General features: G+C 37.6%; 7 protein-coding genes across 7 annotated transcripts; 4 read left to right on the top strand and 3 right to left on the bottom strand.

Annotated features, from left to right (window-relative positions):
- Positions 1–2,370: 2,370 nt before the first annotated feature.
- LOC114353798 (histone H1.1, embryonic) lies at positions 2,371–3,228 on the bottom strand. The gene has a single exon (XM_028305912.1). The coding sequence runs from the start codon at positions 3,181–3,183 to the stop codon at positions 2,464–2,466; it is 720 nt and encodes a 239-aa protein (XP_028161713.1). The 5' UTR covers positions 3,184–3,228; the 3' UTR covers positions 2,371–2,463.
- An 11,355-nt stretch (positions 3,229–14,583) lies between these two features.
- On the bottom strand, positions 14,584–43,290 carry Start1 (Steroidogenic acute regulatory protein-like). The gene is made up of 11 exons (XM_028305897.1): positions 43,095–43,290; positions 42,241–42,401; positions 41,594–41,752; positions 35,080–35,133; positions 34,633–34,771; positions 33,652–33,812; positions 18,748–18,900; positions 17,985–18,089; positions 16,839–17,044; positions 16,114–16,226; positions 14,584–15,495 (listed from the first exon to the last, which is right to left on the bottom strand). Exons 1-11 carry the CDS (start codon positions 43,216–43,218, stop codon positions 15,386–15,388), a joined length of 1,485 nt encoding a protein of 494 aa, XP_028161698.1. The 5' UTR covers positions 43,219–43,290; the 3' UTR covers positions 14,584–15,385.
- Positions 43,291–51,936: 8,646 nt separating this feature from the next.
- On the top strand, positions 51,937–55,744 carry LOC114353791 (homeobox protein 12). The gene is made up of 3 exons (XM_028305900.1): positions 51,937–52,117; positions 52,434–52,659; positions 53,885–55,744. Exons 2-3 carry the CDS (start codon positions 52,444–52,446, stop codon positions 55,709–55,711), a joined length of 2,043 nt encoding a protein of 680 aa, XP_028161701.1. The 5' UTR covers positions 51,937–52,117; positions 52,434–52,443; the 3' UTR covers positions 55,712–55,744.
- Positions 53,736–61,424, bottom strand: LOC114353792 (prostaglandin reductase 1). Its single transcript, XM_028305901.1, has 6 exons — positions 61,279–61,424; positions 58,812–58,911; positions 58,287–58,475; positions 57,911–58,029; positions 56,140–56,406; positions 53,736–56,048 (listed from the first exon to the last, which is right to left on the bottom strand). Exons 1-6 carry the CDS (start codon positions 61,382–61,384, stop codon positions 55,816–55,818), a joined length of 1,014 nt encoding a protein of 337 aa, XP_028161702.1. The 5' UTR covers positions 61,385–61,424; the 3' UTR covers positions 53,736–55,815.
- Positions 61,425–62,532: 1,108 nt separating this feature from the next.
- Positions 62,533–63,680, top strand: LOC114353789 (multidrug resistance protein pgp-3-like). Its single transcript, XM_028305899.1, has 2 exons — positions 62,533–63,295; positions 63,457–63,680. The coding sequence occupies exons 1-2, from the start codon at positions 63,041–63,043 to the stop codon at positions 63,664–63,666; spliced, it is 465 nt and encodes a 154-aa protein (XP_028161700.1). The 5' UTR covers positions 62,533–63,040; the 3' UTR covers positions 63,667–63,680.
- A 116-nt stretch (positions 63,681–63,796) lies between these two features.
- Positions 63,797–75,035, top strand: LOC114353788 (multidrug resistance protein 1A-like). Its single transcript, XM_028305898.1, has 20 exons — positions 63,797–63,946; positions 64,599–64,770; positions 64,868–64,998; positions 65,081–65,305; positions 65,379–65,504; positions 65,577–65,780; positions 65,919–66,089; positions 66,510–66,699; positions 66,872–66,939; positions 67,030–67,194; positions 67,389–67,493; positions 67,889–68,050; positions 68,491–68,694; positions 69,399–69,640; positions 70,394–70,553; positions 70,869–70,958; positions 71,565–71,669; positions 72,146–72,352; positions 72,680–72,826; positions 73,836–75,035. The coding sequence occupies exons 1-20, from the start codon at positions 63,860–63,862 to the stop codon at positions 74,031–74,033; spliced, it is 3,159 nt and encodes a 1,052-aa protein (XP_028161699.1). The 5' UTR covers positions 63,797–63,859; the 3' UTR covers positions 74,034–75,035.
- Positions 75,036–82,004: 6,969 nt separating this feature from the next.
- On the top strand, positions 82,005–83,641 carry LOC114353782 (uncharacterized protein K02A2.6-like). Its single transcript, XM_028305889.1, has 2 exons — positions 82,005–82,030; positions 82,819–83,641. The coding sequence occupies exons 1-2, from the start codon at positions 82,005–82,007 to the stop codon at positions 83,639–83,641; spliced, it is 849 nt and encodes a 282-aa protein (XP_028161690.1).
- The last annotated feature ends 23,231 nt before the right edge of the window (positions 83,642–106,872 follow it).

Here is a 106,872-nt window from a genome sequence, read left to right as displayed (position 1 = left end):
TCACCTGATGGAAAGTGATGATCAGGCTGAAGGTGGAAGCGAGCTTCACTCGGAATCCTCAACCACAGAGGAACTGGGTACTTACCTCTAACTGCCGGAACACAACAATGCTGTTAACATTGTTGTTATGGCGACAGACTTAGGTAAGATGGTGGTAGCTAGCCAGGCGGACTTAAAACAAGCCCTACCACCACCAAACTGAACATAAAAATCTGCCCCCACTGGGATTCGAACCCGGGACCTCTGGATCTGAAGGTTAGTCTTCTGCACCTTGGTTGTTTTTTAGGTCTCATATTTCAACTACAATTTTTTAGTTAGATGTGCTGTCAACGTTATTTTGTTTGGGAGGTTTTAGAACAATTTTATTTATTTGCTGGTTTTATTCAGGTTTTTAAGAGCCTTCGAAATAAGTTTGTCCATTGAAAATTTACGAAACCACATTTATTGTAAAACTTAATTTGATTTAAAACATTTTATAATCAAACTGGAAAAATAAAACAATAACATGAAGGAAAGTGATGTGGTGATGTGTAGGAGGTTTTCCTGGGATTCGAACCCAGAAACTCTGATTTGAGTTCAACTCAAACCACTAGACCACAGAGATTTTATTAAAATAAATGAGAACACGAAAATGTGTGAGATGATTATCGTCTTTTAGATATTACATCTACTAGCTTTTTCCCGTGGCTTCACCCGCGTGAAATTTAGTTTGTCACAGATCGTAATAAATTATATATAGCCTGTATGTTATTCTGGGATATAATAAACAATGATACTGTAAAGTTTCATCGAAATAGTTTTTGCGTGAAAGCGTAACAAACATTTTGACAGCCAGTCATCCATACAAACTTTCGCGTTTATGATATTAGTACGATTACTTAAATATTTTTATTAAGGTTTAATAAAAAATGCTAAAGTGGGAGACAGGCATTTGTCAAAAAATATTTTTAAGGGGTGAAATAGGAGATGAAACTGTTTTGCTCTGCGATGATCGTATTTATTTATCTTGCAACGTCGGGTAGTCATATTTTTATTTATTTAATATTGAATTACCCCTCTTTTGTGTATTTTTCGGTTGTGTGAAACAGATAGCAGTTCATTCTCTATAACTTATAACATTTGTAGGCGTATTTATTTGTCTTGCAATGTCGGGTAGTCATATTTTTATTTAATATTCAATTACCCTTCTTTTGTGTATTTTCATGCTATGTGAAACAGACTGCAGTTCGTTCTCTTTTTAAACATTTGTAGTTAGGAATTGTAGGTAAGGGTCTACATTTTAATAAATATTGTAATGGTGTTCTACCTTATTTTTGTTTTATTTTTACGTTGTTCGAGACAGCTACATGATCCTTCTCTGTCTAATTTTGTAATCTAATAAATTACTATAATTTATTTCTGTGTTGTCTGAAAAAGTTGTATAACTCTGTCCCTTTCTTCTTTTCTTTCGGAGGAGGTTCTCAATTCGACCCGTATGTTTTTTTTTTTTTTTTTTTCTATGTCGTTACGCGATAACTCCGCCAATTATGAACCGATTTGAACAAATCTTTTATCAGCGTATAGGTAATACCTCAAGGGTGGTCCCATTTAAATTTAATAATAAAAAAACAACCCCCAAGGGTGGAAAATTGGGGATGAACTTTTTTATACGCAATATCTCCGCCAATTATGAACCAATTTGAACGATTATTTTTTTGTTGAATAGGTATTATCAAAAGGGTGGTTTCATGCGAATTTTAAGAAAATATTTCACCCCCAAGGGTGGAAAATTGGGGATGAACTTTTTTATAATATACATTAAGAATATGGTCTCAATGTACTGCCTACCTTCAGTGGTAACATCAAGGTAATAATTAGTTAACTAAAAAGCAAGAAATAAGTAAAATTTTATAAAAAAAAATAAAACCGACTCCAAAAAACCTACACTAAAACGTAGAAAAATAATTACTAATTACCTACTTATTTATTAGGACGAATTATTAATATTTATGTAGGTATACCATTATTGATACTTTTGGAGTCGGTGCAGGCAAACTTTACATGTTTCATAATCTTGGCACCGACTCCAGAAGTATCAATCATGGTATACCTACATAAATATTAATAATTCGTCCTAATAAATAAGTAGGTAATTAGTAATTATTTTTCTACGTTTTAGTGTAGGTTTTTTGGAGTCGGTTTTATTTTTTTTTATAAAATTTTGTATGTAAAGGTTTTTTTTAATAAACTACACGTAATGGTAGGTTGCTAGTCTGTATTACCTACAGAATAATTAAATAAAACTAAATCCAATCTCTAGCATAGCTTGACTATATGGATTTAAGAGCCTAGTTTTGTTATTAAATAAAAAACCAAGGATAGTTTGTAATAATCATTTTACTGTCACCGATTTTTGTATTTACAAATTCACATAATCATAAAATAAAACATTCAATAATCAACAACATAATCAACATGTCGATTTTAACTTTTCGACTTCGGTTTCATTTTTGGCGGTTTTATGATTGAACCGATACTTTTCCTTTTCATCATGGCCGCCCTCTTTTTGGCGGGAGTCTGCATCTCTTTCGCCATCTTGGATTTTGTTTTTTTCTCTTTAACTTCTTTTTTTTCTGCCTTTTCCTTCGCTGGCTTTTCTTTTTTCGGTTTTGCTTCGACCTTCTTTTTCGGTGATTTTTTGTCTATTTTTTCTTTCTTTTCATTTTTCTCGGGTTTTTCTTTCGTCTTCTTTGGTTTTTCGGTTTCTTCCGAAGGTTTTGGTTTGGGTTTGGGTTTCATTGCTTTCTTCTTAACAGCGCCTTCTTCTTTCTTCTTCGGCGCCAGTTTGAAGGACCCCGAAGCGCCGATGCCTTTGGTCTGCATTATCGTTCCATCTTCCACACCCATTTTGAGGTTTTTCTTTATAAGAAAAGTTATTCTATCTTGATTGACTGTGTGATTTTCCATAATGAATTTTCTTATGGCGTGAAGTGAGATTCCCTTTCGAGTTTTCTGTTCTGTTAAAGCTTCTATGATCATGTCTTTTGTGGTCTTCTTCTTTGGGTCTTGGCTTTTCTTCAAGAGTCCTTCTGAAGGAGATTTGGGAGGTTTCTGTGTGGTTTTCTTCGCCAGCGCGGGTAAAGCAGACTGCAGTTCGATGTCCGATTCGCTTTCGGACGATTCTGATCCGGACGCTGAAGACATTTTGAAGTTATTAACGAGGGCTGCCGATCAAACTGTTCTCTAGGTTTTCTTTAGCTTAGCTAGTGCGAGGCAATACCGTATAGAGAGCCTATGATTTAGAACGTAGTATTAATGTGGGTAGTTCTAAAAAGTGTGTTTTTAAAACTACCCCTGTTTTGTCGTTGTTGAAATAAGATGGATATATATCCATTGGTCTCTCTTACGCCTTTCAACCAAGTGTTAATAGCTGTTCTTGATTAAACGGAAAATGCAAGAAGCCAGGTATTGTTACCTAAAGTCAGTTTTACGACTGTCCATGTACTTGATACCAGACATCTAACAATGTACAACAACTTGAAAAAATCGAACTGCCTAAGGAGGGAATCGAACCCACGACCTTTCGCTTGCCGAGCGACTGCTCTTCCATCTGAGCTGAGAAGCGACTCTAATCGCTAAGACATTTTAATAACTACTTAATGTAACAATTGTTTGTGTTTCTTGCCAAAAAGTCATAATAATAGCTTCAAAATAATAGCTCATAGTATTTTAGTCTTAATAACCATAAAAGTTGAACACAGTAAAATGTAGTTAATGAAGGTGTTTTTACTCGTCCAGTTTTTATCTAACTGCCTCTGAAAAACTTGAGAAAAACTTGTTCTAAAACAAGTTTTTCTCTCATAATAAAACATTCTATTATGACTACACTGTCGCCAGTAATTCACAAACATTACTACAGTGCGCGTGGACGCACAGGGTGACACACGAACCAATCACAGAGCTCTATTCAACGCTGTGCGTTCGATTTGCCGATTCACTGAACCAAGCATCGTTTGTGAATACGAGCGTATGTTTTTGGGTAGGTAAAAGTAGCTAATAAACTATTTTGTGTTCCACTACCTAAATCTATGAATATTGAAATGATATTAATATTTACCCAGGAGGAGCAATTGCCTTGCCCTGGAAATTATTTTTTATTGTCCTACTAGCGGCCGCCCCACGACTTCATATATGCGTGGATCCCGTTTTAATACCCCCTTAGGGGTTGAATTTTGCAAAATCCCGTCTTAGTGAGCACCTACGTTCTAAAAGGAACCCCCATGCAAAATTTGAGACTCCTAGCACTTGTAGTTTCTGAGATTTCGTGATGAGTGAGTGAGTCAGTCAGTCAGTCAGTTTCTTCCTTAGATAACTAAGTTATTTATGGCTGGATTGCACCATCTTACTTTAACTTTAACAAACATCAAAAATCTATCAAACTCCATACAAAAAACACCGGTTTGATAAATGCTGTAGAAAAGAGACTCAAGTTAGTTTTCCTTTTAACTGGCTGAAATGGAAACAGCGTTTTGACAGTTTTGATCTCTTCTAATGTGCAAAAATGTAGGGTAGTTAGATAAATCACTTTACCTTAGCTTTAGGACTGAGCTTTTGAATCATTATTATCTTTGTATTAAGGCTATTTTTTATCTAACGTTAGAAAATGAAAAGTTAACTGTGGTAAGTAAGTACCCTAGCACGAATAAAAATCATTTTCGTTGATGTTGGATTGTTTTTTTTATGATCAACAAAACAGCGCCGCTGCAGCTAGTAGCAGAAATGAGTATAAGATTTTGAGAGTTATTCGTGCTTAGCGTACTGTGCTCTCGGGTACTGTCCTCTGCATATTATGATTTTATGAAAGACATAATACTTAAGTATGTACACTTAACTTTTCTGCCCCAGCGGCCATCAACTCTAGAGCTATGTGCCCCGCCCACTGCTACTTATGTGATGTTATGTCGCGTTTTCGCGAAGCTTCCCGAACGCTGTTCTTACATAATATAATCCTACTTTATTTAATGGATTAATGTAAGACACCCTGTAGACTACAGACGTCTAGTCGGCCGATAGTCGTCGGGCCGTTGTTAGTATGAACATGTATGGAAGTGCGCACATTACACCGATTTTGAATCGGCCGACTGAAAGTCTACAGTCTGTGGCTAAATGACAAAAATAAGAAATAATATAAAAAAAAACTCATAAAACTCATTTCACGTCCCAATATTATTAACCCTACCACTGCTTCAGGACAATAAAGTGCCAGACCAGTGCTGAGAAGCAGCGCAAGAAACTCAGTCACTATATAGCGAACTAAGTAGGCACGAGCCTTACCACCAACCAAACCGAGCAGAAAACTTCGCCTCAACAGCCCAAGTAACATTTTACTCCATTTAAGAGTTCACATTTAGTTCCAATGTGTACTTAAAGCATTAGTACAGTTCACTCGTGATGTATAAGCTGTATTATTGCAATTAATTACACCTATACCTGTCTAAGGGACTTATAGGAGTGTAGACTAGTGTAGAGTTATACTTTTATACGATTGTTGGTGTTATAATACTCTAACAACTATCCTTTAGTCAGCCATCTGACTAAGAGCATTATAGGAGGGTAGAGATACGGCAACCGCTGTTTAACGGCCTACTTGTACGATGTTATAGAGCTAGCATTTTAATAGAACACACGTGGTCATTTATAAAGCCAAAGGCTGTTATGTTTACTTGTTTTAGACTGTTATACAGCTAGTAGCTGTAGTAGGACTTGTTTGTGATAATTAAAATAACCTTTTTTTACTATCTGTACAAAAGTGTTTCAATGGTTCGCATGTACACTGTAGGCTGTTAAAAGGACTATATGTGTTGTCCATTAACATCAATAGCAGTTTATTTGTCCACAAGTACTACTCTTATTTGCTTTAAGCTGAACATGAATGTGAATGTGATATTCTATTACACTTTTCCCCAAGCCTGTTTTTAGTTGTATTTATGGTGGTTCTGTACATGATGCAGAGGAAAATATTATGCCTGAACCTGAAAGTTCCCTTCAAAATATACAGATATCAGAGTGTGATGATTGCAGTTCTAGTGATAGTGAATACAATTTTGATTTAGACAATTATTTAACCTTTAGCAAAAAAATAAGAACATGGGCTATTGAAAATCGTATTCCTCATTCCGCTTTGAATAAATTGTCAGGCATAATAAACGAATTTAAACCGGGAACACTACCGTCTGATGCTTTAGGTATTCATACTTGACTATTAGTACCTGGGCTAGGCGATTTAACGGACATTAATAATTTTTATTGCGGATCTCTAAAATTTCAGTATTTGAAAGAATTAAAGATACACAATTGACCTGAACTAGGTACATCTTAAAGCTGTACATAAGTTCACATTAGAATAAATTTATAGACATTAGCGCTGTAGTGGTACAAATGTGGAACTTAATATAGATAACAGCATTCTAACAGAACACATGTGAACCTAATATACGCTCACCGCATTAAATTGGAGTTATAACAGTTCACATAGCCGTATTTCATTTCCACCATTTTGTTCTACATAACCTAAAATATTTACCAAATAAATCTCCAAAATTAATGCAGATTTATCACAAAATTCGCAGATAGAGCGATTGAGTTTTGGTTTCATGTTATAATTAATTACCGTAGTATAATTATAATGCCAATACAATATCAAAAACTGAAAATTGTAGATTTCCTCTCAGCCAGTTTTAAATATTTTAAAATGAATATCGCGTTTTTACAGAGGCGCGTAAATATTTTAGCTGTAAATATGTATACATTTCACGATAAAGTTGCATTCCCAATGGCATTAACATTATTAAGTATTTAAAACCCGTGTTATTATTTGCATAAATGATTATATTATCCGCCCGAGTTGTTTCCTCTTGGCACTCACGTACAAATACCAAACTAATATTAAAATGTGGAAATAATTTAGGACACACGTGAACTTTATGTAGCATTGGAGTACTTTTGTCGGACTTTATAACTTTGAAAGCTGTGCATTTAGCCACTTGTTACTCTTTATTGTCCTCACGTACGTTGTATGGTTCACACTGCGTCCCATATAGTGCCGTAAGTCAGCCTTAAGTACGATGTTACTACTTAAACTGCTATTATAATGCTATTATACTGCTAATGTACAGCCATAGTGAACTTAAAGCTGTCTAATTTGTGCCCAAACTGGTTCTATAAAAGCATTATAGCAAGCTATACAGCTCGTATACAGCTGACATACACAGCTTGTGGAGTACATGTGAACGACTATTGAACTCTTAAATGGAGTAAAATGTTACTTGGGAGGGAATCGAACCCGGAACTTCTTGGCCCGACAGCTGGACTCAACTAGATCACAGTGTACTTTTAATTAAAGGCCTAATTGAAAGTACGTATCATTAAGCTAACTATTGTTATTTAGGAAAAAATCAGTCTACCCTACCCGAATGACAAACTAAACCTAAGATACACAAGAATATAAAATCGTGGTCAAAAAGCGTGTAGATCAAAATAGGTACTACTGTACTAAAAGAGAAAGCATGAAAAGGCCGTAGAGACTGAGTTGCACCACTTTTTTTAACCGCAACAGTAACTAACTGGTTAAATCGGTGCTTTTTGTATGGAGTTTGACAGATTTTTGACGTTTGTGAAAGTTAAAATAAGATGGTGCAACTCAGCCTAAAGAAATTATTGTGTTATCCAAAAGTTGCACGCGAGTTAACAGACAAAAACCTTGTCTTCAATAAGTAATTGACCTAAAAATAAACATGAAACCGGAATGGCAGGCTGCGAGCTAAAAGCAAAAATGGCGGGTTCGGCGCGTAAAATATTCGAATGGCAGTTATTGGCCTGATTAAAGTGGTGGGGGGATCAATACCATCAATACTATCGTTTCGATATGAATACAATACCTACTTATAGTAGTAATCTGGATGCAAGCGGCACAGGACCGGTCTTTGTGGAAATCCTTGGGGGAGGGAGGCCTTTGTCCAGCAGTGGACGTCTTTCGGCTGAAACGAACGAACGAACCTATAATAGTAGTTGCAATTCACGAAGGCGAGTGAGTTTTGCAAGTGTGGTGGCTCGCTACTGTCCGTTTTTCAAAAGTTTTGACAGACATACACTATCATTATGTGTATGTAGGTACACGTAAACCCACAAATAAAGCTCACTCGCCTTCGTGAGTTGCGGATCTACCTATACCTATTATAGTTTACTTTTATTTCCTGTAATGAAAAGAGGCTGACAAAGGTGACTGTCGCCTCGTTTCTGAATTGAGTTTTATATTTAGTTTGAGGCTCAAGCCTGCTACTTGACTACTTATGTACGTATGAACTATAAAAGGATTTTGTATGAACTTTAAGTAGAAAATGAGCACGTTTAAAGCTAAAAATCTCAATTCAAATACCGGGAGTGAGATACTTCCGCCACATATTCTTAGCACAGCTGTTATTTTGTGTCAGTGGCATAGAAAAAGTGGTGTTTGAGTCAACTATACCTATAAGTAAGTGCCCTGAAAAATATTAAAGTCTGTCATAGGTATACAGAACGAAGCTATAGAGCTTGATTTTGTATTAGGATTGAAGATTTTTAATTGTTGAATGTCGTATTTTTAAGACCAATCACATTTGAATTGAGTTTTCAGCGTTGTTTTGTATCAACAGATCTTGACCTGATGATTTCTTCAGTCAGTAGGCAAGATGCTTTGGAGGGTAGTTGAAGAATCAACCCTGATTTTCTTCAACTACCCTCCAGCCTTTAACTTATTATTTCAACTTATTCTAAGTACCCGCCCGCACCTTGGCATTTTCATCGCGCGTGATTCACGACCACTATAATTATACCTGATTTCTTACCAATTACGTAGGTACCTATGATGTTTTAGAAATTATTGGGACTGACTATCTGGGACGTGTAAAAGTGCTTTTTAAAAACCTATTTGCAAAAATAAATGAGTTTTATTGAAAATTTCGTCCCATTTCACTCCCTTCGCTTTCGTATCAAAAGTATCTTAATAAGTCCTTTCTCCAAGGTCCAGTAAACCTCCTACTATATTCATCAATTAAATTACTTTTGTAAAATATTTTGTTTGAATCAAATGCCGTCCAATGATAGACAATCGTCATCGTCATTTCAGCCACAGGACGTCCACTGCTGAACATAGGCCTCCCCCAATGATTTCCATGTTGATCGATTGGTAGCGGCCTGCGTCCAGCGCTTCCCTGCTACCTTTACTATGATGGACAATGGTTTCCCTTAAGACATACACGACCGATCCCGTTCCCGCGCTGCCCGCATCCGTGTTTCCCGCGACCTTCACCAGATCGTTGGTCCACCAATATTTATTCGTAAGGAGGGTAGCCAGTGAACTATTGTATCACTTATTCCGGAAACAAGGGTAAAGGGTGTACGATTGTGTAAAGAAATCTTTTGGAGCAGTGCGTGGTTTAGAACCACAGAACATAGACTTCTTTCTATGTTCTGTGTTTAGAACGCTACTACGCACCACAAAAAAAAAATTAGTCCTTTTTATCGTGAAAGAGTACTATTAAATGTGTGTATTATAAATTACAGGCTTCGCAGTTTTCAAGATAATGGCGTTAAAATTTCCTTATACGAGTATAATATTATTTTAGGTTGTATAAACTATACTACAGGTATAAATTGGGGAAAGGGACCACCTTGACCTTCACTGGTTGGGTTGTTGGCGGTCAAGCTGTAGATCCTGGCTACACAGGAGTTGCAGCGGTGGGCACGAGAGGTGGAAATTGTCTTGATATAAGTAGGTAGGATTCGAACCTGCGACTACACCTAGAATACATAAACGATTTAGTCATTTGCTTTGAGTATAAACATTTCATTCTATGATAAAAACCATCTTGTAAACAAGATGAGGGAGTTATGAATAAAATCAAAACCACATGCGAAGTACAAAATGTTTATTATTTTTTGTAGTAAATTACTTTACTTAACCTAAATTAGTCTATTCTTAAACTATTTTAAAGCGCAATGGATCTATACTTTTTAATTTCGGTGAGTGTTCAACGAAAATAAACGTTTAAAGGTAATTTCAATAGACAAATATTGTATTTATTATGTCGTGCTCAAAAATAAATCTTCAGACAGGTAATTATTACAAAATAATGCTTAGAAAACTAAAATCAAAGGACAATGACCAAAAATGTATGGAGTGTGGTCCAAATGTCCACCACTAACGAGACCTATGTAGTAAAATAGTCTACTAAATACTGATTCATTATAACCAAACCGCAATCAAAAATATGCTGTCAGTAAAAAGTTATGACTGAAAGAAAAGTCTGTTTTTTACCTTTTCATCCGAAAAATGTTCTTGATATCATTCTATCGATTGCTCATTTTGGACTAATCTACGCATGTTATGTCATGTCGCATGTGGCGCGGGGTTATAGATGAATTTTATTCAATATTATACTAGCTGTGCCTACGACTTTCTACGCGTGAAAATAGTTTGAATATTTTTTTCCCATTTTTACAACATTTGTCTTTACTGTTCCGCCCCTATTGGTTGTAGGGTGATGTTATTTATCCTTAAACCATCTTTGATAAATGGGCTATCCATAACTAAAAGATTTTTTCAAATCGGACCAGTAGTTCCTAAGATTAGCGCGTAAACTACTACAATTTTTCAAACAGTCATAACTTTTTACTGACAGCTTATTTTTTTTTTGTCCCATACTGAAAGTTAATCTCTATTTAATGGACTATAAGCCAATATAGGTCTCATTAGTGGTGGACATTTGGACCACTTTTGGTCATTGTCCTTTGCAGGATTTGCAGAAAAAAATATTTCTACATTTGTAAAAAAATGCTGTGTTTTCTAAAAAATAAATTTAAAAACTCGATTTAATCTCATTCATAGAATATGCAGAAAAGATAGTAGAAATTATTGCATAAGAGAACTAGAAAGTAAGAAAAATATAAAGTTGGTTGTCGAATTATTTTGGGAACAACTGATATTTGTAATCACATAATTAACATTTAAGTCTGCTGTAATAAAAAACACTGGCCAATTTTACAAGTTAATTTAGGAACAGCATACAATTAAATTATAGACATTTTAGGGCAAATCCAAAGTTTCATACATCTAACTTATAGGGTCATTTCGCCTGTTCACGTCCATCGCTCAATACAAGTTCACACCACGATAGAGTTAAAAATAGGCATGCCGACATGGTAAAAAATCATAATGCTATCTGTGAATGCCTGAATATATGATACTGTTAAATATTTTTATTGCTTTTTTAACTTTTGTCTTTTGGACGCGAATAAGTCAGTGGACGCAAACAGGTGACATCACCCTACGTAAGTAAAATCCTAATATACACACTTCATCCTCACCCTATATACATCTTAATGTCAACCAATCTCTAAATATCACTGTGTATTAAAAATCTAGCATAGTCCAGCTGTGGTTTACATAATATACTACAGTACAGCTTGTCACATTATACATTTTTTTTTAGTATTTAGCTTGATTTCACCCGAAATAAAAAAAATCATTACATCTTTCCGAGGATGCCGTAAGAGGCGACTAAGGGACAAATATGGGGGACATCAGGCCTCCCCAACCCGTCTGGCCAGCGTGGGGAGTGTAGGACAAATCCTCCATTTGCCTCTGGTATATTAGAGAGGGTCGTGTTCCTGCAGTGGAGACTAAATGACCTGATGATGAAGTAATAAAGTAAGAACTGTTTTTTAATAAAATACATCACAGTACTTGATTAAAGATTAAACAAACATACTAAAGGACCATTTATAACTATAGTCTGGTCTGCGAGCACGTGGAATTTTGTCCAATGACCCCAAGCTACCCATCCTTATCGCTCGCGCGTTATTATGTTGCTGTCGCGCTCGCACACTCACGCCCGTCGCACAGTCGCGACAGCAATATAATTACGTGCGAGCGATAAGGATGGTAGCTTGGGGTCATTGGACAAAATTCTACGTGCTCACTGACCGGGCTTAAATATAGGATTACAACAAATTACATAATTGGCTACCTATTTACTTTTATGCTACACAAATGCATAATAAATTGTATAAAAACTATTTTTTATTGGGATAAAAATAAAATTAGTTATGTACATAATATACTAATGAATCTAGTGTATATGTTACGGCTAAAGATAGGTATGAACATAAACTTAAGATTAGCCGGCTAAACTTAAGTTTATCTTCGAGAAGCAGCTAAAGTACGATAACATGTTAGTTTGTGTCGTGATGTTCCATCTTTAGCCGGCTAATGTGCACATTAGCCAAAACGAAACGGCTAAAAATGTATTCGATGGGCGCGCCAGGCCGGCGGAGGGCTTGAGGGGGCGGTGGGGAGACAACGAATAGCTCCATATTATTTAACAATTGTGACTAGATATTGTTTTAAGTAATTAACACTGAAGAAGTTTTATTTTGTTTTATTTTGTAATTTTAAATACCTACCTACAGAAGATTCTGTAATGACCAAATGGTTCCTTATTATTTTATTTTAATGATAGGTACCTAGATATTGTTTTAAGTAATTAATATTTTGTTATTGTAATAATTGTAATTTTGAATACCTTCATAGGTACATAAAAGTATGTGTAATGAAAGTGATTATTAATTAATAAAGTTTTCGTGTCCAAATAGTAAATATTATTACATTGTTTCCTTTTCCATTTCCTTCTACATTTATAGCCAAGGGCCTGCGGTTACACTTAAGTTTAGCCGGCTAAAGATAGAAGAAACTAACATTAACACCTCGTCGAAGATAAACTCAAGTTTAGCCGGCTAATCTTAAGTTTATGTTCGCATCTATCTTTAGCCGTAACATATACAAAAGCATTTGTAATATAATTTCATTGTATAAATAAACCTTTTAAACTATGGAAATATCAAGGCTACAAAGAAACAAAAAGAAATATAGAAAGAAAAGTGAAAAAAAAAAACCTAAATATTTTTTAAATACTCGATTCTAGACGAATTTCAGCAATACCGCAATTTGAACTTTATGTCCATACATTTTTAGGTTTAAAATCGCTCAGATGAAACTTACATGGTACCTAAATATTGCTACATTTTGAACCATATTGCCTTGTATTAAGGTATTGAATCGTTTATTGGAAAAAAAAACTATTTTAAATGCAAACAAGATCAGATCTAAAGGGTCTCTAATCTCAAATTAATTACTATTAAAGTTTCGCGCAACAGTTTTATTGCAAAACTAGCGGCCGCCCGCGACTTCGTACGCGTGGATCCCGTTTTACCCCCTTAAGGGTGGAGTTTCGTAAAATCCTTTCTTAGCGGGTGCCTACGTCATAACATCTACCTGCATGCCAAATTTCAGCCCGATCCGTCCAGTGGTTTGGACTGTGCGTTGATAGATCACTATGTCAGTCAGTCACCTTTTGAGTTTTAATATAGATAGACCCTTTTACAACTGTATAAGGTGGTCTTTAGGATATTATGCCATTGTAAAAATATAAAATGTCATGCTAGGATTACAAAACAATAATAATTTTTAATAAACATAATAATAATAGTAAATATAGCTGTCAATAACATTTCACTGAAAATACATTTATTAAAAAAAGTTAAAAAAAAAGATTTTTTAATTATTAATACTAAATAATCTGTATAGTAATAAAAGCTTCGCTAAATACCCTGAATATAATTGAAGCTTTTTAATGAGCATGTATTTTTTCATATTTCAAAAACTATATCAAATGGAAGTATATAGAATTTCCTAATTCATTAATCAATGCACCCTAAGTAAATAAATGTATATTATACTCTAACTAAATATGTTAGAACAAATTTCAACTGTAACACAGAGGAACAGAACTCAAATTACAATGTCAGGACGTATCGGAAAATATACGATGAAAATCACTCGATTCATTTTACAGAAAATAAACTTACGATATACATAATCCATAGACAAATAAATCACAATAGTTAGCATTTGAAACATAATTATAATAAAGCCTGGTCCGTGAGCACGTAGAATTTTGTCCAATGACCCCAAGCTACCCACCCTTATCGCTCGCGCGTAATTGTATTGCTGTCGCGACTGTGCGACGGGCGCCCGCAGTGAGTGTGCGAGCGCGATTGCAACATAATTACGCGCGAGCGATAAGGATGGGTAGCTTGGGGTCATTGAACAAAATTCTACGTGCTCACGGACCAGGCTTTAGAAACTATAGGTCTTTACTTAACTTAGTGCCTGAGGTATGGGAGCGGCACGGGATGGTGTTTTTGTGACGTCAAACGTCAGCGAGACTTCAGATTTGTATGTCCCGTGCCGCTCCCAAACCTCAGGCACTAACCCAGTTAAACGCTATATCTATACAGGGTGTTAGGTACGGGACTATTCCCACTTCTCGTTCCCACCACTGCAACTCCTGTGTAGCCAGGATCTACAGCTTGACCGCCAATAACCCAACCAATGAAGGTCAAGTTTGTCCCGGGGGAAAGTTAAACTGTCATTGGACCCGCAACGAAATTAATCAGAAGAACATAGGAGGAGTTCGAAATTAAGGTTCGACTTCCCTCCATTGCAAAGCGGATGACAGGTGACAAAGGTTTAAAAACTTTAAGAAAAGATTATGCACCACGGACAATAAATATCAATTAAGGGGGCCTATCTTATGGGAAACTAAATTTGATTCGAGTGTTAGCTTTATACCCATTTACCTAACACCCTGTATGTATACGCCATTATAAACATCACTTAAGAAACTCAAATTAAAGTTCAATTGTAAAACAATGTCACTGATGGAACTGTCAAATTTGTGAAACGCAATTATTCACTTGTGAAATAATGTTCACAGTTGAAATTGTAACATTTTCAGTAGTGTAACTTTGTCACAGTTGAAATGTCTTTTAATGTTGTGGAACATTGTAACAACACCGTATTCACTTATATCTAAAACTATCATCAATGCTTATTTATATCAGTGCTGATTTTTCAATCGTCGGATAATTTTTAACTGAAGAATAAGTTAGTATGGGAAATATGTCAAAATGACAAGTTTATCCTTCAGTTAAAAGATATCTGACGATTAAAAAATCGGCCTTTAATGGTATAAAACATGTTCACAAATATTTATACTTACTATTTCCTTTTGAAACTTAAATCACAACTGAAACTATTATTCACATTTCACACACACGAAACTGTCACAAAATTACACTAATGAAATATCACATTCCACCACACTTTCTCACGTGTGAAACGTTCATTCCACATCACTATTTCAGTTTCTCACGTGTGAAACGTTCATTCCACATCACTATTTCAGTTTCTCGCGTGTGAAACGTCGCTGAAACGTAGCGTCTGTCACACAACTGAAACGTCTTTGGACTAGAATTTTCCGGCTGCTTTGGATTCAGCTGCGAATTTTCTGACGTGGACAATGTAGTCTAGCATAACTGAAGCGAACGCTGCGTCAAGGACGAATTGAGGTATTTTTCCTGGAAAAGAAAAGGGTTTAGGTTTAGTACCTTACCAAAAAACTAAGTAACACTTTGGGAACTTTTGAATGCAATAAAAATGCTGGTATGGAAAATGTAAGTTTCCTGTCATCATCATCATCAGGTCATTCACTAAAGGAGCACAATCTCCTAAATCAAGTTTTGCTTCCACTGGTATTCGAACCTGGGACCTCTGGGTCTTTTGAATACAGAGGTTATTGAGCTTCTAAATAGACCAAATGATCGATTTTTAAATAAGATTCGATAGAATTGATTAAACCGATAATATCTCTTAGTTTCATGACAGTCTAATCCATTATAAAATTGTCAAAGTAATCGAAACTTGATTTTACGATAATATATTCGATTAAATGAATAAATAAATAAACAAAGATTATTAAAATCCTATTGAACCTATTTGATTCTTTCTATCTTAAATCTTGCAGACCAGAGGTGGAATTGTGTAAAGCAATCGTATTCGTTTGACAGTTCATAACGTACGATTTTCTGTCAAACGCTTTGTCTGATTTTATCGTACGTTATGAACTGTCAAATGATTACGATTACTTTACACAATTCCACCTCTGTTACTCGATTAATAAATTATATTATCCTCACCTTTAAGATCGCAGCACATGAGCCATTGGAAGCTTGTGAACTGTTCTATACGGCCGCCGGACGACTTGCCGTTGACCGGCTTCATGTACCAGCAGCCCACCTTGTTGTGGCCTCTGTGGACGGACGAAATACGCACATTTACCCCATAATCGATCAAAAAGTTACGTCACGAGGCACAAAAAGAAAAAGTTTTGACATTTGGTGTCTAAATCCACAGAATGTGTTAAAATTTAATTCCAGTTATTTAGCTTTTAAAGGCCACTGATACAGTTTTTTAATTATAGGTATGATTTGGGGCAATACACCCCTTTTTCCAAAACAGGTTGTTCTTTATTTGCCACAAAGTCGATTCGTCACACTTTTGTAAGTTCCATACATTGAAAATTGAACATAAAAATTAAAAACATAACTAGCAATATTCCAAAGTAATTTGTTACAAATTATACAAGTGTGACGAATTTGCACATGCTTTTTTCGTGCCGACGATAATCGATCCAAAACTTTTCAAATTTTTTGTACATGACTATATTTTATGTTGAAATAAGAAAAATATGTTGGGATGAGTTAGTCAGTTTTTTTTTATCTATTAAATAATTGTATATCTTTAGAATAACTCTTTTAGACTAACTTTTAATGTGTAAGTTTATGAATTGACATGACACCTATTGCGGTAATTTGTTGCCAAAAAAATTCCAACCATATAAAACCAATTTTTGCCCACTCACCTGACCATATCCCTATGCGGCGGGTACCCAGGCACCTGCACACTAATCCCACTGCTGATGTAACTGTGGGGCTCCTCCGTTACCACGCGACCGTCGCGCGACAGCATGGCCGCTCGTCGCAGTATGACAAAGTCGCGCGGAGCGATAATACCGCGACCGCCGCCCGCGGTCACTTGGTACGAGAGGTCGATACCTGGTGCGATTTCCTATAAAAAATATGGTTTGTAGAGGTCAACGCTATAGGAAGCGACAAAACGCAATATAATGAAGCAACGGAACGCGATATAGAGCGTCAGAACGCGATATGAAGCCTCGGAACCCTACGGAGAGACGGAACGCGATATGACGTGATGGAACGCGCCATGACGCGACAGGAAGCGACGGAACGCAACAGTAACGCGACAAAAAGAGATGATGGATCGCGACATGAAACGACGGTACGCGACATGAAACGACAGTACGCGATATAACGCGACGGAACGCGATATGAAGCGATGGAACGCAATATGACGCGATATAACGCTACGGAATGTAATATGAAGAGACGGAGTGCGATGGAACGCGATATAAAGGGACAAAACGCGACTTGAAGCTACTGAACGCGATATGAAGTGACGGAACGCGATATGACGTGACGGAACGCGACATGACGTGACGGAACGCGATATGAAGCGACGGAACGCGACATGAAGCGACGGAACGCGATATGACGCGACGAAACGCGATATGACGCGACCAAACGCGCGATATGACGTGACGGAACGCGATATAACGTGACGGAACGCGATATGAAGCGACGAATCGGGCCATGAAGCGATGGAACGCGATATGATGCGATATGACGGGATAGAACGCGATATGACGCGATATAAAGCTACGGAATGTAATATGAAGCCTCGGAATGCGACTTGAAACGACGGCACAGAACGCTAAATGAAGCGACGAAACGTGACATGAAGGGACGAAACGCGACATGAAGCGATGGAACGCAGCATGAAGGGACGAACCGCGACGTAATACGTGGAAAAAATATAGGTTGAGCTTCTGCTACAAGATTCCAGACAGATGGACCAGATGAAATAGAAAAATACTAATTTTGCACACATATCAAACATAAACTAAACTGTTGTTAAGGCTCTGACATACCTTGATGAGCTCGCTCTTCAAAATGGTGGGGTTCCATTCCGGAAGCTTCGTGAGGTTATCTCTGAACTCTTCGAACAGGAACTTTGGTGGGCACTCGACGATACCCTGAAACGCAAGCACGATACAACTGTTATAAATCGTTTCATCCACTAAGACGCGCCCCACCATTCTTCTGCTAATGTTTGAGTGTTATCGGTACACGCTGACATTTATGAAATGTCGCGTTAAGACCCGTGTCTTTCTATTTTAATTGAAATGGAACGCGAAAGTTTAAAATGTTTTACATTCTGTCTCTGTACGAACCCTTATAAAAAGGTATTCTTTTCACCATCACCTGCATCTTTTCTGCAGCCAGGGACTACATCTTGACTGCCAACAAAAACTTCAGCAGTGAAAGCCAAGTTTGAATGAATGGGAAATTTAACTGTCATTGGATCCGCAACGAAATCGACGAGAAGAATATATAGAAGAAGTTAAAAATATAAATGTGACGTCGCCAGTTTATCAGGAGAACATAGGAGTTCGAAGTTAAATGTGGTGTATGACCAGTTTAGCGTGAACCACCCAATGGTAGAACTCACCGTAAACCTATAGACCTTCCCGAGCTGGGGTGGAATTGTGTAAAGCAATCGTAATCATTTGACAGTTCATAACGTACGATAAAGTCCAGTTGGGCAGCTGGATCACTCGCCAGGCGTTCAGCATGCTCTCTTCAGCTTGGTGTATGACCAGTTTAACGTGAACCACCCAATGTACAACTCACCGTAAACCTATAGACCTTCCCGAGCTGGTCGGTTCTCTTGGACTCCACCAGGTCCCCGTTGGCTCCTCGCTTTTCCAGCGTCCAGTTGGGCAGCTGGATCACTCGCCAGGCGTTCTGCATGCTCTCTTCAGCTTGCGTTTTGTACTCGTCTATCTGTAGGCAAAGATTTTTTTGTTAATTAGAGCGCATTAAGCGTTTCGTTAACTTTATAATATTAAACGTCATTCGGGCCTGGGGTGAGGCCTGGTGACCCGTAGCACAGGTTTCTCTTTTGAAACCTATTTCAGGCACCAATCCCTCGCACTTTAGGTTAGAAATTCTTGGCCTAATTTATATTGTATTGTGTACCTGAATTGTGAAGGATAACAAATATTTTTTTATCTGATTTAGATTTCATAATGCGAACAATTGCGGGCTGGCAATCGCTGCCTGTTAATGTCTTTCCCAAACCCTATAATCCGAGTTACAAAGGGTCAACCACAATCGGGAAATTCCTGGCTAGGTTCGCCAGATTCCTGGAATGCTCCCAGAACGGCCAGAATACACTAAGCTAGTTTTACTCAGAATCCACAACCACAGAAGAACTGGATATCTTACCTCCACCTGCCGAAACACAACAATGCTGTTAAAATTGTTGTTATGGCGACAGATTTAGATAAGGCTCCTACTAAGTAGTAAGTAGACTTATACAAAACCTGTGGTTTTAGCATTAGACTACAAAGGTTAAATAAATAATAACATACAATGCTATAGGAAACGTGACCTTATCAAAAATACGGATTAACTACCAGTCATGTATTGTCGTACAGTTAATTACTAAGATTAATTATAATCCGCATGTCTAATTATGATAAATACATATTGATGATTGTTGTTTTTTCAATGATGAAAAATCAATAAGCTGTTCCTGGTTACAACAACCTATTTTCTTAAAAGATAAATTTTTCCACTTTGTGGTGAAGTGAACCCACTCGTGACACAAAATTCGTTTATTTGGATTATTCCACTTTGTTCACCTAGGTGAAAGTGGAATTTTTTGTGTCCTCATTTCATCTCGAAACTATTTCAGTCAGATTATGATATCACCCAGGTGAATTGATTCGAGTAAAGCAGCCGCCTTGGTTAATTAATTCTCCCAGGTTTTCGCATCTGTTCACCTGGGAGAATTAATTCCTAGGTGAACAAAGGCGACCGCTTTAGTAGGCTCAATTCACCTGGAGAATGAAACTAGGTGAAATGATTTCGAGGTGAAATGATGTCCTCATTTCCACTTTCTTCACCCAGGTGAACAAAGTGGAATAATCCGCATATTAGCTTAGTATGAAGTCTTCACGGCTCTAATATTTAGCTCAGTTCGAGGGGTTTTAACAATTTATGAAATACAGTTTTTTAAAGCAAAATCCCTATCAAATTCTCAACTTACTGTCAACCAAATCGGATCAAAGACCTCGTTCTTCGTGTCCCTATTGAACAAGTACTTCATCCAGTTGCTGATGGAGAAACCGAATCTATTCATATTGTCCAGCTTCTTATTCAATTCTTCTTCAGTCTTCACATTTTCCAGGTCAGTGATGTGCTTCTCCATCTCGTGGTATTGAGCGGGTAACTCAGCAGAGGCGGCCATTTTGTTTTTTGTTTTTTAGGTTTGTTACTTTAGTTTAGCACTGGTTGGTCTCTGTTTGTTTTTGAATTAGTTAGCACTTGTTGGTCACTAAAGTCTGGTCGCCGTGCAGATAGAATTTCGTCCAATGATAGAGTATGCGAGAGCGATAGCAATATAATTACCTAAACGCGAGCGATAAGGATGGGTAGCTTGGGGTCATTGGACGAAATTCTATCTGCTCGGGGGCCGGACTATAGTTTAGATGGTGAAATTGTGTTTGAATAACGATTTAAGGGTAATTTGCACTTTAGTAAGACATAAATAGGATATTTCACACCTAAGTAAAGAGTAGTACAACTGAAAAATATTCACGTCGTTTTTGACTCGGATTCCGATGATCGCAATTACTCGATCTTAGATTATTTTATACCTTTATTTAGGTGTGCGTGCAAAAATATCTAAGAAGATACACAATGCACAGAGGGTATTATTTCAAAATTTTTTTAGGACAACTAAATATCCAACAGAAAAAGATAATAGAAACATATTGTCGTGCAAGTGAGCCTTAATTAAATAATTAATAATTTAATAAATTGTTATTTATGTAAATGCAATTTTAAATATCTGATTTCTATTTTTAGTTTTGAACTAGCACTGGTATTTTCACCTAAGCTTTACTTGTTATTTACACTATTAAACTTTTTTAGACTTGGGCGAAGTTGCATCACCTTACAGTAACCGTAAAAATAACAATAACCGGTGTTTTTTGCATAGAGTTTGACGGTATTTTGGCGTTTCTTATAGTTAAGATAAGATTAGATACTAATTTATTTATTTGCACGGAAACATGGTAGGTACATACAGGTGTCAGTGAAAATATAATCAAGCTCGACATGTTTCCGTCTTGTCAAGACATTCAAAAATTTTAAGAAGTCAAATCATCTTTAAGAATTATAATAATCAATTCATAATCAATTCATTCATTAGGGTCTTAGAGAATCTAACATTAAGTTACATATTAAAATATATTTTTTTAAATTTGAAATTTTAAAAAATTAAAAAAAGTTTTTTTTTTAAGTAAGATCGTACAACCCAGCCTTAGTTTTGGAGTATTTTTTTAAAATACTCTGTGAACTTGAGACTTTTAAATGTAGTATTTTACTAGTATTGTTTATATTACTATCCGCAAGTTAGTTAAACAGTCGAAACGCGGTCTACTTATCAGTATGAACTAAATAAACCAAGGTTTGGTTAATTTTAGATAAACATTCACAATGTTTTGTTTATTTTCTTTGTGAATGTTATTCTAATAAGTCAAAATACTAATTGATTTACTTCAACAGTTAACACGTCACCTTCCACGATTACAATCAATGCATTTTCTGAATAAAGAAAAAATATAAATATTGTCAAATTGTCATGTGACCATTTGGCGTTGAAAGATTTAACGATTTGAAATCTCATTTTTTTTTAAAGATTCACATTTTAATAAACTAGAAAATTTGTAAGGATGTTTGTTACACCTTGACACAAAATCTATTGGATGGATTTACCTAATTAAAATAGTTAGAATTATAGTTTGAATTTTTTTAACGTATTAATATCTGTAATTTGTTGTTCTAGTATGCCAAATAAATGTATTTTCTTTCTTTCTTTATAAACTATAATAAGTTTACACGTACTTAAGCGACTTTTTGAAGTAAAATCTGAGAGTAAAACAGTCCTAACTGGGTGTAAAAATGTTGTTATTTTTATCCACTATTTTTGTATGATCCAAAATCTCCACAAAGTTAAGTAAGAAAACACATAAATATTAAAAACAATGAAATTAATCACGTTTCTAAACACGAACGTGGAGTAAAACAAAGGACGCGTATCGTATCGCACTCCGACCGGCAGTCACTGACTCAGTGTACTTTATCAAGATACAAAGTGGATATACGGAGGCAAAAGTGTTTATTGAATTCATACTATACAGGGTGTTAGGTAAATGGGTATATGAGCCGACACTAACCCATGTTAACATGGTCATATAAATGGTATGGTGAAGTCAGAAATTTGATATCATTTTATTTTTTTTTAATTTTCATACTAAATAAATTTTATAACATCCGATTTGTATAAAAATTAAAATAATTAAAATGAAGATATAAATTTTCTGACTTCACCATACCATTTATATGCATATGTCAACATGGGCTAGTGTCGGCTCATATACCCATTTACCTAACACCCTGTAGATCTAGCGCTTTATTGAGTCAGTGCGGGACTGTTTTTGAGACGTCAAACGTCAATGACGCTTCAGATTTGAATGATCTGTCAAGCACGTCATCTATAGAGAAGAACTACACTGAACTGTCCTTTATTTGACACTGAGGGCCACCGTCAATAGCGGATCGCTAGTTCCGACTTTTACCACGGTGGAAACCATGTTGTTGAACGAAGATGGTGGCGCCCTTCTGTCAATGTCGGCGGTGGGACATTTCAGTGTAGTTCATCTCTACTAATATTATAAATGCGAAAGTAACTCTGTCTGTCTGTCTGGCTTTCACGCCTAAACCACTGAAGCGATTTTGGTGAAATTTGGCATAGAGATAGTTTGAGTCCCGGGAAAGGACATAGGATAGTTTTTATCGCGGTTTTTGAAACAGGGACGCGCGCGATAAAGTTTTTCTGTGACAGACAAAATTCAACGCGGGCTAATTTGTTACAGATTGTAATATTGAAAGCAGGGTTCGAAAATATCGGATATTTATGATATATATATGTCGGCGCGCGGGGCGCAATAAATTAAATAACTTAATGTTATAGTTCTCACAACACTTTGGATGTGTTAGCTAATTTATTGCTATGGAATTTTAAGCAGCGCCAAAGCTCTTATGCCAGAGTTAAGTGCGCGCCTGGGAACGAAGGTGACATAAATCTCCATGTTGCCTGACGTAGTTGTGGACCCGTTCAAGTGCAGTATTGATGGATTAATAGCTTTACAAAAACTTCAGGTACAGAGCCCTGGAACGTAGAGATTTTGGGACTCAGTGTTAGAGTCATTGCACATTCGGGTTTTGGACGTGGTGCTGACTGGGCGTGGTTCACAAATTCGTCAATCGCTCCCAATCTATTTAATTTAGGCGTCTCTAGCTTTGTTAAAGTAATTCAGTAACTTTGATCTTTCTGTTAAATTTAACTGTGGACAATATTGATTAAATTACGAACCAGTCTTTACATTCTAGTCTATAGTAAAGTTAGTCGTTTATAATTTTATTGCTATGGAATTTTAAGCAGCGCCAAAGCTCTTATGCCAGAGTTAAGTGCGCGCCTGGGAACGAAGGTGACATAAATCTCCATGTTGCCTGACGTAGTTGTGGACCCGTTCAAGTGCAGTATTGATGGATTAATAGCTTTACAAAAACTTCAGGTACAGAGCCCTGGAACGTAGAGATTTTGGGACTCAGTGTTAGAGTCATTGCACATTCGGGTTTTGGACGTGGTGCTGACTGGGCGTGGTTCACAAATTCGTCAATCGCTCCCAATCTATTTAATTTAGGCGTCTCTAGCTTTGTTAAAGTAATTCAGTAACTTTGATCTTTCTGTTAAATTTAACTGTGGACAATATTGATTAAATTACGAACCAGTCTTTACATTCTAGTCTATAGTAAAGTTAGTCGTTTATAATCAGTGATTATAATTAGTGTTAGTGTCCACTCGCACGTGTTCCCTATACGCCCACATAGGTAGATAGTATGAATTCAATGAGAGACCCTTCTGGTGCCGTCCGAGAGCCCGACGCTCCGACATATATATGTTACGGCTAAAGATAGTTGTGAACATAAACTTAAGTTTAGCCGGCTAAACTTAAGTTTATCTTCGAGAAGCAGCTAAAGTTCGATAGCATGTTAGTTTGCGTCGTGATATTCCATCTTTAGCCGGCTAATGTGCACATTAGCCAAAGAAACGGCTAAAAATGTATTCGATGGCCGCGCCAGGCCGGCGGAGGGCTTGAGGGGGCGGTGGGGAGACAACGCGCGCGCAGTTTATTTTGTTTTATTTTGTAATTTTAAATACCTACAGAACATTCAATTGTAATGACCAAATGGTTCCTTATTATTTTATTTTAATGATAAGGTAACTAGGTACCTTTAAAGTGAGACCTATCCCAGCTAAATTGCAGGAGAGCCGTTTGCGGTGGTACGGACACGTCATGAGGCGACCACCCGACCATATGACCAGAAAAGTGCTAGACATCCAAACTAAGCCCCGCGGACGAGGAAGACCCCGAATTACATGGATGTCCGTAATCAATAACGACCTCAAAGAAGCCCAAGTTAACAGTAAGACAACCCAGGACCGAGCCGCCTGGAGACGCATGTGACGCGGAGGGCAGACCCCAAATAAAATGGGAATGGGCCAGGCAAAGTAGTAGTAGATAAGGTAACTAGGTAGATATTATTTTAAGTGATTAATATTTTGTTATTGTAATAATTGTAATTTTGAATACCTACATAGGTACATAAAAGTACCTATGTGTAATGAAAGTGATTATTTTTTAACACGTTCCGCCGCGGTAACGGCACATACTGTAAAGGTGGAATTCATTCATTTTATGGCAGTACGGGTCTCGCCGTTTTCACGAAAATCAATCTAAAAAACACTACGGCAACAACCGTCGATTTTACATTAGAGTTTCATAGAGAGCAGACTTGTTGTTGCAAAATATTGTGAACAACAGTACGGGTATAGGTGTATGAAACATTTATGTGAAGATTGTTAGTGTCATAGTGGACTGGAGTACAGCGTCGGAACGTGTTAATAAAGTTTTCGTGTCAAAATAGTAAACATTATTACATTGTTTCCTTTTCCATTTCCTTCTACATTTTTAGCCAAGGGCCTGCGGTTACACTTAAGTTTAGCCGGCTAAAGATAGAAGAAACTAACATTAACACCTCGTCGAAGATAAACTTAAGTTTAGCCGGCTAATCTTAAGTTTATGTTCACACTTATCTTTAGCCGTAACATATATATTTTCGAACCCTGATTGAAAGCAATCATGATTATCATTGAGCTAAAAGATTATCCTATCGTTTGTCTACACACATGTACACGATAATAGTGCAATGACTAGATAACAAAACAAATATCAAGAGATAAGTCAAATGTCACGTGCTTAGACACGTTTCAGTTAAAGAAGAAACTACTAAAAACTATTTTAAAGAAATGTTTATTAGATCGTTTCATCCACGAAGACGCGCCCCACTAATGTTTGGTCTCGGGGTGCGGGGAGTTTGATCCGAGCAATCCGTAAGGCATTATTGTAGTGTGCGTGTGCACTTATGGATGATTTAGTGTACCGATAACACTCAAACATTAGCGGAAGAATGGTGGGGCGCGTCTTCATGGATGAAACGATCTATATCTCGAACCCAAATGAAATAGGAAAAGGTAACATAAGAAGAAAAAAGAAGATTTATAATACTCGCAAAATTCATGGATAAAAACTTCATCAGGTCATTTAGTCTCCACTCCAGGAGCACGACCCTCTAATGTACCAGAGGCAAATGGAGGATTTGGCCTACACTCCCCACGCTGGCCAGACGGGTTGGGGAGGCCTGATGTCCCCACATTTCTCCTTAAGTAAGCTCTTAAAAATAGAGTTGGAATTCGAATTCTTTAAAAATTCTGATTACAAACAAAGAGAAATTTGAAACTTCATCATACACAATAATTTTAACCCGTTTGCTAATAGGTATCTACTTATGAATGGTCATGTAACAGAATCTCCTCCTTTTTTTGAAGTCTGTTAAAAAAGTGCAAAGAGCACCATAGAGTAGTCATTTGGCTCTACCCAGTATGAATTTAAGATCGAAAATACCAGTCTAGTTCAAAACAAAAACAAAAATTACAATCTAACTACACACGTCACAAATTCACAGAGCGCAAACTTAAAACTTATGATTTTACAATCACAAAGAAATCACAGGACACAAAAACGAAACTGTGATATCCACACGGAATGTCAACGGAACCACAATGGAACTGTGTATTTGCGAAAACACTGCTATGACACTTATGGCAGCAAGTAGCGTACTGACCGGTTTCGCGGTGGGTGTAGGTATATAACGAGCGCTAATTATAGTGCAGTGCCGAGCAATGGCAGGTGCACAGCATTTTTTATGAGTTTTTTTTCCACTTTTTTTAGAGGACAGAATGAGACATCAAGCTATCGCTGTGGTACATGGGGGCTACTCCCAAAAACGTAATCCGAAGTTCCCTTCCCCTCACACAAAGCGAGATACCAGCATGAGCGACAGTAACAGATATATCCAAAACTACGAAATCGGTGTTTTGAATATCCCTGCAGATGACAGCACGTTAAGCTAAATCTAAACACTGCTGAATCTTACGTAGTTGTTTTTAAGAGCTATATTACAATACAAATGTATAGTCAGATATGCTGTGCTGTCGATTGTACCTTAGGTAGTTATAATGGACGCCTTTTAAAAAAAAGGTTGTACCTTTGTGATACAAAATATATTATTGTAGTTTCTTTCTAAAATATTTATCCAGCAGCGGGGTTTCTTTTAAATTTTTACAGCTTCATTTTACGACTATATTGTCAGTGAATCTTTCTTTTCTATAGCTAATAAACAGCACAACATACTATTATTTTTTGTTGTAACATCTCTATTAGAATTGTATGTATAAGATGCTACATTATTTATCTCGATTTTTCAGTAAAGTATCACACTTTTTAGTATTATGTTCAAAAGAAGTTATCACGTGTCTCACGTGAACTCTATTTCTTATCTGATAACACAGAATCAGACGAGATAAGTTTGTTTGACAATTTATGAAACGTCTTAATTTTCATTTGTATAAACTTTACAGTATTTTCATATTACGTCAAAGCCACGCGGCACTTGTAATTTTAAAATGCGTAATTTTTAAACGCACTGTGATGTGGATTCATGTTTATTCAAGTGTTGTACTATTCTTGGAGATACGAATAGCAAATTGGTCGACATTACCAAACATTAGAATTGTATGTAATTTTAACACGTGCGATTTTGAAACAATTTCTTTATTTATTTATTTATTTATATAAGGCACAGCTACAGAGAACAAACAATAACAATACAATTAACACAACAACATAACACAATATTAAGTCTGAACTCCGATTAGAGCCAGGCACAGCATTTAAATAACAAAGAAATAACAAAAAAACGGGCTTATAAACAAAAGACAGTTTCACTCAATCTTATTATAACAATTCATTTACCCTATCCCTACAAGTCCGAATAAATGTATTAGTTGGACCGAAGAGGTCCAGATCTTCACTTACATTATTGTACGATCTGCACATTCGGTAGATAGGGTCATTGAATGTGACATTATTATGAGCAACTGGTATGGAAAAAGAGTCTAATAATGTGCTAAAAACGCGACAATATCTACTGAGATACCGACTTCTACTCTACAGGCTGGTAATAACACTCCTTCTGGCGCAGTCGGGTAAATTAATCTATACTAATATAATATTTTAAACTATTATGTTGCATTTTTACTATAAAATTATCACTTCACGGGATTTATTGCAACAATATCTATTTTAACGGTAAATATTTTATTTACCGTGAAGTGATAATTTTATACTAATATGTATTATAAATGCGAAAGTAACTCTGTCTCTCTTTCACGCCTAAACCACTGAACCGATTTTGATGAAATTTGGCATAGAGATAGTTTAAGTCCCGGGAAAGGACATAGGATAGTTTTTTTCCCGGTTTTTGAAACCGGGACGCGCGCGTAAAGTTTTTCTGTGACAGACAAAATTCCACGCCGGCGAAGCCGCGGGCGGAAAGCTAGTAATCCATAGTGTCGTACTTTCCTTGCACTGGAGTGTAAACTGATGAGGTAATTGAATGGTAGGTAAGTGCTCATATTGTCTACAGCACATTAGCCTATACATTTTTCTTGCAAAATAGTTTCTATTCCAAGCAGATAAGAGCCACATTGTATAATGGTCATTCGTATTCAAAAAGAAACATTCAATAAGGTCATTTAAATGAATGACGCCTGTCTTCACAAACATTACTATGAGGTCTCACAGTGCGCGTGGACGCACAGGGTGACACACGAACCAATCACAGAGCTCTATTCAACGCTGTGCGTTCGATTTGTTGCTTTACTTAAGCAAGCATTGTTTGTGAATATGGGCGTGAGTTGAGTTATCAATATTCATAGCATTTGTTACCTTTAGGCATGTATTATTTTATTTTCCTCTTATTATAGGATGAAAATAGAACATCCTCCTTTTTTGAAGTCGGTTAAAGAGAGATTAGAAAAGGGATGATCCGCGGATAAAACGCGGTATGTATTTGAAAAACAGTGTACATAAAAAGAAATGATATAAAAAAAATCGCGGACACAGCTAAATGTTGTGTTTTTTCACACAATTTGATTAAATTCGGGTTTAAATAAAGCGACAATAGCCCAAATCCAATGGTGCATGCGTCAGACTGACCGAAACGAGTTTTTTTTTATGTGACAGGAGGCAAACAAGCAGACGGATCACCTGATGGTAAGTGATTACCGTCGCCCATAGACACCCGCAGACCCAGGGGCGTTACAGGTGCGTTGCCGGCCTTTAAGGTGAAGATACGCTATCTTCTTGAAAGCTTGCAGGTCGTATCCGTCCGGAAACACCGCAGACGTCCATTCAGTCAGATCCGAGGAACGCGGATTCGAACCCCGCCGCTGGACTATTGTGGTGAACCCACTCATAACACAAGCATTAGCCTACCATTAGGGGTCAAGGTCATAGCAGACTTGTCAACTCGGAAAAGGATCAACAGTCAACACTGTGTCGCCTTTCGCGCGCTGTCAACCGCGAGGCGAGGCTTTTAGGCTGGTTTTATAGTTCATTCAACTTATGATGGTGATTTAGACAGATAAAACGTTTCGTTTTATGATTCTAACTTTCTACGAATAAAAATATTGAGTTGTAAAAATCAATTACTTTTGTGTGTTTTCATCCTTCCAAAATATCAATCACTAATCTTTCTCAATTAACCTAAACAAGAATTTCTAATTATTTATTAGTTTATTATTTAGAAAAAATTGAGAAAAAATATTAAATGAATTGCTTCTGCGTTAGTCGGAACTTTTGCTCATAGGGATGGGACATAAACAATCGCAATAAATCAGTAATCGGCATGGTGGTCATCTTACCATCGAATCACGATTATTATCTCAGGCAGGTCAAAGCTAAGTCAGTACGTGTGCGTTTGCCTTAGATGACGGTTTAGTTTTATGCGATTTCTCCACGTATTGTTTGTTATTGTTATTTTGATGTTTTATTGAATAAAATGCATATATTTAATTCTTTGTGATTTATTTTGTACCACTAAGAATATTCACGTTTATTCCATTTCCAGATAGTTCAAATTCATAGATATAATTTTGATCAAGATTAAAAATCAAACAAATAAAAGGCGATTAGATTTCTATAGAAAATATTCTCGATTCTAAAAAATATCGATTAGGTTTATAAGGAGCGCCTCACTAAACAGAACTGTCATAATCACCATCTTACGCTGAATGGACATTAGTGTCACGCGGACCGTCCGGTGCGGACCCGCTTCGCACGGCCAATCTGTATGAACTTCTAGGGAGCGTTTTAGAGTAATGCGGTCCGGAGGAACCGCTCCGCTCCCTAGCAGTTCATACAGATCGGCTGTGCGGAGCGATCCGCACTGACAGTCCGCGTGACACTAAAACCAGCCTTAAGTTACGGTGAGGATAAGTATGCGTATGGAGTTTCATACAAAGAATACTGACCGCCTCTAGTTGATACGGTTACGATCGCTTTCCGGGTTGATGAGTGTGCTACGACCTTACGGGACTATTAGCAATAGCAATTGGTAATTATTCAACAAAAACTCGGTCACCTCTGTCAGCAAAAATTTTCCACCGGCCGACATTAATGGACAAAAGGCCCATTGATTGGTTAATCATTTAATCCACGATCGATTATGACCAATTGACCCCAATTGACCATCGCGAATCCTCTCTGATGATGCAAGACTGAACACGCGTCTTTGCAAAACAGTAAGTACATTGATCTGATAATGACGATATTAAGGTGACTTTCGGCGAACAATGTTAATTGTTTTGAGGGTCAATGTGGAGAGTGAAAGATAACTAAGTCGCTATGAAGGTGGTAGCTGTAGTTACGTAGACGTTAGTGCATCGTTGTTCATCATAAAAAAAAGGAAGACGTTTCACGAAACAAGTATGTAGAGTGGACTAGGAGTAAGAATTAACGCCATCTATTCAAAACATAACCGAACTGGATTGCAATGGGACGCAGCGAAGATAAAGCAAGTATAGCGCCATCTCTTAATATTTCACTGAACCGCTAAGAACCAGTCCAGAAGCGCCAAGCTAAAAACGTCCGTATGCCTCAGAATCATGGCGCACTCTCGCTTGCACTGACCTGCTTCTGCGATCTGTCAATCTAAAACCGTCCTTGTGTCTCTGTAAGACAGCGCATAATGGCGCGCGCTAGCTTCATCTCTTGTCATCACACTCTAGCTCCATTTTGCCAAGCTAAAACCATCTTTAACCCTGTGGAATAAGGCACACTAACCTGTTCCTGCGTGAGTATGACCGGCTCGCCGACGCGGCGCAGACGCGTTTCCCAGTTAGCTGCGTCAATCTAAAACCGTCCCTGTGTCTCTGTAAGACAGCGCATAATGGCGCGCGCTAGCTTCATCTCTTGTCATCACACTCCAGCTCCATTTTGCCAAGCTGAAACCATCCTTATCACCATGCATTATGACTGACTTACCTGTTCCTGCGTGAGTATGACCGGCTCGCCGGCGCGGCGCGGGCGCGGACTCCCCTCGAGCGAGTCGATCGTCAATCTAAAACTGCCCTTGTGTCTGTGTAATATGGCGCAAATTGGCCCGCACTGTCCCCCTAAAGAGACACACCATTAGCGTCAATCTAAAACCGTCCTTATTCTCTACACAATAAGGTGCACTAACCTGTTCCTGCGTGAGTATAACCGGCTCGCCGGCGCGGCGCGGGCGCGGGCTTCCCTCGGGTGTGTCGAACGTCAATCTAAAACCGTCCCTGTGTCTCTGTAACACGGCGCACTATGGCGCGCACTAGCTTCATCTCTTGTCATCACACTCTAGCTCCATTTTGCCAAGCTGAAACCATCTTTAAACCTGTGGAATAAGGTCCATACCTGTTCCTGCGTGAGTATGACCGGCTCGCCGGCGCGGACTCCCCTCGGGCGTGTCGCTCGTCAATCTAAAACCGTCCTTGTGTCTATGTAATATTGCACATTGTAGCCCGCACTGTCCCCCTAAAGAGGCACACCACTAGCGTCAAGCTGAAACCATCCTTATTCCCTATGTATCAAGGTACCTGGTCCTGCGTGAGTATGACGAGAACCAGTTCACGGTGGACTCCCCGTACGCGGAGCCGGCGGGCGCGGGGCGGGAGGGGGGTGCGTTCTGAGGGCGAGGATAGGCAGGGCTCTATGGGAGAGGACCGAGGGTGTCTTTGACTGACAATGAGTGAGAGCGCAAGAGGCGTGACTCCATAAGAGAGCAAGGAGTGTATTTGACTGAGCGAGAGCGCGAATCGACAGAATACATGTCACTTAGGCGTGACTCCATAAGAAAATGTCAAGGAGTATATTTGAGTGAGCGAGACCGCGAATTGACAAATGTCACTTAAAGACTGAACGCTTTAAGTTACTCAATGGCATTGCAGGGCTAAAATAATGGTGTAATTATGGCGACTATAATCCTTATTTGTATCTAAAGGCGACTTCAAGGTTTTACATCGAGGCGCAACTAACACCAATTACAGTAAAAGTGCTATCATCTATTGACGTCAAAAACAGTAAATATGAACCGCATAGTATTGTACCACAGTGTTTAGATACAGCGCCATCTCTTGACAGCGCACTGAATCACTTGGTAGCGTCACGCTAAAAGCACCCGCGGGCGCCATCACTGGTCAACTGCGTCAATCTAAAACCGTCTTTATGTCGCTGAATCACAGCGCAGTGTGGCGCGCGCTATGTCATCATACTCCAGCTCAGGAAGTGTCAAGCTGAAATCGCTTTAATTTCTAACGCAACAAGGTACAAACCTGTTCTTGCGTGAGTATAACCGGCTCGCCGGCGCGGCGCAGACGCGTTTCCCAGTTAGCTGCGTCAATCTAAAACCATCCTTGTGTGTCTGTAAGACAGCGCATAATGGCGCGTGCTAGCTTTATCTCTTGTCATCACACTCTAGCTCCATTTTGCCAAGCTAAAACCATCTCTATTCCTGTGGAATAAGGTACATACCTGTTCCTGCGTGAGTATAACTGGCTCGCTGGCGCGGCGCAGACGCGTTTCCCAGTTAGCTGCGTCAATCTAAAACCATCCTTGTGTGTCTGTAATACGGCGCACTATGGCGCGCGCTAGCTTCATCTCTTGTCATCACACTCTAGCTCCATTTTGCCAAGCTGAAACCATCTTTAAACCTGTGGAATAAGGTCCATACCTGTTCCTGCGTGAGTATGACCGGCTCGCCGGCGCGTTTTTCAGTTTACTGCGTCAATCTAAAACCGCCCTTGTGTCTCTGTAAGACAGCGCATAATGGCGCGCGCTAGCTTCATCTCTTGTCATCACACTCCAGCTCCATTTTGCCAAGCTGAAACCATCTTTAACCCTGTGGAATAAGGTACATACCTGTTCCTGCGTGAGTATAACCGGCTCGCCGGCGCGGCGCGAGCGCGGGCTTCCCTCGGGCGTGTCGACGAAAGTTACTCAATGGAATTAGTCGTGCTAAAACGTAACAAAAGAGACTGTCCTCATTTGTGCCTAAGGACGACGTTTCACTTGATAAATAATGGTTATGCATCAATCAATCTGAAGCGTATTGCGTCGCAGCGCAACGAACACAAATTACAGCAAAAGTGCCATCTATTGACGTCAATCTGAATCATATTGTATCGAAGCGCAGCGAAGATATTAAGATACAGCGCCATCTATTGACACCGTACTGAATCACTTGGTAGCGTCACGCTAAAAGCGCCCGCGGGCGCCATCACTGGTCAACTGCGTCAATCTAAAATCGCCCATATGTCTCCGTAACACAGCGTATAGTGGCGCGCGCTAGCGCTGTCTGTTGTTATCATACTCCAGTTCAATAGTGTCAAGCTGAAATAGTCTTTATGGTGCAAGCTGCTGCCAAGCTAAAACCATCTTTAACCCTGTGGAATAAGGTACATACCTGTTCCTGCGTGAGTATAACCGGCTCGCCGGCGCGGCGCGGGCGCGGACTCCCCTCGGGCGTGTCAACCGGCGAGAACCAGTTCACGGTGGACTCCCCGTACGCGGACCCAGCGGGCCGCGGGGGTAAGAGGGGGGTGCGTTCTGAGGGCCCTTGGTGGGCTGTTGGGACAAATAATAAGTTAAGTTAAGATTTAAAGCTTCGGCAGACCAAACGCGGGACAGTAGCAGCGCAGTAATGCGGGCCCGCGCAAGTTGTAATACAAGAAACTCTTTGAAGTGTGTCACACCAAATTTGAACGCGGGCCCGCGCTCCAACCGCGCCGCACTGCAACTGCCGAAATACAAACGAGGCGGCGCGGGAGCGGGACAGAAGCGGCGGGAGCGCGGGCCCGCGCTGTTGTATTACTATGGCGGCCATATTAGCATGACTCACCGGAGGCAGGGCGGTAGCAGCGCGTTGAAAGCGGTTTTCGAATATTGTTTTTTTTGACAACCGCCCGCGTTGCAACTGCTTTGAAACTGCCGCTGCCTTTAGTGTGCCTACTGCCGCGCTGCAACTGACCCGCTCTGCTTCTGACCCGCGTTTGGTCTGTGGAAGCCTTAGTGGAATTCTAAATCTTAGCCCAGGTTGCACCTTGCACCATTTTACTTTAAAAAAACGCGCTCGCGCACTCACTGCGGCCGCCCGGGATGGGTGGCTTGGGGTCATTGGACGAAATTCTACGTGTTCGGCGAACGGACTTTATAACAATAACCGGTGTTTTTTATATGTAGTTTGACACATTTTTGGTAAAGTAAGATGGTGCAACTGAGCCTAATTCTCGCTAGGAAAAGGTTTAATGGTAAAAAAGGGCATTTGGCATTAATTTAGGTTGTGAGTGTTCAAAAATTGTAATTTCCGCTTTACAAAGGTTAGATAATGCTTTGTGGCCTTAAATTCGCCATTTCTACCGTGGTTAAATAGAGTCTAATTACTTACCAATAGAGTCCAAAATCTGTTTGGCCTGCAACTCTTGCGGTAGCACTCTGAAGTCCAAAAACCACGTCTCACCCCAGGAGAGGGTGAAAGAAGTGAGTATTAGGAACACTTGGTACACAGGTTGCGATGAGTCCGGCCACTGGAAGAAACGAATGTATTTGTTGGAGGTTAAGGTTCAAATTAGAGGTAGATGCTGAAGAAGTAAAGATGATAAAATGACACTTGGTACACTGTCTGGGGTGAGTCCGACCACTCGAAGAAACGACTGTATTGGTAGGAGATTAGGGTTCAAATTACAAGTAGATGAAGAAGTAGGGATGATGGTATGTCGATAGTTTTCATATCGATAGTTGAAATTGAAAATCTTTCAATAACGATGGGAAAAATTCCACTATTTAGTTAATTAGTTGGCCATTTATTTTATTTAATTTAGATATTTATACTCACATCGAACACATAAACTTTCGCTATTAAGAAGAGACAAGTCCCTCCCGTTGAGATCTGAAACAAAACGCACATTTATCTACACCAATATTGAATTCATTAATTAATCTAATACTCCAATTCTGATATTATAGGTCTAGCACATAACTGAGTCGGTGCCTGAGGTCACAGAATAATAATAAGTACTACGTACAGAAGTTTTACTTCGCGAAGGTATTTAAAAAAATGTATGCTCAATGTCATTAAGAGCGTTGTCACATTTTTCATGCAGAAATCGAGTATTTGGCAGATTTCGAAATGATTTTAGTCATATAATTTATTGTTATAGCTTCTTTTGACTTATATCATCGTAATTATCATACGTTTTTACGGAATGTCTATTGACAAAATCTCGTTCAAATTGGATTTTTGCCTACGAAAACAGCGAATTTCGAAAGCTCGATTTCCAGGTAACTCGCGAAGGCACAACTTTGAACTAATATTACAACAAATTTATTTCTAAGTAAGAAGATAGAATGTATTCATTAGAATAAGCATACCCTGAAGAAGAAAGTGTATTGAGAAAATTTTGATGTTTAATTCATTAAAATGCATTTTTATCATGTCTAAGATAGTCAAAATTCGAGAAAATTACTGCAAGAAAACAGGTCACATCTCATAATCTGAAAGTCATTTGGCAACATAAACTACTTTATACTTAAGAAGAAACATAGTACTATTATTGTGTGAAAAAGAAAAAATATCTATCTTCAATCTTCAAATGAAAAATTAATTTGAAAATACTATAAAATCGGGTGCATCAAATGGCATAAATCAGTCGTGCTTTGGCACTCGTAGACGCCGGGTCTATGTCAGTTGACTGCCCACTGACGTATATGCGTCACGCGTGATTTTTTCGTAAATTGTAGTATGATTGAGTACTTTTGATCCAAGAAGGCGATGGATAAAGAATACAATTCATTAATGAAAAATGAAACCTGGAGTTTGACAGACCTTCCACCGGGGAAAAAGGCTCTACCCTACAAGTGGGTATTCAAAACGAAAACCGACCAGAGTGGAAATATCACCAGTTACAAGGCTAGGCTTGTAATAAAAGGCTATGCTCAGAGAAATGGATTAGACTATGAAGAAACATACTCACCAGTTGTCAGGTACACCACTATCCGCTACTTGTTTGCATTGGCAGCTAAATATAATCTGGAAATAGATCAAATGGATGCTGTATCAGCCTTTTTGCAAGGAGAGATAGATAAAACTATCTATATGGAGCAACCAGAACAGTATAAACAGGGATCTCAGGTATGCATTCTACATAAATCGATATATGGGCTAAAACAGGCCAGTAGGCTTTGGAATGTCAAACTTAACAAAGTCCTACATGAGTTGGGAATGCAACAATCGAAAACAGATCCATGTGTTTATTTCAATATAGAACAGAACACATTTATAGCTGTCTGGGTTGATGATCTAATTTTATTTACTGCTCAAGAGTCTACAAAGATGTTATTTAAGGAAAAATTAAAAGAACACTTGGAAATGAAAGATCTAGGCCCAGCTAGCCAGTGCTTGGGCATGCACATCACTAGGTGTGGAAGTGATGTTGTATTAGATCAGGAGAAATATATTAAAGAAATGTTAGCAAGATTCAGAATGTCGGACTGCAAACCTGTGAAAACACCTATTGAAGTTGGTATGAAATTTAATGAAAATGAAGAACAAGAAGCATTGTTAAACTGTCCATATCAACAAGCTATTGGTTCATTGCTTTATCTGGCTCAGGTTACCCGGCCAGATATATCATTTGCAGTTAACACACTGAGCAGATTCAACAACAATCCCAAGGCTACGCATTGGACTGCAGTGAAGAGAATATTTCGATATCTACAGGGCACAAAAGATTTGAAATTGATTTACACCAAAGATGGTAATGAGAAAATCACAGGATATTGTGATGCAGATTGGGCAGGAGATGTGTGCNACCGGAATAAAACCACAATGGACTCTTACGGAACCGACTTTCAATGTATGAAGCGGCAATATGTATTTCTACCTTTTTTAAGGTATATTCTAAGCACTATAACCTTATGCACATTATATGTTACTCCAGAAAAAATAACGCATCGTTTGATATACAAACCATTTGGATACGCCTCGTAGTTTAGTTATTATTCAAAAATTTCACTAAATCTCTTCTCCTGTAAAATTGTGTTTTGTCGATTGCGGCTTTATTCCAGGCACCCATCGAAGTGGTAGCGTGGGTAGTTTAACATTAATAAGCAAAAATTTTATATCATGCGATAGCCAATAAAATTATCTATTAGTAGAAGTAGAAAACAGATACAAGTTTCATACATTTTAAGGGTGTAAGAATGGATTTAATTAGAAATAAACACGATTTTCTTCACATCTTTTTCAGTTATTTCCCAACACAAGAAAAACCAGGTCGTTAAGGTATGTTTTATTTGCATTTTATTATTAGTATTTGAGCTATTCTACAAAACGAATGTAAATTTATTAGTCTACGTCTATTAGTTTTGACGTAATTGTTGAACAAAGATACCCATTCCCAGCGGTTTCCATAGTAATCGGAATAGGTTGTGTAATTCTTTCAGGCAGTGCATTTTCGCATGTCGCGTGCGCTATGGAAACCGCTGGGAAGGGGTGTCTTTGTTCAACAATTACGTCGAAACTAATAGACGTAGACTAATAAATTTACATTCGTTTTGTAGAATAGCTCAAATACTAATAATAAAATGCAAATAAAACATACCTTAACGACCTGGTTTTTCTTGTGTTGGGAAATAACTGAAAAAGATGTGAAGAAAATCGTGTTTATTTCTAATTAAATCCATTCTTACACCCTTAAAATGTATGAAACTTGTATCTATTTTCTACTTCTACTAATAGATAATTTTATTGGCTATCGCATGATATAAAATGTTTGCTTATTAATGTTAAACTACCCACGCTATCACTTGTTTTTGAAGAAAGAGGTGAAAACTTAAAATTAAAAACTTAAATCCTTGTAAATATGCGAGAAATGGGTTAAGCCCCAAATTTAAAGTATTTTCACCGATAAGATTGTCCATAGATTACGCCCTTAAAGTTTGATCACTACATGCCCGGACACACTGTATATTATTTACGGAAAACATGATTTTAGGTTTAACTTGCTACAATATCATCAAGATACTGATTAATAAATACTAAATAAACAGATAAAGGGGACGGCATTAAGACACTCAGAATTCTCAGAAACCATTGATTTCGTGTTTGTTTGTAACTGTATTAAATGTATGAAAGCTGGAAATATAGGTTTTTTGAATATATTCAGTTCGTTCTTAAACATATTATTGATGCCGTTTGCTAGGTCTCATGAAGCACTTTTTCAGTAAGTAACCATTTGTTCGACATCCTGTATACCTACTATAAGAAATATTCGAGTGAGATCACTTATCGATTATTTTCGTCATCCAATTTAATTAAAATACACTAAGGCTGAGATGCACCACCTAACTTTGACCCTAACTGACAATAACCGGTGTTTTATGTTAGACAGATTTTTGACATCCAAAATTTTGATGTCAATGTTAAAGTAAGACGGTGCAACACGGCCTAACAAATGTATCGTAGGCAGTACTTTTTATATTCTTTATAAATCTTTATTTTCTTTGTAAAGCTATCTACAAGCTTTTATTTTCTTTGACATCTGGAGTTGTAAAATCTTGTAACTTAAAATTTACTTACTTCCCGTTTTCCCATTGAGCTGAAATTTTGCATGTCTACACAGGCATGCAAAATTTCGTTTCATTTCGCACTAAATAATTTAATTTACACGTGTTTTCATGCGATGGCCAAAACGTTAATGATTTCCTGACTGGACTTGGTATTACATGGATCTCACAACTTTTTACCGTAGAACAACTGAGTAGTGAGACTTGGTTTTTTGACAAGTATTGTTTTTGATGGGTTTGTATTTCAGAACGCATGTGTACCTAATGGGATAACTGTTTAAAACCACGATAAGATAAATTTTGCTCTGTGGATAAAAATCTTAAAGTTACCTCTGATTTATTAGCATTATACGACCGTGGTTTATAATAATAAATTCTATAAAATCACAATGATATCAGTATTTACCTCTTTGATTTCCTGACTTGTTTAGATTTACAAAAACTAAATATTTATTATTAACTTTTATAGTATAATAATTTGAATGGCACTTACGATGTTTAGTTACGAGCTCTTTGATGGACACAGATATTATAGATAACGTTTAAAAAATGGCACGCTCGTTTTCATACATTTCATTCTATTTATTTAACCTATCCATATTTATGTGCGGAAACGTCACAAAATCAGAATAAATTTTAATTTTTCCAACCCGCATCATAAAAACTAAAAAGTCAAAAGTAAAATTTAAGTAGTAAATATTTTTCATAAACAAGATTTTGATGCTGTAAAAAGAATAAAATAAAACATAAATTCTTTCAAACCCATCAACTTATTACTTTACTCAATTTAAAGATTAAAAACTTGTCGCGGGATTTACTAGTGTAAAAAATACATTAATTACGTAACTTGATTTTGCTAAAAGTCTGATCTGAGAAAAAATCAAATAGGTAAATTATACATTATTTCTTTATTATTATGTATGATGTACTGTCTTAGGTACGATACAACTACGGATTAAGATCGTTTAGTCGACGCAGCGTTGAAATTGTACAGATAAATGCAGTTTGCGCACTCACTACGCGACGTCAAGCAATAAAAACCTAAAATTCGAACGCCAACTTTTTGCTACAACGCTCTTAACAATATGGTGTAATTTAGCCTGTCTCAAGAGTCAACCACCATTTTGTTGACAAACGTCAGTGATCGGCACTGCGCCGAAGCTATAGGGCTGACTTCGGTAAAATGATGTGACGTGACGTGCCAAACTGCGGAAAATGGCGGGGGAAATACATGATTTAGCATGAATTATCATGAATAATATTAACTACTTATTTACCTCTCAGTGTCTTGAGGCAACTTAAAAAAGTACATTCTGTGAAAAACACAGAATTTAGGCAGTTAAATACTGCACAGTATTTAGTACACCATTTTCTTTATTTTCTTCCATCATACACAAGAATACGCGTGCGTGAGTCAATGTTCGCTCGTATGTGAGGCCTTGTTGAATAGTATCCTGTAGGTGGGCCATCGTGCGTGTTTTGTTTTTGATGTAAACTCGCGGAGATGAACAGGCCTTCTGAGGTATAGGAACGGCACGGGAGTAGGGTTGCCAGGTCCAAAAACACAAAAGCCGGACTATGTGCTTAATTTGGCCGGACATTTTCCCTAAAAGCCGGTGCAATTAGTGAGCTCACGAGTGAGTACTATCATCATCGGTTGCCCAACGTCCTGATGCGTGCGTGCCTTATTCTGTGGCTCGATGGCGCGATTTCGCCTGGCGCGGCAGCCAAATAAAAAGCCTAACAAAAGCCGGACAGACCGGACATCGGTTATTTTGGCCGGACACGCAATCAAAAAGCCTAACTATGTACGCGGTTTAGATTTTTTCATACAAATGTTTTTTCCCGCAAACTCCCGTTCCCGTGGGAATTTTGCAATATCCTGTTGTAACTAAGCTTTAAGTTTACTAAGGTACCTGCATGTCAAATTTCAAGCGTCTAACTTAAGCGGTTTAGATGTATTAGTTATACGTCTAGCGCTTAACTCACTGCCTGAAATATTGAAGCGGCGTGGGAGGGATGATATTGACATTATGATGTGACAGGGCATACAGATCAGCCCCCCTAGACAAAACGCACTTTTTGATCGAATCGAAAATCGAATCCGTCAAAACTCCATACAAAAATTTCGACCACTTTTCGACTGGTTTGCGATTATAATTTGCACTTTGTCTAGGTCTACTGAAGTGTGGTATGGAGTTTACATTCTGTTATATTTTGTGTCTGAAGTCTCGCTGACGTTTGATCGTCACAAAATCACCCTGATTGAGGAATCGATGGACTAATTCAAAATCTTGCTTTTTTACCCAGAAAACATCCAGGTTAGCGCTTACCTGGATGTTTCCTGGGTAAAAAAAACAAGATTTTGAAATAGTCTGTCGGTTAACTTATCAAAAAATACTTGACACGTATTTTTCACTTTTTCAAACTAATGAAAATTTAAAGAAATAAAGCGCTCCTAAGTTTAAAAGAAGCCTGTGACGCTAAGGTTTGTAGCACACGTCAAGTCACGCGGAACTTCAACGCATCATAACGTCGTAATTACTTGTTTGATTAACAAATAAAAATATTATTTCATAATGTACCTAATTCCTAATACTGTAATTTGTGAAAAATCTAAAACGTTAAAATAACGGTATCGTTAATGAGCTGCTGTCATAGTGACATTGACGTAATGTCAATGTCACACTAGAAAGGTCAGAATACAGAAAATGAGGCAATTTAAAGTGAAAGTTAAGTATCCATTTATGAAAATAGATCTACCGGCCCCTAACAATACTTACTGCTATGACACTCCAGTTGTTGATGTACAGAAGAGCGTAGAACAGAAGTAGTAGTGTGAACCGACTGATGGCTACCAGTACTATGTCGAAAAGGGACGTTTTCATGTTGTAATGTATTATTTCTCTGTCGAATATCTGTTGTAGTGTCTCGCCGCGCATCTGTGAACAAATACAGTAACTTTATTGTAACTAAAGCCTGGTCTGCGAGCACGTCGAATTTTGTCCAATGACCCCAAGCTACCCATCCTTATCGCTCGCATGTAATTATATTGCTGTCGCGACTGTACGACGGGCGCCCGCAGTGAGTGTGCGAGCGCGACAGCAACATAATTACGCGCGAGCGACAAAGATGGGTAGCTTGGGGTCATTGGACAAAATTCTCCGTACTCGCAGACCAGACTATATCAAATCATAATTATCATCATTTCAGCCACAGGACGTCCACTGCTGAACATAGGCCTCCCCCAATGACTTCCACATCGCACGGTTGGTAGGGGCCTGCATCCAGCGCCTTCCTGCTACCTTTAGCAGGTCGTCGGTCCACCTTGTGGGTGGTACGTGGCCTCTTCAAAACCTTGCTGCCCCATAGTTAATATTGTTATTTGTTTATAAAGACTAATTAAAGTAAAATCTATGTCAAACCTCACCATAACACAAATCAGCCACATCAAACTGGTGAACAGCAAATCAAAGGTCACGAAGAGGCAGAAGAACCTTCGGACCGTGGACATCTTGCCGTGGGGCCGGTGGCCAGCCACCAGGTCTTCGGAGACCAGGTTTACAGAGTGCGACTGGGATTGCGAGTAGGCTGGAGGAGAAAAAAATAACATGAATAGTTTACATTAACAATTTCTAACTTAACTTGGACAAACCGATCGCCTCAGGTGGGAATTGAATCCACGATCTTTCGCTTGCTTGTAGGGTTAGAAATTATCAAGATAATTACAGTTTAAGATAGATATATGTCTAATTTTTTCATAAGAAATTCTGATTGTTGCTTTATGTTTTTGGTTGCTGATTGTTGTCAAGTTATCCAACGCTAGATAGAGCCAAGAGCTAAATAGATAGGTTTTATAACTATCTATGTTGATTAACACCCAGCACTAGAGTCACTAGACACAAGTGCGGAAATATACGTTCGAAAACTTCGAATACAGTTCATTTTCACGAGCGCATTTTTTTGTTATTATCAACAGATAATTATCCATCTGTTATTAGCACGTAACCCAGAATTTTCGTCCAATGACCCCAAGCTACCCATCCTTATCGCTCACGCGTAATTATGTCTCTGCGACAGGACGACTGGGGGTAGCTTGGGGTCATTGGACGAAATTCTACGTGCTCGGCGACCGGGCTTTACCTAACCTGCGGGGACAGAGTAGGTTATGTGGGGCTCACAAGTCTGATGGGTTAAGAGAGGGTTTGTTTAACAATCTAAAAAGAAGGCCTTTTGAAGTGCTGCCTGTACTTAACCGAGACTTGCAAATATTAGTAACTTTACCTTTGTATCCGGTTGTGAAAATCTTCGGAGGTGTTTGCCCAGCAGTGGGCGTTTCGTTGCGAGCCCTTAATAAGTGATCCACCCATATCGAGGTGTAGATTGTTGGGTGAATACCCTCGCACATTCTTTTTTAAATAACTTATGCCCGTATTCCCAAACAATACTACGAGGTCTCACAGAGCGCGTGGACGCACAGGGTTACACAAACCAATCACAGAGCTCTATTCAACGCTGTGAGTTCGATTTGCTGCTTCACTTAAGCAAGCATCGTTTGTGAATACGGGCGTTATATTCCCGGGAACACTTAGTGGTAAGCTATAGATTTAGCGCTTAAGTGAGTTAGTGGCTGAGGTATGGGAGCGACACGTGGGTGTGTTTTTGTGATCATTCAGATTTGTAATGCTCTTGTGGCGACATCTACGATACGCCACTACAAAACTAGTGTACCAACAGATGGCGCTGTTACCACCTCACTATGGCATACTCCACCGCGCGTACTATCGGGGACTCTTCCGCCTGANTAATTTTAGAGCATGGTAATTTTAGTTTCTCACGCACCTGCAATTTTAGGATTTTATTGTCGGAATGTTAAACCCAAGTCTTTTTAGTGTTTCGCCGACGTAACATGTGGTCCATTGTTAATCTATGCAATTATTGCAGGTGTCTGTGTATCAAGCAACACCAACCTTTGTAATGTCTTTCTATTGTTTGTTGTTTACTTTGTATTATGTTTGTGCCAACCTTTGCCATGTGTTTCATGCTAATTGTTTTGTTTGTATCTTCGTGTTATTTTTACTTTGTTTTACGGTTGTTACCTGAAAAGGCCGCCGACCGTCGAGAGAAAAACCAATGTTTAGTTTAGTTAGTCAGTACGCAACCTCGGTACCGGTCGGACGCCTTGAGGGCCCATCCTCGCGCTTACACAATACAGTTACCGTCTTACCAGTCTATATGAACTTTTATTTCTAAAAACCTACGAACCCTGCTACCCGAGTATAGAGCGCCGACAGGTGTGGCGACATCTATTCGCCACTTCAAACTAGTCTACTCTAGTTGACACATATGTATTTCCCGTTACACAATGTTCAAAATGCTGGCGCTTTGGACATAATAAAAAACTGTGTCCTGCTAATAAAGTTATATGCCCTAAATGTACGCAGCACCATGATAACTGTGACAGCACCACTTATTTGTGTTCCAATTGTGGAGGAATATTCGTTTTGTTATCACCTCGCTCGTTAACGCATCTACGCATTGCTAGCGACATCGCTTGCGATATGCACCTTATAAGTGATGACGGATAACTCAGATTCGCATGAAGTCGCAGGCGACTATAGTGAGTGCAGTAATGACATAACTTTGAACGAAAATATGGAAAAAATCGATGAGGACCTTACACAATTAAGTTACGATGGAAATGTTGAGATAAATGTGGATATGGAGACGGGAGATGTATATTTGAACAAAAGAAGAAGAGAAGAACAAATTATGGAGGACGAAGAAGAGTGGCAAACTGTGAACCAAAAATCCAAAAAGAAAAGATTGTTAGAAGACATACAAATAAGTGTTATGAGCATGGAAAAATTACCAAAACAGTTTACGATGGCTAAAATCATGAAAGAGAATAATCTAACGGGTATTATGAAAATTAAATACGTTAACCCATATAAAATGCTAATAAATTTTAGATCAGAAAAATGTGCAGAATATTTCATAAATTGTGAAGCTTTAAAAGAAAGGGGATGGAAATGCCAAAAAACATGGGAAGTTGGAGTCACATATGGCATAATAAAAGATATCGACTTGGAGCTAAATGAGGAGGAACTGAAGAAATATTTGCATAGTTCAGTAGACATTTTTTCAGTTAAACGGCTTAATCGAAGAAACGATAGTGGCTGGCTACCATGCGAATCTGTAAGGATTGGTTTCGTTGGGCCCATTTTGCCGCAGTTTATTTATCTCTGCGATCTTCGAATAAAAGTTGACACATATGTATTTCCCGTTACACAATGTTCAAAATGCTGGCGCTTTGGACATAATAAAAAACTGTGTCCCGCTAATAAAGTTATATGCCCTAAATGTGCGCAGCACCATGATAACTGTGACAGCACCACTTATTTGTGTTCCAATTGTGGGGGCAAACACATGGCTTTGTCTAAAACTTGCCCTATATACATAAAGGAAAAAAAGGTACGGGAATTAATGTCAGAATATAAAGTCACGTACAAAAAANTGTGTTTTAAATGTGAAGGGTAAAATACTAGACCTGGTACTTTGTTCAATTGCCATTACGGAATTGGACCTAAATTCAGATCCTTTAACATCAGTGGATCCGTTGCATCCACCGCTTCAATTCATAGTCCCTAGTGCTGACCCTGTAACTCTTTTGCCGAATAGTGACGTAAAGTTCTGTTTCTTCAAGGCTGATTACGTTAAGATAGTTGCTGCGCTACAGAAGATATCATGGAACGACGTATTACCGGACGACCTTGGAGTTGATCTGATGTCGACCAAATTCCATGCCATCCTTCGCAATGTAATCGAGAAGCATGTCCCGAAGTCTAAACCACCAAACTATAAGTTCCCGCCCTGGTTCACGCCGAGCCTTATCAAATCATTAAAAGAAAAACACAAATGCAGACTAAAAGTGCGCAAGTATAACAAAAATCCACGTGATATTTTAGAGTTTGAGCTGTTAAGGCATAGATGCTACCAACTACAAAAATCTGCATACAATAAACACCTGAGTAACCTGGAACAGACATTAACTTCNTGTGGGGGCAAACACATGGCTTTGTCTAAAACTTGCCCTATATACATAAAGGAAAAAAAGGTACGGGAATTAATGTCAGAATATAAAGTCACGTACAAAAAAGCCTTATCTATGTACGTTCCACCAAGTCCAAGACAACAAAATATACAAAAGGTCTCGGAGCACACACCTATCCATATAGCTACACCTAATACAAGTCACAATACGAGATACGATATATTAGCTGAATGCTACGTCGAACCGGCCTCATTCACCCCGCCGCCGCCGGCCGCGGCGCAAGCGCACGTGTCTACGCCCGAGTCGCAGAACAAAAATACGTATGCAGATATAGCCGCCCGCACGCCGAAACGTAAACAAAAGAAACAACAGCCGCGCGATAGTTGCGAAATAAAGGAATCAGCTGCGATATCCAGCAATATCTCTGTCGATGAAGGTTCGCCGTGTGGATCGGAAATGGATGAACAAGAAAATACCAGGAAATTAATCAGTTTTAGTACTTTAATTGCAAAGATAAAAGACATTATTTTTTTGAGAAAATGTAATTTAGAGGAAAAAATTAAGTGTTCGATTTCTCTTGCAAAAGATTGGATTCTAGCATATTTTGTTGAGAGTTTTTCCGAATTAACCTGTGTTAAGCAGTTTTCCTCTCTCTTTAATGGATAGATACGTCACAAAAAATTCTTTTTTAAATATTTACCAATGGAATGCTCGTAGTATTAAAAATAAGTTAAGTTCATTTAAGCAGTTGTTGATCCAGGAAAAAATTCACGTTGCTGTTATCACTGAGACGTGGCTAGAGGAGGAGTATGAATTAAAAATTAAAAATTATAATATTTATAGACGAGATAGGGACTTGCCATACGGCGGAGTCGCAATTATGATACACAAGTCAATAAAATCAGAAAACATACAATTTATACATCCAAATTTACACTTTGAGGTCGTTAAAGTTAAAATCTACAACTGTAACATTGAATCCATTATTGGTATATATTGTCCTAATAATATACGTACTACCCAGTCCGATTGGGACTACATATTTAATTTATGTAGCGTAAAGTCTGTTATTTTGGGGGATTTTAATGGTCACCATACAAATTGGTCGAATAAAACAGATTCGAGGGGCAAACAAATATTAGATTCCGTTTTAAATAGTAACCTAATTATTTTAAATGACGGCTCTTCAACACGATTCCAAATGGTGGAGGGATCACTACGTGAATCAGCGCCAGATATTTCATTAATGTCTTCAGATTTATTTTTAGATTTCAATTGGAATGTTACCAATGAGTCGTTAGGTAGTGATCATTTAATCATTAAAATGTCGTCAAAATTATTAATCAATACATTTTTAAGGGAAAAAAGAAATTTTAAAAAGGCTGATTGGCTCTCGTACAAAAATCATTTAGAACAATCATTCTCAAACCTGGCTATCCCAGATGACCCTCAATTAGCATACGATAATTTTCTTAATATTATTAATGATGCAGCAGATTTATTTATACCATGTATTAAAATCTGTCAAAGCCCAGAAACCAAATTTACCCCTAAAGCTTTTTGGAACGCAGAATTATCGAAATCAGTTGCTGTACGTAGACGCGCCCTTGCAATGTTTAGACGCAACCCGACACCTGATAATCACACATTATTATTAGAGAAAGTCCATGAATCTCAACGGCTCATACGAATAGCTGAAAGAAAAAGTTGGCATCAATTTTGTAACTCAATTAGTGAACAATCTTCTTCAAGTGAAACTTGGGCTAAAATGAAATGGTTTAAGGGTAGATATTCAGCACAAGTTCAAGTAGATGATGACAAGGCTTGTAAACTTCTAAGAAAGTTATGTCCCGATTATGTAACACCTCCTACTCAAACTTTTGATTCCAATAATATGATAATTGAGACGCCTATAGCTTTACATGAGCTAGAAGGATGTGTAAAACCAAAGGATACTGCCCCTGGTCACGATAACATTTCTTTCTCAATGATTAAAAATATGCCTCAAAATGGAAAACTGCATTTATTAAATTTGTATAATTTGTTTTTAAACACAGGTTTTGTTCCATCACAGTGGCGAGACATAAAGATAGTTCCAATTCCAAAACCAGGTCGGAACCCTAACTCCATTTCATCGCTGCGCCCAATTTCTCTTATATCTTGTGTATGTAAAATCTTTCACTCTATAATCAATAAAAGAATAGAATGGTATCTGGAAAAAAAATTTGCATTCTCAGAATTCACTTATGGGTTTAGGAAAACAAAATCATCTTTAGACAATCTCACTCAATTAATAACGGACATACAAATAGGGTTTGCAAACAACCAAGCCACACTAGGATGTTTTATAGATATTGACAACGCTTACAATAACGTTGATCTCACAGCATTAATGAATATATTAAATAATCTCAATGTAGGATCCAAAATATGCAAATATATCTGGAATTTTTTGCAGGAAAGACATATAAATATCCAAATAGATAATACAAATGTAACTAGATATTGTGGTAGTGGCCTAGCTCAGGGTGACCCGCTATCCCCGTTACTTTTTAACATAGCTACTATAGATATTTGCAAACAAATCAAAAACGTAAGAATTACACAATATGCAGACGACTTCGTTTTATATGTATCAAGTAAAATGATAAGTCAGGGTTTAGTTGAACTGCAATCTGCATTAAATTTATTTTCAAGTTTAGTATTAAAGTTAGGCCTAGAGGTTTCATCAGCGAAAAGTAAACTCTGCATTTTTAAAAAAGGACCTTTTGGAGGATTCGTGGATCTTAAAATTAATAATACTTCAATAGAAATAGTTCAACAGGTTAAATACTTGGGCCTCTGGTTAGATCGTGCCCTTAGATGGGGCAAACATTTAAATGAATTAAAAGAGAAATGTTTAAAATTCCTGAATATTTTTAAAGTTTTGGCAGGATCTGGGTGGGGTATACATCAGAAACATTTAAGAAATATCTATATAGCTACTGTCCGCAGCCGAATGGACTATGGCTGTTTCTTGTATGATGATTCCTCCAAAGCTCACTTAAATAAATTGATTTCAGTGCAAAACACAGCAATGAGAATCGTAGGTGGTTTTATTAAAAGTACGCCAATCCATGTTATGGAGAGCGAATTATCACTACAACCATTGCACGTTCGTAGAAGATATCTCGGCTATAAATATTACTTAAAAAATAGATCTCTGACTGCTAATCCAATTGTTCACTCCATTGAGAGTCTTGCCAACCTCTGTCGAAGTAACAAATGGAAAAGAACTAAAACTCCTCTTTTGGTGACAGTCAGTGATTCTTTCCAAGAGTTAGCAGTACATAATACCTCACTTTTAGATATGTTTACATTGGATGTATGGGTTAGTTACATTAATATGGCGCACATTGTAAGACCTTATATTGCTAATGTTGATAAACCAAAACGACTTTGCAACTCAGAGCAACTAAAATCAACTGTTTATGATTTATTTAATACAGAATATAATGAATACTACTATGTATTTACAGATGGCTCCAAAGACTTAGGTGATTCAGGTGCTGCTATATACGACCCTCAGTTAAATATTAATGCTAAATTCAAAATTACTTCAAAATTATCTATTATGCACATTGAACTAATTGCCATTGCCGAAGCACTGTCTTACATCTTATCTATTAACGACAGAGTTCAGTTTGTACTGTTTACTGATTCAAGAAGCGCTTTGCAACATTTGGCTCGGTGCACCTCGACTTTTCGAGGCATCCCGATTGCCTATGTTATCCTGAAACTCATTGTAGAAATACAAAACCAGTCAAAGAAAATACTTCTTCAGTGGATTCCATCCCATTGTGGTATCTCTCACAATGAAACAGTAGACAGATTGGCAAGGGAAGCTTCTACAGATGGATGTCTTATACCGACACTTCCATTCTTCACTGAATGTTTACATTTGGCTAAGAGACAGTGTTACGAATTGTGGAAGGAACATTTTGATAAGAGATCGAGAGATGCTGGTATTTGGTATAGAACAATACAACCAGAACCATTAAGTATTCCTTGGATTGACAACTGCTTAAGTAGAGAAGAATCAGTAATAGCATTAAGAATTCGTTCCGGACACATTCCGCTAAATAAATTCGCTTATATGATGAGAAAGTCCGAGACGCCTAATTGTAGTGAGTGCAATGTAATTGAAGATGTTTATCATATCTTGATGGAATGTGTCCGCAACGAGCAATTTAGAATTAATTTACAGTTCTCTTGTGAAATTTTGTGGAATGTCGGGGGATGTAATAGTGTTATGGCTTTTCCTCTATCAAAGGAAGCCAGAGCACTATACAAATTGGTCAGAGTGGGTTTGAAACGGAGGTAACTCTGCTCAAACTCATTCATGTAACTAAAATGTATCTGTACGGAGCGACATGGTCGCCTAATGTTGATCAAGCTCCTTAAATTAAGATTAAAAAAAAAAAAAAAAAAACTGTTTAAGTATTATTTAGTTTGAAGTTTAATTGTTATTGATTTAAGACCTTGTGTAAAGACACTTAATGTGCAATAAAAAATTGAATTTGAAATAAATAAAACTGAATATTATANAAATAAATAAATAAATAAATAAACGAACAGACGACAGTAAAGTAAACTATGGGATTTTATGTAGGATGTAAATAGGTGCTATTTTAAAACAAAAAAATAGAGTCATTTGACTGTATGTACAAATAAAATGCATGATGAAATTTAATACCTACCCAGTCAATGTAATGTTAACAATGATAGGCAGGCAGGCAAGCTTTTGTGCGCCATCACCATAACATGATTAATAAGTAAATTGTGTACTAAAGACACGATTACTGCCCGGCCTTGATTGAGATTGTAGCTTTAAGATGAGCAATCTTCTACTTAAAGCTAAAAATCTCAATTCAGAATAAGTTTCTTTTTGAAAATGTATCTTTTAAAAGATCAAAATAATAAAATGGGCACGGCCCATCCCAGAGCCCAGAATGGTCTTGTGCCCTTAGACTAGGCGCAAACCATCGATTTTTAGTTGGCCGATAGTTGTGCCCTATTTTAAATTGTATGAAGAATCGGCCAAACCAAAGTGTGCGCACTTCCATACATGCCCATACTGATCAACTGCCCGACTTAACTACCGGCCGACGAAAAATCGATGGTCTGCGCTTAGGCTTACTCTAGCTCAGGAGTCTCCAAACTGAAGCCTTGGAAGCTTGGGAAGCCTAAGCAAAAATAAGCATAGTCTTAAGCTGTCGCGGGCCGGATTGATGGCAGTGGCGGGCCGGATATGACCCGCGGGTCGTAGATTATTTATTAAATACGCCAATGGATACCAGCATAGAGTAAGTCGAGCCTCATAAAGTTAGCCATGTGAAAGGTGAAAGGTCGTCGAGACTAAACTAGAGTTCTAAGATCGGTAGCTGTGGCACTGCAAATTGAAAATAAGTCTACTTATTCAGTATCTAGGTGCCTTAAAGTTTACAGAGCATCTTTCTAAGACACTTAATTATTATTAGGTAATGTTCATTGCTTTGCTTACCTGATAAGCAGCACGTGATCCGAGATGCATATATTATAATGTTATTATTTTGCCGGTAAGGGGCCATTCATTATTGCATAATTTTAACTTTGCGCGTTTTGTTTAATCTCGCAGTGGATAAACGGAGAGGAGCATTATTTCGGCGAAATGTCATTAAACTTCTTGGCGGGAAAGTGAAGTATCGTGTTCAGTTCAGCGCGGTTGTGTAATCACTAGTCGAATATACTGTACTTACTTAACTAACTAAAGGATTAATTATTATTATAACAATTGAGTGTACTAAGCACATGAAACGGTGTAACATCGGTTTTAAAGTTATCTCAAGAAGTATTTTTACTGAAACTAAAGGTCATTTTTGAAACGCTTTTTTACAAGTTTATGGTCAGCAAAATAAAGACTGAAAGCAATAACGTAAAATAAAAACTGTTTAACGTAATGCCTTTTCCTGCAAAGGAACACAAAAAAAATCTGTGGTTTGTGGTTGCTTGACTTTGACATTAATGACATTGACACACAGCTTGACATTATTGACATTAACTCTGTAGTCTGTGGTTGCTTGGCTTGAGTTGATTGTTGCTTGATGTGTGTAATTATTTAATAATGAATCCGTGAAAAAATAAATTATTGCTATCTAGCACTCTATGAGAACAATAAATTGAGACAAAATAATAATAACATCTGTGTGTAGTAGAAAAACTTTGTTTGGAAGAGGTTAGTTTTTTCTTTCTTTTTGTCCTTTCTTCCTGTTTCATTATTCTATTCAATAAAAGCTGCATTTTATTACTTTTTAGAAACTAAACAATATTAAAGACGGTTTAAAGTACTAAGGTTGCTTCATAACAAGTTTTTTAGATTGGTAAAAATAGGAAATCAATTTAGAGGAACTTACTCCAAACTGTTTGACAAATATCTTTAATTTATGAACTTTATAATCAACCTTTTTATGTTCTTTGGGAGCACTTGGGAGACTTGGGAGAATTGGAATTCAGGTGGGTAAATGTTGATGAATTTTTGTTTGTGCTTTCAGCTTCACAATCATGGGAGGATCCAAATGCACATATCGCAACTGTAGCGTGAGGTCTGGTACCAAAGACGTTCATATGTTTCATTATCCTGTGTATGACAAAAAGAGATGTCACCAATGGCTGGTCAACGCGCAAAAATTTGAATTTCTCAACCTAAAAGTGTCTCAGTTAAGGAACAGAATTGTTTGCCAGCATCACTTCAAAGATGAATGTTTTATGAATTATCTGGTAAGTTTTAACCTGAATTTAACTATGTATCCTAAGCAATTGTATAAATAGACCAAATGTTGCTAAGATTCCTTTAGAGGTTGCCAAAAGCAATATGTTATTGTTTAAACTTCATATCATTACCAATCCAAATTTTGACTTGGGTATTAGTATCAGCAGGCCTGTTTATCTCCGCGAGTTTACATCGAAAACAAAACACGCACGATGGCCCACCTACAGGATACTATTCGACAAGGCCTCACATACGAGCGAACATTGACTCATGCACGCGTATTCATGTGTATGATGGAAGAAAATAAAGAAAATAGTGTACTAAATACTGTGCAGTATTTAACTGCCTAAATAAGTAATAATAAAAACACAGAATGTACTTTTTTAAGTTGCCTCAAGACACTGAGAGGTAAATAAGTAGTTAATATTATTCATGATAATTCATGCTAAATCATGTATTTCCTCCGCCATTTTCCGCAGTTTGGCACCTCACGTCACATCATTTTACCGAAGTCAGCCCTATAGCTTCGGCGCAGTGCCGGTCACTGACGTTTGTCAACAAAATGGTGCTTGACTCTGCAGACAGGCTAAATTACACCATATTGTTAATGACATTGTGAGCATACATTTTTTTAAATACCTTTGCGAAGTAAAAGTTAGTTTGTTTATTCAATTATAATATGACTGCGATTGATCTGACATTATTTAAGTGAAAATTATTTTTTATGTAAATGAAATTTGATAAGTTTGATTTATAATTTTGCATGCCAAAAGGTGGAAGATGGAGATACTAAAATACTTGTAATACCTACATTTACCCATGTTCGCAAAATAAATATATTTGATTTGATTTGATTTGAAAACTTCTGTACGTAGTACTTATTATTATTCTGTGGTATTAGGTAATCAATCAGTTTTGCCTTATAAATAGCTATTAGACATTTAACAATTGATAGAGTTTAATATACTTACATATGTAAAATAAATATCTAAATGTAGTTTATCTCTGATGATTCTGCATAATATTGTCCTAAATTAATAAGTTGTGTAAGAAACAATATTTTTTAAAGCAAAATAAAAAAAAATCAAAATCAAAAAATATTTATTCAGTTTAGACACAAGTGGCACTTATAAAAACAAAGACTCATAAAGTATTTAAACTGGGAGAATAAGCTTATGCTTATTGTGATTTGATGATAACATTTTCTTTACACAATGTTTTAATTAATTTCAGAAAGAACGACTGACTCATTATGCCATACCTACGGAAGATGGGCCTTACTGTGACTCTAGTAACACTTCAGATGAGCAATCAACAATGGAAGCTAATGCTGCTGTTAATGTGTACTCTCTTATACTAAACGATAGTGAGAATGTTCCAAACAAGTATGTTAATAAAAGTAAGTCCTCAATTATTTACGCAGATTTTCTCACCAATGGTGATACCTGGGAAAAGCAGTCATTGAATGAAACAATATGGAACAATAAAGTTGTCACTAATGAACTTAAATCGGAGACTAAAAGTAGTCAAAATACTTATGATACACTGAAAGAGGAATACATTGAAAATACTTTTAATACTCTGCCCACTGAAAGCAATATAGAACTGAACACAAAAATATCAGAATTTGAAAATGCAACGCTACCTGACATTAGTACAACAAATGAGGTTTCAGAGCAAATAACAAGAGTTTCAACTCGTAGCAAAAGGTCAAATAAAGGCAAGAAGCCTGTCACTGATGTATTTACCATTTCAAATAATGAATTTAAAAATTTGCTTGATAATCAAGGGTCAGTTAATGTTATTACGAATCAGGAAACCTATAACAATATTCCTTTAAATCAAGATTTGAATGAATTACTTTTAAACCAAGAGAATAATAATATGATAGCCAATATGAACAACTTTAATACATTCACTAATGTAGTTATTGAACAGCCAACCGATTTAAACTTAAAATGGCCACAAAAGGAAGACCATACAATGACTTCTGAAAATAATTATGGCCACATTCAACAACCCTCAGAAATTCAGTATCCTGAAACATCTACTCAATTTCATGAAAATATGTTAGTTTTGAAAGGTCCCTCGGGTTACAGAAATCCATATGACCCAGTAGATAACTTTGAAGAAAAGTACGACATTAAAGACAATTGTATTATAAATAATAGCACAGAAGTACAGCAACAAGAAATTCGAAATCAGGAAAAAAATTCAAATAAAACTAAAAAACCTAAAATCAAGATACTATGTGACAAAAAAATCACAGGCCCTATCAAAATAAGTGATAAACTGGAACCTGTTCCAGTATCCCTGGTAATACCAATCAAAAAAGAAAAAATAAGTTATTTACAACCAGATATTACAAATAATACACAACAAACAATTAGTACCACTGAAGTAATCCCAAAGAAAGTTGATGAATTTAAAAATATAGTGGTAGATAATAAATCAAGGCCTTTAAAAGTACAAAATAAAAAAGGCATGAAAATAAGAGAAATAATTCCCAAACCACCTGCAATAAAAAATAAAATTTCACCTGAGAGGGTTGCTGCTATAGAAAAGAAGAGAAATTTTAATAAAAAGTTGCGTGATATAATAGAAACATGTTTAGAAAAACTAGATGAACACGATAAAAATGCTGAAAACGTTGCAGATAGTCCAAAGAGAAAGGAGTTGAAAGAAAAAGTTAGTTCCAAACAAAATATTGGTTCCTACCTCTCAAAAGAAGCTGAATTGCCAGATAGACATGAATATACTATGAAATTCATAGAAGCCAGAATGCAGCGTATGGAAAATATTTTAATAGATAAAATAGATCAAAACTCTAAAAAAATTGCTGAGTTACAAAAGTGTGTAAACCAAAAATCTCAGCCTCGTAAATCAACTGCCACACAGACATCGTGTAAGGAAGAATCATACAAAAAACAACTTTACCAAGAGCTGTCAAAGTTTTTAAGTCCTGATGCTAATAGTTTAATTTATGAAGAGTTGTTCATAAATAAATATGACCAAAAAAATTCGAACCAACCTGCTCCTAAGCGACGCAAACGCAGGTGATTAAGGTTTAATAAGGTGTGGTGTTGTATTGAATATGCTTTAATAATGTTATATGTATATATTATATTTATTATAATCATTAAGATAGCTTAATAAAAATGTTTTTATGACACTTTGACGAGACTCTTTCCTGTATTCATCCCTGTAAATAATCCAAGGAAAGCTTCAACTGCTGCTTCAAAGCCATCATAGGTGTGTTCTCGGTATTTTAGCTTGCCCTCTTTAACCCACTGCAGATTTTGTTTAATTCCTTCCATTGTTTGATCAGCAAATCTGTTGACTTGAAATCCTTCTATTTTTAATTGTTTGCCGACAACGAATGGCTGTATTATAGTTGCTGAAACAGAACCAATTTTTTAAATACCTACTCTTTTTGGCGAAAATTATCTTGTTTATAGTGATCAGGTATAAATGTTTTATAAGTTTACCTTTTCGTTTTTCTGGATCAGTTTCATTGTAACTAGCAATAGCCCCGCAAACGGCCACTCTCCCGTAGTTGTTCATTTGGGACAGGACCATACTACTGATTTCCCCACCAACATTGTCGAAGTAACAGTCTACGCCATTAGGAGCGTTTTCTTTTAGGAATTGTTGAATATTATCAGTTTTGTAATTACTGGCCGCGTCAAATCCAAGCTCTTTCACAAGCCATTCGCATTTCTCGTCTGACCCAGCGAAGCCAACCACGCGACAACCTGGAATCAGAATTACAGTTTTATGAATACTTAAGTATTTCTCTAAAATTAAGATCCTGCCTCAAAATAAAATCCGAAAATAAAAAACTCATAAAACTCATTTATTTCTGTAAATAGGCTTAAAAAAAGCACTTTTACACGTCCCAGTATTAACCCTACCACTGCTTCAGGACAATAAATGGGCCAGTGCTGAGAAGAAGCAGCGCAAGAAACTCAGTCACTATTGTCAGCCTCTTTTTCAAAGGTTTACATGCTTTAAAATGTACAAAGTTATAAATATTTATGCGAGCTAGGCAGTAAAGTATCCCAAACATTTTTATCTTTTAAATAATCATCGACTTTATAGTAGCCCTTTTTCATTAAGGTACTTTTAATAAGTAGATACAATACAACCCGATCAAGTTAACTGCGCACCTCGTTGGAATGCGACTCCCTCGCACTCACCCGCACACCTCGCATTCGCCCCGCGCGTACCAGTGTCGATGTCGCAGGCAAATTGTATGATTCCGCATTTTACAAACGGCGTCGTCAGTTTACAAACGCTCGCTGTTCTATGAAATGCCGAAGGCAAATTGGCGACTCGTTCAATTGATAAAATTTCGACTATGATTGTTGCAATAGGGTGACCATCATAAAACACATGTTGGACAAATCAGACTTAATTTTAGAAATCAGGTAGGTATCTATTCAGATAAGACAAACCTAAAATACTAGCTACTCCTAAAGTAATTAAAATATTTTCGTGATAAAAACAACACTAAACTAATTTAATTAAACTATTGACGTACGTACCTATAGGTAGGTACCTACATAAACCTATGACATAAAATGAGTTTCGATAGTCAGTCCTTTAATTCTTACATTTTAATTATACCTAGAAGAAGTCTAGAAGACAACACAATATTTTTTAAACCAATAATATTCCGCAGCAGTCCACCACTAGTCCGAGCACCAGATTCCATAGTCACCTTAGCGTTTTTTACGTGCCGGATAACCTCAAAAACTATTTCATTTTTCCATAGCTTTTTCACTGCTCCTATTTATGAATCGTAAAATATTTTTAATTCACTAAGTATAATCAATGTCTTTTTATGTGAAAAGTCCTTTTAATATGTAGAATTTGCACTGTTTTCTGTATCACAACACCACGACTCGACGCCATTTTTCTTGTTTTAATTAGCAGCGCCTCGCGTGGTAAGAAAAAGAACTAAATACTTCAATTTGCCGCGGCATTTTGTAAACAGCAATTGAATTGGCTATCAAATGTTTTGGCATATTATAAAGTGCCCAGGCAATTTACATTTGCCTTCGGCATTTCATAGAGCAGCGAACGTTTGTGAACTGACGGACGACGCCGTTTGTAAAATGCGGAATCATACAATTTGCCTGCGACATCGATGTGACGTCACGTCTGCCAGGTGCGCAGTTAACTCGACCTCGTTTTAATCTGCAATAAAAAAAACAGTTCTTTTCTCATTTCAAGTTTTTAGGTTTTTCTTTTTACCTAATATTTTTGCAATTTGTCCCACATGTAAGCCCACAGCGCCGGCAGCTCCTGAAATGGCGAGGGTCTCTCCTGCCTTGGGATTACAGATTGAGGTAAGGCCGAAGTATGCAGTATTTCTGTAAATGTCAGAAAATGTCGAGTAACGTAGCGTAGCTTAGATCATATTGTTGTAAGTATTTGTATTTTGTAATGTACTTATGACTTAGCTCAAAATCCGAAATAGAATTTAACGCAATAATCGTAGATGAAAGCGATTGTATTTATTGATGTAGTAGTTTTGAATTTTTAGAATTATGCCCAGCGGTGGACTATTTGTTATTTTGTTTAGCGTATTAGAATGTCTTAAATAATTTAATAATTAAAACATTACTACCCAACTCTTCCACAAACGCCGAGTCCCAAAGACACGGGTAATTCTCCAAAATCGGGTAAGCGGTACAGATAAGGCTTTTGGTTAGAAAATTTCGAGTTTTCCGGGTTCACGACGGTGTGTGTTCGCCAGCCAAAATGTCCCATGACCCAAGCACCAACGGGATAATCAGGGTTTCTGCTCTCTGTTACTCTGAAAGAAAAAAGTTAGGTTTATACTTACTTATTGTCTTTTACGTTTTGATTCGTTACAAATCAAAATTTTAGATCCAAATTCCAATGAAGCCACGATAGCCGAACGGTGTGAAGGGGTCGGACTGGCCGACTCGTGATCCGTGGAACGCGGGTTCGGTCCCCGCCGCCGCTCGACTATTGTGGTGAGTTCACTCGTGATACAAGCAATTCAATCAACAATTTAGTTCAGTACGAGGGGCTAACGGGACTATTAGTAATAATTTGTGTAATTACAAATTACTAATAATTTAAAAAAATGAGGCCATTATGCTTATCCTGCTGGATACCAACTTACTTCGCTACTTGACCTCCGATCATGTCACATGGGTAAATAGCGCCGAGTTTTACTCTTTGATAGGGGTCAACGCTGAAGTATGCTGCTTCTGCTAGAAATTCTGGAAATAATTTTATTGTAGGTATGTAAAATAAGTAAAGTAAATAATAATTAAGGTAGAATTCATTATTTACTTTGTAAACTGTAATATTAGTCCAGTCATTATAGTAAGTTCACCTCGGAATTCGAGATACCCAGCTGTAAGTCTGTAAATACGTGTATAAGGTGTAAGCAACTATTAAAAGACAATGCCGGAAATTGGCGTCTTTTTTTTTTCGCGCGGCCATCGACCAAACCTTGTTTTTTTATTACAAAATAGTATAATAAACCAAACTTACTATGACATGTATACCTCTTAACTCAGTCTGAACTGAGTTACGAGCATTAGAAGTTTGATGATTTTCATACTAGATTTGCTTTTTGCGCGCAGGTTTTGTAAGAAATTGCAACAAAATAGTGACATTGTATGTGTAAACAAACAATGTCATCCATTATCAGTATGCAGCAGAATCAGCGCAATAAAAAAATAGCGCAATATTTTGTTGCAATTTCTTACAAAACTTGCGCGCAAAACTAGATTTGCTTTTTGCGCGCAGGTTTTGTAAGAAATTGCAACAAAATAGTGACATTGTATGTGTAAACAAACAATGTCATCCATTATCAGTATGCAGCAGAATCAGCGCAATAAAAAAATAGCGCAATATTTTGTTGCAATTTCTTACAAAACTTGCGCGCAAAAAGCAAATCTAGTATGAAAATCATCAAACTTCTAATGCTCGTAACTCAGTTCAGACTGAGTTTAGAGGTATACATGCCATAGTAAGTTTGGTTTATTACACTATGGTGTAATCAAAAAACAAAGTTTGGTCGATGGCCGCGCGAAAAAAAAAAGACGCCACCTTCCGTACAAAATCTGGCATTGCCATTTCAAGGTCAACGGTCACAAAAATCGTTTTTTTGCGCTTTTTTTTGAAATATCTCATTTCCTATGGGTTTTTTGCTATTTGTATTTATTATCAATATTGTAGAATACTAAATTCTCTACAAATTTTGTTTAATTTTTTTTTATACGATGAACCGTTTTCGAGATAGAGGGCGGAGAGCGCGCGTCACTGCATCACTTCAGGTCAACTTAAGCGGTTTAGATTTTTCATACAAAAGGATTTTCCCGCTAATTCCCGTGGGGATTTCGGGAATTCCTTGTTGTAACTAAGCTTTAAGTTTACTAAGGTACCTACATGCCAAATTTCAAGCGTCTAACTTCCGATAAGCGTTTAGATTTTTCATACAAAAGGATTTTCCCGCTAATTTCTGTTACCGTGGGAATTCCTAAGTATACTATAACCTGCCCAGGTGTATGAAGAATAATTGTACCAAGTTTAGTTAAAATCCGTCGAGTAGTTTTTGTTTCTATAAGGAACATAAAGACGGACAGACAAAAATTTTACTGATTGCATTTTTGGCATCAGTATCGATCACTAATCACCCCCTGATAGTTATTTTGAAAATATATTTCATGTATAGAATTGACCTCTCTACAGTTTTATTATAAGTACTAGCGGCCGCCCTCTATCTCGAAAACGGTTCACCGTATAAAAAATTTTTTTGAACATAATTTGCAGAGAATTTTGTATTCTACAATATTGATAATAAATACAAATAGCAAAAAACCCATAGGAAATGAGATATTTCCAAAAAAAGCGCAAAAAGCCGATTTTTGTGACCTTTGACCTTAAAATTTAATAGTTGCTTACACCCTACCATATGTTTTGAGACAACTTTTAGGGTGTCAATACAAGTATTTACAGACTTACAGCTGGGTATCTCGAATTCCGAGATTCTTACCTAATTTAAGCTTATATGACTGGACTATATTACAGAATATGAATAACATAAGGTAAACTTTTCCCCATTGGGTCTTCAATGTGGAAAAAAATCTAGGTACCTACATTCGTTCCAGTTCCAGACAAACAAGATCAAGTTAAAAAATAAACTAGGACGACTTATTGAATTTTGAATATGAATGGTAATTTATGTTAATCATTGTTCTGTTCTGATCGTAATTTTTAGGTTATTTATAAACTTTTTTGTTAAAACTTAACGTAAGTAACCCAAAGTGAAATAGTTTTTGTCTTTTCAAATAACTCTTGTAAGATAAGTGACTCTACATAGATTACCTGCCTATCAGCGCAGATAAAAATCAGCTTAGATAAAGAAAGAAAGCGGAATTTTACTCAAAAACGTTTTTTTATTGCAGTTAATTTTAACGTGTAGGTAGGTACTTAGTTAACACTTCAAACAATTGTTTATTATTGTTTTTGTCAGAATGTGTTTATTTTCTTAAAAAAACTAAAATTAACGCATAAATATACCTAACATTTGAGCGTTTATTTAGTTTAATTTCATACATTTTCTTGTTTCAACTTACCGTTTTCTTGTAAAGCTGGTAATTCTTCTTCAACGATTTGAAAATCACTTTCCTTGGGTTCCCCGACAAATGGAGTCACAACCGTGTATTTCTTTGCCACCACCATGTTGATTCAACGATCGGCTTTTCTATACTGATTCAGACAATACTCAAGTGTCTTCTCTCTTATCAATAAGTTAAACAACGCGGGAAGTTTAAAATGTAAATCAGACGCGAAGATGGCCAAATCACCAACTTTCTCGAGGTATTGAAATAAATATGGAAATCTCTACATTACTAACGTAAAACGTTTAGTTTACTATAACTACAATAGCTATGTAATTAATAACAGTCCCATTCTTTTCATTAAAAAAGTATTTAAGTGAGTATGTTTATATCCGTTGTCTAGTACCCATAGTACAAGCTTTGCTTAGTTTGGGACTAGAAGCGTAGTGGAAATGTCCAAGGATATTTTAATTTATTTAGAAATTATAATAACACACACTTGCTTTAAAAATTGAATATTATGTAGTACTAGCGGCCGCCCGCGACTTCGTACGCGTGGATCCCGTTTTACCCCCTTCATCTATCTTACGCGGTTTAGATTTTTTCATACAAATGTTTTTTCCCGCTAACTCCCGTTCCCTTGAGAATTTTGCAATATCCTGTTGTAACTAAGCTTTAAATTTACTAAGGTACCTGCATGCCAAATTTCAAGCGTCTATCTTACGTGGCTTAGATTTTTTCATACAAATGTTTTTTCTCGCTAATTCCCGTTCCCGTAGGAATTTTGCAATATCCTGTTATAACTAAGCTTTAAGTTTACTAAGGTACCTGCTTGCCAAATTTCAAGCGTCTAACTTAATCGGTTTAGATTTTTCATACAAAAGGATTTTCCCGCTAATGCCCGTTCCCGTGGGAATTCCTAAGTATCCTATAACCTGCCCAGGAGTATGAAGAATAATTGTAGCAAGTTTTGTTAAAATCCGTCGAGTAGTTTTTGTTTCTATAAGGAACATACAGACAGACAGACAGACAGAGTACAGACAGACAAAAAATTTACTGATTGCATTTTTGGCATCAGTATCGATCACTAATCACCCACTGATAGTTATCAACCGACTTCAAAAAAGGAGGAGGTTCTCAATTCGACCCGTATGTTTTTTTTTGAAAATATATTTCATGTACAGAAATTGACCTCTCTACAGATTTATTATAAGTATAGATGAAACTCCTTTTGGTTTTAGACGAGTAATCAACTCGAATCTATGGCATTATGTTCATGTCAGAGGTGTCAAAGTGTCGTGACGTGAAACCACAGCGTGAAACTGACGATAAGTTGGGTTTATTTATAAAAACACTTTACATAATAAACAGACACCTTCCTCTACACTTAATAAGTGCGATATGTAACGCAATACCTTTTATGTTATATCAGTATTTTGTTTACCAAGTAGTAAAATGGTACGCCGCCTTGGCAAAATAAAAAATGAAGTTTACAGGTACTTTAGGGCTTATGCACAGGCTATTCTTTATCTCGAAAATTATTGAGTTGTCCTGTGTTTTAACTAAATATTTTTACAGCAATACCACGGATAATAAATCAGATAAGACAGCACCCAATATATCTTACTTTACTCTGGTAAGGTTATCTTGAAATATTTTTACTTGAAAAAGTAATAAACTGGAAGTTGATATGCAAAAATAGTGAATGTAGATTTCTCTATATAATTAGGTTTAAATTCTCATCTCATTTCAGTACAGATTTGCCACAAAATGGGACATGCTACTGATAGCTTTGGCTTTATTAGCTACTATAATCGCGGGGATTACCCTCCCGTATGCTATAACTCTCGTAGCCAACGTGTTCCAGACCATGATATCCTACTCCAAGTTAGCTCAGGCTGGCACGCAGGATGATGAAGAGTTTCTACGGTCCATGCACGCCTTTGGCGTCCATTATTCCTGCGTGGGAGTCGTTTTATTCCTGGGTGGATATCTGGGAACAGCGCTCATGAAAATCACGGCATTAAATCAGGTTCATGACATTTTTTTCAAATTCTGTTGTATTCATATATTGAAAATATGCAGGCGTCCTTAGTTTTCATAATATGAACATAACTTTTACGGAGTAAAATCGTGTGTCATTAATATTATTGTTGTATTCTCGTGTCTAATTAAAATATTTTTTTATTCTAGATTTTTAAATTGAGGCAAGAATATTTGAAGTCTGCGTTGAATCAAGATTTTGCATATTTTGATTTGTATCAAACTGGCGATTTTTCGTCAAAAATGGCTGAGTTAGTAACTAAGACCATAATATTTTGTATGAAATTGTTGGTGTTTCAGCCTTTGCTGTTTAGCACTTACTGTATTTTAATTAACTTGAAACGCAACGAAATCCCCTAAAGGTAACCACGACGCTTAAAACTAAATGAACCTGGAGCTGCATCTCAAAAACTCTACATATTAACTATACCTAATTAAGAATGGTTAATTAGTTTCCATTTTCATCAGTGACGTGATCAAAGTCGAAGAGGGTATAGGTGATAAGGTGGCCGCCTTCGCGTACAGTTTCACCATAGCCGTGGGTTGCGTGGTGATGTCCATGCTCAAGGGCTGGAAGCTGGCTCTGCTGTGCCTCACCACGACACCCGTTACCTTCTTACTGGTGGGCCTTACTGGCATGGTGCGTATCTGATTAACCTTTTTCTTTCGACTGGAAAATGCATGAACCTGCATACTCACCAGCCCGGGCCCGGGGGAGCCAATGAGATATGTGGGGCTCTCCTCGCCTGAAGGACAAGACTTACCCACTAAAAACCAGTTGGGGTCCCTCTGGCTCTGGTCGGTATCTGATCAACCTAGCTTCTAACCATTTCCAAAGTGATCGGCTTTTCTATGGCTTAAAAATGAAATGAGGCCATAATTATAACTCAGTCCTCGTACACATAAAACGATACGACGTCGCGTCGTGCTACGACATGGCATTGTTACACAGTACGACGTCATATCGTGGGAATCTACTAGCTACGGCTTATTCCACTATTCCCCGTTAACGCCAATTGGAGCCTATAATGTTAAAAATAAAATCCTAAGCCTCCTCAGTTACCACATTGTAAGACCTTCCATCTCAAGAAGTCCGTTTGGCTAATCTTGTAGGTAGTTGTAGACTTTCGTCCCTTCGTCTCTCTTTCTACGTCTGCTTCGTGGCGTAGGTACTCACACAAACAGCTAAACAGACTTTTTAGCATTTGACATTGAATACCTACCTGAAAAAAGAAATGAATTGATTTTGTTTTCTTCATGTTGTGATACTAAAAAACAATTATCTTGGTCAGATAGGCAATCGTCTCGGCAAAAAAGAAGCGATGGAGACAGGGCGAGCTAGTGCAGTAGCGGAAGAAGTATTGGGATCGATTCGCACTGTTTACGCATTCAGTGGCCAGAAGAAAGAGCTCGAGCGCTACCGTCAGCCTCTCGCAGAGGCTCGCCGCATCAACATCAAGAAAGGTCCATGGTACTTCTTGCTGTTTGTCTTATCAGTTAGTTTATTTGCACCATTTTACATACCAGTAAATCCTAGAACATAAAATCCATTTTTTTACAGAGTTCTTCACTGGCCTTTCGATGGGATTGTTATTTTTCTGTGTATTCTGTTCGTACGCATTGTCTTTCTACTTTGGCATATACCTAGTCATTAACGATCCGAAAAATTACAATGCTGATGTCATGTTTTCCGTAAGTAAATAAGCGTCCGGTAAGCAGCAATAAAAAACGGAAAATCATTAATCGGAAAATTCCAAAAGCTCTTTTTATTTAGGTGTTTTTCGGGATAATGACGGCGCTAGGAAACTTTGGAATGGTGGGATCTTTGATGTCTACGTTTGGATCAGCTCGCGGAGCGGGTGCGCAAATATTTCGGCTTTTGGACAATGTTCCCACAATTAATCCTCTTCAACAAAGTGGGATCACACTGGACCAGGTCGAAGGAAATGTGGAGTTGAATAATGTGGTGTTCCACTATCCATCTCGCCCTGAAGTGCCCGTTAGTACCTACTTAAGTATTTCTATATCTTCAAATATTTAAAAAAGTAATCTGAAATGGTTATTTTTATAAGGTGTTGAGGGGTGTGAATTTGAGCGTATCTCGAGGACAATCGGTAGCTCTGGTGGGCCACTCCGGGTGCGGGAAATCTACCATCATTCAGCTCATATCTCGCTACTATGACGTCATCGACGGCAGCGTGAGTTACCATAACCGGTATTTTTAGGTATTGGGCAAACATTCGTTTTAAAGATCTACAATAATTTTGCAGGTGTCTATTGATGGGAATGATGTGCGTAAGTTGTCAGTGCAGTGGTTACGAAGGCAGATTGGCCTCGTAGGTCAGGAGCCTGTTCTGTTCAACTCCACTGTACGTGAAAATATCCGCTATGGGCGGGAGAGCGCTACTGACGACGAAATCGAAATAGTGGCGAGGCAGGCGTATGCGCACGCGTTTATAATGAACCTGCCCAAGGTAATGTGTTGGCAGTTTTGGCACATTCAATTCAAATATTCCTATTCCTCAAAATATTGATTAATCAGATTCCGATTACTGGTATGGTAGGCTTGTCACTAAAATCAATAATCAATAAGGAAAGGTGTTCTTCTTTAGGGTTATGACACACTCGTTGGTGAAAGAGGTGCATCCCTTTCTGGGGGTCAAAAACAACGAATAGCAATAGCGCGCGCACTGATCCGGAATCCGAAGATACTCCTTCTGGATGAAGCCACCAGCGCTCTGGATACTTCTTCAGAAGCAAAAGTGCAGAAGGCTCTTGATAAGGTTAGTATCCCAACTAATATTATAAATGCGAAAGTAACTCTGTCTGTCTGTCTGTCTGTCTGTCTGTCTGTTACGCTTTCCCGCTTAAACCTCGCAACCGATTTTGATGAAATTTGGCATAGAGATAGTTTGAGTCCCGGTAAAGAACATAGGATAGTTTTTATCCCGGTTTTTGAAACAGGGACGCGCGCGATAAAGTTTTTCTGTGACAGACAAAATTCCACGCGGGCGAAGCCGCGGGCGGAAAGCTAGTTAAGAATAGATAAAAAAGAAGCTAAGAGTTGAAGAATGAAGAATGGTCGAGGAAAGATGACTTAGTTTTTGGTAATACAGATTCTTCTATTCTGCTTTATCTTATTACAACCGCAGCAGGTACCATAAGAAATGATAAAGGTTGTAAAAAAGACACTTTATTCTCAGGCAGCTGAAGGCAGAACAACCATAATAGTAGCGCACAGACTGTCAACGATTCGAAACGCGAACGTCATATACGTGATGAAGGAAGGTCAGGTGGTTGAAAAGGGAAGCCACGAAGAACTGATGGCGATGAAAGGTCATTACAGCGAGATGGTCGCTTTACAAGAGCGACACGAACTTGGCGGTACCGAAGGTAAATTTTTTGATTCCATCATTCGGTTCCGTGGGCGATCGATTTTAAATTAAATTGGATGAATTTTGATAGAGACTATTGCCCTTCCAACCTGTGTGAATCCCCAACAGTAGTCATAGTATAGTAGGTATCTACTGTCAAGGTTCAATGAGAGATGCTGTTTTGTCCGTAGATACTCTTCCTGTTCGCGAAGAATCAATTATTTCTGAGCAGAGTTTAGAAGATGCATCAATACCAGATGTTAGTATTGTTTATTCCTTATTAAAAGGATTTACACGTGGATATTTTGATTAGTTAAGGATTCACTGATGATATTGAACAATATTTTAGTTATTAGAAGAGGACAAAAAGGCTGAGGCACCTAAACTGTCATTTTGGCGCGTAGTCCGCCTCAATGCTCCGGAGTGGAAGTCCATCACCCTCGGAAGCGTCTCCTCCATCATCATCGGCTTCTCAATGCCTTTGTTCATTGTGGTCTTTGGAGATCTTTTTGGAGTAAGAATCTGTGAATTTAACTTTGTAGGGTTTTATGACACTAATCTTTTAATAACGGGATATAAGCTCCTTATTTATTGTTATGCAGTCTCGTTATTTATTAAATGTTACTATTCTATCAGTTAATTGATTCTTCCTTCTAGAGAATCTAACCCCCTGTTGACTCTGGCTTTAAAAATGTTATTCCTTTACAGGCAATGTCCAATCCCGAACCTAGCCAATTGATGGAAAAAGTTAATGGAGTAGCCATTGTTTGCATTATTATAGGAATAGTAATGGGAGTTTCAAACTTGGTTGAAGTGAGTAAAATTTTACTTAATTCCATCTTGCTAAAAAGAAGTTCTGCATCTCAACTTGACAACTTGCGGAGTAGACCCTTTTATACACTTCGACTTTTTGGATCGATCCAAAAGCGATCCAGTATCAATCCAGTAACGATTGATACAATCGCTTCAAATCTTTATTAACAGCGATACAATCGCAATACAGTTGCGCGCGGCTTTTTTTGTATCGCTGCAAAAAGTCGCAATGTATAAGGCCCGGTTTCCATCGAAGCGGAGAGAGGAGCGACCTGAAGCTGAGCACAGAGGTGTTGTGGAAATGTCGAAATCGGATTGGTTATTCATTCCTCTCTTCTTCGTTTTGGTGGTAACCTGGCCTAAAGGACCTTAACTTTGGTTCCGTAACATTCCAGTCAACCACATTTGGGGTGGCGGGCGCGTATCTGACAGAGAGGCTGCGCGTCCGCATGTTTGAGCACATGTTAAGGCAGCACGTGGCGTACTTTGACGAGAGAACCAACTCCACGGGCGCGCTGTGTGCCCGGCTCTCGGGCGAGGCGGCTTATGTGCAGGGAGTTAGTAATCATAGATAGCTTTACTAGAATTTGTGATAGAGACAACGTCATTGAACATGATAATTTGTTTTACCCCAAATTAGGCAGAAATTGTTTTAACTATGGCGACTACCTAAACGGAAAAAAAAATTAAATGCCCTCCAAACTTAAACAGCTTATTAATTCCATAATCGCTTCGCTCCAGTGTTATTGAGTTATTTCATTCGGTGAAGTGATTTTAAAGTGAAAACTGACGCGAATATTACTTTGTATTATCAGCCAGCTTTTACTAGAGAGTATCAATTTAATTTTCTTTTGAGATGGGTTTCCATTTCCAAAGTTTTTCCTGCAATATCAATGTAGCTAAAAAAATAACAATGTAGTTCGTTTCGGCGAATTCTCCTCTTTAGTTAGGTACTCGTACGAAGAGTGACTAAAACAACAGGCTGTTTACCCACCAGGCAACTGGCCAGCGCATCGGAGTATGCCTTCAAGGCGTGGGCTCCATAGGGCTGGCGGTGGTACTGGCCATGCTGTTCGAATGGCGGGTCGGGCTGGTGGCTCTCTCGTTCCTGCCCATCATCTCTGTGGTCATCTATTACCAGGGGAAGGCTACGGGAGAAGAGGCCATAGGTCACGTGAAGACCCTTGAAAGCAGCACTATGGTATAACATTGATATTTATTATATTTCGTGTCATTTTTCATAGTTAAGATTCAAATTTATTTTTATGGTCTTTTCCGTTCATGTTTGTTGGTGGAAGTCAATGAGACAAACTCTTTTTCACCAATAGTAGACGTCAAAAAAGCTAAAAAAAAGTGTGTTCCGAAATAGCAATACGAGTTGCAAATTGTACTCCACACGCATTGCTATTATTCGGAACACACTCATAGTGATTTTAGAAGTGTGCACTGTGCAGCGGACATCCTAGTCAAATAAGCTGCCTAGACGTGACTCTGCCGTACCTACATTTTGTATTTCAATGGGGCATAATCATAATTGATTAAAAATAGAATTTTACATCCAATTTTTCAGAGCTAGAATGAAATGTTTTTGAAAGAGTTGTGTCGGAATTATTGGTGTGGTAAAAATCCCAAACATGGTAGAGGCCATCAGGGTTTCCCAATTTTTTTTGCACAGAACCCTAATTGATTATACTTTTTCTAGCGGAACCCCCGTACTACTCCGCCCGCACGCCCTGCCCCTCCCTTGTGCGTAAACAAGTCAGTGCGCGCGAACAACGTCGGTCAAGAAACGTGGGATAATATTTTTTACGGAACCCTTGCGGCCTTTCCACGGAACCCCAGGGTTCCGCGGACCACCTTTCGGGAACCGCTGCTCTACATAATCATAATGATCTTCTTCTTTAGATAGCAATCGAGGCGGTGTCAAACGTTCGGACCGTGGCGTCCTTAGGGCGAGAGCAGCGGATAATTTCGGAGTACGTCGCATTGCTGCAGCCGGCCTTAGCACCCGCGCGGCGTTCGGCGCACTGTCGCGGGCTTGTGGCCGGCCTGTCGCGGTCCATGTTCAACTTCGTCAACGCTGCGGCGCTGACCTACGGCGGGCACCTCATCGTGTCTGATGGGGTTGCTTGCGAACACATTCTTATGTAAGCTACTCCATGGACTGAAGTAGATGTTCATGATCATCATCATAATCATCATCACCAGTAACAGCATCTAGCATCTGGAAATAGGCATGTATAAGTTCTGGTAGGGCCCAAAAGATAAGGAGACATGTAAAGTGCCCCATAAGGGCTACCTTTTTCTTTTTTTATTATTTTCTATTGACGTTCATAAGTGCCACTTGTGGTCTAAACTGAATAAATATTTTTTGATTTTGATTTTTTGATTATAATGTACGGCGCTGACCTACGGCGGGCACCTCATAGTGTCTGATGGGGTCGCTTGCGAACGAATTCTCATGTAAACTACTATGGACCGAAGTAGATATTCATAATCATCAGCAGCATCAGCCTTTAGCATTCTACTGCAGTGAATAGTTTCGGAGTAGGTATATCGCATTGCTGCACCCGGCCTTAGCGCTGAGATCATCATCATGCACAGTTGGACATACACCTCCCCCAATAACTGCCTCTTCGGCTCATCGTAAGGCCCTTTTCACATGTCCCGGTTGCCGGCTAACCGGCGCCGGGTACCCGGTGGTGAAGTATATGGGCATGCCGGATTAATTACGCTGGTGCATGTGAAAGCTACGTACCATACTAAAGACATGTGAAAAGGGCCTTACTCGCAACGTCACAATGGCAAAAGATTGAAAAACTTCTTATTGTATAAGTTTAGTTAAGATTGAAAAATAGCCGGCACCAACTCTGGATCAATTTTGTCATTTTGTTCATCAGTACAACACAATCGTTGCAAATGGCGTCGGGCCAGGCGCAAAACGCGTTCACATTCGCGCCAGACTTCCAGCGCGGGATCGACGCCGCCTCCAGGATCATACAGTTCCTCAACACGGAGTCGAAGATTGCGGATCCTGCTGCGCCCGCTATCACTGATTTTGTTAGATCTGTTTTTTTACTTTGATTAAAACCTTTTTTTATTCACAAAGAGGAAGCTCTTGGCATATCTAATGGAAAGTGATGATCACAGACCGAGGATGGAACCGAACTTCACCCGGAATTATTGTAGAAATTCTTAAGAAGTGGACTGACTTCGATCCACCATTACTTAGAGTGTTATTGTGTGTTTGAGTTCGGAACCCTTACGGATAAATAGACCCTTTGTCTCTTTGAATCTTCCCCTGAAGTTTGATACACTTGGAGATTTTTTACAATAGTCATTTATTGAGCCATGATGACCATGTTTTTTTTACAGAAAGCGACTGGAGAGGCTAGTTTCAAAGGAGTAGAGTTCAAATATCCTACCAGACCTAACGTGAGAGTACTACGAGGACTGGATTTACATGTAAGTAAATTGACTTATCACCGTTGGTGGCCTGGTAGGTACTTCTTACCTACTTACACTCAGGTTTTCAAAACAAGCCGGCTTGTTACATGTAACTGCTAGCTGATAAGGCTGTTAACAAGAAATAAAAGCAGTTACGTGATTGTTTGATTAATAAAAGTAAGGAAGCAATGTATTGTTGGTAGGTAAGTACCTAACCACATAACTGCTTAAATTACATACCGCACTAAAATGTACCTAAGTGGAATTAAGGCTTTGGCTCCAAGAGGTACGAGTGGGAAGCACTATTTCCAGGACGGGCTTCTAATTCTATATTGATCTCTCTGCTAAGATCAAGTCTTTAGGAGAGTAGGTACTTAGTCCCTTTTCACTAAGATCGATCCATTACATTCCCCTAACATCGACATAAGATGCCACAGAACAAAGTTAAAATAAAGAACAGTCACTTAGCTTGACGTGCCATCGTTTGTTCTATTGATATTCTACTCTACATACAGCGTAACCTCGCATCGACGTCCTCTGCTGGACAAAGCAGAGCAGACCTATCAGATTTACATAGATTATATTGTTGTCGTATTATACTAGCAATAACTACATATTTAATAGGTGGAACGCGGGACAACTGTTGCCATAGTGGGCAGAAGCGGCTGCGGCAAGAGCACCGTTGTGCAACTGTTGCAGCGCTTCTATGACCCGGATGCAGGAGTGGTTGTAAGTTAATAAATAATAAATAAATAATAAAATATTTATTTTCATGAAAAGCTAGTTAAAAAGCATTTATGTTATTTGTGGCCTCCCCCTCGCCTCATTGACAGAAAGGGTTACTGTCGATTCGCCACAAAGTCGATTCGTCACACTTTAAAATTACTTAGTATATGGAAAGTAATAATGACGAAATTTATACATTACTTTTTTTTGTGACGTATCGATTCTGTGGTAAACCGACAATAACGCGACATTTAGGGGAGGTTATTAATATAAATTCGCTTTTCCTTGTCCCACCTTCAAAGAACACTATTATTTTATTATTTAGAATGCAGTATTGCACTATTGCATTGCCTAGGTACTTTAAATACAGATCTTTTTCTTAGATTCTATTGCAGCGAGGAGAAACAAGAAAAGCGGCAGTCATGTTGAATCTTCTCTAATAGGACCAATCTGTGTTATATCTATTTCCAATTATTTAGGCTTTAGATGGAGTCTCCCTCCCGAACCTACGCGTAGACGAAGTTCGAGCGAGCCTCGGATTAGTTTCCCAAGAGCCGGTCCTCTTCGACCGCTCCATAGCAGAGAACATTGCGTACGGCGACAACTCGAGAACGCCCGCGCAGCACGAAATCGTTGACGCAGCTAAGCAGGCGAATATACACAGCTTCATTGTGTCCTTGCCACAGGTATTGAAAAAAAGTAGTTATTAGCATGATATTTCTTTTTAACGCTCAAATGGAAGTTCCACACAAACCTCTCTGTCAATCGCTGTAATACAAAAAAGATCTACAGAAGTGTAGTAGCTTATCCAAAGATCGAGTAACCTGCCTATTTGGTGCTTTGGTGGAAACTGGAAAACTAATTATTTTTATGATCTCCCACGCAAGCTACAGTTCCTGGCAATGCTTTAGCTGCTTTTGCATGTTGCTTCATAGCAATATTAGCAATGTTTTAGTCGCCTTTGCATGTCAATAAATACCTATACTTTTCTGTAGAGTGCATGTTAATTTTAGGGCTACGACACTAACATCGGCTCAAAAGGCACCCAGCTATCAGGGGGACAGAAGCAAAGGGTGGCGATCGCCAGGGCGTTGATACGACGCCCCAAGATACTGCTGCTCGATGAGGCGACCAGCGCTCTAGACAGCGAGAGTGAGAAGGTAGTCCCAATCATTTGCATACAATGTAAGCTATTGATGACCCTAATAAACATACTTAGCCCAGGGGTTCCGGCAGAGAACAGGACCCCTCCGTTTTTCCCTTGGATGTCATAATAAGAGGCGACTTAAAGAAAAATATGGGGACATATCAGACATAAGTCTGCCCAACCCGTCTGGTCAGGGTAGGGAGTGTAGGCCAAGTCTTACATTTGGTTTTAGAGGATGGTTTTTCCGCTGTGGAGACAGCTCAGATGCAGTAGCTTGGCAAGCGAAAGTTCGTGGATTTAATTTCCACCAGATCAATTTACTTTTTCCACATTCCACATTAAGGTGACAGGAAGGCGCTGTATGCAGGCCACTACTAACCAATCAATCTGGAAATCATTTGGGGGAGGCCTATGTTCAGCAATGGACGTTCTGTGGCTGAAATCGGCGTTTACCCGTGGTACCCCCAACATGTCCCCCTGGTGGGTCCACGGGTAATTTTTTTTACCCGTTGTCCCACCGTTCTGAACAGTGTTTGCCAGTGGGTCTACGGGTAATTTATTTTAACCATGGTCCCACCGCACTAAGTGGCAAACATTGCTTGTCACCTAGCCTAGGTATCTATAATATTATAAAAAAATCTATAATTAATATAGAAAATAATTATAGGTAGGTACGGCACTATAATATCTTTATTTATACTATCTTCACATCACACATGTGGGTTAAAGTCACTCATATCCTTCTCGGCGTTTGATATTTCATCCCAGACGTAGGTGTCATGCAATGTTTGCCACTTAGTGCGGTGGGACCATGGTTAAAATAAATTACCCGTAGATCCACTGGCAAACACTGTTCAGAACGGTGGGACAACGGGTAAAAAAAATTACCCGTGGACCCACCAGGGGGACATGTTGTGGGGACCACGGGTAAACGCCGGCTAAAATGACGATTGTTTAAAGTTTTAAAATTTATTTTAAGATACAATTGTTAAAGCTAGATAACAGTACTTCTTCATACACAGATCGTGCAAGAGGCACTTGACGCGGCGAGCGCCGGGCGCACGTGCGTGACGATCGCGCATCGGCTGAGCACGGTGCGGCGCGCGGCGCTCGTATGCGCTTTGGCTCGCGGCCGCGTGGCCGAGAGCGGCTCGCACGCGCGCCTCATGGCTCGCCGCGGCCTCTACTACAGCCTGCACGCTGAAGCGCAGGACCACTGAGCCACCGACCCACTGAGCTACTGACCGACCAACCGAGCTACCTAGAGATCTAAAATAAAACAACATTCATTTCAGAACTCTCGCGTTTTCATTGTAGAGTTTATTTTATAACCTACCAATTTTGGTATGTCTCTTTGGCACTTCTAGGACAACGAGTGATTTAAATATCTCTGGGGACAACGTTATAGAAATCTTCCCGTTGGCCACTAGGTACCTACTGCTGGACGTGATAGCGACCCAATGTTTTGATATTTGTCGAATTATTTGGTGTTTAAGAGCCTAAGAGGTAATAGACGCGGCTCGCACGCGCGCCTCATGGCTCGCCGCGGCCTCTACTACAGCGTGCACGCTGAAGCGCAGGACCACTGAGCCACCGACCCACTGAGCTACTGACCGACCAACCGAGCTACTTAGAGATCTAAAATAAAACAACATTCATTTCAGAACTCCCGCGTTTTCATTGTGGAATTAATTTTATAACCTACCAATTTCGGTATGTCTCTTTGGCACTTCTAGGACAACCAGTGATTTAAATATCTCTGGGGACAAGGTTATAGAAATCTGCCCGTTGGCCACTACTGCTGGACGTGATAGCGAGTAGCCACCCAATGTTTTGATATTTGTCAAATTATTTGGTGTTTTTAAGAGCCTAAGAGGTAATAGACGCGGCTCGCACGCGCGCCTCACGTTTCGACCCGCCGCGGCCTCTACTACACCCTGCACGCTGAAACGCAGGACCACTGAGCCACCGAGCTACTGAGCTACCGAAATACTGACCAACTGAGCTACCAGCATAATAAAACAGCCTATTCATTTCAGAACTCTTGCGTATTCATTGTGGAGTTAAAAAGAGCTATAAAATTCCTATTAAGTTCGGTCTCTATATTAGGACAACCAATGAAGTATACCTGCCTGTATTCCCTGCCCTGGGAACAGGGCACACGCTCCCGTTGGCCCTTACTGGTCGACATAATAGAGACAATGTTTTGATATTAGATTTGATTTTTTTGATTTGATTTGATATTTGTTTTTGATTCTTTGTTATACCAGTTATACTTATAGGAAGGAAGAGAAATGACATTACTAAGCACTAGGTTTGTTTGTTTATTACTGTTATGAGAGTAACATAACGAAACAACACCTTATAGGTAATATGGGAGTAGCAGTAGGTACCCATTTATCTTCTTCGTGAAATGATGAGTTGGTAGGTACCTACTGCACCATTGATGCTAACAGCTTAGCAGTCTTCTTATCTGGAAATACAAACAGTTTATTAAATTAGTTTAAATTAGGGCTAATTTTTCAATCGTCGGATAACTTTTAAATCAAAATCAGCCCTTAGGAAGTTAACAATTTATGGCACGAAATTCTTCTTTATACCTATGAATGACGAAAATTGGAATCTGTTAAACTAAAGTTAGTTACGCAGGTACTACCTACGTTGTCTATAAAAATCTAAAACAACATGTTCTAACGAAGTGAAAGTCTACATTGGAGAAGTGGTGGTACCTTTTTTTTTTTTTTTTNGTTATGTGGGGCTCACCACGTCAGAAGGACGAGGCATACCCACTAAAAAGACCCCGGTGCTCCGTCACTCGCCATAAGTGGGAGGAGACTGTGGGTTTCCGGACAAAGCCTTCTCTACCACAGCCCCTCCCGGCGATTGCCCGCCTACATGGTGGTACCTGAAATAGCTACATATCAAGTCGGTATCTTTAACAGACATAACTGAGCAGGGATCTACTGCAGCGGGGTATCGGGGATGATGGTGGCATGGTGAATGTGATGAGTTGACGGTAGGTATACAACTTGAAGTCTCGTGGCATTTGACTCGTCAGAGTAAATATATTCTAAGTAGTAACATGCCACATACTTTTAAAGTTCCAAAACACATCAAGCCCCAAACGACCATTTGACTGAGTAGTTATACATACCTATTTATACTTTCCTACTTACAGGGTGGCCAGGCAGTTGATGTTTAAAGCTAAAATTTAGATTCCTGACATCAAGGTGTATCTTCACCGCCATGTAGGTACCTATGTTCTACGATTTTGCTTAGGCCCAGAACAGACGGTGAAACGCAACTGCAACGAAACTGCAACTTTCTGATGATTCTGATGAATGAAACTGAAACTGAAAGTTTCAAACTGGTCGCGTCATGTGTGGTCTCTCATCGGACGCTATGGCAGAAACTTAGATGCAACTCAAAAGTAACTAACAGTTGCAGTTTCGTTGCAGTTGCGTTTCACCGTCTGTTCTGGGCCTTAGTTTAGGAGATAGAGTTAATTTTTTGATTTATTTTTAACTATCACCTATGGTCGGTTTTTTAATTTTTTTCTCACTCTGGCGAGCACTTGTAGTTTGTTTTTGCTTACTTACGATAGAGAAGCTTAAAAATTAAAAACCAACCATCGGTGATAGTTAAGGATAAATCACAAAATTTAGCTTTATCTCCTACTTAACTAAGCAAAATCGTATAACATACATGGGGGTCATTTAGATACACCTTGATGTAAGAAATCTAAATTTTAGCTTTGAATGTCAACTGCCTGGCCACCCTGTATACCGAGTACCTAGTAATCACTATGCCTATAGTAAAAGTACCTAGTTGTTTAACTTACGGAGTAGGGGCAGCCATGGCAACGGCAGTTAGCTGAGAGACGATACTCCCAGCAGCCAGGTTGCCATAGTACGCCTGGGCGGCGGCGGCGGTGCTGCCAGCCAAAATTCCGCCGGTGCTGAAGCCCAGCCAAGGGGCCACCCACGCTGCGCCCAGGCCCCCGGTGCCATAGATCACTGCGCCTCCAACGACGTTGACTACGATAGCCGAAAGTATCCCCATTGTTATCTGAAAAGCAAAAGTTATTATGAAAACAAGTGGAGGTTTGCAAGCTTAACCAGAGAAAATATTGGTAGAGCTGTGTCTATAGGCGTACCCATGGGCAGGGGAGGGCATGTGTAAATTCGTCACATTATTATTAACTTGTAGCATGAAGTATTGCCATAAAATATGTTTATGACCAATTTACTTTCAATGTATGTAAGTATGGAAGTCACAAAAGTGCGAGAAATCGACTTAGTGACAAATCGACAAAAACCCCTTTTAACACCACAGAATAAGTTTACTGTTTGATACACAATAAACAATATTGTTTATCTAAAAAGTGAAGTATTTTTTTACGTCTTCAAACAATCCAAAAAAGTTTTTCGTGCCAATAGAAACGAAAGCGTTACCTCAGCGACATGGTGACGTTAATCAAGATGTGCATATGTGGAAAAGTTAGTGCCTTATATCCTGTATATGTGCCGAGAATCTTGCATTTGTGCCGAATAAGGTTTCGGAGTAATTGGAGAAAATAAGATTGCGCTGCAGTAATGCTTGAAAACGTTACTGCAGCGACATGATTTTTTTTACCTATTAGCCTTAGCCAGATTTAAAGTATCTCAATAGGTAGCTTATGTATTTTTGCCTTTCCAGAGTCAAGCAGCGACATTTATTTTGTGCCCCCCGTAGTTTTTGAGAAATTGTAAGTGTCGCAGATTTCCATATCTTCGAAACGACTTGATTGACAGATACGAATTTTGTTAGCAGGTGGCATGTGATTATATTAGTGCCAATTTTATTCCAAAAAAACGCATGGCATAATTATGAATTAGTAGATGGGTTTCTTTGAAAATCGAAAATAGCCTCTAGCTTCAACCGCATAAGAGGGGCGCTCTGAGATTTCAGTGGCAAATGTCTATTAGCAATATGTATCTTCTGTGAAAATTTTGAAAGCCTATGTCTAATTTAAGCTTTCCGATGAAATAAATCAAATGAATGAACTTTTTACATTAAATTCCACGTAAAAGCTGGAACTTTACTCCACTTTGCTTTACATTACACAATCACAGAAAGAAAAGCCAAACTGAGCCCACAACATACAGTGCAGTGTGGTTAGAAAAATTGCCTACAGTCAAAACCGTTTATGGCGATGTATGGCGACATCGTTTAGAACAACATACCGGTTAAATTGACCAAAATCAAAGGTCCTGGCTGAATGCTTTATGACCGCCTTATCAAAAACATTGGTTTTTACGACATACCGCATTAAGCGGCCACATTTGGTTAATATTATCGGAGAATTATATCTGTAGAACGACCTGAGCTGTACCTATTGTAAACAATCTGAATAGGTAACAGTATCCACATCCGGCACAGTATAATGGGCAATGGCTACTATCGTAAAAGTAAACGAAGTTTAGGGTCTTTTGTAACTCTTAGAAACAAAGCACATGCATGCCGTAGCATCAAGGCCCGCTTTGTCATATCTCTTAAGTCAATTTGTCTACACTAATATTATAAAGAGGAAAACTTTGTTTGTTTGTGTGTTTGGTTGTAGTAATGAATAGGCTCAAAAACTACTGAACCGTTTTTAAAAATTCTTTCACCATTCGAAAGCTACATTATCCACGAGTAACATAGGCTAAAGGTTATTTTGGAAAAAATAAGGTTCCGTAAAATATTTGGATTTTTCGGACACAAGGTGTAAAAAATCAACCAGAAAAGTTACTTATTTTGCGTACGCTGGTACCTAAACTATAAAAGATAGAACCATAAAATGTTCTAATTCATTGTAGATCTTATAAATATCTACAAAAAAGTCCGCGACACACTATACCTATCTATGTCGAGTGAGGCACAACAACCATTTTTTTATTTAAAAATCTTGAATTTTTTTTTAAACGCATTTATTTTACTTATGCTATTAATCCTTATCAAAAAAAATATTTTATCACTAAGCTACAGTTTATGTACTAGATAATACAGGGTGGCCCAGAAGAAAATTCACTTTTGAAAATTTAAGGAAACGAAAACTGTACATTTTTGTAGAACTTTAATTATTGCAATTTAATGGATGTGGTTCCGGTGATCGAATTGTAAACACGTACGTCAACTGTGCTCCGTAAATAATCACGAATAATAGTGAAAACAGTGCTAATTGAAAGTGTTAAAGCGCAATATTAACCTGGAAAACCACCAAAAAACTTAATTGGAAAGTGATTGCAAGGACAAATCCACTAGTTTCATAAATTTACCATCCAACAATTAGAAAAAAAAGTGCAATTCACCACTCTGAACACTGCTACAAGCATACAGTGCTACCAACATTACCAACGAACTTGTCAAGTGACAGCTAAAGGCAGTGTTGCCAGTAACAAATTTTAATTACTACCAAAATAATAATACATAACAAAGATGGAGAAAAGTATGGAGCTGTTATGGTCAAAATTGGACGAGAAGTTAAATCAACAAGCCAAAGTCATAACCGAGGCAGTGACAAAAAACGTTATGAACGCGATAGATGAGAGAATAAAAACCATAACGGAAGAAAATATTGCACTCAAATCCAAAATATCAAAATTAGAGCAAAAACTTAATACAGTAGAGAAAGATAAAAGGAAATACAACTTGGTATTATTTGGAATCGAAGAGATTGGCAAACCAGAGGCGGAGCTTATAGACCATATCAAAGAAATTATAATAGACTCAGGAACGCACTTAGATAGCCAGGAAATCAGTAACATCTATAGAATTGGCAAGAAAAATAATGGTAAAAATCGCCCTATTGTGATCTCCATTACGTCCACCTGGAAAAAGCATATGATACTGAAAAGTAAAGCGAACTTGCCACAGGGTATACAGGGTGGAAACGATAAGTGATCTCATTCGATTATTTCTAAACTACACAAGATATCGAAAAACTGATTACTGATCCTGAAAGTGCTTCACGAGCTCTTTCAAACGATATCAGTAATAGGTTACAGAATTAACTGGATCTATCCGAAAAGTCAATGTTTTCAGCCTCCATACTAAATGTATGCCACTATGCCAGGCACACAATATAAGAAGTGTTGTTTTTTTATTTTAAATGATAAACACTTCAAATTAACTCGTAAATTGCATTCTTATTTAAAATTATTAATGGAAAACATTGGTTTTAGGCTTTACTTGCTATAATATTATCAAGACATGAATGCCATGACTGTGGCAGTAGTAAATGTATGGAAGCTAGAAACATTGAATTTTCGGATAGATCCAGTTTATTTAATAACTTATTATTGGTACCGTTGGATAGAACTCGTGGAGCACATTCAGAATCAGTAACCAGTTTTTGGATATCTTGAATAGTTTTTAATATTATGTGGTTTTACTAAATGTATGGAGGCTGGAAACATTGAATTTTCAGATAGATCCAATTTATTTTGTAACCTATTATTGGTACCGTTGGATAGAGCTCGTGAAGCACTTTCAGGATCAGTAACCAGTTTTTGGATATCTTGTATAGTTAAGAAATAATCGAGTGAGATCACTTATCGTTTCCACCCTGNAAAAGATGTTGCAAATGTAATGTCTGGTAGGGTGTCCCGAAATATCTTTTTTTATATTTTCGCTACACAAGACCCCTCAAAAGTTGCGTAATAAGATGTAGATTACCGTAAAAATAATTGAAAAAATATAAAATAATGTCTCAAGGGCTCTACCGGCATTTTTATGTCTGAAAAAATCACTTAATCAGCCCTTCACTGTTTGTCATCTATTATATTTTTTTCACAATTATTTCATTTTATTTTGTAATTACAGTGGTAGTGGAACCCTAAATTATGATTTGCAGGCAATGACAGACTGTTTCCAGTGAGGAATAGGTTTGGTTCAAACTCGCAGAATTCATATTTTGACTTGTTTTTCTCAAATTTTCTACTTCTTCGGCGAGTCTGTTGGTATTATTTCTGTTGAGGTTTTATTGCTGTAAGGTATTGCACCACACTTTTTTGTTATAATATTACATACTTTTAGCATAAATTTAACAAAATTTTACCAAATATATGGTAGTAATATATTTTTTGATTTTTTTCAGGTAAAAACTACCTAGCCAAAAATCTTTAAAATATTATTTTTAAACAGGATACTAATTAACATGTTTAATAGTTTTAGCATACTATTAAATATAAATAACATTTTAGAACGTTACATACACTTTCTAGCTGAAGTTTTTGTTCTCTACGCAGTTTTTTATCAATGGTGAACTTCAACGGAAGTAAACATATTTTTTTAGTTATGAAACGCATACATGTTATATATCAAATTAAAGACAATTTAATACACTTCTTTGGTTCGTGTAAAACTTTTAGTAGAATATAAGACATTTTGTAAAAAAATGATTTAAAAAGTAGTATCACAAAAATGTAAAAAAAATCAAATTTCCTTTAATTACTAACTGAAGGTTGATTTTATCGAAACAATTTATACTACAAAATATCAAGCGCACACGTAGAGCTTTGATTTAAATAAAAAAGTAATCAAATCGGACAAATGGTTTTCAAGTTATGGTTGATTTTCTAAAATATACTGCCATTTTTGTTAGCTTCCACTTAGAGATGCCAATCATTGTTTTATAATAGCGTGATAAAATTATTAACCTGCTGTGAGAAGGGAATTGAGTACCCCCAAATGAAATCGATATCTTGGTGGACCCATGGATTAATAAGGAACACACTAAAATCTCACGCGTAAATGGCTAATTCTGGTCAAAAAGCCAATTCTGTTTTTAAAGCATTTATGGATTTATTGGTTTTTCAACTATTTTTAACCTTGCTGTGACTCATTGTGTACCCTCAAATTTCATAAAAATGCTATTTTTGTATTATTTATACTTTATGTTAGGAACTCTTAAAATAGCAATTTCAAAATTGTTCAAGGACAGGTAGAGGCCTCAAGATGACAGATATCTAATTTTTTTTTTTTTTTTTTTTTTTTTTTATGCTAGACAAGGCAGGTATTTGACCGCAATCGCACCTGGTGTTAAGTGAGATGCATTAAATTAAATTTAATGTTAATCGTAATCTATATGTCAAAACGCAACTTTTGACACCCCTTGCGTAATCGTAGCTCAAAAAAAAATTTTTCCCATACAACGACGGGACACCCTAATGTCTGGTCTGCTGATTGTCGAGAGGTAAGTAAAACTTCCTATTAATTCTCTATAAGGTAAGTTACTAATTATATCTTCTTTTTCAGGTACTTCAAAGTTAGTCTCCATTGGTGTCTTCGCGTCTCTACAGTCTTGCATGTTATACTTTTGTAATAAGTTTCTAATAAATGTTCTTTGTGACAATTTCATTGTGTTTTTATCTGTCTTTATTTCTATACCCAAAAAGTTTTTTATTTTTCCCATATTCTTAGCTTTGAACTCTTCATTTAATTGTATTGTTAGCTATTATTAATAATTATTATTAACTTTCTCTTCATTTCCAATAAGTAGTATATCGTCAACAAATACAATTAACCATATATTTTCTCCTGTGTATAAACATAATATGTCATTCTTAGATCTTGTCATGTTTATTTGTTTACAAAACTCATCAAATCTCTTGTTCCAACATTTGGGTGATTCTTTCAGTCCATATAATGCTTTGTGTAATTTCAGTACTGTTCCATTTTTCTTGTTTTTCACATTTACTCCCTCTGGAACTTTAATGTAAACTTCATTTTCTAATTTCCCATTCAAGAATGCTGTAGGTATGTCCAGTTGATTTATTTTCCAGTCATTATNACACAAAGATTTGTTTGGCCAGGGATTCGCAGGGACTGTAGAGAGTGGGCTAGGCAATGCCTAAAATGCCAGAAAAGCAAAGTTGCCCGGCACACTACCTCTCCTCTATCCTCTTTTCTTCCACCTTCCTCGAGGTTCTCTCATATACACCTCGACATCGTAGGGCCATTACCTTTGTCATGTGATTACAGGTACCTCCTCACTGTCATAGACAGGTTTACTCGGTGGCCTGAAGCGTATCCGCTGAAGGACATCACCGCGGAGACCTGTGCTGCTGCCCTCGTGTCTGGCTGGATTGCCAGATTCGGTTGTCCTGAGCGGGTAACCACAGACCGTGGTCGCCAGTTTGAGAGCCACCTGTTCCAGGCCCTCACTTCTATGGTTGGTGCGCGCCATCTCCGCACCACAGCCTACCACCCAGCGGCCAACGGTATCGTTGAGCGACTCCACCGCCAGCTCAAGGCAGCGATCATGTGCCACGCTCCAGCTTCACAGTGGACTGAAGCACTGCCACTGGTTCTTCTAGGCATGCGTAGTGCCTGGAAGGAAGACCTCCAGTCTTCCCCTGCCGAACTCGTGTACGGCGAAGCACTTCGCCTACCCGGTCAGTTTCTGTGCCCCAAGGACGACTACCTCACAGCTGACGTCACCCAGTACGCGACTCGTCTTCGCGCGTGCATGGCGAAGCTTGCTCCTCGTCCTACCACCTGGCACTCCACTTCGGCCTTCTACGTTCCGCGCGATCTCCACACCTCTTCTCACGTCTTCGTTCGCCAAGATCGCGTGAGAGGCGCCCTAGAGCCGCCATACGCTGGCCCCTACAAGGTTCTCAGCCGACAACCTAAATACTTCACCTTGGACGTCAACGCCAAGAATGTCAATGTCTCCATTGACCGGCTCAAGGCAGCGTATGAGTCTAAAGAAGTTCAGAAGACGGCTCAACCAGCCGAAGAAGACGTCATGCGGACTTCCAGTGGTCGAAGAGTCCGGCTGCCTGATTTTTATCGACCGTAGTCACGGTCTGCGGAGGGGAGTACTGTGGCGGCCATCCGCCACATTCCTAACTTGGACCACCGCCTTAGATTTCGGAGCGATCCGCTTCCGCCTATGAGATTGGGCCAACCCCGACTTGACGGAACGTGAACGAATCGTTGGCGCATGCGTGCTGCGGCCGTCACAATACATCTGCGTCACTCGCACACCCGTGAAGACGTATGCTGCCGTCTCGCTTCAACGCCGGTCACCGATCTCCGCTCACTCATCGCCGTTGAAGGGATTTGAAATATGTCGTCGTGACACTTCTTCCGCGATCGCTTTGCTCTTAAGATTTAAATAATTTTATTGCTATTGTATCCTAATCAATCCCTTGCTATTCCTGTTGTTAAATATAATTTCCTATCCGCTAATAACATTCTTCCTTCTACCGTGTTCTTCCTACCTTTATTTCCTGACTCGAACTGCCTAACAATAATCTTAACGATTAAGAATCGGAATAGGATTCCGAGTAAAATATATGGTGGGTTGTTGGCAAATAACCCCCATAGATTAAAATGTGCTCTTTGTCTAGACCCACAGCTTCTGCTATCGACTTATCGCAAGTCTCTCGATCGACCTGGAGCCCTTCTAAAGAGAAGAAAATATACGGAATCATTTTCACCTAAATGTAATGTAACCAGCACTACTCTTAATAGATCTTTTTTTAAATATTTTATAAACAAGGCTTGGTGCGCGGATATAGCCTACTTTTTACATGAAACTGCAGAATAATATTAATTATAAACATTGTAATAACATAACTAATGCACCGAACGCAATATTGTTACGAAGACTTATAAGGCCTGCGGTCTAGTGTTGCGGAACCATCGATAGTAATTTTTATCGATAATTAACCTCGAAAAATAATTGCCATGTGCAATAGTATCATACAAAACCAACCTTAATTTTGAACTCCTCCTATGTTCTTCTGATTAATTTCGTTACGGGTCCTATGACAGTTTAACTTTCCTGCGGGACAAACTTGACCTTCACTGGTTGGGTTTTTATTGGCGGGTAAGCTGTAGATCCTGGCTACACAGGAGTAGCAGCGGTGGGGACGAGAGGTGGGAATAGTCCCGTATACTAAATATTATACAAACTCTTCAACTTTAATACCTAGTACGGAAAAATGCGAATTTTGCGAATTGTACATTCTGCGCCAGACCAGATCCTATCGATACTATTAGTTTTGTCTTTACAATCGATAAAGTCTATCAATCGTGGACAATCGAACATCACTACTGCGGTCACTTTCAAAATGCATGCGTACGCGCCTTTCGCAAGCAAATCCGCGTTGCATTTCGAATGGCGATGGAGTTGCATAAAGCGATCTAGAAACGATATCAAAACAATGTGACAGTGATAATGTGGGTTGGATGCACTCATTAACTGAATGATAAAAATAATAAATTGCGTATAACTTTTTTTAGTCCCTCGTGGTAAGCTAAATAATAATGTGCTTGTGTTACGAATACGATACGAGTGGGCTCACCACAATAGTCCAGCAGCAGGGTTCGACTTCGAACCCGTGTTCCTCGGATTTCGATTCGGCCAGTCCAACACTGATTCCATTGGGCTATTTCAGCTTCTTTGTTGCCTATGGAAGAACTGAGTTTTTAATCGCTCGGTACCTTTGGTATTGACCTAGTACCTACTCCAATTGAACAGAAGCAAATGGAGAATTAGGCCTACACTCCACGTAGGCCAGATGGTTTGGGGACGCAAAATACGTAGCGTAGCGTCGAGCGTACTCCATGATGAATAATTTGCTAACCAGTGTTTCTCAATGTAAATGAATGTATTTTCTTTTTTGAAAAATAAAAATGTCTTAAACCGTAAAATATTGTACTGTACGTTTTGTTTGTCACTTAATCCTTATAACTAGTAGAATAGATAATAATAATAATTAATAGGATATTTTACACTATCTATTAGATAAAACCAGGAAAATATGATCAGTTTGTTGACATAGCTGTTAGTAATTCATTTACGAAGTTGCAATTACGTAACTTAAATGATCCTTCGTCATAGACCGGGCTATAAGAACGTATTTCCTCGTTTAATTGAAATTACTTTAATTGACCACGATTAATATTGTAGTAAAAAATACTTAATGAACTCATGATGGGGCTATTAAATCATATTGTAGAAAAAGTGTCTTAGATTTTATGACGGGATGGTTTGAAACTTATTCGTTTGGGATTTTTCTTCTTCGTCGCTACACTCTTGGTAGAGTGGTCGTTACACCTGGTTTGGTGGCAAGCTTGCACATGTAGTATAATACATGTAGTATCATTTTAAGGTAGCTCATTAAACTTTTAGAACTTTTGACCTTAGTTGTATCAGAACTTGTGTTTCTTTAATGAAAAGACCGATAGTTAGCGAGGTAAGCATTTATTATTCGGGTTCTTACACAGACACATCTTGTTCGTACATAGCCGGAAGAGGGAAGAGCGTTCTACCGGAAACAGTTAACTTTTTAATATTTAATACACTTCCAAAGATAATATAATCCTAACACTCCCTCTCAATTACAAGTTAGGCTTTAACTTTTAATTGCAAAACAAAATAATTTTTATCTACTAATAAAAACTTCTAATAACAATATTCCACTTATGTTTTAGTATGGCAATATAAAAAAAGAATTTGACATTTCAGAAACTGACATTAATGACAACTAGTGACACATGCAACTCACTTCACACTGTTCTATTAATGTAAACAAAACTTTAAATGAAATCACTACAAAACTAATAACTTCTCACGAAAATAACTGAACTTGATATTACACAGTGATTTAGTCAAAATATCTGACGTATTTTCGTTTGTACTTACATATTTGACACTTACAATATTATTACAAACTATGTCTTTCACGAAATGAAATTTAATGTCTATGTGCTTCGAATGTCGAGTGTTTTCACTGTTCATCACCATTTTAATCGCACTTTGATTGTCCACATATAACACTGCATCACTTTTGTCTTGAAAATCGATTGCAAGTCCCCTCACAAATAATAGCTCGCTCACAGTCATAGCGGCGGCGACATACTCTGCTTCCGCAGTTGAAAGGGCGACAGCTTGCTGTTTCCTGGATGACCATGATATAGGATTTCCTCTGTGATAAATGACCATGCCACTGACACTTTTTCTGTCAGATTTATTACTGGCCCAGTCTGCATCTGAAAAGGCTGAAATAGAATAAGTGTTAGTGTTATCTTCTTTCTTCATATAGGTAAGTTCTCTGTTTTCAGTTCCCTTTAGGTAACGCAGTATCCTCTTTGCTGCATTCCACAAGCTTCTTGTTGGCTTGTCAAGATATCGGCTGAGAAAAGATGTTGCAAATGTAATGTCTGGTCTGCTGATCGTCGAGAGGTAAGTTAAACTTCCTATTAATTCTCTATAAGGTAAGTTACTAATTATTTCTTCTTTTTCAGGTACTTCAAAGTTAGTCTCCATTGGTGTCTTCGCGTCTCTACAGTCTTGCATGTTATACTTTTGTAATAAGTTTCTAATAAATGTTCTTTGTGACAATTTCATTGTGTTTTTATCTATGTTTATTTCTATACCCAAAAAGTTTTTTATTTTTCCCATATTCTTAGCTTTGAACTCTTCATTTAATTGTATTGTTAGCTTATTAACTTTCTCTTCATTTCCAATAAGTAGTATATCGTCAACAAATACAATTAACCATATATTTTCTCCTGTGTATAAACATATGTCATTCTTAGATCTTGTCATGTTTATTTGTTTACAAAACTCATCAAATCTCTTGTTCCAACATTTGGGTGATTCTTTCAGTCCATATAATGCTTTGTGTAATTTCAGTACTGTTCCATTTTTCTTGTTTTTCACATTTACTCCCTCTGGAACTTTAATGTAAACTTCATTTTCTAATTTCCCATTCAAGAATGCTGTAGGTATGTCCAGTTGATTTATTTTCCAGTCATTATTCAGTGCTATTGACAGTCCCATCCTTATTGTAGTTATTTTAGCAACTGGTGAGTATACAAATTCGTCTGATTCTTGTTGAAATCCACGAGCAACTAGTCGTGCCTTTTTAGTTCCATCTGATTTTGTCTTAAATATCCACTTTGTGTCTATGGCTTTCTTTCCATGTGGTAACTCTGTCTCTGACCATGTTTGTAGACTTTCTAATGATTTTATTTCACTTTCTATTGCAGTTTTCCATTCTGTACTTTGTTGTATGGCTTCTTTATATGTAGAGGGATCATTTTCATTTGACATTAAACAGTAGGCTTCATATATTTCATAATCTTTTAGAATAGTAGGTTTCTTTATTTCTCTGCCGCTTCTTGTGGTATGCTTGTTTTCTTCTCTGTCATTTAGATCTTCCTCTATGCTTTCTTTATGCATTCTTGACCTATCATACTCATAATTTTCAGACTCATCCTTGTTTATTTGATCATAATAGTTTTCATTGTGTAGGTATTTTTCTTTCTGATTACCATTTTCTTTTTCATGTCTTATATTTGTCTCATCAAATCTCACATCCCTTGATACTGTAACTTCGTCTGTTTCAGGATTCCACAATAAATATCCATTTGGCGCATAACCAATCATTCTTGTTGGAGTAGCTCTATTATCAAATTTATTTGATTGTGGTATTATACGTGCCCATGCTTTACATCCAAATATTTTTATTTTATTCATTGGATATTCTCTGTTTCTTATCTTTGCAGGTACTTTGTTGTTTATGGCTGAGCATGGAGATCTGTTTATGAGAAATGTCGATGTTAATACAGCGTATCCCCATAGGTATCTTGGCAGATTAGACTCATCTAGAATAGTTCTTGCTTTATCATATATTGTTCTGTTCATCCTTTCCGCTTTTCCGTTCTGTTGCGGACTGTATGGCTGTGTGTACTCAATTTTTATTCCTCTATTTTCACAAAATATTCTTAGTTTACTCGCTGTAAATTCACCACCATTATCGCATCTAATTCTTTTCACTTTCACCTCTTCTTGAGTTTCCATTTCCTTTATGAATTCTATCAGTTTTTGAGTTGCTTCAAATTTGTTTCTCAGTAAGTAAGTTTGAGTAAAATGAGAGTAGTCGTCAACAATTACTTGAAAATATCTGTAGCCTTCTTTTGTAGGCACTCTGGCTGGTCCAGATATATCAGTGTGTATCAAGTCACCCACTTTGCTTGATCTTGATCTATCTAGGGTTTTGAAAGGTAATCTTGTGGCTTTATTTTTCATACAAGTTTCACATGTTTCTTTGCTGTATGGTAATCTCAATATTGCTAGATTTTTCCTGCACATATGTCCCATTCTCTTGTGCCATAAATTGTCATCTTTCTCTTGTACTAGGTTAGCACAATTGTTCTCTGGTAATTGCAATATAAATGTATACAGTAGACCTGTCTTGTTGCCTTCATAAACTTTTCTGTTGTTTGCTATGATCAGTACCTTCTTGTTTCTGAATATTACTTCCTTTCTATTTTCAATGAGTTTACCGACTGACAGTAGGTTGTTACTTAGTCCTGGAACGATAACTACTTCCAATCTCAATAGTTCTTCTTGATAGTAAACATCTAGGTATCCCTTTTTAGTTGCTTCCAATGTTTCTCCGTTTGCTATTTTTATACTTATAATGTTTTTTAAGTCTACTACATCCTTGAGGTATTTTTCATAACTTGCTTTTATAAAGTGTTGAGTCGCACCCGAGTCCACAACAAATACTATTTTTCCATTTTTGCCATCACATGCCAGTGCTTCATTTGTGGCACTGAACATGAATTTGCTACTCTCTGCAGGTTGTGCTGTTTCATTATACTGTGTTCTTGTAGTACCTCTATATCTGCGGCCTCTGCCTCGTCCTCGGCTTTTGCACTCGAAGGATTTATGCCCTTTTTTATGGCATGTATAGCATTTGATGACAAATGAAGATTGTGGTTCTGTGCTACTATATTCCCTCTTTATCTCATTGTCAAGCAATCTAGACTTTACGAAGTCGAGCCTTAGCTCTTGGTTTACCGTTTCCATTGCTGTTATTATTGCGTTGAATTCCTCTCCCAATCCAGTTAAGAGGTAGCTGATTTTTTCATTTTCTGCAATTTTCTCTCCTGACACTTCTAATTCTCTTATAAGATTGTCGAAATTGGCGAAATATTCTTCTAATTTTCCTGTATGTTTCAAAGTCAATAACTTTCTTCTTAGGCATATTTTTGATATGACCGTGTTTCGTTGGAATGTGTTTTTCAAAACTTCTAACATTTCTTTCGCGCTTGTGCTTTCTTTTATCAGGTTTAAGTGTTGGTCTGTCACGCTTTGGACGATGATACTTCTCGCTTTTGCATCCATGAGTTTCATCTTCTCATCACAGTCTACTATTTTCTTTATATCCAAAACTTCTGTTAGACCTTTTTCTGCGAGTATGCATTTTATCCTGAAAACCCAGTTGTCGTATGCCCCTGCACTCAATTGCGGTAGTGGCGTGTTACTACTTGACATCGCCATTTTTATATTTCACAAATCCGCTTTTTCCCGAATAATCTACAATTAAAACTTTCCCTAGCTCTAACTAACGGGCGTCTGGGCCCATAACCTATCAGAACTTGTGTTTCTTTAATGAAAAGACCGATAGTTAGCGAGGTAAGCATTTATTATTCGGGTTCTTACACAGACACATCTTGTTCGTACATAGCCGGAAGAGGGAAGAGCGTTCTACCGGAAACAGTTAACTTTTTAATATTTAATACACTTCCAAAGATAATATAATCCTGACAAGTTGTCCCACATGACAAAAAAGGACTTAAAACAAATGAAAGAACGTACGACTCACAATATTTTATTGATTAAGGTAAACGACCTTCCTTATTAATTTTATCCTCAAAAGTTCCTCAAGTCTGGTACACATAGTAATTGGCTTTGCTTAGTTTAGAACTAGATGGCGCAGTGTAAAAATGTCCAAGGAATATGTATTTTGTTGCATATAAATTATTTTCCGCGGCTCCCGGCCTATTCAGATTAACGATTATTGAACAAAGGCGTATTTAAGTGACGCGTCGTGCAAAACAATAAAGAAAGAATAATGCCTTTTTCTTTGTCCTCTGTGACCATAGTAGAAACACGTTCGGTAGACTGATTCTTCGAATAAACAATAAACATTTGTAAAAATTGCAAATTAAACAAAAAACCATTAATGTACCAAACTTCTTGGCGGGAAAGTGAAACAAAGTTCGACAAGTTTTTTTTAATTTGTGTTAGGCGAACGTGAAATAAGTTTTTTGGCGGGAAAGTAAAGCGTATTAAAAATATAACTGATACTGGCTATAAAGTATGTGCAAGCCACGCAAAACCGTGATAAAAGAAAAAAAAAACACCCACGTCAAAAAGGTGTTTCTGTTCTTAATTTGAATTGTGTCACAACAGCTGACAACGCGGAACACAGACTGTTCCGCGGAACGTGTATGGGCGTCTCTATTTGTTTATGGTCAAGTGTTTTTATTGACCTGATCAGCTGACATTAAAATCACGGTAGTATTACCGTGTTAAAATAATCTTTGTGGTTCATTCTGATTTAAAAATTTTAATTGCCCGATAATGAAGTTTAAAAATATTAACTTCCATAATATTAAAATAAGTTCTTATACTTAACTAGCGCATGCGGGGCACAAAATAAAGTAACTGGCGATTTAATATTTTTGTGCACAAAATTAATTTCTTTACTGTAAAGTATCTGTTTTTTTTAAATAAGGGAATTTTTTTGGAAACTATATTTCTGAAAATATAGAGTAAAAAACTAGTACAATCAGCGTCAAATAGTTCGTGACCAAAAAGTTGTTAACACAACCCTATTCCAATGAGGGCTATCGTTTTTATACTTAACAGTTGGCACCCCTGGCGATTGACAGGACCTTACTCTACAGTGGCGCCATCTGGATGAGTGCAAATAAGATAGTCCTCCTACCACTTTAGCGTTCACAAATTGGCGCCACTGTTTTCGCTACTAGCAAGTGACAGGACCTTACTCTACAGTGGCGCTAACTGGTGAGCGCTAAAACAATAGCCCTCATTGTAACAAAGACGTGTTGCGAACTTTTTGGCTACTTTGGGTGACACTATTTGTCGCTGACTGTACTTAAATAAATACAGACCGTCTGGATATTTCGAGCTACCAAAACAAACGAAATTCATGCCAAAAGTAAAGTCTATATACAGTTCAATGAACAGGCGGACAGAACAATGGCACATAATTATATTTAAATGTAAATAACCACTTTACATACATCAATAACTGGGTCAAATTGTATTTGTTTGTATGATTGCATAAGTACTAACTGACTGAATACTAAAATGTAGAATATTCAAGGATTTTGTAATACTTTAAATAACTAGCGGCCCGCTCCGGCTTCGCACGGTTCCAATGGAATTTCCCGGCTTTCTCTTCTATAATATGTAGGTATGTTTTATACATATAAACCTTCCTCTTAAATCACTCTGTCTATTAAAAAAAACACATCAAAATCCGTTGCGTAGTTTTAAAGATCTAAGCATTCATAGGGACAGACACAGGAAAGTGACTTTGTTGAAAATGCGAAAGTCTGGATGTCTGGATGTTTGTTACTCTTTCACGCAAAAAGTACTGAACGGATTTTGATGAAACTTTACAGTATTATTTCTTATAACCCAGAATAACATTATAGGCTATAATTTATAACGATCTGTGACAAAATAAATTTCACGCGGGTGAAGTCGCGGGCAAAAGCTAGTTTGCAGCCCTGGGAACGAGAGGTGGGAATATTCCCGTACTGACCCGTGGTCGCCAGAACTTTTCAAGCTAAAATCATGTTTAAAAAATAACTAGCTATAGTAAATCGGTATGCCTTAACAACTTGTATAACAAATTGCGTGTAGTTCAATTCCTCTGGCTATTACGTTATAGGAAGGAAAGAAACGCGTTGCGTCAGTTAAATAACTTAGTCTTAAGGTACTATTTTACTAAATAGTATTAAACTATTAAGTATACTAGCTGTGCCCGCGACTTCGCGTGAAAATAGTTTGAGTGATATTTCCCGTTTTTGCAACATTTTTCTTTACTGCTCCGCCCCTATTGGGTGTAGGGTGATGTTATGTAGCCTAAAGCCTTCCTCGATAAATGGATCCAACACAAAAATATTTTTTTAAATCGGACCAGCAGCAGTTCCTTTGATTACAAGTTCAACCAAACAAACTCTTCAGCTTTATAATTTTTTTTATGCATGACAAGGAAGGTATTTGACCGCAACCGCACCTGTGTGTTGCAGTCTAAGATGGTATATATCTACCCTGAAAGTCTATTCCCTCTCGCCTTGAAAAGGCCCGGATTATGGTGTTCAGGAAAGGCAGCAGCAGGCAGCGAATTCCAGTCCCCTAGCTGTTCGCATTATAAAAAAGTCATCGAAACACATTGTAAAATATTAAATACTAGCTTTTGCCCGCGGCTTCACCCGTGTGAAAAGTTTGTCATGGATCGTCATAAATTATAGCCTATAATTATGTTATTCTGGGTTGTAAACTATAATAATGCAAAGTTTCATCAAAATCCGTTCAGTACTTTTTGCGTGAAAGAGTAACAAACATGTTGACATCCAGACTATTCCAGACATCCATACAAACTTTCGCATTTATAATATTAATAGGATTAGTAGGAAGTAACTAAATAAGTACGTATAGTTAGATTTATATTCTAAAATTCTTCTGACAGGAATCTAACCTCGCACTTTTCAATTCACCGCAGCACTGCGCACACGCACGCTAACGTACTTGACATTACATTATGACAGTTGACACCTTTATTGTCATGATCTGCGTCAAAACCGGTTAACACGAAGATGGTAACATTCCTACCTATTTTCAAGGCTCGTGCAATGATGATACTGATTTGTGAATAAATGCACTTATGTTATTTGCGTGTTTGGCCTTAGAAGTTGCATTTAGTATGTTGCGTATTACGCATTATTTATTACATACATTATGTAATACGAATAGAATTTTATTTTATTTCGAAGACTTGTACTATATTGTTAATAATACATATATTGGTTTTAAAATTTTTGAGTAATCTGAAGTTACTTTATTTTAAAAAGCAATATTTAGCATTATTTTAAGTAATTTTGTTCCAAGTGGGCCTAGGCGAATTTGCCAGACCGGCAAAGAGTTTCAACATATTCACCTACATTCTTATTATTTTATATTCAATACTAGCTTTTCGCCCGCGTGAAATTTTGTCTGTCACAGAAAAACTTTATCGCGCGCGTCTCTGTTTCAAAAACCGGGATAAAAACTATCCTATGTCCTTTCCCAGGACTCAAACTATATCTATGCCAAATTTCATCAAAATCGGTTCAGTGGTTTAGGCGTGAAAGCAAGACAGACAGACAGAGTTACTTTCGCATTTATAATATCATTAGTATAGATATTTCTTTTCTAATTATTTTTTCTTTTTTCACAGGTAATAAATAATAATCAAGGAGGTTTATTACAAAAAGTAATAAAATATCTCGCGTAGTCATTGTTGAATGTTGTTGTGGTAAGAATTTTGGGTTGGTTTATTAGTAAGTTTATTATGAAAATACTATTATTATAAGTATCCAGGTACATAATACATACTGTCTATATCAAAATTTTTGTTTTATGAGAGTACTAAAGCGTAACCCAAGTGCATAAAAAGAGTTTTGAATAGTGCGCAATACTAATATTTACATAATAATCTCACAGACAAATAAATAATATTTGAATAATTAACAGGCACATCATAAATCGATTTATTAAACAAATATTAATACTTCTTGATTGAGAATTAAATTGGATTACGATTTCAGATGATTTTATGTTGTGTAAGATTTAAACTGGGATATCATTTTGAAATTATTTTTAACTTGATCGTCCATTTTCCATATTTAACGACCTGCTTCTATTAGGTGGCGCCACTGGCGTATGACAGGACCTTAGTCTACAGTGGCGCCACCCTAGTAAGAGCAAGTGCGATTGTCCTGAAAAAAGGATAATAACTAAATAACTATTAATTCTGAGTTGCACCACCTAACTTTGACCGTAAATATAACGATAACCGGTGCGTTTTGTATGGAGTATGACAGATTTTTGACGTTTGTCAAAGTTAAAGTAAGAAGGTGCAACCCAGCCTAAGTGAATTTAAATGAAGAGTAAGGACATGAATTTAACTTGCATAGCTCGCACTTATTAAATGTTGTATTCTTTATTTTCTGAAAAAAATAAAGGCTGACAAAGGTGACTGAGTTTCTTCTGCCACTTCTTCTCAGTGTCAGTCAGTTCACCAGCCAAATATGTTGTCCCGAAGTGGTGGTAGAGCAAGCTATAATATGTATTTGGGACGTGTTTAAACGCCCTAAAAAATCCTAACTACTTACCTATAATAAAGAACTAGAATTGCCTCTTTTGTATTTTTCAACAATAATGGTCGATTCTCTTTAATTTAAACTTGTCTTTAAATAAAACTCACAAGTATTGTAAGTTGCCTTTGTAACTGAATATTGAGTGACATCGACACCTCAAAAAAGACAGCACTCACTTTCGTTAAGTCGGATAATATGATACCGCGAGGGGAAAGTAAAGAAAACCTATAATCGCAGGTTGAAAGAAGTGACAGCTGCTGTGTTAATTTTATTTTCATTTGTTTACAAAATGTCTTATTTCTAAACTAAATAGAGAGCTGGTGAACGCCAGACCTACGTCATTTTATAAAAGCTGAAAGTTTGTCAGCGTATGCTCCCAATATAGGATAGAATGTTGGTGGATCATGAAGTTTAGGTCATCGTGGCTTTAGTAGTTTAGTTGGAACTGTCAAAACTATCTGGCTGATATGGAAACAACTTCTAATCATTGCCCAAATATTATACATAAAAATCAGATTTCAGTCTAAAAGTAGTCTTTCTCTCAGTTCCAATCTAAATCTATAGCAAAATTAATCAAAATTGGGGCAGTAAAAACGAGACAAAAAGACAAACACAGCTACTTTCACAATTTAAAATTTCATGCCTTATGATTTTCTAAACTAGATAATACTTACTCTTAATCCCGGTATTTCCTCCCACTACTCATTCCCACCCCTGCAAATCCTGTGTAGCCAGGATCTACAGCTTGACCGCCAATAAAAACACAACCAGTGGCCAGTCCCAGCCTAACTTTAACGGTAACTATAAGGGCTATATTTCACCGGGACACCATGGCGGACTCTCTATAGAGCTGTATACATTTTGTTGGTAGCCGGCGACTGGTTGCGCCGCCATAGTGTCCCGGTGAAATATAGCCCTAACTTACTTGGAATTTTCGTATGGAGTTCAACAGACTTTTGACTAGGTATTGATGTAGTTAAAGTAAGATGGTGCAACCCAGGCTAAGACTAACTGAAAAACCAATATCGTAAATAGAAATGATATTCCAGGCCGTTTACCTCACAATTCTCATGACTACAATGGGAGGCGTGAGCTCTTTCACTTTTAACCTCAAACTGCTGCCATTTTGCGACGCCATGTTAGATCGTGGGCTGTCAAATGACCTTTTTGGCGCGAAGTTTGTTAGGTTATGATCTAGATTGAATTTAGATTGAAATAATTGTGTAGCCAAAGTTATTGGAGTTGAAAGAAGCGAAAGGAGAGTTGCAAAAAAATTTCGTTTGAAAATACAATATTTCAAAAATGCATTGACAGATTTAACCATGCCAAGGCAAACTGATTGTAAAAAAATCTACATTAAGTACACATAAAACACAGAAAATTAAATGTCGCATCTTTTTTATGTGATCACAATAAAAATGAATGCAACCTGCAACAATGTTGAATGTTTTTGGTGCGAAAAGTTATTTTTGGATGAATAAAGATTTAAATATCTACGTAGATTCAAGTTCATATCAACGATAAACTATAGAAGCATGCTCTGTATTTTATTTATAAATAAGGAAGTCCTCTCAAATTGAAGTACTAATTTCGCGCATATTATTAGCCTTATTCATTAAATTGTGGTTACAACATGACATATTGCAATTTGAATTCTTCCAAAATACGATACAGCTAAATTATGACCTAAAAACGCATACTTTGCATAATATTTTAATAACTCATTAAACTGTTTCGAGAACAATGCTAACTTAATTACTGCAGTTATCTTAATTAACTTAAATTAATGACTGCATCAGTGATTATTATTTTTTTGACACTGCACAAATCATAATCATAACCTTGTAAAATTAAATATGAATCGCTCTTAAATTTTTTCGATTAGCTTTTTGACATCATTGGCATTTTTTGCCCCTTTAAAAACTTAATCACCACTTTTTAATCTGTCTGTGGTATACCACAGATAATAAACAAATACAGGGTGTTCCAAAAGTTTGTTACGCTCTTTGGAACAACCTGTATCATCCATTAGTATTACTCCGTATGGCACGCTCTTTTTCGTACGTAAATTGACAGCAAACAGCGCATCAGTTTCTATAATATTCGTACAAAACAACACGTCATAAGATGTTCCAGTGTTTACCTTGACGTACAGTCTACAACAAGTACCTTTCTGATGTCACAAATGACCATAACTTATTATTGTCTATTATTCGGCCCGTGTTTATTTTTATTTTTAGCGCGTTAGCATACATGAATGCTAACTGACCGATGACCTAGACACAGTTGGTTTGAACTCTATACAACCAGCTAGATACGGATTGTAAAGAATCGTTCAATGCCAGGTCGCGTTGCTTTATTTCCCGCCCGATTTTGACATTTAACTTTTTTAATTTGCGGTTTTAACCATAATGGATGAATTCAAAAAGTTTTCCCGCCAAAGTTTGACTTTTTCTTTTTTCATCAAGTTGGCAGGCATCAGCAATCAAAGTTTTACCGCCAATTTTTGACGTTTATGTTTTTATTTTTTTACCATGAAGGTTTGTTGAACTTGAAGTTTCAATCGCTTTTCAAAAAACACTGTTATTTCTGTGATTTTTTGTTCCACTGGCCACTGAATGGTAAAATCGTTTCACACAGCGACTTATCCAGAATAATGCCAATAAAAAGCTACAAAACAAGCTAATAGTTAGCAATCACAGCTCCACAAGCAAACGCTCAATCACGTTTTTGTTGTGGCTTTTTCATACAATACTCTGTGGACGACCTTGAGTACGCCCATAGAGTATGAATGTATTTTTTCCGATGTTATATAACCTTTTTAATTATTTTCGGCTGTGTTTCATCAGTTATTTCTTTATGGTTTTATAGATTGGTGTTTTTTAATTTGTATTTAGGTTAGTTTGTTAAACTCATAATATAATGATGACGCAAACTAAGATTCTAATTTAGAGAGGCCTATGTACGATTTGGCGGTTCGTTCTTATCGGACAGTCAGATCTTGAATCAATTTGCAATTACCAATTGAATTGAAAATTGAATCTAGGACTATCGATATATGAATCTGTAACTTTTAATTAAGTAAAAAAACATCATCATCATCATCAGGTCATTTAGTCTCCACTGCAGGACCACGACCCTCTCTAATTTACCAGAGGCAAATGGAGGATTTGGCCTACACTCACATACAGAGGATATGAGAAGTCCATCATCATCAACAGCCCTTTACAGTCCACTGCTGGACTATGAGCCTCCTCCACTATGGTGGAGGGATTTGCCATAACCTCCACGCTTGGCAGGCGGGTTGGAGATCGCAGTTTAAAAGATTGATGTTTTTCAGAGAGCGCTGCTGCCCATTCTCTGTTTTTGTGTAGTCCCTAAGTCGCCTCTTACGACACCCGCGGGAAGAGTAGGGGTTGGTGACAAATGTATTCTACTCTGCCGTCACCACACGGCACTGTCTGAGACACTGAGAAGTCCATACATGGTAGTAATCCAATTATGCATAACAACTAGGTCATCATCATCAGTTCAGCCACAGGACATCCACTGCTGAACATAGGCCTCCCCCAATGATTTCCACATCGCCCGGTTGGTAGCGGCCTGCATCCAGCGCCTTCCTGCCACCTTTATGAGGTCATCTGACAACTTAGGTGTTAGGTTTAAAACAATATTGTTATCATATTTTCTAACCACGGAACGTAGGGAATTAACCTGCCGGCAAACACTGCGAGTTTCCGAGATAACCATAGACAAACATAGAGTCGGACCTCGTCTCGTATTAGCACAGATTAAACAAGTACCGAGTGATATCATTGTGAGATAGATCATAAGGTTACCGCACACATTAAAGTTCGTTATTCTGACTATGATTTTTTTTTATCCATAACAAGGCAGGTATTTTACCACAATCGCACCTGGTATTAATTAGTCAAATAATGATGCACTTTTTTCTATTGCATCTTATTAATTTAATAGCCCGGTAGTTCGTGGATTATGCCAAATGTCTCGCGTTCGATCCCCCGCATAATACAAACAATTGATTGTATTGATGCGTTTTCTATGGTTATTTATGTACATAATATTTCACATTTACGTAACTTCGAACTCCTCCTATGTTCTTCTGATTAATTTCTTTGCGCGTTTAACTTTCCCCCGGGAAAAACTTGACCTTTACTGGTTGGGTTGTTGGCGGTCAAGCTGTAGATCCTGGCTGCACAGGAGTTGCAGAGCGGTGGGAACGAGAGGTGGGAATAGTCCCGTAGAGTGTGTATTTCGCCCCAAAAAGGCTTAAATTCTTCTCTTTATCTTAGTTAAACATAAGTAAGCTCTGAATAAAGAGGTATACAATCATAGTTATATTGTACAGTATATTTATTTTGTACACACGACTTCTACGTGTGGGTAGAATCATCATCATGAATCATGATGTCAAACTTAATAAGACGTGCCTACCGAAGCACATACAGTCTTAGATTAATAAAACCTAGATGGATAGTCTTCATACAAACGCTTCGTCAAGAGTGAGGCAAAAATCTTATGTCATTAGTGTCAATTTTGTTGGGGAGTGTAGATAGTGAAGGCGATTTTCCCGAAAGTGGGGAAATTTTTAATACGTTTTTAATTATTTTATAACTAACAAAAACAAAACGCATCATGTACTTACTTATTTATTGAATTCAACCTAATTACAATAAGATAAAACGACTTAAAAGACTCGATTTCATAAAAAAGGAAGTGTATTTGTACGGCGAACAATTGGGAAATAAATTTTCTTGTTACTGGTATCATTCCCGTATTTAATTTTTGAAAGCCAAATTCAAGCAAAATACGCGTCGAATCGTAGTACTTACTTATGAAATGTAACACTGGTCACTTTCTTTAGTTTTTCTGATGTATTTAGACACCCTTTCACAGCACAAACCGTCTTAATTAATTAAAAGTCGTCGGACGTGTTTACCAATTTTTCACTTTGACAGTTCATGTGACGTTTACGAGTAAGCCATTCTGGCTCACTAAAATCTGCCTCACCTTTCGTGCACTGACTATCTATCTAGGTTTTATTAATCTAAGCATACAGTGTAAACTCTATAGCGACATTCGATTTAACGAAATACTCCTTAGTCAAAATTTTTGTACTGAGCGATTTTTGCACGCACATGTTTATACTGAGCGGGAATCGAACCCGCGACCACTCGGCATAGGAGTCCGTTTCGAACCACTACACCAAACGGCCGACTACAAATAATAAATCCTAATGATAAATACCTGCTTCTTTGTTCGTGGTTATTTTGTAAACGTTTTGTAAGAGTGACGAGCGAGACAGAACATAATGGCTTTCAGGAAAACCTAATATTAGAACTTCCAAATGTTTCTGAGAATCTATATTGTATCTTTTCATTTGAAGTAGGTAGGTACATACTTTTTGTTAGTATTAGGGTTCCTTGCATAGGGTTGCCACGTCCAAAAACACTATGCCTAACATCCTGATGCGTGCGCTCATTATTCTGTAGCTCGACTTTCGCCTGGCGCGGTAGCCACATAAAAAGCCGGACAGGCCGGACAAGCCAATATTTGGCCGGACAATTCCGTAAAAAGCCAAACATGTCCGGCTTAAGCCGGACACCTGGCAACCCTATCCTTTCATCCTCAACCACAAATTGCCTATTTTACCTTCTAACCGTGCTTTGCAATGGAGGGAAGTCGAATCTTAACTTTGAACTCCTATTTTCTTCTGATTAATTTCGTTGCGGGTCCAATGACAGTTTAACTTTCCCCCGGGACAAACTTGACCTTCACTGGTTGGGTTATTGGCGGTCAAGCTGTAGATCCTGGCTACACAGGAGTTGCAGCGGTGGGAACGAGAGGTGGGAATAGTCCCGTTCTATCCATGACCAACACAATATTTTTAAAAGTAGGTATAACAATGCCAATTCTTAGACAGAACCCGCTACTATAATACAACTCGAACTTGACCGTTTTTTCTTATTGCTATTGTTAAATAAATGACTACTTATTTATTAACTGATCTTAAGATATAAGCGTTGATTCTCTTTTATAAATTGGCTATTAGTGCCCGCGACTTCATACGCTTGAACAGTTTGAAGATTTTTTCCAGTTTACGCAACATTTTTCATTGATGCTCTGCTCCTATTGGCTGTAGCGTGAGGGTATATATCCTATAACCTTCTTCAATAAATGAACTATCCAACACGAAAAGATTTTTTAAAATCGGACCAGTAGTTCCTGAGATTAGTGCGTTCAAACAAACAGCTTTTTATTATTAGTAGATTTTTTAAATGACTTTCCTGTCATGTTCTCGTTATTCCCCTCACTAATTAGTGTCGTACGTGTTAATTTTTCACTTCATCGTGAAAACTTGATCGAATCTCACAGAACAATCACTGCGGAGCATGAGAACACTGTTTTATTTATAATTGACTAATAGTGATGTGTCATGTTGGGGTAGTTTTATCGATAAAAAATTCGTATCGACACCAACTTTTTGTAGCTGTCAAATGCATTTTGACAGTAACAACAAAATGTAATTGTGTGTTTCGTGGATTCTTCATGGCAGTACAAATATTGGAAGTGATAATATTTTACTAAAATCAAGTAAGTAGGTATCTACTGTGTTTTCAGGGCTTAGATCTATTTTTAAATTGAAATAAATTAATCAATTTTGATTGGATGGTAGATTGCCCTCGCCGCTTTTTATTAATAAAAAAACAGTTAATTGTCGACAGACAACACTCAAAGTTTAATAGAAAGCATGTTTTATTACATTTTTGCAACAATTTCAAATGATTACGAATAACGTATTATGAAATACGCATGCAATTTTTTTATTATGTTCGCTTTTTAGAATTGTGTAATTAACTTACATAATCACGAGTGCGTTTGCGCATAATCAAATTAATAAAGTCTATCCAGTATTCTAGTCAATCAAATAAATAAATCCTAGTTTTTAACACCTATTCTTTTTTGTATTAAACAGAAACATAATATTAAAAAATCCTCTATTTGCCTCTGGTAACTTAGAGAGGGTCGTCCGCCTGCAGTGGAGACTGAAAGGCCACGTACCGGAAAACGCAGCGTGGGACGTCCACCCACAAGGTGGACCGACGATCTGATAAAGGTAGCAGGAAGGCGCTGTGTGCAGGCCGTTACCAAACGTGCGATGTGGACGTCATTGGGGGAGGCCTCATTGGGGATCAGAAGTGGACGTCCTGTGGCTGAAATGATAATGATGATCAGTAGTTTCTGAGATTAGCGCGTTCAACCAACCAAACGGCTTTGAAAGCAATATCAAGGTTAAGTTGCTATCACCCACACGATAGCATACCTATTTGACACTAAACTAACGACTTTCCTTATCCCAACCGTCTCATTAGTCTTAATGTAGATTATTGGTAGTTAATATAGTAGATGACGTAATATTGTGTAATCAGTTATTGTAACTTGTATAGTAGTAAATACGATACAAAGGTCAATCACACTATATTGCGTCGATATTTATGTCTATTTGGTAGTAAAATCCAGCAAATTCTTTCCTAGAAATAGGTTGTAAATTCAACCTAATATTCACTAATTTTGATCGAATTTCCAGCGCTTGCATCACAAGTTTCTATCAAACTAAAAAAAATACAGTCTAACATAATCTATCCATTTTGTTATTTATGTAATTTCAAAAGCATATTATCCTAACCATCATGTTGAAAAAAAAGTTCTTAATCCGATTGATGACTTGGCAAAGCTTTAGTGGGGAAAAGTGATCAAATTAACCTATTTATGAATTACCTACTACATAAACTAATTGTCTTAAGACACTTCAATTTTAAATTAAAAAACAAATATGGCTATTTTAAAGATTTTTTTGAGATGCGACTCTTAACGCTAAAAATTAAATAACTAAATAAGGCATTGTTTAAAACACTATCGATATATTTTTCTATTCCCCTCCCTACGCCTAACGCTAACTACATCATAGAGTAACTACAAGGCTTTTTTGTCTCAAACGAAACAGAAAGGAGCATAAATACATAATCTCCTAACTAGGTAAGTATAACGCTGTGATGAGCATGGGTTTTTACGAAGTGCAGCATCAACGGTTATTTATATACCGTAGGAAAGCACGTTAAGCTGAGCTTGGAGCTTATGTAGTTAGAATAAGAGTGGGTTTATAACAGAAATGTATAGGCTGAGGTGCTGTCAACTTTGCACCAATGAGAAGGTGATGGATTACTGAATTCTTTGCTAACACGAGTATTATAAACTAAGTGTGCGGCGCGGCACAGTAACTTATTTAATTGAACAGTTTGAATAAATGGTCTATTCCACTTTGATCACCTGGCTTTGATGACCCAGTCCACTTCCAGCGACAATTTAGTGTCCATTGATCACCCACGGATATGATGCTCTGGGTGATCAAAGTGGACTTCAGTTAAATTATTATTTTAGTGTCCTTTGATCACCTACATACAAATCACACCTCAGAATCATCCCTGAATCCCTGACTAAAGCTGGTATCTATTACTGGTAGGGTAAAATAGCGAAACAAATATTTTTAAAGCGATATACTAACGTGGTCACTGATGTTATTTCACAAATCGATTTTGTCACATAAAAAAATCATTTCATTGGCCATAATTATCTACTTAATAATACTTAGCAACAAATAGAACTTAATAATCAACCTTATAAATCAGACAATAAAGGCCATCATTTCGTCATGCCGGTAGAAATTGCTGATGATGTTAAGTAGAAAATTGACGACAACCGCGGAGAGTTGCTCTATTAGTGTACCAGACGTTACTTGGTTACTGGAAACTATATTCTAGACTAGCTTGGGCTGTTGCTTTGCTTGAGTTAAGTATTCTGTCATTAAATTTGGGATAGAAAAGTTCTTGAAAACCAAGGGCAGGACAATGTATACTATAGGCAGACCATGGTTATGACGAACGAACGAAAAATTAAATTAACAAAAAAATGTTACCTAGTTTTAGGTCCCAAAAGTCTGGCTTATTGTCAGGACTTATTTATAAATGGCAACACTAAACGCAAGGAAGCTGTCAACTAAATGGGCCAATTGACAGGAATACCTTACGCAATACATATATCGTCGAATATCGTTCGAGAGCCTTTGTTAAAATGTAGGTTAGAAGGACCGAAATAGTGTCGAGGCTAGGTCAGAATAGGATGGGAAGAAATAGAATAATTAATCCTTTAAAACGCATCATTGTTAAGAATCACGAGTGCAGAAAAATATAAGTGCAGTCGACTGTAGAAAAACAGGCTATAGGCAGTTTTTTTTTAAGATTATTAGCAATTTGTATTGCCCAAACTAATAGTCCCGTTAGCCCCTCGTGTTAAGTAAATAAGCTTGTGTTACGAGTGGGCTCACCACAATAGTCGAGCGGCGGTGGGATTCGAACCCGCGTTCCTCGGATCTCGAGTCGGCCAGTCCGACCCCTTTACCGTTCGGCTATCGTGGCTATCGTATCGTTTGAAACATATCGATATTTTTCTACAACCCTACTATTTTTAATATTGAAAATAACATCCTTTCGAGTTTTATTTTTGCGACAAAAAATAAACCATGTCCTCTAAAAAATATTCGTTACCGCCACTACCAATCGATCAACATGGAAATCATTGGGGGAGGCCTATGTTCAGCAGTGTGACGTCCTGTGGCTGAAATGATGATAATGATTATTCGTTAAGATTTCTCCAGTAAATCAGTACTTAATTGCTTTTTAACTTTAAACAAAGATAAGAAAACAACCGATGCAATATTACAAATAAATTAGGTCAATCAAAACAAAAACATTAAATTAATTTTATCAAAGAAATGCGACGCAAAATCTCAATGTGTGTCAACAAACTAAACCAACTATAGACGAAAATAAATGTGTATGTTTGATACGAATTATCTCTGAAACTACTGGACCGATTTTGAAAATTCTACCACCAATGGAAAGCTACATTAACCCTGAGTGTTATAGGATACTTTGTATTCTAGGAATATGCATAGTTCCTACAGGATGAACCGAAATATAAAAGCGGGCATACACTAGAAATAACTCAAGCGATAACCTATTTCTACAAATAACCATCTGCATAGCTTTTAACCTTTGAGATAAAAAACAAAAGCAGACGTTTTATTATCGTGAATCGTAGTAATTAGTCGAAACCAATGTTTATATTATTTCCTAATTACCTACTTTATCAATAATGGCATTAATATTACTACATATTGTTTAGACTTTAGAATATTAATAACTAGCGGCCGCCCGCGACTTCGTACGCCTGGATCTCGTTTTACCCCCTTGGGGGTTTAGTTTTGCAAAATCCCGTCTTAGTGAGCACCTGTCCTACACGTTCTAAAAGGAACCCCCATGCAAAATTTGAGACTCCTAGCACTTGTAGTTTCTGAGATTTCGTGATGAGTGAGTGAGTCAGTCAGTCAGTCAATCAATCAATCAGTGACCTTTCGCTATAGAACACCATAGTTAGAAGAAGTTAAACGTGAAATAGACCTTAAAACCAGTTGTTTAGTTAAGACGAATCGATTTAAAAAGAAAGCGGTTATTATGTAAGTTAACGCTTTATTTAACTTTTGCCAAGAAACACTGCTTAACTGTGCCAAAGGAGACGGCAAAGAACAGGCTGATGATTCGTGTTAGTTGCTGGTTTAAACCCCGTGAAGCCCGATTTGTAAGTTGCAAATATACATAACTCAAAGGTGACTGACTGACTGACATAGTGATCTATTAACGCACAGCCCAAACCACTGGACGGATCGGGCTGAAATTTGGCATGCAGGTAGATGTTATGACGTAGGCATCCGCTAAGAAAGGATTTTACGAAGCTCCACCCCTAAGGGGGTAAAACGGGATCCACGCGTACGAAGTCGCGGGCGGCTGCTAGTTTTAGTGTAGGTATTATCTGAAATCCGTAATATAGGGGATTAGAGTTCTCTATTTCACAGGTAAACGTACCTACGTGTAATGTGTCTTATAGATATTATGCGGAAGACGTAGTGTAGGCAGGGCCCCCACTAGATGGACCGACGATCTGGTGAACGCAGGACCGGTCGTTGTGGAAGTTCTTGGAGGAGGCTTTTATCCAGCAGTGCACGTCGTTTGGCTGAAACGAACGAACGAACGAGATACTAAGATTATGTATTTAGAGTAGGCGCACACCGTTGATTTTTCGTCGGCCGATAGTTTAGTCGGGCAGTTGATCAGTATGGGCATGTATGGGAGTGCGCACACTACGCCGATTCGATTTGGCCGATTCTTCATACAATTTAAAATCGGGCACAACTATCGGCCAACTAAAAATCAACGGTGTGCGCCTACTCTAAAACCATATTTTATGAATTTTCTACTCTCTTATTTGGAAATCCCCAGTCCAACTTCCATCCGCTACTTATCTCACTCTCAAAAATTCTTATAACTGTTTGAAATTGTTTATTTTGCAATATAATAATTACTGAGAAACAGTTAACATTCATTCTTTAAGCAAATATCATATCACGCATTAAAAACACAAACAAAAAACCCAGAAACAACGTATTTTGCACTTTCCTGTAAAATCGTTGAAAGCAAAGATTATTGTTGAATTATACGGAAAATTACTCATTAAAAACATTTAAATTGAATGAAAACAATGTATCAATCAATCAATACTAATGAATAAATTACCTACAAAACGCTATTCATTATATTTGTATGGACTTACCATACAAATATAATGAATAGCGTTTTGTATTGGCCATTGGTTCAGATCAAGTCATATTTCATTGTTCATTAATTAAATGTC

This window comes from Ostrinia furnacalis, unplaced genomic scaffold, assembly GCF_004193835.3.
Source record: "Ostrinia furnacalis isolate ACB-3 unplaced genomic scaffold, ASM419383v2 OfSCF1808, whole genome shotgun sequence".
Classification (NCBI taxonomy): Eukaryota; Metazoa; Arthropoda; class Insecta; order Lepidoptera; family Crambidae; genus Ostrinia; species Ostrinia furnacalis.
Note: the sequence above shows the minus strand (reverse complement) of the source record. Positions and strands in the feature narration are given on the sequence as shown.

Coding starts and splice junctions, on each gene's coding strand:
- LOC114353798 (XM_028305912.1), bottom strand. CDS start 3,183: ATGTCTTCAGCGTCCGGATCAGAATCGTCCGAAAGCGAATCGGACATC.
- LOC114353782 (XM_028305889.1), top strand. CDS start 82,005: ATGTCTGGTCTGCTGATTGTCGAGAG. Junction 82,031..82,818: donor GGTCTGCTGATTGTCGAGAG/GTAAGTAAAACT, acceptor ATGTGATTACAG/GTACCTCCTCACTGTCATAG.
- Start1 (XM_028305897.1), bottom strand. CDS start 43,218: ATGTGCGAGGGTATTCACCCAACAATCTACACCTCGATATGGGTGGAT. Junction 42,402..43,094: donor TTTCACAACCGGATACAAAG/GTAAAGTTACTA, acceptor TTTCTCCTCCAG/CCTACTCGCAATCCCAGTCG. Junction 41,753..42,240: donor TGTGGCTGATTTGTGTTATG/GTGAGGTTTGAC, acceptor ATTTGTTCACAG/ATGCGCGGCGAGACACTACA.
- LOC114353792 (XM_028305901.1), bottom strand. CDS start 61,384: ATGGTGGTGGCAAAGAAATACACGGTTGTGACTCCATTTGTCGGGGAA. Junction 58,030..58,286: donor GGCGTTTGTGGAAGAGTTGG/GTAGTAATGTTT, acceptor TGACATTTACAG/AAATACTGCATACTTCGGCC. Junction 56,407..57,910: donor ACAAATTGCAAAAATATTAG/GTAAAAAGAAAA, acceptor TTCTGATTCCAG/GTTGTCGCGTGGTTGGCTTC.
- LOC114353791 (XM_028305900.1), top strand. CDS start 52,444: ATGGGAGGATCCAAATGCACATATCGCAACTGTAGCGTGAGGTCTGGT. Junction 52,660..53,884: donor AATGTTTTATGAATTATCTG/GTAAGTTTTAAC, acceptor AATTAATTTCAG/AAAGAACGACTGACTCATTA.
- LOC114353788 (XM_028305898.1), top strand. CDS start 63,860: ATGTCCATGCTCAAGGGCTGGAAGCTGGCTCTGCTGTGCCTCACCACG. Junction 64,771..64,867: donor CCGCATCAACATCAAGAAAG/GTCCATGGTACT, acceptor ATTTTTTTACAG/AGTTCTTCACTGGCCTTTCG. Junction 68,695..69,398: donor CCCTTGAAAGCAGCACTATG/GTATAACATTGA, acceptor CTTCTTCTTTAG/ATAGCAATCGAGGCGGTGTC.
- LOC114353789 (XM_028305899.1), top strand. CDS start 63,041: ATGCTACTGATAGCTTTGGCTTTATTAGCTACTATAATCGCGGGGATT. Junction 63,296..63,456: donor AAATCACGGCATTAAATCAG/GTTCATGACATT, acceptor TTTTTATTCTAG/ATTTTTAAATTGAGGCAAGA.